Raw genomic sequence first — 143,097 nt, 5'->3', positions numbered from 1 at the left:
AATTTATTTTGTAGGAATAGGATTTTTTCCCTGGAAAAAAGTTGTAGACACTCATTTTTAGAAAACATTCATTTAGATTAACATTCTAGACAATGTAAACATAAACCATGTAAACATAAGACTGTAAAATTAAAATAATTAAATATTTTTCTTTTAAAGTTAAGTCTGAAAAGTAATGAGTAGTTGCAGCATGGCTCCTGAGCCAGCCATGGTTATTTGTCTCAGTGGGCAAAGGCTTCCATCCTAGGGAGTGACCTCTGGCATCTGGCCAGGTCCCATAAAGCACCTCACGCCCACATTTCTCAGAGCAGGCTGCATCCTGCATGCCTGTATGTGTGGATTCCAGGTATGGCATGCATGTTTTATCTGTTCAAAGTGCCTGGAAAATATGGGGGAGGGGGGTGCTGAGTGAGTGACACTGGTTGGGATAGTGTAAGAGAATGGTGAAATGCAGGAAAAGACTGGGGGGCTCCACACTGCCATGATGATGTGATTTCTGTTGCTGACTACCCTTGGAAGAACCTCTGGGGTTTGTTTTGAAGGAAATGTATTGATTTGCTGTAAAGAGGGCTCACAAATGAACTAACATGTGAAATAAGATTTTCAGAACACCAGACCCTGGGGCTGAGCTGGGAAAGGGAATAATTTGGGAGTGTTGGTTCAAGTCCTCTAAATTGTAGGTCATGTACATGTTATATATAAAATACTACCTATAGCAAATAGACAAAAGATATAAATTGCTAGATTTATAGTTTCCTCTGTGACCTGAGTACTGACCCATGTATGACCTCTGCTGCAGGCTAGAGAAGTAATGAGGGTCTTGGTCATGCCCTGCATGAAGGGTTTGCAGGAATATGTTAAGCTTGAGGCAGTCAGTCATGAAAGAGGCATTTCCCACCTTACAAGTACATGCCTTTGAGACCCAAATAGATCCCCTTTGTGCTTATTTTTTATAACATCACGGGGGTTTTGTTAATGAAACAGATGAAAAAAGTAATGTCAGCTTCCCTGCATCAGCCCGGGGCTCAGGCTCTGACCTCCTCACCCACTGCAGGGCGAGATGTGGCACTCTGTGGGGGCATAAATGGCTTCTTTCCCTCGGGGTGGGAATGGTTCTCCTACTGCATTTAAGTGCATATATTGTTTTTTTCCCCTCTGGTCACCCCTTTTCCCCCCAAAGTGCTGTCTGATTGATAAAATGTAGGCAGAGGAGAGCAAAAGCCATACTGAGCTAGGATGCCTCTGGCAAGGCTACAGCCCCGTGTGATCTGCAGCTCTGCTGGGCTTCTCATTGATGTAGAGCATCCACTTCCTGCCTTTCTCTTCCCTCCATATGTTAAATCTCCTAAACTGAGGATTTGTGATGCTGTGTGCACATCATTCCATAATTTTGAAAGAAAATTAGAAGCATCATATTTTCCTTTTGTTTTCTCTTTCCTAGTTCTCCAGTATCTTCTCAGCCCTGATACGCATGCTTTCCTTAGCTGCCTTTTCACATAGATTACTTTTTAAATTATGTGGAAACCCAGAGCACCGGGAATATTTCTCTGTCTGCCCCCCAGGGGGGCACTGACTTTGACCCTCATTCATGGAGAAAGTTTCCTAGACTTCAAGACAGACTGGAATCCACAAAAGTTTGAAATGGATTACAGAGAACAGTGTAGGTGTATCACTTGGTGAGAAATTCAGGGTTTGGGATTTTTAGTATATTGTGGATGGAAGCAAGATGGAGGGCAGAGGGTGTCATCCTGGGTTTCTTCTTCATGCTTCTTCTTCCTTCTTCTTCATGGGTTTGGGTGGCATTTTGTATTTGGGCAGAAAAGTCTGCATTGTGGGCTCTTAACCAGTTATTGGGTTAAAAGGGAAAATAATCTAGGTGTCAGTTCTTAATTGCATGGTTTAGTCTTAAAAGACCTTGTTACAAGAGATTGTTGGCCATTTTGTGCCTTGGTAATGAAAAGCTGCCAAACTCACAATAGTGAGACTGTTTTACTGATAAGAAACAATAAACACTTGAGTCTGAACTTGAACTACTGTCTCAAGTGCCTTCAATGCAGACCCAGAGAAACCAATAACATTATTTTAATTTCTAATTTTTCAGTATGTTTTTTCTCTAAATCTTCCTTCAAAATTAGAAATTTACATCTCAGCTTTCCTAAACATGTGCTCTTTTTTTCACACAGAAATCTCCTTAGACATTTGTTTTGGAATTTTATGGAATTCTGGTGAGGAAAACTTAGTTCTATTCCAAAATATTGCCTTTTAATTTGGGTTTTACTTTGCTGACTTGCCTATTTCTCACTTCAGACTTTTTCCTCTTCCTGCTCTCCTGTCTCTTCTTCAGACTGTCTTACTTTTTTCTCCCCTTGCAGCAGTGCTTTCTCAGTGAGGGAGGAAGAGCGTGATAGCAAAGACGGCAATCAGAGAGGTCTTGGGTCAGTGAATGGGACACAGACCAAATATCAAAGGAGTTAGTGAGATTAAGCTAAGAAAAAGCTTGATTCAGGTCAGAACTTTCAAAGGTGGTCACACCCTGCTGAAAATGTGCAAAATGTTGATCTTGGGCAGCACTGCAGAAGGACAGAGGCCAAAGCCCAGTCGCCCTGCGTTGGCAGCTGGCAGCTCCGCCATGGCCCGCCGGGCTGGCGAGCTGGGGAGGGAGCGGGCAGGCAGGGCAGGCAGGTGGGGCTGCCCTGCTGCAGCCCCCAGCACTTCAGCCGGCTGGGCTGGCTCCACAGGCACAGGGCACTGCACTTCAGGGAGACTTTTTCCAGATTGTTCCAGCTAAGGGGGGACTGGACGGATTAGACAGCCATTTCAGCAAACAAGTTGTCAGATCTGTTGTCCTGTCAAGCAGCACTGTTTTTCTGGGACAGTTGTCTTCACAGTCTGCTGTTGAGATTATTCACTAGGAAGTCCTAAACTTGTGGAGGCAGCTTCTAGGGAATTTCCATGATCTACTGCAGTCAGACTTATTAAGCAGAGCAAAATGTCATCTCATGCACAGTATGACAAGACAATTTCTACTTCTTTGTCTAGGAAATGACAATTGGGATGTGATTCCCAGACCAGAAGGCCCCTTCCCCCACCAATTCACCAGTTTGAGGACAGATGCTGGGAATCAGATTGCAGCTACAGCACATTAGGGCTCACATTTTCCTGGTATCCACAAAGCACGCTGAGCTTCCACAGTTGTGGTTTCCATACTTAAAACAGAAGGTCCTAGTTAATTTTACTGCCCTGAGTATTTTTATACACTGTTAGCAATTAGGAACTGAATTAAAGTAGGAGAATGTCTGTTTTCTGTACTTTGTTATAGAATATTTCCTTGAGATTATATTCTCTTGTGTAGTAGCTCTACTGGTTACCCTGGCAAGGAATGGATGCTTGCAGAGAATTGGATGACAGCACTCCCAAGCCTCTGAGCTTCCTTTATGCCAACGTTTGCTTATACTCATGTCTGACTATTCACATCAATGGGACTGTGTGAGTTGGGATGTTTATTTACCTGGTTCTTGAGCTGGAGCTTCTGAGCTACATCTGGGTCCTGACAGACTTTGTCTGACATTGTTGGGGCTGGCTACAGCATAAGCTAAAAAGGCTATTGCTGCAGGGAATGGATTGCCAGATGGAACATGGCTCTCACCTTTGAATTCCTACTAGTACTGACATATCCCTGATCCAGCCTTGGAAATGAGAGTGAAGGGCAGGGCAGGGCAATTCTCACTTCAGTACATGTGCACAGCTCTCTCAAGCCTCCTGATTAAACATATTTCAGACATATGAAGTATTTTTTCATAATTTGTATTATAAAATCTACTTTTTTGGATCTTTGACAAGAAAGTACCTGTTTAATAATGCAGTCTATAATCAAAAGGAGAGGAAGAAAGGAAAATTACTAACATGCCTATCTGTTTTGGAGCGCACTTCTGCCTAACTGGGATGCAAAAATACTGATAGGAAAATGCACACCAGTACAGCGAAGGACTGCTTTTTCAGCCTTATCAAGGCTGATATGGCAATGGGAGTCTTTCAGTTGGTCCCAGTGGGTTTTGGGGCAGGGCAGGATGTGGGAAGGTGAGTGCTGATACCACATGATGAGGCCGGACTCCATGTCAGTGTCTTCAAACTGCAGAAATAGTCCCTTGGGGAAGGGTGTACTTTTAGCCTGGTCCTGGCCAACACTGAGTCATCTTGCTAAGCAGAATTGATGACATATCTGTTTGAGATAAAAAGGTGTAGAATATTGTGGAAAGCTGTCAGACTCTAACACAAGGATGTTGGTAATTCCAAATCTGTTAGAAAGGTACAATTTTATCTTTATAGTTTTAGGTAGCAACAAGATAAAGAATCCTCCAAACTATGTGCATGTTTGAAATTATGAATAGCTGTATTGATTTCAGTCAAACTGTGGATTTAGGTAGGTGGCCATATATTTGTAGCATCACAAGAAAGGAGACAAGCACAAATCTTCTTGTTCCATTCACTTTCTCTCCCCCTTCAAACTAATGTAGGTCTGACTGGTCTGAGCACAAAGCTTGGGATGGGAATGGTGAACTGACTCTGATTTCTGTTATCACCTGACCAGTCCAAGTATGGTAGATGAAAAACAGAGATCTGGTGAGGGACAATGTGCACACATATAAGAAAGGGATTACACAGGTTATTTTTCATTTCCAGCTATATCCCATTCTTTCTGAGGATTTTGGATGAAAAGTTGCACCAAAGGAGCTTAAGGTTTGGGCAGAATCAAGAATTTGAAGAGCCAGAAGAGGATTGCTGACAATGCTGTCTGAGGTTGGGACTGCCATAACAAGTACCTGTCCCCAAGGCATTTCTTCACCACAGGATGGGGAGAGGCTGTTTACCTGGCTTCGTTTTCAGTCTGCACTCATGTGCCTGTGTGGCTGGAATGACCTTGTTTGAATTAAAAGTTGCTGGGGTATGAATCAAAGGATAATTGTCACTGCTGCCAGTGGTACTAAACAGACCTGAGCCATTAATTCAAGACAAATGGGAGAAATTAGTAAATAGAAAGTTTACTGGTTTAAGGAAACTGCAGGCCTGAGTAGATGGTCAGTTTTGGTTGTATTTCAAATTTATTGCTTTCCTTTGATCATTTGAAATTACTACTGTTTTCAGCTGGAATGTAGAAAAAACTAAGCCCATACGATTAATTATTTATTCCAATTTTAAAGGGACAGTCTGTTACAAGCTGTCTTTCTTCCTCTGCAACTTGTTTTTAGGACATGTTTTTTGTTATATGGGCATAATTTAAATAACTAACATAATGGAATAATTATATTTCCCAGTTAAATGTATTACACAGAAGCCAAATCCAATGTGCTCTTTAGTGGGAACCTCTTTGGATTTCACTCCTAAGCATATCCTAAGATTTAGTCTGTCCCATAGGGACTAATCATCAATAAGACTACTGGGGTCAGGAACAGGGTTTGCAAAGACATATGAAGACAGAAAATGAGAGGGGAGAGAGACTCACAGCACCCCAGAAATGACCAAAAGAGTTCCTGAAACAGCCAGGGGCTAGAGGCATCTGGCAAATTCATAGCAGCTAGAATAAAATACTGCAAGGGTTGTTAATGAGAGTCTTCCTGAAAAGCGCTGGTGAAACTGGAGGGATACTAAAGCACACTTAGAGGGTGTAAGAAGTTTAGTCCTTGTGATGACCTTTCCTTCCCTCAGCTCATGTCCTGCTTCCCTTCACTGCTCCCACCCCACAGGTGCTGCCCACAGCTGTGGGGCCACCACAGGTCCTGCTTGCCAGAGTGTCCAAGCACCCTTGCACGATTTCAGCCAGGGAGACTGAAAAGGCAAGATAGAAAAGGAGGAATTCTAGTCTTGAGATCTCCACATTACTTTTTAAATTATAATAGAAATGTAGTCTTAAATGCCACAGGACCCTCCGACCCAGGCCATACCTTGCTTTTTCCTTTCCTGCTCCTTTGACCCAATGCCTTTTGATGTGGTCTGGCACAAGCCTGGAGAGAAGACCAAGGCTTGTGTGCAGCAGTGACCAGCTTGGTCCCGAGCCTTAAAGCAGAATTACTGGCCAAGCCAATGTTTTGCAGCTTTCCCATTTCAATGAGTCCTCCCAGCTTCTCTGTCAGAGGGCTGAGGGGATGTTTCAGAAACATGTAAACATCATGCAGTTGGTAATGGAGTTAATGTAAACTCCATAGGATGTTTTATCAGTTGTTCCTTTGTTTAGTCTGGGAAGCAAAGAATGGGAGGAACAAAAAGAGTCCTCACTTTCCAAAAGTTTTCTCTAAAAAGCCAGCAATGAACTGTTCTACCTCTGTTTCTTTTGTTAAGAAACAAATGGGCAGGGTTAAGGATGCAAAATGAGATGTTACTAAAAGCTTTCTAACTCAATAAATAACTTAAACAGTGGAAAGGATGGCCTATAGTGGAGGTGGTACAGCACCATACTGTGTTTTAAGATTGGTTTAGCTAAAGGACTGTTAGGGATGGTGTAAAGTACTTGGTTATTCTTCAGAGCAGGAGATGAATTGACTGAACTAATAACATGTGTAATCCTGTTCAACCATACTTTCCTGAGGTGTTCTGATTACTTCAATGAAGTGATATTTTAATACAAATAAAGCAATAAAGCTGCAGGATTGTGAAGCAATCCACCTCTCTGCAAACTGATGTCTGGTTCTAAGGGTTATTTCAGTTACGGTAGTTCAAAGTCCTAATTCTTGCCCGATTCATAAAGCTATTCACAGCTGTTTTGCCATTTAGGAAGTCAGCTTTCACTTCTCTGGAAGCTATGCTTGATATTTCATTTCTCTCAGCTGACTCTCCAAAACCACAAAGTGCTTTAAAACTGAATTTTATCCTAGAAAGGAACAGTCATTTAAATTATTGTTTTTCCTCCTATAAAACAAATCAGTGCATGTTACACAGGTTATCTTTGTCTGTGATTGCTTTTTATTCATATTTTATTGATGAGATTCTTGCTTTGAAATAGAGTGCCTATTGCTATTTTAGGTTGTGTTACTTGAGCCACCACTTTTAACCGGCTACAGTCTAAAAATACTATGAAATTCTATCTAAGTCATCAAGCTTTAATTAAAAAAAGTTCATTCTCTTTTTCTTCATGGGAGCCTTTGTAGCACTGCTTGCTACTTGAACATAATGATTCATCTCACAAAAGCATCTCCCTCTTCTCTTCTTGCAACTGCCTGTATGATCCTATGATAACTGATTGACAGCTTAATTTCTTGTGGGATGGCATTATTTCTCAGAAGGACTGATGGAGAGCCTCATAATGTTCTGTGTTTCAGATCCCATTCCTATGCCATATTCCTTGGCCTTTAAGTTAATTTTTTTACTAAATCATTAATCCATAATTCTCCCTAAGAACAAGTATGCTTTCAGAAAGCTTATTACTATCCTGACACGTGGCTATTTTAATTTTCATTATGAAGTGCTGTTTGCATTTTCTTTGTTGACTATTTAAGAGCCTTGTCAGAATAAACCAAAAGTAGTGCAAGTGTTGTAGTGTAGATGTTTCAGTGCAGCACCTAACAAAGAGCCTTGAATCAATTTTAGGTAAGATTAAAATCCTAGGTAAGATTAAAAAGTCAATTTGAGAATGTGGAAGAGTACTCATCAGGGGATAGAAACCTTAAAAATATGGGCAGAGAGTAGCCAGGGGACAGTGAAATCCACAAGGGTACCAATTGATCTGTAATATCACCCTTGAAAAATACTTCTTTTTGGGTATGTTACTTTCAAGCACTGAACAAATCAACACTGAAAGGCATGACATCTGTTGGTACCTTGATGTGAATTGTTTGGGTCAGTGCCACGTTTGAAAAAAAATTAAAATCTCTTGTCAAAATTAGTAGTCTTAAAAACTGAGCTACAGTGGAGGATTGAACTCATACTGGAAGATATATCACAGAAAACTTAGACATGTTTTCTTCAGTGTTTTTTGTTGCAGCTAGAGAAAATGATAATGTGAATTTGGTGCTACCAGTATAAACGATGCTTTACAGATGAGGTGAATGCCATGCCTTGCTGCTAGGAATATATAAACTTGAGCCCAGGACTTGCAACTGATCTTGCACAGATGAACTTGAGCTCTGTTGCAGCAGCTTATTGTCTCAATGATCCTCTTTGCCAGCCTCAAGTTCCACCCACACACTATCAGGTTTGAGACTGCAGCCAAGCAAACAAGCTATACACACAGCGCCCCTTGTTCCTGGTGAGTCCATCAAGTATGCCAGCAGATAATACATAAAAATGCCTTTAAAAAAATACCTTTAAAAATACCATAAAAATGCCATTTTTAATCACACCTAAGCCACTTATAATCCTTCACCTTAACTGTGATCATAGACATGGGTGTTTTCCCCAAAAGTTTTGTAAACTGGAGTTGCTGGGTCTTGGACAGGTTCAGAGAGGCATGCCCAGCAGATCTCTGGTGTGACTTCCTCTTGGCATGGGGCTGGGCTCAGCAAGCCAGGTAACACAAACATTGTTTGTCTACAGTGAGAATTTTAATACATTTTAGTCGCATTCAAGTAACTTGGCATTCAACTTAAAGCTATCTTGCATACCACAGGGCTTTACAGTGCCAACAAGTAGGCTCAAGAGCTGACACATCTACATCTATGCTGTTAGACTCAATTATTTGGTTTTAAAAGCTATGATACCTTCTTATCTGCCAGATGCCAAACTCCATATGAAAATCTGGAAGAATCAGAGTTTACAGAAAAGTAAGGATTTAACACCTCCCAACTGACTGACCAGTTTTGGCTCTCAGTGTGAGTGGTTTTGCCAGTTTTGAGGTGACTTTACCAATATATAAGGCATACCTGGTCCAGGAGGAGCACTTACTGGCAGAAACAGACCCATTTTCCTTGGGATAGGAGCAGCCACACACAGCAAATGAGGAGTGTGTGAGGGATCAACGAAATGGGGAGCAGGAAGCGGGAAAGGAGATGTTAGCTAATGGTGTCCCAGATTACATCTGTATCTGAGTACTGAGACCACGGGAACTGATGTGTCAACGTGCAACATCAAATAAGTTTAATCTGAGGCTGTGCTGTTGCAGAAAGGTATCGCCTTGCTGACCCCCATGTCTCAGGGTTTGCTCCGGCAGCAAGTGGCTGAAGTGACTCACTTCCCCCCATGGGACCAGCGCTGTGGCACAGGGCACAGCAGGAACACCGGGCTAAGGGCGTGCAGGAAAGGCAAATCTGCTCTTACGGGCAGCTGCACAGCTTTAGGAAGCCGTACCTTAAACCCGGTATCCTGTCGGTGACAGTGACCAGCCCTAGATAAATTAAGGGCAGACATGAGACTCTCCGGCAGGTAATTATGGAGTGATCTGGCCTTCAGGCATTGTCTGTCATTTGCCCCAGTAGTGATGAGTCTGATGTTTCCCCTGCGTCTTATCAGGACTTTCGTGCTTTAAATATGTTTTTCAGTTGTAGATCTGGATATTCTTGCTATCTGCGCACATATCTAATCCCTGGTGAGTCTTCACAAGCCTCCCTCTTCGTTACATCCTGGGGCGATGAATTCCATTGACTTAATAGTCCGTGTGCTGCTGATGGTGCGCGGGGCGGCCCCGGCCGGGCACGGCGGCGGCTGCGGAGCTGGAGGCTGTGACTGCTCAGCCGGAATTCATGGATCGCTGGAAGAACTGTAGGGAAAAAGCTCCCCCCAGTACTTTGCCGTCAGTAGTTTTTTACATGACTATGCTTACGGTGCATAGAAGAGTGAAACTGAGTAATTATTAGGGAAAGATTTGGGAACTTCTCACTTCAGCAAGGCCCCTCTCAGCTGCCTCGCTGCTGTAATGAGCATGGAGGTGCGGAGGCGCCGGCCCAAGCCGGGGAGGGGGTCAGGACGCGGCGGGGCGTGGGGCCAGGAAGGAGCCGCCCGCAGCCCTCACCTGCTGCCCGGGCGGGCGGGGGCGCCGCTGCCCGGGAACTCGCGCGGCAGGAAGGGAGCGGGGCCGCCGGAGCCGCGGCTCCTCCTCCTCCTCCCCGGACCCCGCGGGCTGGGCGCGGAGCGGCAGCGGCGGGGCCCCATGCGGCGGCCGGGACGGCGCTCTCCGCCGCCCGGCCCCAGCAGCACCAGCAGCCCCCGCCGCCGCCGATGACCTGGACCAGCAGCATGAGCAGCGGGTACAGCAGCCTGGAGGAGGAAGAGTCGGAGGAGTTCTTCTTCACCGCGCGCACCTCCTTCTTCAGGAGGCCGCCGGGCAAGAGCCGCGCCGCCCCACAAGTGAGTGCCGTGCGCCGGGCAGGAGGGGAGGCTGCGCCGCGCGGGGCAGCTGCTGCCGGCCGGGCTGCCTCGGGCCGGGCTCCCGCCGGCCGGGCTGCCTCGGGCTAGGCTCCCGCCGGCCGGGCTCCCTCCGGCCGGGCTGCCTCGGGCCGGGCTCCCGCCGGCCGGGCTCCCTCCGGCCGGGCTGCCTCGGGCCGGGCTCCCGCCGGCCGGGCTGCCTCGGGCCGGGCTCCCGCCGGCCGGGCTGCCTCGGGCCGGGCTCCCGCCGGCCGGGCTGCCTCGGGCCGGGCTCCCGCCGGCCGGGCTGCCTCGGGCTGGGCTCCCGCCGGCCGGGCTCCCGCCGGCCGGGCTGCCTCGGGCTGGGCTCCGCCGGCTCGGCCTCCACGTGTCCGCCGCCCCCTCCCCCACGGGGAAGGACCCGCGGAGCCGCCCGGGCGGCGGGACGGAGCGGGGAGGAGGCGGCCGGGAAGGGCTTCCCTCGGCGGGCTTCCAGCGGGGCTCCCGTGCCACCGGGGGTCGCTGGAGGGGCCTGCCGGCGTGCCCCTCTCGGCAGCCGGGCTGAGGGACCCCCACTGCCTGCGGGCGGGGATGTGAGCAGAAATCCCCGTCTGTGCGGTGAGTGACCGCGCTGTCGGCCCCGCTGCCGCCTCTGCCTCCTCGCTCTTTCGGAGCCCGTTCCGACGTGAATGACAGCCTCTTCAGCTGGTTTGTTGGCAGCGAAAGGCCCTCTGAAGTGTTTAAGTGGCTTGGTTTAAGCATTCAGGCTCAGGCAAGTGGGGCTTTGAGGTGAAGAGCTAATTAAATACAAAGCAAAACTCCGAACCAACCCCTTGTGTGGGCAGCGTTGAAATTCAGTGGAGGACCTGTCCGACCCAGAGCAGTCATTAAACCTTACAGGGTACACGTCACACTTTTTTAGCTAAGCAGTCTATCCCCCCTCATTTCTCTCTTTCTGAAGCACAGGATCTCATTGTAGAGATGGCTGGTGTCTTTGGAAACGGTAGGCTAGCGAGCCTGTTTTGTTTATGCTACTTCTTCATCGGCTCCCACCAGCATCAGTGCCTTCTTTCTGTTCAGCGTCTGTTTCTTTCTACAAACTCTTAGTAGTTTTCCCCACTACATTTCAGTGTTGGTATTACTGGTGCTGTGGGAACCTGGTTATAAACTTGCTTTTGAAAGCCTGGACACGTCAGCTGCCCTCTGGTCCACCTGTGGCAGTTGTCAAAAACCATCATTTGTTGCCCACAGCCATTCCTGTAGGCTGCATTCTGCTGCAGAAAGCCAATCGGTTTCTGTTTCTCTGAGGTTGTGATTTGCTTAAACTGAAACCCTCCAGCTGCCCCTTAGGAAACTCCTGCTCCCGTTTGAGGAAGTGCAAGAGCTCTCTTGAACTTCAATTTCCTTTGCAAAGTCTGGCAGGGAGCCTGGGCACACCCTCTTTCTACACCTGAGCTTGGGCACTTGGATACTCTCCAGGGTACTTCTCTTGACACTCTCCTCAGTGTTTGTTTTTGTCTCATGCATTTTGAGTTTCAGCCTTCCACTAACCTCAGGTGTTCTCTGGAAGCTGCTGAGTACTGTGGAGTGTCCCTGAACTTCATCTGGTAACCTATTTGGCCAGCACTGGCTGCCACCTGGCCCTTAGAGGGTTAGAGGGGAGGATCCTGGTGTGACAGTACTGTGGGAATAAATACTTATCTGCTGTCTGCCTCAGTGTAGTTACTGTATCATGACATGGGAGAGGGTCCATGTCTTAATTCAGATCCTAAAAATATACACATCATTCTAATGCTATTGTATGAGTTGTGTTTCTAAATATTAGCTGTATAAGTAGTAAGTTGTGCAAATGCATAATTCCTAGCAAGAGGGACTGGAAAAAAAACCCAAAAAAACCCCTCCCCATAACTTAAATTTTTTATTCTGCTCTAGTATTGCTTTCCAAAAGAATACTGCAGTGGGTGTTGCAGGGTACATATTTAACTATGTATTTACTAGGCTGGAACAAATTCATTTGTATTGCTGACTCTGCAGCATCAGAAATACTCAGCTAGTATTTCTAGTCATAAAGTTACTACCAGTTGCTCTCAGCTGATGATTTATAGAGAGAAGAAAGAAACCCCCTCCAAACAATGCTGAATGCAGATTTCAACAGTCATGTGGCCAGTAAGAGTTTCCCCTTCCAGCAATAACAGTCATAATAAGCCTCTTTGTAGGGATGAGGATGTTACTTTTGGTTTGTATTTGAGGTTTAGTTAAAAAATGCATAATATGTCCCCTTGAGCAAAGAGAAAAGAGTGGAGCTGATAGTTATTGTTTCTGTGTCTTTCCCAACTACACAGATATTAAGTTCTCCAGTGTGTGTTTCTCTTCTTGCAGAAGACCTGTAAGTGCTGGCAGTTACATTTATCCTTCTGTCTTAGCTCCCTCTGCCCCCTTTCTTGCAGGGAAAAAATGGTTTAGAGCATTTGGTTTGCAGCTGTGCCTGCAGAAAAACTGAGAAAAACTCAGTACTAGTGTTTAGCCTTGTTATGTATGGATTTCCAAAGAGAAGAAAGAGAAAACAAAATTCACTTGCATAAGTAGTGAGTTTTTGTCTTCATGTAATTGGGCAAGGATGGGCTTAAATACATGAAATTCTGCTAATGAGACAGGATTAATGAATTGACTGCAGTTCTGGTGTAAAAACTGTGATAGTACCTTTGGTCTTTGCTTAGGATCTGTAGAGTGATTAAAGATTTAGGCAACTCTTCCCATTTCTATACCACTTCTAAAAGAAAATTGCAGCATAAAACCTTTGCAGTAGATAATAGGCAGTATGGTGTTCTAGGGTTCAGGCTGAGGGCAGTGGAAATAAAAATGCAGGTTGCCTTTTGCTGTCTTATTGCTCCTGAAAGTTTAGCTTTATTTAAGGTTTCTTATCAGCTGTGTCTCTTGTAAAATTTGAGTGTCAGAGACTAGATTGAACTCAGTGTGGTCCTGTTTCATGTTTGCAGTGAGTCATCATTTAATAAATGAAAAAGGCAGAACTGTAAATGTTTTTGTCCTGCCAGTCTGACTACTCAGGTGAGGTAAAGTTATCCATGTATGTAGGCTTTTGCAAGATCAGACCAGTGCTTCTGTATGATCAAGCCTTTGGAAATGGTCCATTCCCTGTAGAGAAAATACCAAAATAAGATGTTTGGCAAACTTTTGAAAACTGACCCCTTTCTCTCCCTGTTTCCTCCCACCCACCCCCATCCTTCAGGAAAATTGAAACCAGTCATGCCTGCTGCTGCAAGCCCCACCATATGCTGGAGGGATGTGCATCTTCCTGTGTATGTTTTCTGCACTTTCCTTCCACATGCCAGTTCCCTGAATTATCCCACTTTGAGCAGGGTTGATGGAAATCCTTGCAATTGTTTCCTTTCCCAGGGGTCTCAGTGGACCAATGCCTTTCAAGCACTGGAGGTGGCTAGTTCCAAGCCATGCTGAGCTCACGTTTTCTGTCTGGATGACTGCAAAAACCTGAGGACATCCCTGTACTTGGTTCTGCCTGCTCTATGTTTGAGGGTCCCTTCCACTGTAACTGTAAGGGTTTGAAACATGAGAAGAGGCTGTAGTCAAGCTCTCTCTCTGCCCTTCTGTGTGAGGAATCTGTGAGACAGGACATCACTGTACTTTGGGAAACCTTGCTTTGGGAAGCTGGCAGTGCTATGAAGGTCATGGATCCCAGCTAAAAGAGGGCCATTCCTGCAGGTCCTGTTCAGCATCTGAGTTGTGAATACTGTGCACACAAAATACGAGAGACTTCTGGTTGATGTCTCATGCAAAATGGCTTGGATATAGGAAGTTTGACACTTGGATGCTGCTTTGTTCTTTGGAGTAAAAACCCAAAATGCTCCTGTGTGCTCTGTTTTTCTACCATTTCATACAGGGCTCTGTAGAAGTTTTTGCAAGAAAAATGCAATCTCTTCTGTTGGCAGCTTCCAAAAATGCATGTGTTCCTTCTGCACCCAAGAATGTCCCCGTTGCCTCCCTGTCAACACTGGTCCTTCCCTCTCTGGGGTCTGATTTCTCCCTCTCTCTTCCCCTTACTGGTCTTGGTCTTCACGGCTTCCAGACCCGCTAAGTTCCTTCCCCTGCACCCTCACCCAGTGCACTCTGCCATGACATTGGCTTTGTGGCTGTCTGTTCTGCACGTCAGTGGGATTTGCAGCTGTGGTAATGGTGGTGGGAAAGGAAATTAATAGAAAAGCTGGAAATGGAAAGCAGATAGGTAAGAGCAGAGGAGGTGTAAAGGGCAAGAGCAAAAGGCAGAGGGTGACAGTCTCATCCCTAGCTAGTCCTGACAAGGTAATCAGCTAGCTCTCATTTCACTGTTGGAGAAGAAGGTTCGAAGGGAAAGATGTAGCAATTTTTATTTTTTTTTTAGTGGGTGAGCTGGTGAAAATGGGAGGAAGTAGGACAAACTTCTGGGCACAGATACCTTTTTTTAGGTTTCTTCCACGTGAATTTGCTCACTAAGTTGAGGCATGTAATTGAGAGGAAGAGAGATCATTAAAAAAACCCATTTGAGTTGGGAACAAAAGTTTCTAGTAGTAAAATGCAATTTGTGGCTGCTCAAGCCTGGTTAGGACATCTCTGTGTTACCAGTGTCCATTATTAATGTTTTACATTGTTTGGCCGTTGCGACTCTTCCTGGGTTTCCTTTTAGTAACATTCCCTAGGGAAAATGGCTCTCCTGACTACCAGAAAAAATGAGGTTTCTAATTATAGGCTCGCTTTGGAGCCAAAAAGTTTAAGTTTGTGTTTGACATGTAGTCGTGAAACTTGTTTTAAAAAAGGCAACTAAAAATATCCAGTAACATTTTGTTCTTTTTTTTTTTTTTAATTCATTTGGCAGTCAGCGAATATTATGGGATAAACATTGTCGCAACAGAAATACTTGAAAGTTAAGGGCTGAAGGAATGAGTAGGGTAGGGATTGTGTCTATTTTAAGCCCACATCACTGTGATGATAAACTAGCAGTCCTTATTGTGTGTTTTTGCCTCACTCTTCTCTCAGAGGATTTGATGTGGTGTGTCAGTAACTTGGAGGGGCTTGATGGCCATTTTGTGGTGAACTCTGAGTCCCCTGCTGGTGTCTGACAGCCTCTGGAAGTGAGATGAGGTTTATGCTCTGTGCAGAGGATGCTGATTGCCATACACTGGTTTATCACCACAGTTGGTTCTTGAAATCATCGGTTTAAATTTTGAGGACTTAACTATATGAAATAGTAACTCCTAGCACATACAATAATTTTAGAAACAGATTTAGGAGAGGTGGATTAACATACTGTCCTAGTCAGAGTTCAAGTCACTAAAACATGATGGGTGCTGTTAGATTCAGCAATTTAAGGGTCACAAGTGCAGCACCAACAGCAGGTAGTATTCAGACTAGATGAGTAACTCTTAACCTTTCCACTGTTTTCTTAAGTCTATTGTATTAATACTATATTAAGTGCATCTCAGGCAGTTACTTATCTATAAACTTCGGGAGCACAAACATTGTTAACTTTTTTATTGACATTTATTTAAATACCACCAGAGAAACACTGATTATTTATTTTTCCTTTTGTTGGAGAAAAAAAGGCTTTGATTCCCTTATCAGAGTCTTAGGGTATAGTAGCTAGGCTTTACATTAGTTAGATGAAGAGCATTTAGTTATGTGGGTATTTTGTGAACTCAGTGATGTAATTGAGTTGGGATAATTGTGAAGGTTTAGGTGCAAAGCAGAAGGGCAGAGTTGTGGAGTTTTGCTGAAGTCAGAAAGTATTGGGCACCTATAACTTTATGGTCCAAAATGTTTAGACTTAGGCTTCTTCAGACACATGTGAACAGACATGCAGGCAACAAGGAGTTTTCTTTTAACTGAAGAGTCTGGTGAATCCAGGAAAGTGCTCTGCAGAGCAGCAGAGCTCAAGGTCATTTTAATACATTGAAGAGATGGAAAAAACCCCAATAAAAAGTTACTTAATGAGAAAATTTGATACCTCCTTTTCATTATCTGTTATTTCAGCTGCAGATCAGTGTGTAAGAATAATATCAGAATGACCATTTTGGAAGAGGATCCCGCTGATTTACATCTAGCTACAGCAATAGCAAAATTATGAAGAAAAACTGAAGTAGAAACTGATGATACAAAAGTTTGTCTCTTCTGTAGTCTCTTCAGAAGTTTGTCTCTTCAGTCAGTGGCACCAGTGCTGAATTAACAGTTGCAAACACTGCTGGCTCATGGGTTGGGCACAAAGGGTCAAAGTGAATCATCACAGACTGTCAGCTGGCCTCTCATGGAGTTCTGCAGGGCTCCATCCTCAGCCCAGAGCTTGTCCACGTCTTCATTAATGACTTGGATGCAGGACTAGAAGGAATATGAAATAAATTTGCTAATGACACTAAATTGAGAGGGGCTGTTGAGTCCCTCAAAGGCAGAGAGACATTGATAAATTAGAGAGATGGGCAATCACCAACTGGATGAAGTTTAACAAGGGCAAGTGACATATTCTGCCCCTGGGATGGGGCAACCCTGGATGTATGGACAGACTGGGGAATGAGAGGCTGGAGGGCAGCGCTGCAGAAAGGGACCTGGGGGTCCTGGTCAGTGGCAAGTTGAATCTGGGTCAGCAGTGCCCTGGCAGCCAGGAGGGCCAAGAGTGTCCTGGGATGCATCTGGCACAGCATCACCAACTGGGCAAGGGAGGGGATTGTCCCGCTCTGCTCTGCCCTGGGGCAGCCTCACCTTGAGTGCCATGTGTGGTCTTGGGCAATGTAAGGAAGATATTGCCCAAAACTGTGAGGAATGGACACAGTGTAAGGAAGATGTTAAGCTATTGGGGAGTGTCCAAAGGGGGGCAATGAAGGTGTTGAAGGGTCTTGAGGGGAAGCTGTATGAGGAGTGCCTGAGGTCATTTGGCCTGTTCAGCCTGGAGAACAGGAGACTAAGGGGAGAGCTTTTATTGCCTTTGCAACTTTCTTGTGAGGGGAAGTGGAGGGGCAGGTACTGATCTCTCTCCACTCTTGTAACCAGTGACAGAACTCGAGGGTATGGCCTGAAAGTGTGTCAGGGGGAGGCTCAGGCTATGTATCAGTAAAAGGTTCTTCACCCAGAGGGTGATCAGGCCCAGGAACAGGCTCCCCAGCACACAGCACCAGCCTGACAGAGTTCAAGAAACATTTGGACAATGCTCTCAGGCACGTGGTGTGATTCTTGGGGTGTCCTATGTAGGGTCAATATTCTGTGATTCTAAATAAACTGATTAACAGAGAGTTTTGGATTCAGTGCTCGGTATGTAATGCAGCATTTTGCCTGTGACACTCTACTAGTGAGTCCAGACAAGCAATGTGAGTTTCATGAAGAGAGACATGGGAGTGACAGGTCTCTTGTTCAGCTCTCCTCATGGATAGGCAGATAAGGCCAGTGTGCAGGCAACACATTGGGCCAGGCTGTTCAGTATATCCTGCACTTCATTCTTAGGTAGAAGTAGTAGAGAAGTAGTAGGGCTCTTACAGATGCATGCTCACATTAAAAAAAAAAATAGATGTTAGTTATATATATGTATGCACACACAAAATATTCAGATTTATGTGTATAAATCTGCCACACACACATATGGATTTGTGCCTTTGGAGACCAACATTCAGGAAAGGTCTTAAAACCAGCAGTCCCACAGATGGTAGAGGTGTGCCCTGATGGGACTGAAGCTAGCCCAGCATGCTGTGATGCCCCTAGTTTCAGTGCAGCACCTACCTGACTGCTGCATTGTCAGGCTTTTGTGTGGGTTCAGGTGCCTGTGTCCAAGCCTGCACGTTTCTGTAGACAGGAATGAATTGACTTGGGCTGAGTAATTGCCGCTTTCCTGTTGGGTGCTTGCTGTTCTCTGAGGTTGGTGAAGTACTGCAGACAGTTTTGAGGAGAGTGCTTCCTATGCAGACGTGTGTTTGGCTATGCTAAGTAGCCACATGTGATTTATGTAGCAATTAAGAATGCTTTCTAGTTACTCATCTGTGCGTGTGCTGGAGAGGAATTTGTGTTCCTGTACGCAGAGGAGTCTCTGCTGTGCTGAAAATAATAGTAAAGGCAGCAGTGGTTCATTGCCTCTGAGGATGTATCAAGCCTTGACCTTGGGTATGTAGGAGTAGTTGGTGTGCAGGCTGCCAGCTTCTCTGTCTCACTCTTTACCCACTCAGTAATTGTGGAAAATGCTGTTTGCAAGTGTGTTTCTTTTATAAATTACATAAAATAATATACTAGGGGCAAATTACAAAGGCAGTTGTCTCTAATCTGTTATAAATATTCCTGTTGTCCATAATTAGAACTGCTTGTATTGTGGTCTGTCTCCTCTCTGATCCAAGGTGTGGTCAAGTGCATGGATGCACAGTCCAACCATGCTATAGTTTTCCTCATAGTGCACAGTCCTTGTGTCTTGTGTTTGCAATACACAATCAATACAGTCTCTCTAAAGCCTGATTTGTAATAATAAAAACTGAATATCAAGTTCTCCTCTGACTGAACAGGATAGCTTGCCAAATATTTAATTTTATTTCTGCTGAAGCAGGAATCCCACGTTTTGACTTGTCCCCCTTGAAGTAAAATTTGTAATAGAACAAATTTGTTAATGCTTTGCAAGTAGTCTAACACCTTTATTGATGGCTAATAACCTCTGTTGTAGAGGACTTCCTCTCAGTGACTTCTTATGTACGGGTGTGCCTAGGACATCCTAGCCTGTAAACTGGAAAGAGTTGAGTTCAGGTGTTTCATGTAGAGCATTATTTTTCTCTTAGAGGGTTCCTCTCTTCTGAAGAATTTGATGCCTTAAGATCAAAGCCTGCTTGTCTTGCTGTTCAGTCCAAAGGGAACTTGATTTGGTGTGTTCACTTAGATACATAAGCTGAGATTGTGGAAGTCTTTTTGTTCAGATCTGCTCATCTAATTGTAAAATATTCTCATAGTTCATATGAGAAGCACCTGGTAAAGCCATATAAACTCCATCAACTGCATTAGGGATTTCAGCACGACCCTTTGTGATTGTGTGCATATTCTTTGGCACTGCCTGAAAGATTAAGAATTTGGTGGTTATGTATTGCATAATGGGAGAATTGGTCTGCATTGTTTCTCCTCATGTTTTAAATGAGCAAGTTCAAGAGTCAGTATTATTGAGATTAGCATAAGAGTCAGTGCAAATTTTTAAAACAGATGCAATCTGAACTACTGTATTACAATTTTTTATTACATTATTGATGTGTGGAAAAGTTATGTAATGTAGGCATAGACAGGTATCTTATATTACCATTTATGATAAAATGTGTAAAAAAACCCCAACCCCGTTTTTTTGTGTCTCTGATTAGCTTGCAAGTAGTAGAAAAGTTGATGTGTGGCAAGTGACCCAGGCTGTGCCTAAAATGCACAGCAGGTACACGCTGTAGCCAGCTGCAGGAACTGATCCCCCAGCCTTCCAGACTGGTGACTTAAAGAATGCTCAGCCCCATTTTTGGTACCATGCATGTGTTTAACTTTGAAAAGCAGTGGACAGCAAGGGTTTCTGCAGAAGTGCTTCTGGATCTGTCAGGCTAGATTGTTGAGCCTAAGTGTTGAAAACCAAGGAACAGAAATATGAGCAGGAGGAAAGTTCATTTTAATCCTGTCATACATACAGGCTCCCCATTTCCATCACCAGGAGTACTTTGATGCATTTGATTAGACCCATGTGATGGCTGTGATAGAGCCAGGGGTAAATGCTGCCATAAGGGGATGCTCCTGAAAACTGCTAAAATAAATCCCTAACTCTCCATGTGGCATGGACTTGGCAGCTGAAAGCTAGAAATAGGTGTAACTTTTATATCTGACAGTAAAGGACGAGGAGAAGGAAGGAATCTTTGTGTACAAGTCTTGCTCCATCTCTTGAAGGATAGTATGAACACTTATCAACTGCTGAGAGCAAACTGGAGTAAATTATCCTGCATACATGTGAGGCATGGTAAAAGAGAGGGGATGTTGTTTGAGATGGGGAGTTGATTTGTTACTGTTGTCTTTTAGGAGCTCTGTTGCAAAGAAGGAAGAGAAAGTATTCTATCTACCCTGCTGTAAGTGCAGGCTGAAAAATTACCTGTTGAAATTTCTGCACGTAGGATCAATGTCTTATGTCCTGGGGAAAAATACACAGCTAAAGGACAAATTCATGCTTGAGGCAGTTGCTCCATTAGGTACCCACATACAAGTGCTGGCAGGGTAAGAACAGCAGAGTCAGGGGAACATTAGTGGCGCAGGCAATCTGATGCAAGCAGTAACCAGACTCCCATGTAATCTATGCAAGAGAAATCTGCTTTATTAAGGGGAACTTGATCTTTCATTAAAGAAATATTCTGGTCATCATAGTCACAGCTTTCATGGAGCTTAACTTAGCACAGTGTTACTTTTCTACTGTACTGTCTACATAAATTTGTAATTCTAAAGTGTGACTTTCTGTATTTAGAAATTTATCCAAATCTTTGGGTTAATTTTGGTGTAAAATCTATTATTAGGGAGAGTTTGCAGTTTTTGCATAAGTTAGCAGGTCAGTTTAAGATGAATTGGGAATATTTAGCTGGACATTAAGGGGCGCTTTACTTGTTGAATTTATGAAATGCCCTTTTCACCTTCCAAGAATATAGGATACAGGTTGTTAACTAATGCCAGGAGCCTTAATCAATTCTTTCTATAATGAAAATAATTTAGCTGCTTTTAGGGAGCTAAATTATTTAGAGTAAGGGGATCTCAGGATCTAAGTAAATGTTTTCACAGTAGCAGGTTAAGATAGTCTTATGGAGTGGGGCTATTGTAGAGGTCAAAGACTGAAATCTCTTTTGTTGTATTTGATAATACAATTTAGTTTATTAGTTAGGTAATATATTTTAGTTATTTTAGAAGTGACTCTTAAAATACTGAATTACTTTTAATTACCTTTTGGTCACTTTAGTGGTAAGAGACTACTACAGCACATGCATACGAATGTCAGAGGAGACAGCAAAGCTTCTGGACATCAGTCAGATAAACCTCTGAATCAGATAATCACATTATTCTAAATTTCATTTTTCTGTTCTCATTGAATATAAAGTTGAATTAATTTATATGACTAGTTCCCTTTCTTTGAGCTCTATGACTATGTCAAAAATTGCTCCTGAACAATTTCCTACACTCCCCCTGCTCCCCCTTATTTTTTCTTCAAGGTCTTAGCCAAGCAAGAGCTTGTTTTATTCTTTGGGTGCTAATTACTTTCCCTTCACCTTTTAAGCCTGAGACTGACTCACACTGCTGTTGCTTATAACAATTATAACAAGAATTGCTGATAAATCTAAATACTTTCTCTAAACAGTCTCTATATTAACTGCATAGTATTGCTTTGGGGTCTGATTCGGGCTTCATGGGAGCAAGTTTGTTTTCACAGAAATTGAAAAATGGTATTAGTGTTCAGCTGACCATATGATCTATTACTCTGAACTTTTGTTGATCCCTTGCTTGCCTAGGAGGTATTTTTACTGCTTTAAAAATGTTAGAAAAATAAAATTCAGCTTAACTAAAACCACCATGTTTTAATTAAAGTATGTTAAAGAAAATGTCTTCTATAAAACTTTTAATTCTGTGCTGTAAATTACAACTTTTTTCTTAAGTGTATATTCAGTAGGACTGTATTGTCAAAGAGTATAATAATTGGGAGAATGTTCTTATTGCTAACTCAGACCTGTGAGCAACAGGACTTCATTAAGAAGATTGTGGGTTTCTGGCTTTTTGTTGCTCTGGTCAGAATTGTTGTTGTGTAAAATGAAGCAGACAGTTCCTGTGCTTAGTGTGGTGAGGTTTTTATATTCTGGATTAGGCTGGGTGCCAATTAGCCAGCCACTGTCTGCCCTTCACAGTGTAGACAGTTCTTGTACCTTAGACCTGATCACAGCCTGTGCAACATTGTCCCAAATAAATGCCAAGTATTTAGGCAAGGTGGAGAAGCAGTGATGGTTTATAAATCAGAGTGGCTCTGATTTACAAAGCATCACTGATGCTAGCAGGGCATGTTTTACCAGGGTTTCTCCTTTGGTTTGCTGAACCACAGGGCATTTGTGATTGCCTTAATACAATGATAGGAGGTTTGTTGTAAAATACAGAGGTAATTCCTGATATATACCTTTCTCAAATTCTGAATAAGAATGGAACTGTCTCTAAAACTCTAAAGAAATGTTCAGCTATCAGAAGATCAAATAAGTTGGTTTGAAACATGGCAGGCTGTGTAATGCAAATTTGTTTGACTTCTTAATGATCACCAAGTCATAGTGAGGTTCCTGGGAGTTGAATTCTGTGTTCTGTCACCAGAAAGCTGCTTTGTGTGCACCTGTGCCTGAGATGAACTTGTGAAGGGTGTTTTCAGTTGGCAAAGTTATTGGCAGCGCCCCCTTGGTTTGGCTCACTCCCGTTGGGTGTCCTTGGTTTTCCAGTTGCTGTTTTGCTGTCCCCCACTGGCAGCAGTGGGCATGGGAGCTTTTGGGAGGAGTCTTACACCTGCTGAGCTAAATCCTATGGAAGAATGAATTTTTTTCTCTTACTGTGCTCCCCTGGAAGGGGTCATCCCACTTGCAAGGAGAGTTTTAGGTGCTCTTAGAATGGACATCTCTGCTTTGATGGTCATAGCAGTTGGGGATTCCAATATCCAGACTGTTGTTCTGTTTTTCCACGTGTTCCTGTGACTGAGGAAGATGTGCCTCAATACAGATCTTGAAGGATTTAAATGACTTACAGGTTATTCCAGTAGAACAGAAGTTAGATATTTAGAAATATCTTTCTAAAGATCTTCTGTGTTTGTCCAGTCATAGGCAAGAGTGATTAATAGAGTTATATCACAGGCTTTGTTTTATGGCTAGAGTTTGTGGGTTTGTCTACACTGACAGCTGCTTTTGAATTCATGTGAATGTGTTCACATGGTGGGAAGCTTATCTCAGGATGGGGGAACATGACTGTTTATATTGTGCTAAAAGGTTAATATGTGAAGTGAAACATCAAAGCAGTCTCTAATGCTCTGAAGTTTAAAACTCACAGTTAATTTAATTACAAAATAATTAAAGGCACATCTTTCCCCACCCCTGAATGCAGACCCCAAATATTCTTCAAAGCATATTTGATTTTAATGATTTGGTGATTTCCTCCCTGAGGCTTTTTTTTAACTTGCCACTGGCATATAAAGATGTAGCTTTGAGTTGCAATGATAATAGACTATTAGTGCAGTAGGTGTTTGCCTCCTAAGACAGTAAAATGACATGTTCCGTGGAAATAGCCTCATATTAAAAAAAAAAAATTCCTAAACGTAGTGATTTTTCCTCTAGCAGTCTAAGTTCATAATACACTTATTTTTAGTGATTCATGGCTTAAACTAGCTCCTGAAGCAGCTTGGTTAAGTGCATGGTATAGAATGCTAGCATGCCACCCTTGTTTCTTCACTTTTTTCTTCTTTTGTCTCCTCCCCTTTGAATTCTAATGAAGGGTCCTGTTTTAAAATGAGTTTGATTTTAAATCCGCCTTTATGGCCAATGCTGGAAAAAATAATCTATTATGTAATACAGATACACTGCACTAAGGAGTTGTAAAGGTGTTTTGTGGAGGATATAGGATTGGAGCTCCATGCTACCTGTCTGGATTTAACAAGTAGCAACCTGTATGTTTTCATCTTTAGAGATCTATCTGGAAGATAGAGTGGAAAGAAACACCTTTCAGAAGGCATTTAACATTTGGTAGTAATTGTGTCAGAAACAAAAGGCCACAGAGAGGAATATTTTTACTATAAGTTTTACTTAGTAAAACTAGCATTGGTATTTCTTTATGTTGTAGGTATGAGCATTACAGTGCACTAAGGGCAGTATCTTGGTCTTGTCACCCCAAGACAGGCAGTCATTAGAAGTGTGGTGCCATTCCCAGGATATGGGAAGTAGCCATGTTTTTTAGGCACTTGCAGAGATCCTTTCTCATCCTGCACACACTCCTGAGTAATGTGCTCGGGGAGACCCTGCTTGAATGGGCAGGTTGGGCTGGTTAATCTCCAGTAGTCCCTTCCAACGTTACCCATTCTGTGATTCTTCCCTGTCTCCCTGCTCTGTGTTTCCAAAGGAACCTCAATTCTGCCCTTCCAGAGAAATCCAAACTTTGTTCTGACTATTCTGAATAGACAAGTGAAAAAGTCTGAAATATGGTGGGGATGCCATGCTGAAACTGAGTTGGAACTGGATCCCATTCTCTTTCAGATGTGCAACACAGAACATAACTTTGTTGGTCAGTGCTTGCTCTGTCCCCTCTTTGTTGTTCTCGTGCTTCCTGTGCATTTCCATGGCTGCAGGCTCACAAAGGAGGTCTAACCTGCAGTAGTAATTGGATTGCTAATCTGCACAGGTTGTCTGTAAACAGGTGGCGAGGTTTTCTTGGGCTCATGACTTCATCATACTTCACTTTTGGTGGAGCAAAGCATCTTGGTGAAAATACAATAAACTAAATGCTAAATGTAAGTTGTTTTAAAATGTAAAAGGTCAAACCACAGGCCTGGTGGAACTCACAGCACTCTTTTTTTTGGGTGTTTTGTAGAAGAGGGGTGCCAAGTACTGCCAGGTTTCCAGTCTCCTATCCTATGGAGCACAGGGAACAAGTGATATCTCACAAGGTAGAACACAAATGGATCATCTAAGAGCAGTTACTCCTACCTGTTTTTCATGCCCTGTCATCAGCCACATGCCTGCAAGGTGGATGCTGCAGGTTGAGGGCTGTTTCAGTGTGGCTGCCATTGCTTGAGCAGAGGGTGTGGTTCCACTGAAGCTGCAGTTTAATTAAGGTAGGTTTTTGTTCACATGTCGTCCTTCAATCAGATCTCTCTGTGGTTGCAAGAGAAGCAGCTCTGGTGCTAGAGCAGATGAAGGAATGTGCAGATGAGGAAACTGGCTGAGAGGGTGGGACCACAAGAGGCTGGGCTTAGCTGGTGGAGCTGAACTTGGGGAGAGAAAGCCCCAGCTGATGGTAGAGTGAAGATGTGCTTTAGAGTGTCTGGACAAATTTCTTAACTGGATAGACATGATACAGGTAGGCAGAAGGTGGAGAAGTCTGGGCATTTTGGTTTTGTGTGGTTTTGGTTTGGCTTTTTTTTTTTGTGTGTGTTTGTTTTTATTCTTTTAATGAATAATGGTTCTGAAAGGAAGAAAGCAGTAGAACTTCTTGAATGGGAAATGAATGGGAAATATGGTTTATGCTTTGGTATCTGACAGAAAGTAGTGCAGCAAATGGGATTGCAGTGTAAGCCTTGGATTTACTTGCAGGTTCGTGATTTTCAAAATACATGCATTTGTATTTCTAGCTCTTTGTATTTTCTATGGCTTTAGAATTCTCCCTTAATTGTTCCCTGTAACAGGTTTAACAGGCCAGCTCATCCATTTGGAGAATAAAGTTAAGGGCAGTGTTTTAAACATACTGAAATGTATTTTGAATATTATGCCATACCAGAAGGTAGCTGCACTCTTTCCTATGCCTTGACCAACTTCAGTCTCCAGCTGTTATAAGATTTTTCCACTGTAAGTGTGAGCCTGTTGATGGAAATTGGGTGTGAGTCTTTTGCTTGCTGCCTTGCTTGCCAGTTTTGAGGGAAGGTTGGAAGGGATTTATTAATGTTTGACAAATGTATCATCAGTCTCTATTTTCATGCCACTTCATAGAAAGTTTCACTGCTGAAACTGTCTGCCTGTGGTAATGATTGCTGTAATCAACCTTTTGCCATGATTTTGTTTTGTTATTTTGGGCTTTACTGGTTATGGAACTCCACTTACTGCTGTTTTCACAAGTGTAAATATGGGCAGCTGTTTATATGTAACTGCTGGAGAGGAAGAAAGTTCCTTTTGCTGAATGGAAGACAGAAGAATGTAGGTGAAGAAGCTGCAGCAAGGGAGGAGCAGCTGCTCTCAGCAGGAGATCTTGCTCTGCTGGTGGATCACTGCAAGGGGAGAAGCCTGTGTGCTCCTTCTGCCTGTCTTTAGTCACAGAATGGGGACATTTGAGCATCTTGACTTCTGACTGTTTAATAATCTTGTTTGCTAGTTTTAAAGAGGGAGAACATTACCTGATTAGCATCTGGACAAACTGGAAGGCCATGTCATGATTCTTTTTCTCTCTTTTTTTTTTCCCTTCTTTTTTCCCTCGGCCCCACAAGACTGAAAATAACAAGTAGGACAGAGCTCAGATGAGGAAGGCAGTAGTGTTTGTCAGGAACGTGGCAAATATCAGAGCTGTGTATGCTATTAATGTAAGGAAAGTATGAAGTTAAAAAAGTGCATAAAATCATACCTCATTACTTGGCAGATTAGATCTATTTTTTTACCTTGGTTGTTTTTATTGTACGAGACACAAGATGTTCCCTCCCTTCCTTGTTCTCTTAGATCTTTTACGGATGCATGAATCTGCTTCAGGTACTTGGTCAAAACAAGGAACAAGTATGGAAGGCTTCCAGGAGACTGGGGAGCACCAGCAGGAGCAGAGGGACCAAAACCTGACTGATGTTGTCAAGACCTGAAAGCATTTGATGCTTTTTTGAAGGCAATCTCATTATGTAGTAGTCTCTGAACTCAGCACTTAAATGAATACAGTGCACTGCAGCACTGAGAAATCTGTCTAAATACTTAGATTTGTGCATAATCAGTTTTGGTTCTGCCAGTCAATAGTATTTCTTAGGAAGTAATGCAAAGTCTGTTTTATTTTATTGAGAGCTGAAGAAGGGAGCCATTGGACTCAAAGAGCGTGTGTGTGTTCAGTCCTCAGGAGAAATGGAATGTCCTAGTCAGGGTGAGGTGACCAGGTGACAGAGCATGGCCTCTGTCTCTTCCTTCTTCCCTGGCTCAAAGGTTCCCTGTGTGTAGCATCTGTGTGAAGAATTAGATCTCCTCTGGGCAAAGGGCTGATGTGAGCAGATGTAGTTACCCCTGTGAGTGCTCCAGCTCACCGGTGTGGCTGTGGCTGAGTCTCCACTGCCAGCAGGCATTTCAGTCCTGTCAGCACAGTGTGCTGGCTTTGACAGGGGGTCCCTGCCATGGCCTTGGAGAATAGGCCCTTCTGCTCTCCAGAGAGCTCTGCCATGATCTGGGTACAGGATAAGGCATCTGGGTGGCCAAGCTGCCTGGAAGGAAAGGGAGAGCTCTGGGTCCGTTTCTGTGCAGGTGAGGGATGCTGGAGTTGGGAGGAGGCTGTGAGCACTGTAGTTTGAGTGCTAGGTTCATTCCAGTTAGCAGTGCAGGAAGGTGGAGAGCCAGCATGCTGGGGCCTTATCCCAAGAGAGAGGAGTCCAGAGAGCTGAACAGCAAGGAGGATGTCTCAGGGAGCACCTGCTAGCCACTGGAGCGGAGGTTTGCACACATGCTGGCTGCTGTGGGTGACCTCAGCCCCACCTGGGGCTGGTGGCCAGGTGGAAGTGGTGGTCTGTGTTGCAGCAGTGCAGCTGCATTGGTTGGTGGAAGCTCTGAAGATGGTGACCTGATCTGAAAGGAATGATGAGTCTGGTCTGTGCTTTACAAACAGCGGTGTTTATGAAAGCAGCTTATGTGTGAGGAAAGGTGTGCAGGGTATTTTTGTCATCTTTCCTTCCAGTGTCTGTTTTGTTGTGTGTCAGAACTGGCTGGACTAGCTTTATGCTGATACCATCAACTTTACTTTTGTATGTTCTTTTAAACCTCTTCCTTGGTGGCTGTGATGCCTGAAGAGGTTGTAAAACAATACCTGGCTGGATGCAAATGCTTTTCAGATGATTTTTATCACTACCACTTACCAGGCATCTCTTAAGCAAGTCTATTTATAAGCGTTGGTATGTTGGGTGATTATTAACTGTAAATCCCTCCTGTTTGCTGCTTGGAGGCTTGAGGATGGTTGCTGATGGTAGTCAGGTTATTAAATGTCCATGCAGAAGTCCAGAAACCACAGCCTAATACTAGTCCATTGACTTCTTTAGCAATATTAGGTGGATATCCTTAAGAGTTTAGATGTTGTTCAAAAGTGAAAGTCCTTTTTGTCAGTGTGACTGTGCTAAAATTGAAAGGACTTTCTCCAACAGCCTTCAGGATGCTTTGGCTGTGCTTCAGAGAATGTGTTTGGAAGTAAATGTAGAAAGGACATTTTTTTTTCTCATGAGTTAACACAACAGATAAATGAAATATGTAGTAAATATAACAGTATTTAAGATTTGAATGTTGACAGACAATGATGGTGGATTAAAGACTGAAATTTGTTAAGCTGCTGTCCACTAATTGCACTTTTGTATGGCATATTTGCCAGTAAAAAGAAAAAACTGGATCATTTAATTTTGGACTAGACAGGCAATGCCGACCAGTTGCATGAAAGTGTTTGCTCTGGCACCCTTCATTGCTTATGAGAGTCTTTGCTTATGACCTGAATTCTGGGAAGGTATCCAAGGCCTATGCAGGCTGAAGTGCTTATCTCTTGAGTGTTTTCTTTCCCTTTGCACAACAGAATACTCAGACCTGCTTAGCAAATGCAGACCTACTTAGCAAATGCCCATGCAATTATAGCTCTGTGTCCCATTTTAAATTCTCCTCCCACCCCGCCAAGGCTACGCATTTAAAGATCTTGTTCTTCAGTTGCACTTTGTTCTTTTCCCTTGAACCTTGATGGTGTCTCTTTTATTCTTTTAGTTTGTAAATATTCTTAGTTAATCTTATGGCTTATTTTCAAGGTGACCTGTCATCTTGTATTCATCTCTGGAGGAAAAATTAATTTTCTGAGCAAAACAAGTTGTATTCTGTTTTTATTTGAACATTTGCTCAATTAACATAAGTGCATGAAGAATTTTTGCTTTTGCATGCATTTTACTGATGTAACAGTAGCCTCTTGCAAGAAGCTGCTATGAGAATAGTGTTTCTGTAACTCTTGAACTCCCTTTTCATTGCTGCTAGAGTTGTGCTGGCATGAAAGATCTGTAGTGTTCCTGGAGAGTCCCTGTCTGGTGCCTGGGAAGGCTGGAAGTTGTTTGTGCATGGCACAAGTAGAAACACGAGTGGCAGAAGTATGAGTGGCTTTGTTGTCTCAATGTCGTATGCAGCTGTTTCAAAATCAGTTGTTGCTGTGGAGGAGGTATGGCTTAACACAAAACCATTCCTGACTGGCTGCTTGTGGTAGGATCTCAAAACTGTCCTGGCTATCTATTTTTAGCTGTTTCCTGCAGGAGTGACACTTCCATTCCCTCTCCTAAGCTTAGCTAATGTGTTGACTGGAACTCACAAAGGTCTGGAAAAACACAGATATTGATGGTTCTAGAGATCTTTAGCAAACCTGTAAGAAGGATTTGCAGGGGAGCAAACCCCCCTGGTGCTCCAGCCAGAAGGTTGGCAAATGCCATTTGAGACATCAGGGCAACAGCTCAGAAGACAAGCTGTACAATTCATACAAGGGAGAACAGCTTGAATCACAACTTGCCTCTTTGGAGGCATCCATGTGGAAGTGTCATGTAATTCAGTTCACAAGTAAATTGTATGCAAGGTCAAGGCAAATGGGGCTTTATTAGTTCCTTTACATTCAAACCACTTAGGGGTTTCTTGTTGCCTTTTCAGAGGCTACTGGAAGAATTTTCAGTATCGAGTGGAGCTGATGCTGTCCCTTGGGTCATTTGAATCAGAAAATGTTTTTAGAACAGCCTTGCTTTTTAAGAACAAAGGAGGACTGGGAAATTTTGAAAAGTTGGATAAATAACAATGTATTTGTATGGCCTGTAGCAGCCTGGACTCTTTATGGCAGGGAGTATAGCAGGAGCTTTGTTCCACATTGCTGTCCTGGCTCTCCCTCTGGCATTGGTGGCACTCTGTGAGTGCTCAGTGTGGGGAAGGGAAATGGGTTGTGTCCACTGCTGCTGACTGTGGCTGTGTTGTCAATTCTATGTGTTTATCTAGAGAAGAGTCAGCATCTTAAGTGTGTTTACTCCCTTACACGGTGTTTGGCATAGTTCAGTTTGTGCCCAGACAGCCCAGGAGCTGCTTAGTTAGAGAAGGCAATCTGCTTTTGTCTCAAAGCAGTGGAGAGCTGGGAATGTTCCCAGTAAAGGAGGCTTGGTATTACCTTTTCCCTGCACTTTTGTGTATTTGTTGCACTACAGAGGTTATCCCGTTATCCCCTTGCCCTTTGGAGTTGTGGATACTCTAGCATCCTTCCCATGCCCCAGTTGTGCCTCTCAGTGCTTCCTCTTCTGGAATAAAGTGCTGCAGGACTTCTTCAAAGGGCTTTTTCAGCTGGGAAGCTCCTGAGGTAGCTGTGCTCAGCAGCAGGCCTGTTCTGGATTCTGGAAGGATTCTGGCGTGCTTTCCCCTAACCATTCTTATCATGAGACACAGATGAAACTGGGCAGATGCATCTTTAATGCATTTATAAACCTCAAAGGATTTGGCTTTCTTTTAAAGCAGGCATCTGGCTTTGCGTTTCATACTTTGTTTTTCCTTGATTACTTGAAAATCCCCATGTGGTCCATCCCGACTCCCACCTTTTGAAGATGTTTATTGGAGATGATTTCCAACGATGAGTGGGATTTAGGAATGATTTTTAGAAGTGATATGTTTTATTTCTACATAACTAGTTTTCTGAAATAGCTTAAATCTGTCATTGGTACTGCAAACAACTCGACACCTTGTGTGAAAAATCTGCTTCTAGATTGATTCTGTGCTGTATGGCAGAGACTGGAAGGCTCCTCAGCAGTCTCGTTCCCTCCAGATGAGGCAAACACTGGAAAATCTTTTATTAGGAAAACCAGATCAAATATGACTTCATACTAATAATATCTGTGTTTTCTAGAATTAAGCAAAGGGAATGGTGTGTTTTGGTCTTTGTGGTTCTCTGACCTGAATAAGTCTGTGGTGTTTTGGGTTTGTTTTTTTTCCTTAACCAACAGTTGATATAAGAGGGACAGGATTGAGAACTTCCTGGTCTCTGAATAAAATACCCTTCCATTTGTATCTATATCCAGGATACAATCTTTTGTATTTTGGCAGGGAAAAAAATGTTTTCATTTTGCAGTCCACGTAGGACATAGGATTTAGTCATATATGGTAGGTGCTATATGTCAGAACAGAGGATGCTGTTTCCTTAATCTCTTTGCTGTTTTTACCACTCCAGTCTTTGGAAAATGGGATTCCTTTGGAGTTCTTCATCATTGTAAGCGGCTAAGTACATGTTTTAGCTGGAACATTCAAATGACTCTTTCCCTAGAAGGAAGGTAAATTGATTGGAAGCATGTTAAATTCTTACCTTACTCTTAATTGTACTCTGGGATGTCATGAAACTGATAGGCTGTCGAGGAAAGCTGGAGTATTTGTAGTGTCAGTAAAAACACCTTAAAGCAGGAAAACAGTATTGAATAAAATAACAGAATATTCAAGTTTGTAATCTGGCTAAATCTCAGTATTTTTTGCGTGTCTGCCTTTTATAGAGATGCTTCCTTTCCTACTGAGGATGCCTTGCTTCCTTGCCCCATCTCAGTAACTGCACGATGTGACTTTGATGCTTTGAAGAAAGATGGTTCGTTCTGCGGGGTGGATTATAAGCAAATTATTTATAAGGAAATCTTGAAGCACAGTAGGAAATGCTTTAAACATTAAGACTGATTAGAAACATGAATAAAGGAAACACTTCTTGTGAATGCAGAAGTGATACCTATAGAAGGGCAGTATGACATTTGCAGTTCTGTAATTTAAAATAGTTTCTGGATAAACTTTGCCCATTATTTGTTTCCAGTAGCCATTGTTTCTATTGTTAATAGTCAACTACTGGACATAAGAGATTCACATTTAAGTTAATTAAATATATGTTTTTCTAAGTGAGTGTGTGAAAATTCTGGCATGCACCAAACTTATTTCAGTGACCCTGTAATATCATAAAGGGCATATGGTGATTTGCTTAATTTCAAGTAGCATTTTCCCATACTGAGTCTCTTCACTACAGGCCCGAAGTCAGAATTTGAATGGTGCTTTATGTACTAAACCTCGCAGCTGTCCCTTGCTTTAGAGCTGACAGTTCATTCAGGGTGCAGAGGAAATGCATCATCTGACTGAAGAAGTATTGCATACAATATTACAGTCTAGTGTGGGCAAACCCACACAGGCTTGACTCTGCTCTGGCACAGAGGTAGCTTCTGAGGTTGTCCATTAGCTCCCAGTGAAAAAACTCAACTGGGAATGGGGGGATTGCCAAGTTTAAAGGCACATGATGAATTTCTAAGGCTGGCTGTCAGTTGTCTGCTTAGGTGTGCCTGATGGCATCAATATTACGAGTTCATCTACGGTTCTATACTTGTAATTCTTGACAATGACTGTCCATGCACAGCGACTGTTCTGGCTGATTTACTCTTACATTATTATTGGGACTCTTGGGCTGTTTCCTGAGGCAAGCATCTGCAGTCTTGGTGTCATACTTTCATGCTAGATCTGCTCTTTTAAGGCCTTCAGTCCTCCCAGAATGAAGAATACAATTAGAATAGGAAGGAAAAAAATTTGCATGTGTAGTTAATTTGATGCACCTTTTCAAATAGCTTCACTGGTGGTGGAAAGATCTTCTTTCAAAACCCATGTTAGTATTCCTGAATTCTGGATTTTTTCTAGATCTGATGGGTCGAGAGCCTTCGATTTGAGCTTGTACATGTTGAGTTTTTGCCGGTACTGTTTACTCAGGGAGCATTTTGGACACTGCACCAGTGGGGGAGGGAAGAGTCTTTTAAGGGTAAAGCAATGTAAAGGAATTCAGCAAGGACTAGGACGTGTCATCTGCAGGTTTGCATAGAAATGCTTTAATTTCTTGCATTTAAGAAGGAACCAACCCAAACCCTAGAATACTTGTTAATAGAGCATTTGGCACACATGCTGTGAGTGGGTCAGCATGTGGAGCTGGTTGAAGCTGCTGGAGAAAAGTCTTAAAGTACTCTGTGTATTGCCTCCTGTACTGCATGCACCTTGTTTTGCTAGCTTAGTTTTTCTTCTAGGGTTAGTTTTCTAACACATTATTGAGCTGACTTTCATTCACCAAGGGTTTGATGAAATGCTGTGAGCCAGGGAAGGAGGTCAGACCCCACAGATGTAGGGAAGTGAAATATTCCTTATGTCCTTGGGAGCAACAAGTTGCTGGCTTGTGTCACACCTAGGAAAACCTAACACACACCTAGGAAAACCTAACACTTATGTTTGACCAGGTCTGGGTGATAACACTGTGGTATTTGCTCCCTAGAGCAAACGAAAGCTATTAGGACTCTTGTGTGACACAAATTGATGGCTGTGTTGCCCAGTGTAACATTGGTTCCATCTATCCCTTCCTTAAGCTGACACAGCCTTTGGTGGGGCTGTAGTGTGTGAGATCAGGGAACTCCAGTACCATGACTCATCTAGGAAAAAAGGGAGTGGGGCTGTTTGAATTTGTGTGCCAGCAAAAACAAATCTATCTCTGTTTGGAGCTTTAAGCTTGCCAGTCAAGATGCCTAGGAGGTGAGAAGGCTGATTGGGGTGTGGAGAGTTTTGCAATGCAAGGACTGGGTCCTGTGCTGTAGCTTGGCAGTGACATGTGCTGCAGGGGTGCCATGGTGTTCCAGAGGAGCTGCTTGAGGTTGAGCAGCGTTTGTACCAGCTTGGTACCAGCCATGTCAGAACACAGAGAACTTGCACGGGGGTTTTCTGCATCATACCGTTCACTGCTTGTGCTTGCCTCTCGTTATTTTCCCAGCTCCCCACAGCAGATGATTGACTAGACAATGTTGGGTGTTTTAAGATGATGCCTTTCTTTAATGGTGATTTAAAGTGACGCACAACACCATGCAGTGCCATCTACTTATAAGTCTTGAGCATTAAGAAAATACGTGGTAGCTACAATTCTAAATTACTTGCTATTGAGAAATCTAAAATTGGATGCACTGGCTTCAAGTCTGAAGATGTTACCTGTCTTTCAGAGAGATCTAATGAAGAGTATCATTTTTCCAGAAGTACCTTTCGTTGTTAATCTGAATTGATATTATAGTGCATAATAGGTTCTTTGAAGAATTTTGTCATCTCATAAACAACTCTTGTAAGTGCTGTCTGTCTTTTATCTTGGTTAGAGGACTCTTCCTTCAGCTTTGTTAAAATGGCAATAGATGACATGTCAAAAAATGGCAGAAATATTTCTCTTATTTTAAACCAAAAAAATCTGAGGTGAAACTACCATGTAATCTTTTTCCATATATTCATATTTCACTTTTGCTGCTGCTGATGGAAGCTAGTTTTTATTGAAGTCTAACCATTTATTGCTTAGTACTTAGAAAATACTTAGGCAGGTCATCTGCTCTATTCAGAAGTAATTAGTAAATATACTGAATCTGTCTGCCAACGTTAGCTTAAATGCCATTTGAGAAAGACCAAATATGCAGTGATACCAAGCTTGCAGAGAGTTATTAGGGATGTTTTGTTTTCTGTGTTATTGCAGGCATACCATGGTATTAAATGTAAAGACAAGGTTAAGCATTAAGTTTTAAATTCACAGTTCTTTTGAACTTTACTGTGCAAATAAGTTTTGTTGTTACAGGTTTGATATGGAAAGAATGAAAGGATTTTTTTCTTCAATGCAACTGACAGCTCTTTTTCCTACACCTTCAAAATAGTTGATGACAACTTCAAGCACTTAGCACCTGTGAAAATCAGACTTCAAACTCTTGAAGTTTGGAAAAGCCTCTCAATCTCCTGACCTGTTAAATGTGATATTGAAATGAAAAGTAATTTCGAAAAATTTCAGGGTCTATAAGCCTCAAATGTAGCACAAGATTTAGCTTTCTTTTTTATAACCACTTTCTAAAATGGCTTAACTGTTGTGACAGGTACTTTTACAGAAAAAAGAAATCCATTTTTTTTTGACAGCAGTGCTTTCTTAGAAGCTTGCTTTACGTGTAACAATAGGAGCAGCCTTGCCTTTTGCTTCAGCTTTAATTTGAAGTTAGTCAGTGGCACCCAGCAGCTTCCTTTGAGGCATGCAGTGGGTGCAGTGATGGCTGCCCCAGATACATGAGGGCATTGGGTGAATTAAAGTGCACCTCTGTAGGAAAAGAGCTGTCTTTCCTTTTTAACATGAATTTTAAATCTCTTTACCTTTTTTAACTGTTGAAAAGTGAAATGCTGCTTCCTTTTTCCTTGGCTTTCACAGTGAGTAGAGACAGACTGATCTCGATTATTAGTTAGCAGCAACCAACTCTTTTTGGTGCCTCTAGATCACCAAACTGTACTGCCTCCACTGCTTTTTCTTATTTACTGTATTGTATGACCAAGGAAGCTGTACTTAAGTCACAAATCTGCTGACTAGTTGCAGTTGGCTCTTTATCTTCATTTCCTTTTTTGCTGGCTATGTAGTGTGAGTAGTATCTTTAGGGAAAGGAGGAAATTGAAGTGATGTTTGTGCAGGCCAGACTGCTATAGCTTACCTTCATCTGTGTCCTCTGAGACTGGCCCAGGAAAGGCAGGAAGACAGCACCTGCTGCAGGGAGATCAAATCAGGTTTGTGGTACTAAACCAGAGGGGTAAACTGTAAACTAAGGCTGAGCCTTCCTGGGCATGGTATTGGCTTGTGGAGAGCTGGAAGTTAGAAGTGTAGCAGTCTGTTTCCTGGCCTTCTAAAGATCCTTAACGGGAACTGAGGAGTATCTGTATGTCCTGGACCATTGAACATTTCTACTGGAATACAATATAAATGGCTTCCCAACTGCTTCTCCAAAGTGTTTTCTCCCCAGGCATGGAGGCTGTGGTGGTGTGACTTTACTAGAAAACAGTTTTGATTGTCATGGTGAACATTGCCATGTCCAAAGAGCGCCCTGGTTCTGAGGCATTTGCGGTGCGGGGAAGTGCTCGTGATGTAGGAGCAGGGACTGTGTTTGCCTTCCACTAGTGGCCTGCATCTATTTTTGATTCCTCTTCCCCAACCCTACCTTAGCTGTTTTTGGGGTTTTTTTACTCCCTGTGAGGACTTCTGTTTGCACATCTGGGTGCAGCAGGATTGCCTTTTCCACCATGGTTTGAGTACTAACTACCGTGTCTTTTTCAAGCTGTTACACTGACTCAGCCTGTGTTGGGTGAGTGTCTGAAGCTTAAGCCTTTAAACTCCTCCCTGCACTACTACTTACTTTTCTTTGATCTCTGGTTCCTCTTAGAGCCATTTCTTTCCTTTGTCAGATACCACAGCTACTAACCTGCTCTCCATGCAGGTACTTGTAGCCCTCAGTATTTACTCTCTGTAGCTGTTTCCTTCCCCAAATGCCAGTGTTTGTTTTAATCCCTGTGGGATAAGTCAGATGATGATCTGCACTTTCTTCCTGACCCACCGTAGTTTGGTCCAACCAGGTAATTTACATTCATCAAGCCTTTCAGGAGCTCTGTGTAGGAGGCCACTGTTTTCCCAACCAGATGAAATTGCAGGAGCCTGCCCCCCCTGTGTCAGTGCAGCCACATCACAGGCTGAGACGCCCACGCTTGGCCTTCCCCAGATGTGCTCGGAGCAGGTGGGCACTAAGCCAGTTTCTCTCTGGGTGGCTGTGAGCTGTCCTTCTGGTGAAAACAAGATGGGGCTGTGAGCTGTCTGCTGGTGAAAACAAGATGGGGCATGAGAAGTCTTTTATGCAGGGAGGCTGTCAAAGAGACTTCTACTCCCTTCCTGCCGTGGGAGTGGAGGGGTGTTCCGAATTCCTCATCCTTTTCTTTCTGCAGATGCCCTCACTGGGGTGGTTTCTCAGTTTGCCCTGACCCCAGGTGGTATATTGCCCTTCTGATCTGCTGGCAGCTGCTTGCAGCAGCCCTATCCTGAGGTGTAACCTGCTCTTTACTTTGCAAAAAGTTAATGTTTCATTATATCTCCATGCGTGCCTCAGCCCAAGGGTTTTCAGAGGGAAAGTTGTAAGATCAGGGCTGTAGCAGAATTTACAGTGTTGGAAGAAACTTACTGATAAAGTAGATGCTTTAGTTAAAATAGAAGATATATGTCTTTATCTTCTAATTCTTCGGGCTGTAGGTGTGTGTTAGTGCTACTCAGGGCAGAATTCTCTGAATTGCTCAGTAGAGGCCAGTGTGAGGAGCAGCATTGCCTCAGGATGTTGGATGGTTTAAAATACACCCCTGCTATAAATGGCAACAGATGGTGGTGGGATTCTTTGAGGTGGACTTTATTCAAGCATGACTTTCAAACAGCTATCCCACCCCCCTCTCCATCACCCCCTCCCATCCCTTCCCAGTGCAAGTTTTTGGAAAAGGTGTCAAAATGAGCAAGGGAAGGTTGACTTTGGTTTTTATTTTGCAGCTGCAAGGAAAACACCATAAGACGTTGAGTTTCCTTTTTCTGTGGTGGCAGACTTAGCTCTTTGGTCTCTCCCAGTGCCACTCTGCCTATTACTCAGATTAGGGAAATGTAAACAAGGGTGCAAGTGGGGTTTTACAGTGTCTCTGTGCATTTTTAATGCAGACCATATTTGTTGAAGGGTTGCCTGGCACGCTGGGTTTGGTCCCCCCAGTACCCAGGAACACAGATGCTGTTCTGTTAGTTTCCAGCTGATAATTTTTCATTTGCTCAGGGAGGGCATCCTGTTGCATTGGCTTCCACACTGTATCTGATTACCCCCTGAAACATGAATGTGGTCATGAACACTTAGCCAGATACACTATCTGCTCACACTTTTCTTTATTATCCTTTTAAGTAGTTTTGTTGTTGTTGTTCGAAGGTTTTTTTTTTTAATTTTAGTTTTATTTAATATCCTTTGCAGCAAGATGGATGGTAGTTCAATTGATTTTTCTTTTAGTTATTCTTTACTTGGTATCCCTACTTAGATTAGGCCAACTCTATTATGGGCTTTACTTCCCATTTCTCCTTATTTCTTTGTGTGCCTATATTCAGGCAGAAATTGTGCTTTTTTGTAGTGTTTGTTTGTTTTTAAATTTTGTCCTTTATAGCAGGCTGTTAATGCTTGCTGCAATTCAGGGGCAGATATTACAAAATATGAGTCTCTGTCCTCAGAGGTTGTAAACAGAAGGAGTAATTCTTGCTTTTTGTTTTGCCCTAGCCAGAGAGATTAGCTCTCATGTGCTTTAAGTATGTAGGATTTGCAGATCACTCTTGACCTGTCAAAATGAAAGCCAGCTGTAACAATTTGATACCTGTCTTGTGGGTTGAAACAAGAGCTGTGATTTCTAAAGCTTGGCCTGCTATTTGGAATGCCAGGCTTTCTTTGAGAGAGTGGAAGTTTCTTTGGCAGATTTTTTTTTTCCTTCAGTAGAGACTCTGGAACAGCCACTGTCTGCAGTGTCCTCTGTATGTGTGGCAGGCTGACCATACTTTCTCCAGGGCAGCTGAAAACTACTGCTTTTTCTGTGGGCTTCAAATGGAGCTCTGAAATAAGCTGAGGGTGTTTTTAATACTGAAACACTGACTTCAGATTCAAGACTTGTGCTTCAAAGCTGTGAGTTGAACAAGAGAGAGAAGAGTGCTGTGGTCTTGCTGAACTTGAGGTAGCTCCCATCTTGTCAGATGCCTGGACAATGCACTGACATGGTGCTGAGATAGAACAGAGGAGAGCATTAGTAACAAGGAGAAAGCAATTATTGTTTTTCAGTTGGGAGCAGCAATGGAAGTGATAACTGCATCTTAAAAAGCATCTAAAGCAAGAAAATATTTTAAAGACCATTTGTACAAAAAGCTAAAGGAATTCTTTCCCCAAGAGACGAGAACTCTTGAAAAAAAGTCTTTTTAAGAGTTACCTATGCTGCCATCAATTTTAATAAGAAAGTGAGAAAGCATGATTCCTTTTTGCAGTGTTCATGAGCTTATTTTTCCATTCAATTTCAACTTCCACATCATCTAGTTTATCATAGATCTTTTAAAAATGAATAGCTGTTTGGCAGAATTCTTGTTGAAGTATGTATATATATACACGTGTGTGTGTATGTGTATATATATATATATATATATATATATATGCCAAGGCTTAATATTGTAAAGTTAACTGTAACTGTTTCATCTGAAAACATCTCACTGTCCTTAAGTGTAAAGTCTTGTCATAGTCTTCATAGATACTTAATGAATCCTAGCTCTGTGGTACTCCAATTTTATATTGTGCTTTCTAGGTAATAAAATAATTATTTTATAAATGACCACATTAAAGTGTTTTTGTGTTTATTTTTAAAAACACTTGATAGCTAAGTTTGGAAAAGCCATCATTATTATTTCTCCTTGTCTCTCTGGATTAAGCTGCAACTTTTCATTGCATTGTCACTTGCCAGCATCCCTCCCACAGACTCTGCCTCATCCAGCACACAGAATATATGCTGCTAATCTTGATGAGTCTTTCCCCTTCTCCTTATTGTAGAGTATGTGGCATAAAGCCATAAATTCCCTGCATGGTACTCAAAGCTTGCTTTAAAAGAAGAATTAATCATTTCAGCAGGGATTTTTTTCCCTATGATATTTCACAAATGTTTGTGAATGTGCCTTCCAATAATAACATATTAACAACAGCTTCTTCCCTTCTGCAAGTACACCACTGCTCATGTTTCTGGCTTTAAGTCAAAGTGTGTTTTGTGTTGTGGTTGAATTGGGTGATCCCTAGCTGCTTCACCTCGGGCTCTGTGCATGCCTCATCTGACAGTCATCTTGGTTGGCCAGCCCCACTTTGGGACCTGCTGTGTCTCTCTTGCACATTGCTGATGATGTTCCCGTTTAATATGGAAGCTGAAACATAAGAAACGTGTGGATACCCATATGAAGTCAAAAGCCAGATCTGTCTTAGAGGAGTGTTTGGCAATTACTAATGGCACGTGCTGGGGAAGATGTAGGAGGAACGGGGCAGTTATGCAGTGATGTCCTGACAGAACACTCCCAGCCTCTTTGATTGAGGCTGGGATGTTTTTTCCTGGGAGTTATCTGGTTACTTTTGCACCCATGTAGACTTGTAGCATCCCTAGAGTGCTGTGACATAGAATTCCACAGGTCCACTTGCAAAAATCACACTTTCTAGGTTTTTGAAGTCTGCCTCTTGTGGACTGGAGTAGGATTCAGCTCTGGACTGAATGCTCATATGCAGGTGTGAGAATGCAAGTGTCTCACTGGTTATGCTGGCAGCACAACTAAGAGCCATTCAGCTCAGCACCAAGTCAGCCTGTGGGCTGGGACTCAGGACTTCTTAAACCAGAGGTATCTAATGTTGTCTGGGGTACTGCTGGATGTGACTGGGCAGGGATCCTGCCCAGTCTCCTGTTGCCACTTGGTAGGTTGCAGGCATCCAGCTAAACCTCTGACATACCTGCCTGCCCTCTGCAGGCATTGTGGATGTGCTGGGATTTCTCACATATGGCACTTGTGTTTATCTTGTGGAATTGGCTCCTCTGTCTTATTGCATCACCTGGCATGGGAATTAAACTGTTCAGGTGTTCTGATCAGATCAAATTTGATGAGTGTCTTCTGTCCTGTCCCCCCACTTTGCTCCCTCCTCTGTGTAGTAAGAATTGTCCTCTGCTTCTGATCTGGTTAGATCTACCGCTGTGACAGATTTCTGCATGTATCTCACATTGCAGAGAACTTGTCTAGCTTGTGCTTGCTTTGCTTGCAGATATGAATGTTCTTGACTCAGCAAATTCTAATAATTCTCAGGTCTCAAGTCAGCTCCCCTGAAACGAGTGAACCTGCCATTAGCGATCATCTGTGGATATTTTTGTGCTCTAAACTCCTTTTCAGGGCAGGGGTAGGACCTGTTCCTGCCAAGCCAAATTCACTTGAGAGGTTCCTCTCACTGTTCCTTCCTTCTTTGATGGGCTTCTTCCAGTTTCTGCAGCAAGGGATCTTACAGACCCAGCCTCACAGTTACAGCTGCTTGATGAAAGTATCAGCACAGAACACTTAAAAAGGCTTGTATTTGCAAGTGTGTGAGGAAGGTAGTGCTATGTATAGTGTGGAGAATAATACACTGGTGGTAATGCATAAATGAATTCATTTGTTCTGTAGTTCTGATGATGAGAATAAGTCTAACAACGCTGCTTAAAAAGATGGATGCATTTATTTAAAGTGTAGGTGGACCTTGAATTGAGCAATGATTCTGGAACAGCACTAAACGCATCTCTTTCAGCACATGGTCCTGACCTACTGTGCCAGCTTTTCCCACTGGTTCCCTGTCATACTCATGGACTCCACAGCTTTCCCTTTGCAGTTGCAGCTGCTGCAGGGACGCTCAGAAGAATTTCTGTCATGGACAAACCCATTTCCCTGCAGCTTCTCCCTCTGCTCCAGTGGAGCTGTTTGGCTGGAGTTTTGAGAGAGGGAAAAATGTCTTCTTGATACATAATGTTTTGAACCTTGGCTCAACCTTTTTAACATTAGTTGCAGTTGTGATCAACTAAAAAATGGCTGTTGCCATCTGTGCAATTTCAGTCAATACATGCTTGTGTACCCATAGAGGTAATGATTTGTGTTATTTAAAAATAATCTGTTTGCAAATTATTGTTGCAAATTTGACTCTGGGTGTTTGCTGTATTTATCTTCTAAATGCATTTTTAGTCCCTTTCCTTAGCTTTATTTTCAGTGAAATATACTTAAACCCATTACTTAGTGGTTGTGTTCAAGTTCATAGTAAAGCTTATAGCCTACACTTGCTTAGTGCTTCACATCCAAAGGGCACACAATTAAAAACTCAGAAATTAAACCTCCTCTTAAAACTACATGTGTATTCATGGCAAAATCAGAACTGGCTCTTCATTCTTGGTTTGAGTGCTGGAGTGAAAAATACAGACTTTCCCCATTATCCAGCTGCAGAGGCAGTAAATTAGAGGCCTCTTAAGGGGCCAGGTGTCCCTTGGCAGCATTTTGATGTCTCTAGTTTCTAATAAACAAGCTGGATATTGGGAATTTTGAAGTCAGTCTGGGTATGGGGAGTGTTGTGTTCTGTTATTAATAAATCTAAATAAGCATTGCTGTGCTTCTTTGCCTGCTCTTTCTTCTGTTAATCCTTAGTTTTTAATCTTCAACTGGATTTGTTCAGTGCTTTTTTACTTCAAAACTATGCAGTCACTTAAAACAGCTTGAATCAAGACAGCAAATATCAGTGAGGGCTTGGACAGCAAATATCAGCAAGGGCTTGGACAGAAACTAAGATCACATTCTGCAAACAGCTGTTGTGGTGGAGGGTGGTGGTAGCCCTTTCAGTGGGAGTACTCTGTGAACTGGAGCAGTCAGATCTGGGAGCTCTTGTAATGTTAGAAAAGTTAATGTGAGAATCAGTATTCTAGTGCCAGCATTCCTGATAACTTGGTATTTCAAAACATCCCATTAAATGGATGTATGGTGTTAACTGGAACATAAGAGTGCTGAGGTTATGAGTGCAGGGATAATGTTTTCTTGGTCTGTGTAATGTTTAGAAAAGTTTTGCTAAGCCTACTGTTTACAACTGATTTGCAGAATATTCCCAGGAATGTACAGTTGCGCTGGCAAATTATTCTCTTAACCAGTAGTGGTTTGCAAAGAGATCCCAGAGGGAGTAGGAGTGTAGTTATGGCCATTTCTAATACACAGGAGCGTGTCTGATGCTCCCAGTTAATGGGCAAGTCACTGCAAAGGGCTGGCATTCTGGTGCCTACCAGCTGGAGCAGTCAGTTGGTCATCCACCTAGCATCTATTATTAATTTATAAAAGAATCTGCTTCTGTAGTGAAACTTACTCTCTTATATGATTCATTGACAACACCTGAACTAGCTGAAACAAGGGCATGACCCCCTGGTGATGCTACATCTGCCAGTTTGCATGCACATGAATTCCCTTCAGAGCATTTAGAGATCAGGTTGGGCACAGGTGTTCTGGAAGGAAAACCACATAGTGGTGGCTGGTGGTCTCCTGAGCTGTGCCAAGCAGGAGAAGGGGCGCTGGGGTTAGTTCTGTTGGAAAAAATAGATTATTTCCTGCCCAGCTTCACCCTTTATGTCTTGGAGCATGGAGTTGGGACTCTGGTGATAGCAGGAGAGCACAGTGCAGAGTCTGCACAGTGTCTGCCCTCCTGTCAGATGCAGAGGGTGCTTGGCAAAGCCTCAGCCCAGAGCAGGCTTTTTGGCTAGCCTGTGTATGGGCTGGGTTACTGCTGTATACCTGTGTGGGAGGGTGGCTGGAAGCAGGTGTGCTTCGTTTCTAACATAATTATGTGGCCATGTAAAACTGCTTAGGAGTACAAAAAGCAGAGAGCATTTTCTCCTTTTGTCACCAGTAACAGCAAGATGTTGCTGGTTTTGATCACTCTTTCCTCAGGGCACTACTAGACTTCTTCTGACTTACTAGAATTGTGATATTTCCTAATCTGGTTAAGCCAATACGATGTTTGAGAGTCTTGTTAATTTTTCAATAATGTAAATTAGTTACATGTAAGAGACTGAGAAATTGCAAACAAAATGCACCTTTGCTGAAGCAAAACTGGAAGATGTGGTGGCACCTCAAGTTGTATACCCCACAGCTTTATCTTTTCTTAGGATCACATACTTCCTTTGTAGTTTGCTTGTTTAGATTGCCTGTGCTCTTTTTCTGAAATGCTGAAAAGCTGTAGCTAGCTTCTTCCCACTTTGCATCATAAAAACTATTTGCTTAAATGCATGTAGTAAGCTCCCTTTGTTCCTTGTTCATGTTTCTACACTTTGATGTTCCATGCCATTTTTTCAGAAAAGTTACCATTCCTGCATGTGTTGGCATCAGTGTGTGTCACCTTAGTCAGCCTATGTAAGTAACTACTTTGATTTTTGTTAATTTTTACTAATTAATAAATGAAGAATCCTGATGATTTCATTAGGATTTCCAAATGAATGGTCCTAATAATCAAGGACTGTGCTCTGCCATTTTGGGAGAACTTTCTTATACTCGGGGTGCCATTTAATTTTTGTGTAACAATGATGCTTATTACTATGCTGCTGTAACATTCAACATTCATAATGTGGGACAGAAGTGATCAGATGCTAAATTAATGCCTCTTAACCCCCCTTTGTGTTGTTCTCTTGTCTGTAGTTTCCAGTTCTTCTCCTTGTGTTATAATGTGGTGGTGCTACATAGGGGAAACACCCGTGTGTTCCTCTCCGCATTCCCTACCCCTTGCCACCAGGCATTACAGAATAACTTTTTATGGCAACCCACAATGTTTGTTGATTGGAAAAGTTTTTGCTAGCACATTATGCAAAGGACATACTGGTAGAAATTTGGCTGAATTTCAGTGTTCTGGCAAAATTGCCTGTACAGGTTTGGAGCAGAAGAAATACCAATACTTTAATTAATTACACAGTTTGATTGAGGTAAAAGCTGAGGCCCTTCACATATGGCAATTAGAGAGGTCTTGTTAGTGGACTTGTATTATATATACTCAGTGGAAGAGTGAATGTGAACTGACTGGCCTGATTACAAGCTAATGCTTTTGTCTGTGTCAGAGGTTCCAGATATATTCTTAATTTTTCCAGCTCTCAAAAAGACTCCCCTTTACTTTACAGTTTTAAATGTGCACATATATATTTGTAAGCTAAGAATGGCTCCTGTGATCTATAAACTTCTAATAAGATAAGGTAGAGGTATAACTTAGTACCTCAACAACTGTAAGTTTAAAGACATAGGCAAATGCTGTATTCCCAGTTGGGTGGCGGTTTGTTTTTAGGTTTTTTTTAACTTTTATTTTGATCTCCTTTTAAAACAGTGTTGATATCTGATTGCATGCTTCATTTTATTGGCTAAAACCACGATTTCTCAGTATTTTCTGTTAAAGTGGAGGAAATGTTAACAAAATTTTCCGATACTTTTATTAAAAGGCAGTTGTGATTTTGCTTTGCAGAATTTATTGTTTATTTGAGGAAATTTTGATTGTACTAGTTTCAGCTTATCTGATGCTTGTCCATGAAGTGACCCATCCTTTTCAATGTGTTCTGTCTTATGAGTGCTTTCTTAAGAGCGTGTGCTGGTACTGATTATCCTTATTACCTCTAACGAGGATTTTTTTTTTAATGAAAAATTCTACTAGACTCTTTTGCTTCCACCTGAAATGCCTATCAGCTCTAGCAGATCTCATACCTTCATATGCTTCATAATTACATTTCCTGAAGCAGAAGTCAGGCTTAAGGAAAGGTGGAGTAGCAGCAGCGCTTCCTTGTGCCTGTAACATCCTGCCCATAAAAGCAGGGAAATAGCTGTTTGGAAAGGAAAAAAGAACAACTTTTTGAACTTTATGTTGTAAAGTCAACACATTCTCCCATTTGCTCCTTAAGAACAAAGCATGTAATCATTTTCCCCCTTCTCTGGTTTCCTGGTGGCCATTCTCCAGCATGGCAAAATAACTTGTGTTTGGAGTCAGGCCATGGCATCAGGTTGTAAGCAAGCAAGCCCTGTTCTCCAGTGCAGCCTAATTGCTGTTCTCCTGACCTTTCCTCAGATGGAGAGTTTGTTTATCCAGCTTTTCCTGTGGGATATTCATTAACCATGTTCTGAAGTCTTCTGTTCGCACCTCCCTTGAGCGCATACTGGTTTGGCCTCCCACTCTCTTCTCTCTCCACTCTGTCCTGCCAGTATTGATCTAAATAGCACTGCTATCACTTTTGTTCATGCTATTAAAAAAAGAAATGTCTGAGTGTAACAACTGTCCTGTAATTCTGAAGTGATTCACTACTGCAGAATGGTCTGCCCAGATGCAGAAGCTGTGAGTTGATGAGAAGGGAGCAGCATGCTCACACGAGCACTGGAGATGTTGGTGGTGTAAACTGTCTGCTGATGCATGGCACCAGGCTAGCACAGTGTTTGGGTAAGATGGGACTTGTGCCATGAGGTGTTTATTGCACTGTAGTTCCCTCATGCTGCAGACTTGGTTGATGCTTGTTTATATTATCTGTGGGGATTTTTTAACCTGTGCAAAAATAAAACCCTGGCTTTCCCTTGCTAGTTCTTCTGTTTTCAGTTTGTTTATTCTGTTCTTTTTCAACTGTAAAAAGAAAAAAATACCTTATTCCACTTATTTAAGAAAGGAGCCTCCAGGATTTGTGGAAGCAATCTGCTGGGCTGGTAGTGATTCTGTTACTGGATGAGGACTGTGACAGCTGACACTGGTTTCTCAGACAGTGGTAGCATCTAGCAGAGAAGCAGGCATATGGCTAAAAGCAGCTGACTTTTAAATTGTCTCAGCATTGGAGGCACCTGAATTCATTTGTAAGAAATTAATGTGCTCTCTGTGTGTATTCTGGAAAACAAATACATACTGAAACTGGGCAACAAGTGTATTTTTGCAAAAAGGATTGAAACACAAGTTGGTGGTAATTTTCAGGTTTTGCAATGGTAATAGTATGATTTGTCTTTCTTTTTAGAAAATATAGAAGTTTTGAATAGACTTGTCCTTTTGTCAGTCTCAGTCTGCTTGCAACTGAATTGCTTGGTAGCCTTAAATATATGTGTGATAGATAAAATCCAGGTGGTAGAACAACAAGAGATTGAAACCCCTGAGAAGCAGGTTATCATTGCCATGCTGATGAGTTTATTCAAGGCATAATCTTGCTGACTCAAGTGGTTGGTTTCCTCACAATGCAGAGATCTGAGGAGTACCATCTTACCAGTGTGATCTTGAGGCCACTAGGACATGGGCTTTGGTGGCGCCATGGGGCTGGAGGGCTGAGGTCCAGCAACCAGCTGCCTTTACCAGTTTGTTCTCAGCTCTGAATGAATGCTCTACTGCATCCCTCATCCACAAGATGAGAGGAATAACTTCAAATGGGGAGTTGCAGGAGAGTCCAAGAGTGATCCAAGCCTTTTATTTTCCTTCTTACTGGAACAGCAATCAAATCTGAGTTCTGAAGTCTAAATAAGTTCTAACTGGAATTGCAGTCAAATTGAATGAAGGTGGAGAAAGAGCTGAAAAGTTCTTATTTGCTGCAGCTTTGAGATAATTGCCTAAGGGGTTCTAATTTTTTTTCTTTCAACATTTGACTTCTTAAGGCTGAGGTTACAAAATAGAGGTAAAATCCTATCATTAAGGTCAATGTAAGTTTACACTACAGTATTACATGGTCCCCTAGTTTGCCCCCATGCTTTTTTCTTTCTTGAATTTTTGCCAGATCATTTCAAGCAGTAGTAGGTAAAGCTAATGATTACAGTATGCTGGTTTAGAAATGTCTTTTGGCTACTATCTGATTTTTAATAAAATGTGGCAATTAAAAGGTGTAGCAAAGGGTACAGTCATTACAGTTTTAATTGTTAATGAAATGTGCCAGGTGATTTAAATTTTCTGGAGCGTGAAAGAAAGAAGAAGTTTTTCATGCAGGCCAGGCTGCAGGGGTGCATCCTTTTGTCTGCACCATGAAATATCTAATTTGGATGTCTCTTTGAAGAGACCAGTTTTTAATATTTCTGTGAAAGCTCTGTAGAGACTTAATTGCACAAGTTGCAGTGAGAGAGGTCATGTTGGTGTAAAAAAATTTTCTATGGACTTATTTCATGAAAACCCAACTTGTTTTGAAGTAGAGCCACAGTCAGTGTAAACTGTTAGATTTTGGATGGAGTTAGTTTTTAGTTCTGTTTTGCATATACCTAAAGCAACATAAGTTGACTGTAAATGCATGTGATGGTTTTATTGTGATCATATTTAACATACTAAGAAGATACTTCTGCTACTTTGGCTTAGAGGTTGGGTGTATTACTGAACATACCAGTGATTGCTTACAAGCTGGAGCATTGTCTGAGTCTGCCAGTTATTGTTGCAAGCTTTTGAGGCCTTGCAAAAGCAGACTTAATTTGAAAAATAGATAGTTTTACTTCCTTAATTCGTGGGGGTTTGAGATACATGTGCAGCAGAAGAGGGCATTTTCCCTTCAGAAAAGTTTCAAATGTGATATCAGCACCAGGATGATAAAGACAGTAACATAACTTTTTGAATTTGAAGAACTGTATGTTCTTCAAAGTACTACATCCTCCCCATAACCCTGGCATTTCTTTGAGAAGACTGTTCATCTTTCTGAACATTTTTTCACTGTAGTGTCTATGATAAGGGAAGACTGTCACGGTTGTTCTATATCCGGAGAGCCAATGTGTGATATTTCCTAGGTGAGAATTGTTAGTGTGTATTTTTGAGATTTGTCTTTTTTCTTTTAAGTGGAACAAATCCAAACAAAAATTATCTGGTTGGTGGGACTGTTGTCATCATGTGCAGGCTCACCATTTCTGTCTAACACCAGCCCTAAAGCTTGGCCTGGTTATGAAGTTCTTGTCTTTTCTTGGTACAGATAGGTTTTAAAAGTAATTTGGTGACACAATCTTAGATCTACCCTACCAAGCCCAGGAGGGGAATGTTGCTCTAAAGATAAAATGGTGTTTGACAGACTTGGCAAAAGCTGGCACATCACCCAGCTTCTGCTGAGGCAAGGCCCACGCTGGGCTTGCTTCAGCCTGGGAAGTGCGGGCAGCAAGCACAGGAGGAACACTCTGCCTTGGCCTGGCACGGGGCTCGCTTGCTTCCCCAGCAATGGCTGCTTGGTTTCCAATGTCAGCTTTAAAGTAAAATGTACAGAGCTGCATTTGTAGACCTGAGAGGTTGTCATTGTAAACACCCTCTTCCCACCTTCTGTTGTATGGAATGTGTTGGACTCTTGCATTGTAGGGTCATATGCAAATACTGTGGTTTAATAACCCAGAGCCCTAATGTTACTTAGTTGTTTGATCTCTACTTGTATTAGTACGCTGTGCTTCAGACCATACTTAACTTTCAAGATACACTAAGTAGTTTTCAGTGCAATATCCTGTATAAGCTTGTTTCCTAATAGTCTTTTAAAAGCTTGATTTTGTTGTACAGGTCACAGAGGCTGGTAATCCATTTTAGTTCATTAAACACCTTATGTTCTTAAATCGCCAGCAGTTAAAACTCCCACTTTTTGAAGAGGAGACCTGAAGGAAATTATTTATTGTCTGTGATACTTCTTAGATCTAGTTTTACTGAAATTTGCAAAACTGGAACAGCTGTTAAATGTTATTTAAATCATGTAATATATTTCTTTAAAGACATGACATAGTCTGGAGAGGGGAAAATGTACAAATCTGTGTAAAATCTGTTGTGTCTTTAGGGACAAAATGTAATGCTAAGCCTGAGTTGCTGTTATTTGTACAGTTGGTTTTCACTTTAAACAGATGACTGCTTTTTTGAAACTGGGTTGCATGCCAGTAGTTAAAGTACAACCATGTAGGGTACAACAGGGTTTGTAACTAGGGGTTTTCAGAGGTGATGTCATGATGAACTTAAATGAAACTTTAGCAACAATGTTAATGTCACCAACAAATATATTCAGTTTCCTAGCCTTACTTTCACAATATCTGAATATGAACTGTGTTTATATTGCTTCTGTTTGAAGGAAAATAATTTGTTAAAAGGAATAAAGGGAAGTTACAACTTTTGTTTTGTTTCTCTTCTACTTAAAAATACTCACCATGTAAACATTTGAGTGTTTACATCAGAGGGGGCAGATGGAGCCATAATGTTTGTCATTGTTTGCTTTGTCATTCATTGCTTTCATTTGCATGCCAAACCACATGGTGATACTTGGTAAAAACTGAAATAATCAGAAAGTAGCAAGTATTCATTAACTCTAATGCTTGTACCTTGTAAAATTATGATAAAATTATAAACTGTGGTGTTGCATGGGGATTTCTGTAACCACTGTGGAAGGGAGACCACATTGCATCATGGATAAAAGTAAAGATATTTCATACCTGTAGCATAAACAAAGAGCATTTAAGATTTGGTGCACCTGTGTCACAAGTTCTGATACAGGTCTGGTCCCCACATCCCATTTTTGTGGTTAATTTCCCTGCTGTAAAATGATTGCGAGGATGGAGCAACTGCCTTAGGAAGACTAAGGAGTTCAAGGCTTCTCATTTTGGAGAGGAAAAAAAGGGGTGTGTGTGATGTGGTTTACAAAATCACAAAGGTGATAGAAAAGCTGAAGGTGAAACTTGAGTATATGAGGTTTTGCCATATTAGGATTAAAGAGCATTCAATGTTTTTGACAGAAGTTATCTCCTATCTTAATAGAAGATCAGTTTAAAGCAGATGGCAGTACCTCTTCTCACTGCAGTCATGAATCTGTGGAACTTGCTGCCACAGGAGGGGCAGAGACAGGCAGTGTTGGCAGGTTCAGAAAGGGTTTCTGTGCCTGCATAGGCACCAAGGCCATAAATGGACACCGAACAGACTCGGAAGGGAGGTGCCCTCTGAATTCCTGCTTCCACACTTGTGGATGCCAGCAGAGAGGCTGCAGAAAAGGCTCACGTGCTTGCTGGAAATAGCCTTTGTTTTTGCTGTGCTGAAGGCAGGCTGTCAGGCTGGATGCCCTGTGCACCTGACCTGGGAGGGTGCCACTTCTCCTGCTCTGTCAGGGGGACATGTTGTGGGCTGTTCTTGAACTCTCTCTTAGTATCAGGATAATGGTTCAAACTCATGTCAGCCAAACCTCCTTAGAAAAACAAAATCTCTTCCTGAAAAAGAAACTGCTTCCTTGCCCTGTGTGCCACTGTGGGAGTTGGAGCTCCCTGACTGCAAAAAGTAAAAGGCATTACAGGAAGATACAGAGATTATTCTGCCCACATCCATCTTGTCAGAAAAATTCCTCTTTCCCCGACCCAGAGAGCAACCTCATCTTGTTCAGGAGGGTGCAAACATTTCAAGATTCAGGTATGTGATAAGGTGAATGCTTGGACATACTTGGATGCTAACATTTCTTCTTAGCCACCCTGCCCCCAATTGGTCTTCACAGCTTTTTGGCCACTGGTCTGTGACTGGCTGTGACCAGTGTCCCTGCTTGGTGAGTCTCAGGGTTTCACATGAAGGAGGAGCACATATCTGGAGTTCAGGCTTGCCCCAGGATAGAAGCAGGAATTACTGTCACTGGGAAAGCTGCTGTGCTCTCAGGAGAGTCAGGATGAGGGAGAAGTAAAATGCTTGTTTCAGAATAGTTTAATTGCAAGGTTTCAGTTTCTTTCTTTCCTGTAGGAGTGCTGCCAGGCTGTAGGAAAGAGTGCTCTTTCTTGTAGGAGTAACAGCTGAGATCAGAATTCCATTAATTTTGTTTCCTGTATGCTCTGCTGGGCTTTTTTTGTAGTACAATAGCATTGTTACTTAAATCCTTTCTTTAAAGCAAATGTGATGTAAGTAGGATTGCACTAGCTGTAATTTTTATGACTAAACAAGACTTTTTTTTTTAACATGGTTTAGGCTGAATTTCTCATTTTCAAAACTTCGGTGTTTTATTTCAAAAAATATTTCTGGCCACAATTTACAGCAAGATCATGACATCTTCATTCATCTGACTGAATTGTGGTCACAGTATGTGTGGGATTAATGTGAAACATGAGAGCTGAGCTAGGGACTGATGTGTCTTAGAAGATTGCTTGAGTTCCCACAGGTCTTTGGTTCTTCAAATTTCTCATAAAATTGCTTTATGGATGTTCCTGGGATAGGTTTAACCTTTTGTCTGTTGTATTTTCCTCTGTCTTTCAAGCTGAAATAGTAAGAAGAGCTTGGTTCTCATTCCTCAAGAGATGCTAAATTCTCAAAGATTTGTGAAAATAGCAGGTTGGATGGAAGAGAGAGACCTTGTATCTCTCAATGCACAGGAGGCTGCAGTAGCAGTTTGGGGAGCCAGGCATTTGACTCAAGGCAGGGATCCTGAGGCTGCAGGCTTCATGGTTTTGGAGTATCCTTTCTTTGTGGAACTTTTTCTCAGCCTCATCCCATAGCAGCCTGTAGCTGTTGAGTTTATTAGTGCTTTATTACTGCATGCAGGACCAGGGTTTGGCAGCAGCCGTGAGACTTAGCCTTCCATAAAGCCACTTGATGTGATTCTTCTTTTTTGGGACCACAAGTTGATTTGCAGTTCACTTGAATTGTAATTTGTGCAGTTTTAGTTGTGTTTCTTGAGGATTCATGCTGAGCTAGTCTCATCTAGGACTTTGCACTCAGCATAAATGTTACAAAGAGAGTGCTGCTTCTCTAAACATCTGTGCTACAATAAATGAGATGAGCATGGGGGGTGCCACGATAAAGAAAAAACATTTTCTGCTCTTTTTCTTGTGAGGAAGCTCAACTGTGAAGAGGCATTGCATCATGAGCTCTGATGAAAGACCAGCTATTCCCCTTGGGAAAATGAAAGCACTTGCCTCATTTCCCTCTTACTGGCAGCTGTTGCTTAGGGATTCTGTTTGGGAATGAAATGCTGCTTTGGTTGACTTGAGAAGTGGCTTTAATACAAATGGCTGCCAGTGGTGTGCTCTGTAATGTTGTGAAGGACAGAAAAAATTTCTTAAACATTAATAGCTCAGACTAGAAAATTAGTGGTTTAAACACAAATATACAATTTGCATGAGTTCGGATGTATTCCACTGTGTCCTTGAGACCAGTTTTTGTTTTTCCCATCTGTGCTGGTCTGAGGAAGTGGCAAGATCACATTAGCATCAGGGAGTGGAAGGAGACCAGGAGCTCTGATGAGGAAAATATTTAATTGGGCTGGGAGGAGAAATGGGTGTTGATGTGGCAGACATTACTGAGAATATGGCTTGGTTAAATGATGGAAGAGAACCTAGCTCAGGTTCTATTCTATATATTTTATTTAATTTTTACAAAAAATAGCATGGAATTGTTTGTGCATGGTTTTATAGAGAAAGTTCCTTTTTTGAGCAGTAGCACCCAGAAGTGATATTGTTAAGCCTGGCAACATCTAGGTCTTGGCTGATGGAAGAAGACACAGTGTGAACTGCTCTGCTGGTTGTGCTCATACTTCACTCTGCTGCTGTGACATACACAAGGATCTGTGGTTAGGAAACTCATCACCAGGCCTGACTTTTGAAGAAAGGCAGTTGCCCAATTCCCTGCACTGTTGTGGGGTGTGTGCTGGGTGTCTTGTAGGGAGCCAGAGATGAATCAGCCTGGAGATGAATCATGCTCCCCTTGTGCCTGAGCAGTGCACTGGCTTTGAGAAGCTGTGCCCTGTCTCACCTCCAAAATGCTCTTGCTCCTTTGTTTAAAGCAGCTGCCTTTGGAGCAATTGCTTTCCCTGTGCAGGTGTGGCACCAACCATTTGGTAGCCATTTCAAGAGCAGGATGTCAGAAGCACATTGTAAAGCATGGTAGAGATGAATGAAGTTCATTGGATGACTCAAGGTCTTCACAGGTAATAAATTTACCTGCTGAGATAACCAGGTGGAATTTGATCTGTTAGGCAGGAGCAGAGTTAGCAGGGGACAGCTTTTCTTTTAGTGGGTCCTGTTATGAAGCACCTGCTATTTCCTGTGGGAAATGAGTTTGTCAAGTCTTCCTCAACCCACCTAAGGATGCTCGTCAAAGAAGACTTACTTATTTTAACTTCTAATGTGGCTAGCAAAGCTGTATGGCAAAATTTAGGTAGCATTGTATGCTGAGAGCAATTCAGCCCCAGGAAAGTTGGGGGGAAAAGCCAGGGGAAAAAACCCTGTATAACAGCTTGTTAGCTTCTCTTTGCATGTTGGCTAAGTATAATTAGGAAAATTAAAAGACACAGGTGCCTGAAATCTGTGAATGAAATGACATTCAGTGAGAGCAGCTGACCCAGTGAATCATGGTGGGCTGAGGTTTTCTTGTTCATAATAAACCCAGTGAGTTGCTCCTTTGTTGGTTTTCTGTTGGCAGCAGTCATGTGGGATTTAGTGTCTCTGCAGTTTGTGTGACAGCAATGTGATTCTCTCTAAGTCCTGGTGTGTAGCTAGTGAGGAGGTTTTGTTTGCTTGGTTGAAGTTGTACCCTGATGAATGAGTAGTTGGAGTGTTCTGAGCTTTTTGTTTGGGTGCAGGCTGGTATCACCAGATTAATTCATGAAGATCTTGGTCTTAGGTTTCCAGTGGCATCGAGTTACTGCCTCTCCTGGGACACATCTTCACTTTTCACTACCTCTCGTCTTGATAGTGAAAGATGGAGGAGAAGGGTGAAAATGACTGTAAACAGCATTTCTGCCTATGATGTATTTTATTTTTATTGAATGATTTTGGGTCCCTTTGTCTGATTTAATCCCAGTAGTCCTCTTTGTATTCAGTTCAGAGATTTGCTGTGAACTACATGCTGTTGAAGTTAATTAAGGCCCAGGCTTTGGTTGTTTAGGAAATGAGTTAGAGGTACATTTGTTGGCAGAGTGCTCAATACAAAAGGAGGTAATCCCTGCTTTTGCGTAAACACACAGATGTGTTTTTGTGGGCTTAATTAAGCTTTGCCAAAATTGTCTGGCCTCTAGTGCAAGAAGGGAGAAATTCCTGTGGTATGTTCAAGTGTGGAATCAGGTTTAACTCATTTGATGGAGGACAGCTGCCCCAGTGATGCCTTGTGGCCCTCAGCTCTGTAGTGGATCTGCCCCTGGGAAGGCTGACTACGGGAGCATCACCAGGGCAGGTCTGTGGGAAATCAGCTGCCTTGGGTGCTGGCCTTGGACTTTGCTTGTCATGCCTGCTTCCATGGCAGTCCCCAGGATCAGAGTGATCTCGTGGGCTGGTGTCTTTTCTAACCAGATCAAACTTCTGTCATTTTGGGAGAGCAGTATGAAAACTCTCCTATGTGAAAATAGGAGAAAGTTTCTTGCTGTCTGTTCATACCCACCAATTCACCAAGGTTTTTTTTCCTTGTCCTTTTTTTTCTTCTTAATAATGCATGCAGATAATTTCCTAGATGTCAGCCTTGTGAACTTTACCCTGTGCCATTGCCATTAAAGGCAATAGGTTCTTTTTGTCATCTACAGTTATTAAAGGTCTTTTTTGTGGAATTAAACTTGCAGGTGCACAGAAGTTAATGTGAAGTGGTTGTTTATTTGTTTATTGTTTTTTTTTAAACAAAGGTTGATATTTCAACATAGGAAAAGTGAGTTTTTTCCCTCTCTCCTAGTTATTGATTTTTGCTTAATAATAGCGGATGTTGTGGGTAACTTCAGTATTTAAGGTGACAGTTCCAACAGGGTAGGTACCTGCTTGAACAATCAGAAACGAATTAATAACAAGCATTAAAGCAGAGGTGTCTGGTATTGGAATTTCAGTATCCATATTGTTAGTAGATTGGAGAGGTGTGAATGCTTGTCTCTGAGGTGACTCTTGGCTGGTATCCATGTGAAGGAGTTTGTCTGCACTTACACTGACAGGGAATGTTGCAAGTTAAAGCTTGGGTTCTTGAAATGTGTCACATAGATGTCAGAGGCTTGCAGACTGTTTCCTGTCCCTTCAGTATCCGCTTATTTTCCTTTGTGTCTCTTCTGTTTGCCCCCAGATTGAACACTATAAAGCTGAAAGAGCCTTTGGGGAGATGAAGTGGGCAGTTTAAAGTGAGCTGTCTTTCTTTATAGTTTGGGGCAGATGGAAAACAGAAGGGCAAGAAGGCTTCATTTCTCTTGAGAGAATAGGGACTCGAATTCTGAAAACGTTCAGTAATTGGGTATTTGTAGTTTAGTAGGTGGGGTCTGGCAGCTGTGCAAAATGCTACACAATCTTAAATTGTGCTTAAGGAACTAATGGCAGAGTTGTCTTTCACTGATGTTCCTTTTTTGCCTCAGTTTCCTGATCTTGAAATAAAGGTATGTTCTCAGTGTTATGCAGGAAATCAGTATCTCAGCCCAGATCAGAATTCAAGGTTTCTGGCTTCAAGTTCTCCATTCAGACCACACCTTTCTTTTTATAGCCATGGGAAAAAAGTCTGCTCCAGCATGTCATTTAGTGAAATGCCATATAGAAAAAGCAAAACTAAGCCTAAAAGAGCTAAAAATAGTTGATTTTAAATTAGGAGACAGAAAAAGTTCAGGAGATTGTTTCTGGCAAGTGGAACCTTACAATGCCACAGCAGATGTGCTCATCTTTGGGATAGTGTCTGGCAAACTGAAGTGCCTGCAAAGATGTGTGCTGAGTTGTGCTGAGTAGTGTTCAATAGAGTGGGGTTCTGAACAGGCCACTGAAGTCAGGGAAGCCCTTCCTCAGGATACATTACACTGGAATGTGTGTGGGAGGACAGGTGGAACTGGGACTTGGTTTGTCTGTAGAGTGAATGTGCTCAGGTGTTCTCTGAAAGCATCGAGGCTCTTCAAAGCTTCTCCCTTTTCTAATTGAAGCTTTAAATCATCAAAGCTGAGAGCTGAAACTCTTTCATACTATATATGGCATTTGTGCTAGTGGTGGAAACTGGAGTGTATTTATAACACTGGTTTGCTGCTGCGGGAATACAGATTGGGAACAAATGTTTGTTTGGAAAAAATCCAATTCCAGGGTCTTCTTTTACTGCCACACGTGAAATCCACAGCAACCTTGTAAAAGCAACAGTTGAAAAATCTTAATAGGGCCTCCCCCATGGAAAAAAAAAAAAAACAAAAACCATGCAATGGGTGTAACATTATGTATCTGGAGAGTTACTTCTGATGGTTTGTGCAGTAGGCAGTGAGCCTGTATGTAACATCCTGTCTGTCACATTGCAATGCTGGGATGCTGTCGTGTTGTTGGCACACGCTGGGATTGTTGGGGTTTCTTGCTAGGACGTGCTGCTCTTTTCAGATGTGCTCCTGCTTTGTTCAGAAATACCTATTTGTGCCCCAGGTAATAGTTAATGAAAATTTTAAGTGTTCTTTACAGGATGGCATAGCATTGACATGAGAAGATCAAGCCATAAGCTGGGTTGAGCTCTCTTGCATACTGCTGCAAAACATTTGAAGGAAAACAGTTGGCAACAAAAGGGCTCAGGTGTCTTTGGGGGTGTTGAATAAACTATCTCCCTGCCATCTCCCTTCAGTCCCAGTGTTCTGTTTGATTTGCTTCATGTGTTAATCCTTGCTGTTGCTGCACAGCTATTACTGTTATGTTGAGCCTCTGTGGAATAATTACCATTTGGACTAACAATGTTTGTATCCAGAATCGTAAAATAATTTATTTTATACTGTGTTTTAAAACTACTGTCTTGTTTTTGAAGGATGTTCAGAAGGAGAGAGAACCTCATGTTTATCTCAGCAAAGAAGAAGTTAAAGAGAAGATACAAAGCTATAATTCATCTGTCACTGATAAATTAAAGATGACCTTGGTAAGTTTTGCATACAGTTCCTGTAATTTTTAATGTTGAGTTGTAGCTTTGTAGTGCATTGTGAATTGTTTTATTCTCAGCGTCTTACATATGAAACTCTCTCTGTTTAGATGGTTTTCTAAGAGACTTTTCCTTAGACTGACAAATTAAAATCTCATGTCTGAAATGCTTTTTATCCCTGTAGCTCTTTTACATGGATCAAAACAAAGTGTTGTAAAAACAAACTGATGTACCTGTGTTTACGGTAAACTGTCAACTGACACTAAGCTGTACATTTGTCAAAATTTTCTTACCAATTCTGAAAATGCTCAGATGGTAAAAATGAAGGTATATTTTTCTTGTTTTTGCAGATAAATTTTTGTCAGATTTCTTTGATAAGGTTGCTCAAGCAGTGGTAGAAGTTAAAACATGCAATATTTATTATAGGATACTTAACTTTCAGAGTAGTCATACAAGTTTTCAGCATGAAGAGACTTTCTTCCCCCAGAAACATAGAAATTACAGACTGGAATACATAAGACTTCTCATTTCAAAGGATTGTGAATCAGGTTTAATATTCAGTTGGGTCTACTCAAGTCCATACTAACAAAATTCACATCTATCTGCTTAGCAATCTGTTTTAAAGTTGTTAGGCTGTCCAGATTTTCTAATACATGACATATTCCTGTGGGTGTATATGGAAATTGTGAAATTCCATTATATCCTAAACCATATAAGTATGACTGTGTACTAAAAAGATCTTTGTTATGTGTTTGCATGTTGATCGGGACTTATTATGCCCAAAACTAGATTGTCAAAATTTTTCTAGCTCAGTAAGGTTTGATTGGCTTTGCTGTTTTGTCTTTCAAGAGCAACTGAAATAAACATTTTCAGATGTTACTTGGATTGGCATTTATTCTGGGGTTTTGCCTGGATTTTTTGTTGTTTATTGGGGGTTTTTTGCTTTTGTTTGAGTTTTTGGGATTTTTGTTTGATTGTTTGAGTTTTGGGGGTTTTGTTTGGTTTTTTATTTTCTTGTGAGGTTTTTGGGGTTTGTTTTTTTTTTCTGTTGGTTAGGGCTTTTTTCAACATGATTTGACCATTTAAATGCCTCAGACTAAGTTGACAAAGACACCTAAAATGTGGGAGGTAATTTCTGTATTTCTGCACAAAATCTGTTGCTAAAGATGGTATTAGTGATCTTTTTCACTTCATAGTCCTCTCCTGAAGTGAAAACTTATCTCTGGTATGTTGTACCTTTTGCTTGATGAATCCTAATATACTTAGAACTCAACAGTAATACAAAAAAAACTCAACAATAATAACAACCGTTATTATTAAGAAAAAATTAATACTCAGTAGTTATTAATAAGAAAAATTTCTATTCAGAAAGAATAACTGTCTGAATTACGAAAGCAATGCCTTTCCTGTGAGATGTCGTGTGTTGCAGTGGTATTTAAACAGTGCTCACTGTGAGCCTGTTCACGTGCCTGCTGCACTGCTGTGTCCCAGGGGTCACTGCTGATGATTTTAACAGTCCAGGCCTTTCCTTGGTTGCAGAACGCCAATGGGATCTACACTGGCTTCATCAAGGTGCAGATGGAGCTGTGCAGACCCATCACTGTGCAGTCCTCCCAGAGCCAGGGCAGGTGTGCTCCCAGCAGCCAGGAAACTGCTTTCTACCTGCCAGAGGGCTGTGTGAACACCCTCCACATCAGCAGCACCAACACTGTGCGGGAAGTGATCGAGGCCTTGCTCAAGAAGTTCTTTGTGGCTGACAACCCTGCCAAGTTTGCACTTTATAAACGCTGTCACAAGGAAGATCAAGGTATAAACTGAGCCCGAGGCATTTTGGTAATGGAAGGGTTTGGGGAGGGCGTTGTGCTATAGTAATACTTGAAATTAGCAAGGTGGAAGAAGTCAGATAAATGGGGTAATAGTCTTCCTACCTTGTCTTTTTTTCCATATATAAAGTAGCATGGCAAGATTGTAAAAGACTGGGGGTATTTCAAGATAATTCATCCAAGACAAAGTCACCTGCTAAAACATTACACACATCTCCTGTGCTTTGCAGTCCATTTTATTTTATTTCATGCCCTTGTCAGGTCCTAAATTTCAGCTGGCCTGATACACTGCAGAGCTGTGAGATGAAGTTACAGGCCAGGTTTTCAAACAGATAAGCCATGGTGTCTGTGATGCATGAGGTACTGGCACTGGCAGGCCGCTCTTGAGGTGACAGCCATGGGCACATGTCTTGTGCTCACGTGTTAGTGCTCACGTGGCTGGCCCTGGGCACTGGCTGCTGTTAGGAGTTTGTTGTAAGTTGTGATGGGAACACCAGAAGATGGAAAAGGGGTTTTTTAGGGAAAGGTGCATTTTGCCAATGTTGTGTTCTTGCACTTAGAATCTGCCTTCCTTCCATGGACATTGAGAGTTTCAGTAGTTCAGATGTTTCTGACTCTCAGATAAGCAGAGTTGTCTTTTAGACTTTGTGTGTGAAATTTTAAGTGGAAAACTTAAATCAGAGCAGTGATACACAGCTCTGATGTCATAAATGCTTAGAGCAACAGATCTATGTGTTGTGGTTTTTTCTTGTGGGTTATTTTTCCCCCCTGCCTTGCATGTACTGTGTTGACTGGAGGCCATTTCATTCCTGTGCAAATGCAGTGTTGCACTGTCACCATCAGTCACCTGCTCAGCTCCTCCCTAAAACTCACTGCTCAAAACCAGTATGTAGACTGATAGATAAACAGTGTGTAAATTTTAGCTACACATGCATCTTTGTGAAATTTTTGTAGCATTAGCTAGCGTTAGTAATTCCAAGTGTTGGAATCATTGTTGGTAAAGATGCTAATGACTGTGGTTTCCTTCTCCTGCAGTTTATACCTGCAAGCTGTCAGACAGAGAACATCCCCTCTACCTGCGCTTGGTGGCAGGCCCCAGAACAGAAATGCTCAGCTTTGTTCTGCGCGAGCATGAAACTGGAGAAGTCATGGTAGGTCACACCCTGCTGGGCCACTGTTTGTGAAACCTCGTGGGTGAGTGGGCTTCTGTTTGAGCTGCGCTGACCAGGCAGATCATTTTCTGGAAGCAGACTTTTTTCCCCTGTTAATTTCCTTTGTGCCTTTTGTAAACATTTCATTTGTGGTTAGATTGACCTGTTGTTACTTGCAGAAGAAAAAAACTAATTGAAAGAGTAAAATATTTTCAGATGCCCTAAGATTTATGAGGAAGGTGCCTGATACTGTTTCAGTTGGAAATTGTCTACAGTGTCTGAGGTTTTGTTTGGAAATACTGCATATATAAAAGATGTATGAATTTTCTGTTGATCTCATCCATTCTTTGCACTCTCTGTCTTTCCAGTGGGAAGCTTTTAGTATTCCTGAACTGCAGAACTTCTTGCGCATACTGGACAAAGAGGAAAGCGACCAACTGCAGCTCTTGAAGAACCGCTATGCAGCTTACAGGGGCAAGCTTGAAGAAGCCCTTCGGGGGGTGCTGAAGCCTGGCTAAAAGGGGCCAAAGGACACTCAGGAAAAGTGCTACCAAACGTCATAGAGCATGCCAAACCCAAGTACAAAGAGCAGCAGAGAGTCGTTCTCTTTATTCAGAAGACTGTTTTGTGATGCCAGGGTAGACTTAGTTCCATAAGCCAGGTCACTTAGCATCTTGCACCCACAAGTAAGGGATTCTGCATGTTTGTACATCAGTTTGCAACCCTCTGTGTGCCTAGAGAGTTTCCCAAGTTATCTTGGTGCAAGCTGTGAAACTGTAAGCAATTTCCTAGGATGCTATGAAATACCTTTTTTTTTTTCTTCTTTGCTTAATGGTATCTTTACAAGTAAGGATGTGCAAATTGATGGGTTAAAAAAATATTATAAAGCCATTTGGATGAGAATTAGAGCACTATGTCAGAGATGAAATTGATTTGCACTACCTTTCTGTTTTTGAATAGTTACTGTAAAATTTGTGAGAGAACTGTTATAGGTGGAGAGCTTATGAGATCCTGTGGTTTGTACTGTGAAATTGTGGAAAGCTTTTAAGTGGTCTTCGGGAAGAAAGTAAAGAGAAGGTTGAAAAGAAGGTGAGAGTTGGGGGAGAAGAACTCTAATAGCTGACAGGAGGTTTTAAATGAAAATAGTATTTACACAGAGGAAAGTTGAAATACTAATTCTACAAGGTTAAAGTTTCAGTATGTTTTAATATTGTGAATAAGTTTTATGGTTTTAACTGTGTAAATCCACACTGGAAAAGAAATAAAGAAATAGAAATAGTGGGAAGGAACGAGAAGCAAAAGCTAAGTAAGAATGGAAATGGAGCTGCACATAGAGGTCCCTTTTGGAGAAGCTGATTCCATAAAGGCATAGTCAGGGTTTGAAAAGTGTGGCAAACCTGAAAAGCTGCTTACTTGAATTCTGAAAAGTGGTCCATGTCTCAGATAACTCTGTGAGAAATACCTGTCTAGCGAGGGTGCTGACGTAAGCTACAACTACAGATGCATTTGATTTTTATTGTAAGTCAGGTCTTTCCTCTGGCCCAGTGATCCATTTTTAGGCTGGATAATCTTGAATTACCATATCTGAAAGACAGAAAGAGCTTCCTCTGCTTCTTTCTTTGTTAAAAGCTCAGTCAGGCAAAGAAAGTAGAATTTCTTATTCACATTTCCAGCCCAGCAGAACGTTAACATTTGTTGTCTGTTTTGGTGACTGAGCTTAGTAACTCTTGCTTTTAATAAATCAAAACTTTTTTTCCCTTATGGTTTTTAAACTCTTAATTGAAAAACTGATTACCAAATTCTGCGGACTGCTGATTTACTTGATTTAAAAGTAGGAAAAATGTAGCAAGAAAACTTTCTACTTTAGTGTAAATATAGTTGTTGTTCTTTCAGAGTTATTTATCTAAAAAAAAGCAAGTTCAAAAGAAACCAAAGAAGTGGGTGTGCAATAGAAGCATGGAAGCATGAGGCAGATTTGAGTGACTGATATTGTAGTCATTATCATGCCAGAGAGGAAATGAGTTATGTACTGGGGGGTGGGGGAGTGGAGGAGTGCTAAGGATTGAAGAGCAGCAGAAGTTGTGGTGGGGTTTTTTTCCCCTCTGTTCTTAATGTGTTCATTTTAAATTCCCAAGGAATTGTTAAAACTTTGGTGACATCTAATGGATACTGTGTGAAACTCCAAGATGCTTCTCTTCTTCCCCTTAATTTTATGTAATTGTGCCTTTGTTTCCTTTACTTAGTAAGATTCTTTTTAAAACTCTTCACAAGGTTTTTAGGTAAAAAGAATTTGCAAGCTTATGAGACAATCATAATGTTTTAAAGAGTTAAGAGAAATTAAGAGTAGGACTAACTATAAAATATATCTAAGGCGTATCTTGTTTGTTTTTTAATTTCACATGTAACATTGTAGTGCATGTGTGAGTTAGTAACATTATCCTCAAGTGAGACACTTTATAATGGTTCAGGGAATGCTTTTGTGTTTTGTTACAATTTGTTTTTCTAGGAATTCAGCAGTGTGTTGGTGGGTATTCTGTTAACATCTTAATTTATGTTTCTGCCCATAGCTATGTAATCATTGCATAACCGCTGTCAATATTGAACCATTTGTTGCTCAGATTTAAACACTGTTTGAGTTTTAAAGTTGAGTATAGAAATATGTGAATTTTGATTTTACTTGAACTAAGCTATCAGTCTTTTTAAGTAGGCACATCTTCATTTACTTTAGCCAAAAACCTCAATCAGTGTTGTATGCACTATGAGTCTTGATTTGGGGTGAAGGGGAAGGGGGTGGGGGACCAAAATAAACTTTTATTTTAATTTTGTCTTAGTCCACAGTTAATTATTGTAAGATGTCATGTGTGGAGTTAATTTTCTTCTTTTTTGTTCTACACACTGGCAGTTACAGCAGCTTTAATTTAAAAGAAATGGTCATGCCTGGTCAGTTTTATCTTTTTTTAATTTTAGCATCAAATTGAACTGTCAGAGCTTTAGTTGCAAAACTGTTTTCTTGTCATTATATGATGGTACCAGAATGACTAAATGATGAGGGAGGGGGAATGCAGGGAAACATTAAAATATATGTCTTTAAATACAAACATTTAAACTATTTATAATTTTAACAAGCTTAGTTTTATTTTTGTAGGGAAGTTTTTATTCCCCTTAAAGTTATTACTGAAATGGCAAAAAAGTGATGGTTCCATTATTAAAGGTGAAGTTGGCAATACTTGGTTACGTGACATGCGTTTGGTTTTTCCTTTCCCTGGCGATGTGTTGTGATCCTTTTGAGGCCAAGTAGATTTCTGTGAGTCCTGTGGGCAGACACAGCTGGCCTTTAGCCTGAAGTAAGGTTTACCTGGGACAGAGGGAGGGAGCAGAGCTGGGGGCTGTGGGGCTCAGGGAGCTGACCCCTCCCTAGGGGGAGTGCAGTGGTGCTGGGTGGGACAGCCCACGGGCGAGTTGTTTCCTTTCTGTTGATAAACACCTTGCAGAAACAGGGCCAGTACACCAAAACTGGAGGTGATACCCCAGCCCTCTCCCCAGGAACTGCTTTTTACTCCTTTCTATCTTTAATGGCTTTTTAGTGGTTTTCTTCAGTAACATCCATGTTTAATTTTCCAGTTACTTACTCTGTGTTTCGTAGAAGTGGTTTATGCCTCCCTGATTTAATTGGTAGAAGGGAGCTGCTGAGCTGTTTGCTTTGGTCTCTGTGGCACTTCCCTGGGCACCCTGGCCCTGCAGCAGAGATGGCAGTGGCTCAGGCAGGGCCTTCAAGGCTGGTTTATGTGAGACCTCATCACGGCTTGGTGTGTGCAACAACCCCACTGCAATTGTGTGTGCACTTGGCAAGGCCTGCAAATGGCAAGTGCTTCAGCACTCTGCCAGGGTGGGATGGATAAAAGCCCTAAAGATACTGGGGTCAGCAAAGCTGCTGACCACACTGGGCTCTGCCTGTGGCACAGTTAGCTACCACCAGCAATACAACTCAGCAGAAGAAACCTGGTGTGCTTTGGCTGGATCAGGGGCAGAATCATCCATCTGGAGCTGACGAGTTCAGTGTGGGGGCAGAGCAGGAGAGCAGCACCGTCTGTGGAAGCAGTTGGGTCACTCCTCTCCATGGCAGGGATCAGCAGGTTGTCAGTCTGCTCTGGATTCCTGCAGGCTGAGGTTTTAGCGCTGAAATTTTTGAACATTTGCAACAAACGCCACCAGACTCCATTCCCTTCCTCCCCTCTTCCTTTATGTGTGTGAGTATAGAGCAGTTTTCTTTTCTTCTCAGGTTCCCAGCATGGGGATTTCCAGCTGCAGTCCTTGTATATTTTGTCAGCATTCACTTTTTACCATCTCCCATTGATCTGGAACCGTTCAGGTACGTTTTCCTCCTTCATTTTAAGGTTCACTAGCATGCTTATGTTTGTTGGGAAAGAACTGTGCTTTCAAAACTTTCCCTACACTTTTCATCTTGCAGGAGCATATAAATTACACTATTTACGTTCATGTGCAGAAAAAACAGTTTCTCCTATAAAACTGCAAAATAGAAACACTTTTTTTAATAAATGAGTTTTGAGCAAAGCAATGCTGGCTAGTGCGGTATTCATACATTCCCAGATGGAGATTTGTTAGTATACCTCAGACTAATGATAAGGAATAAAACTGTCAAGGATTATGGCAATTTTATGTTTGTATTTGTTTCAGAAAATAAATACTCATAAAAGTCTATATACTCTTAGCTTGGACCTGAAAGCTCCACAGAATCCTTAATTTCGTCAGAAGTACCAGTTTTAAATTGTTTTTTAAAAAAAAAGTTAATGCCATGCTACTAGTATCTGGAATAAAGTTCTATTACTTCAACTAACTTTCTAGTCCAATGTTGTCTTGTTTCTTACATGTACTTCATAATTATTTAGTGCCATTTTGAGACTTCACCTCTTGCCTTTGTTGGATCAAGTGAATAAAAAGCTGCAGGTGATCCTTACAGGACAACTGAAACGTTCAGAGTCTCTTACTCCTGATGATGAAGGCAAGTGGATGACTTCCAGATGGTTAAAGTTATGCATCTGCTACATCTGCTTGGTCAAGAAGTGAGGACTATGTTGAAAATTCAAGCCAGCTAAGAGGAGACACAGTCTGCTCTCCTGTTTAGAACACAGGTTTAGTGCTGTGACCTGAGGACTTACCTGGTCTGGGGGAATTATTTTCCTCTGGCTGTGTGAGTGGGTAACAGAGATTGCTGCAGTGGCCAGTATGGAGAAGTAGGCAAGGCCCGGTTCAGAGCGATTTGAGCCAAGCACTTCAGACACGGAGCCTGGCTGCTGGCACTTGTTCTGTGGTGTTTTTCAAGGAAATACTGCAAAGGCCAGGACATGTTTGTCTGCAAAGCACCTTCCTGTGCTATGTGCTAGCAAGGTGAGAGGTAATTCCAGAGTGTTCTTGTTTGCCTTTGTGCAAGCTGAAGTTAGAAGTGTTTTCAGTTGCAGCAGCGTAGGCCTGACAGGGACCCAGCCCAACACCCTGCACTGAGGCACCCAGTACTAGCAAATGGCTTCTCAAGCTGTTTCCTTCCTGCTTTCCTCAAAGGTGGTTTTTAAAAAATGTCTTTTTACTGCACTTTCTGTTCTCTACCTCTCCCTCTACAACTTTTGGAAAGGGCAGTGTTCACAACTGGAATTTTGAAGGTTTTTTAAAATCCAAGGATTATTCCTGCAATTGCCAAATCAAACATTTTATGATGCTGTGTAAAGCACTAACTTGGTGCTGTCTTTTCTTGTGTGCATTTTCCATATGAATAAGGATGTTACAGATAAGGTAGTTCTGTTTTGCCTTCACTTTACCATGAATACCAATGAGAGAAGTAGAGTGAAAAACTCCCTTCACTAACTGTAAACCTAAATATAGCATTGTGGCCTTGCACATAGCATGAGAGAAAATAGCATTACAAGTCTAAGATTCCTCTCTTTAAATACAGAATCTGGAATGTAATCAGAAATTTCAGCTGTTTCCTGCCTGTCTCAGGAGGAATTAGAATGGCAGTAGATTTTATGACACTGAAGTTCAGCCTCTTTGTTTTTTTCCCAGGCAAAGCTGTATTACAACACTGGCTCTGAAGCTCTCCCTTCAGTTAAACAGGTGCTTTCTGTATGCCAGTAATCCTGGACAGTTCTTTTAATCTAGACTTGTCAGATGATACTTCCAGAATCTGCCCTCTTTGCTCCTAACATTTTTCCATAGATGTGAGTGAGCAGATGTTAGACACTTCTGTATTTTTATCTGCTCTGGTTTGTCAAATGAGCACTCACAGTGAGAACTTGTGGGTTTCTAGTAATACTGGTGCAGAAGGGCAGCATAACTTGTACAGAGTATCTTCCAACACCCGTTGCCAAGTGCCAGCACTCATTTTTGAATGTAAACTAGGCTGAGTGAAAATGCAGGTCACATGGAAAGAACACAACATCTACCTTGGTTCAATCTATGTAAATAAAAGATGTATCAGAGGAACATTTCCAGGAAGTTAACAGACTTAACACTACAGGTGTGTTTTGTTGAACAGTAGGTCTAGGATAGGTCATGTGCATTGTGCTGCTTCAGAGCCTGGAGCAGCCCAAAGGCAGGAAGACACTCTTTTTAAAGGTGGGACTTAATTGCTGCTGGTGTTTTTTCTTTAATACTCTGCAGAGAAGCTTTTGAAGTTACTATACCATTTCAAAAGACCTGAAATACTTTTGTGAGGTTTTTGCCTTGGTAATTTGAACACTTCAAAAGCAGAGGAGAAAAACAGCTAAGCAGGTGTCCAGTAAAAAATGTAGCATGCCCTGTAGTGTCAGACTTATATGTTTTTGGTATTATTTTAAAACAGCACAGCTAAGCAAAACCACAACACACAGGTTTTTTGCTTAGGATTTCCATGTTGTAAGAGAAGATCTCTATGTTCTTGGTTTGGATCAGTCATTGTAATATTTTCCTTTCATCTACTGCCCATTTTAGTTAGCTGATAACAGAAGCTAACTTCTGTCCTGACAGAAGACTCGGGACCAAGGTAGCTCATGTGAACTCTGCTGGTGCTTTCACTGATTTTCATCAACAGCATGAGAATATCCCCATGAATCTTTAGTCTCATCCTTGATGCCTTTGCTCAACCCACAGGAATCTACAAAGTCATTCTTGCCAAGCAAGATCATGCAGCTGGCTTTTCCCTAGAACTTGCACAGGAAAAATGAGGAAGTGGGTGATAGAGTTGAGTTTTATGAAGTCCCTCTTATGAAGTCCATTTTTAGAAAATGGGTGGATTTTGGCAGCTGGAGTAAGTTCAAACAACTTCCAACACCTTGAGAAAGCAGATTACTCTCAGATTTGTGAGCAATTACTGGACCACAGCTCTAAACACAGTCTGGTAGATATCAAAATACTGACAGCTGAATCTGACTACAGCAACATCTGGAAAGGAATAGATTAGCACTGCCCTTTCTTTCTAATCATGGAATTCCCTTGCTCCATCCCTTGAATGGAGGCTGCATACTTCTTTTTCTAAAACAGGTGATTCCTTTAGCCTCATAACAGCAATTTTCTTCACAAATGTGGCTTGTTCTTAGAAATTAATGACAAGAAGATGTGGCAAGCTTCCATGACTGATGGTAGTGTCACTTGGGCTGTCAGTGATGGGAATGTCTAATACAGAGCTGCCCTTTCTTGTGGTGCTACAGTAAACTTTATAGTTTTCATAAGCTGGAACATCAAAAGAAAGCAAGCAATGTGCAGGCAGCCATTAAATATTTTTGTCTACTTAATGGAATACTGCTACCTCCCTGCTGAAGGAGAAATGAAACTGATACCACGTGGTTAAGCAGAACTACAAATAAAATGCAGAAATACATGTTTTAACAGCTTGTGAAAGCCTCAGACTTAAACAGGTTAAAGGTGTACCAAGTCACCACCTTCTACAGTTCAGGAAATGTATGTAGTATTTTTAAACAGAATCATCCAACAAACTCAGCTCTGTAACAGGGATTGAGGTGAAGAAGTAGCATGTATCTTACTGCTGGTCACAGTTCCCATTTTGGAAAAAGCCTCACATGGGATTTCAGTCTTCCTCTTTCCTGGGTCAGAACATATTACTCTTAATTATGAACAGCAGTTTCTCCATTGTGCTCTCTGTTTTCCATCTCTTCAACTACACCAGTTTCCAAGGAAATGCAAGCAAGTACAGGTTCTATTTCACTTTGTTCCTTCACCTCAGGGTTTCTTCCTGGGGTCAAGTAGTCAGGTGGTGTCCTGCTACACACTAACAAGATTCCCTGTGGCCATATGAAGTAGCCCATTATAGGCAGGAGGCAGTAAAGCAGAGGCTTTTAAGGGCTTATAAAATAGGAATTCAGCCATTACACACATGACACAGCTTATTCCTGTAGGAAAGTTTGACTCAAGCTCAGTAACAAAGATAGGAAGTTTGATAGGCAGTTTATTTTTTCTTTCTTCAAAAGTGCAGCAGTGAACAGGGTCCTCTGGAAGGGCACTTTCTAAACAGATGTTCAAAACAGCAGAAATATACTTACAACATGCTACAGCAAAGTATGCTCACATACAGAGAGACATACAAAGATAATTCATTTTAATTGAATCACAATAAATGACAGCTGTTTCATTATGTTCATACACTAATCAGCTTGATGAATCAGTCTCACATTTAACTTGATTGAAAAGGTATTATACCTGCTTTGGGTGTGTGTTTCCATGTACATGTTCCTGCTACAGCTTCATTCCCCAGAATGAAGAAGCCCAGTTTTCTGGGCCCACACTGGGTAAGCAGGTAGTGGCTGTATTCACTTATGCTGAAGTGATGATAATGAATGTTGGTTTAATTTATGGTAGCATAAGGAAGTTATTAATTGTATTTCTCCCTGTATAGTATCTACTTTACCAGATCAGATAATTAAAAAAAACACAGCTCTGCTTTTGATAATAATGGTTTTTTAAAAAAGTAAAAAACATGATCACATTTTATTTAAACTCAAATCTGTACCAGTAAGGCCCTTTATTTAAAACTCTGTACATTTAACATGAATGCCTTCCATGACCAGGTATAGATGCAGCCATGGTCAAATAACACATGAAAGGGAAAATCAGAAAGACCATTTAGTTTTCAAATAACTTAGTTGGGAATTAGATCTGGATAAGAGTCAAAGATCCTTCATAGTGGTTTTTTTAATTATCAAGTATAAGAATTAACACTGTTCATTTGTGGCTGTAAAAATACTCAGAATTAACTGCTTTATGGCAACAGACACAAGTGATAAAGTGCTCTAAAAGCAATGGAAGGCAGGCAGCTCTTGGTTCCTGTTCTTCCTTTAACTACATGCTTAACAATTTTCAAGACTTTATCAGAAGTGGGAGTGAATCAAATATTCTCCTAACCCATTAAGTAAGGACTGATTAATTTAATTCTGAATTTCAGTTTAATAGAACATTTACTACCTAGGCCAGAATTCAGGTATAGTGTGGTTCTCTGACAGTGAGTGTGTTAAATTACTGAGCCTTGCAATGAAATGCTTTACAGGTATGTGCAGACAGCAAGAGGATTAATTTGGGTAAAACATCTGGTCACTCATACTGAATAATCTGCATCAATTCTGTCAGCTTCCATATTACTAATTAGGCAAAAAATAAATTAATTCAAAAGAACATGTCCTTGTTAGGGCTTAAAATCACTTTAAGAAAAGACTGTATTAGAGTTACATTTCTGTACTCGTAACAAAGTTTTTTTTCTAATAAGGAGCAACAAAATGCACATTACTTGCACTGAAACTTAAGCAGAAACTTGATGTAGGACCCAGATTTGATAGGACTGATGAGGGTTTAATGTGCAGCAGCCCATGTATTTCACACTAGCCTCCACACAGCTACCAAAAGGAAGTTTAAACAAAGAACAGGTCTGAATTGCTAGAATTCTCCAAGCAAAACACTACCTACATAAGCTCAGTAAGAAAACCCTTGGGAGCATGAAGACAACTTTGGTTTGGTCGCTAGAGACAAAACAGTGTATAAAGGATAGTGATGGCCAATACTAACGCTTGAGAAACAAAAAGCAGGATAAAGCTACAGTTGTAGTTGAGAGAAAAAAAAAGTCCTGAGTTTTTGAAAGCATGTAAGGAGTCTGACTATCCAAAACCCTCTGCATTTATACAGATGCCTCAGCTGAAACATTACCTTTCAAGCTTTTTTTTTTCTTCCAAATATTTGGTCACTTCTGAGAGATTTAAAACAAAAGTTCTGTAAAAATCAAACCTGTAGACCACCGCAGAAGTTTGCAATTCTAAGCTACATTAAGGACTTCTGTGCCTCAGAACTAAAAGCCAAGAAAATTCAACTTATTTTATTGTAGCATTGCTTGTATCCAGTTGGTGGATCTGCACACTGGGGTATGCATCTTCACAGTTTAGAGTCATACTTTGTTGCCTACTTAATGATGATTTAAAATAATCATGCTCTCTACAGGGGTAAGAGATGTGAAATAACTGAACACTAAATAGTTTTGCTACAGTCTGTTTGATAAGGGAATGATTATCATGCCTGAAAACAGAGTTGATTTGCCCACAAGCAACACAACTTGTCTTGCAGAAGATCCATAATTCAGTGTTTCCAGATGGTGTTTTGCCAGTGAATCTATACAGAAGTTACATGGTAATGCAAGTTTATGTGTTTTTCAAGATTTAGAAAGATACTGAAGTTTGGGTGCACATGATGGCTGCATTTCAGATAAGCCTAATCAGAAGGCTGAAGAGACATCACCCTTTTGGAGGGAAACCAAGTGACTTCTGCCATGCAGACCTTTGGTGTGAAGGCCACTTTTTGAAGGTTCCAAGTAGTTAGGTCTCAATCAAAAAGCAACACTCTATGAAGCATTTAAACTGCCTAAAATAGCTCTTAGCCTAATGTCTAGTGAGCAATGATTCTATGATTTATTTTTACCTAGTTGCTTTCAAAATAATTTACCTTCAAGAATCTAATCAACATAAGAAGTTAGACAATTCAAGACATTTGGAGGTTACAAACAGATCACCTCTACTGCGGTACCCTGGTTGTTGGATTTTGTTTATTTTAGTATTACTTCTGTTTGTGTATTAAAACAGACTGAAGAGTTAGCTCAAAGCACAGGCACACTTACTTGAATTCTTGTTAGTATCAACAGTCTCTTAACTCACTAGGAAGTCAATCTAAAACCCTAAAAGGTTTTTCAGTAGTACACAGTAACCCAGCCTAGCATTTAAAACCAGGAGACTGAAATTACATTCTTGCTTGCAAGCTACCAAAGCTGTCCTACAAAATTCATTGGTCTCATCTCAAAGTGGTCTCATTGAAAGAGACTATTTAGTAGATGGATTTTAATTCTGTACAAGACACTTGCTACTCAGATCCTACACTTTTGACTAATGCCCTCCCTACTCTTTTGGGCTAGGTTGCTATTGTCCTTAACAGCCTGGAGCTCAATACAGGAAACCTATAATTAAGCACAGATTTTAAGAAGGTCTGTGACACTGAACATGGGTGAGCATTACTGTGCAATAGCACCTGCCTATCTAACCTGACTCAAATACACATTTACTTATTTTTTAGAACAAAATAAACTGTTCAGATTCATAGACATAGGTTCACCTCTGTGCTTGTGATATGAAAAGGTAATTGAAAGACAAAGGTGGTAATCAACGATCTGAGCAAGACTGATTAGCTGTATCTAACAATTTACAGTTAGAGTTCAGCTGTAAAATATATATATTGCACAAGGCAACCAGCTAAAGACAAGGGGTTTCCTTCCAAACAGGGTTTGAAAAGCCCATTAGAAGTCTTCCAGCTGTAATCAGCGAAAGTTAACAGAGACAGACCTGCTGCAGTCACTGGAGGAACTGGTTTGTGGGAGCCCATTGCAAGAGGCCCTTCAGGGTTTTACAAGAACTGTGCAGAAAACCTCCGAGCCCGCAGGCCGTGATTGCTGAACATGAGCCGTGGGTCAAACCTGTACCTGCAGAGAGGAACAGACAGGGTCAGGGTCAGCTGCTGGGCTTGCAGGGACCAGCACTTCCACAGGGCTTGGTGCTGGAAGAGCTCTGCTGCAAGGCTATGGGAGAAGCTGCTTCCTCAGCAGCACACAGCAGCGCTATTACAACAGATAAACTGTAACAACATGCAACCAAAAGCTGCGTCTCCAAGGAAATAAATCCTAGCTACAATGTAGGGGCAGCATAGGGGCATGTATAGCATCAAGCATTCAGGAGCTACATTCTAACAGAAAGCATTGCTGTCCCAAATGACAAACTTATGCAGCACTTTAAGGACACTCTAAGGACATTTTAAATACTGCTTTCAAAAGCTTTGGTGCAAATGACCAGTGACTGAGTTTTGAGGCACAAAGTGCTATTTACTTCCAACAGGTAATACAGACAGCTCAGGTCCTGCAGGAAACATTCCTGCATACAGCATCCCTAGGAACAATCAGAGCTAGTACTTGGAAAATATCTGCCTACAGAAACCAGCAGAACTTTTCCTGGTTTGCAGACAAACCTGAGGTCAGTCTCTTGACTATTCAAAATAGTTAAAGTGTACAATTGTGCTAAGTCAACAATGTCTGACAACATTAAAGTACCAGTATCAAATCATCAAAGTTATACATGGTAAGTTAAAATATAGATTAACCATTAAAAAATAGCAGCATCAAGAAAACATCTCTATTGAAAAGCCAGTATGTACATCACAAAAACCCTCTCTAAAGGCTGAATTTAAAAACTACATAGTTATATTTCAAAGTGTTACAGTAATGAAGTGTTACACTGCTTACCCTGGATCGAAGACACCTGGTGTGCGGCAGGTTGCTCCTGAGCAGGACTGCAGCATCATTAGTCGATAGTTCATCTTCTCTAGAATTTCTTGATCAATTGTTTTAGCAATGTTATTGATCTGGTGTGGATCTGCAGTCAAGTTATACACTTCCACAAACACCTGTAGAAGAAAGTTCCTGCACTGTATTAAGTCCTGAATGCTAATTAACAGACATATTATTTGGGAAGAACGCTTTATGGCAGCACACAGTCTCAGATGTTAGTCTGAACTCTGCTGCAGCAGCCCCACACATAAGCTGTGTTCAGCCATGCAGCTGCCTGGTCAAAGACAGGACAGTGTGCAAGCAAAGTTTTGCTGTAGCACAGTTTTGTTGGAAAAGTTTTTACTTTCACCTAAAGTACTCACCTGCCACAGCAGATTCTTTTCTAACATTTTCTTATGACTGTAAGACTACAGTAAGAGGCCTTGCCTAAGCTGGCAGTCTTTTCACTAATAGATGTCAAAACAACTTTATTTCATGACCACAACATCAACATTCTATACTCATTAGCTACTTAGAGCTATCATACCAAGACAGCTGTCTTAACTTCTTCATGTACAAAACAGCTGAATACAAGAATGCTACAGCCTCAAACAGAAAAAATTTATTCTGTGTGCATGTACTTTGAGTTTTGTCTGGAGGATTTTAGGGCAGACTTGTTTTTTGGTACATTAACTCTCTAGACACTTCTGTGGGACAAATACTGGTCAACAGTATCTCAAGAATTTAGCTGTGGTTTTGTCTGTGCTAGAGTACGAGGCCTGACTGCAGATGATACTGATAAAAACTGGCTGAGTTGTGTCTGACTCTGACAAAGACATATCAGACAGACTTTGGCCTTTTTCTTACAAGGTTCACAGCAAGGTTATAGAAGCCACATTGTTGCACCTTTCCCATGCTGTTGGTGTTATTCCACTAGCTCAGGTATGCAGAGTCACCCAAAAATGCCACAACCATACATTCTTAGTAGAAAAATCCCAAAGTGACATGAAGAGTACTATTGAGTCAACTCTGGAGACTACTTTTACAAAGAAATCCACGAGACTTGTTTAACTTGATCATCATTGTCAGAAAGGGGAAAACTGAAGTCCAGGGTCTGCTAATTGATATTTTGGTTTCCTGTACAGTTTTTGACACTTACTGCAAAAACATCTTGCGGGATTTCCTCCCCTGGCTTAAGCTGCTCATTGTAGACTAGCATACAACATGTTGTGTGGTACATGTTACTGGGCATACCTGCTGTTCATGCAGTGCCTGCACAGCTGCTGCCAGCACAGTTTGTTAGATCTGTGACCCAGCTGCCTCAAGCCCCACATGCTTGTTGGAGCAGCTGTGTGCAAACAAGCACAACTCAAGATCAGCCCCGTGACACACCACCTTTTGTACATACAGCACGTGCTCCCACAGAGAAACCTGAGCAGCCTCTGAACGGGGGACGTTGTGTCCCTTACACCCAAACTACTCGAGATAAGGTCAGAGACCTTTCCCACAGTTGTAACTTCACCACTGTTTTTGCCAGACAAACAAGGAAATAATAGGTAAGAAATTATTAACCTGGAATTTCAGGTCTTTCCAAGTAAAAGAGTTGAACACTGTACCTCTGCTGTGTTTATGGTATCAGAAAATATTTGTTGCTTAAAAGAGACTGCTACATGGAGCTAGGCTAAGAGAGAGAACTGAAACCAGCCCAGCACAGCTCCCTGTGAGGCTGTTAGGTGATACCAGAAAGTGATAATCACAGTTTAGGCCTCACTCCCCTCCCACACCCTTTTTCCCCCTTCTTCCCAAAACCCTGTAGTTCAACTACAGTTTTGGTCAAACATTCACAATAGGAGATAAGTGCTTGAGTGTTTATCCTGCAAGCAATGGCAGTCAGCCTTGAGAGCTGATAAGAGTGCAGACAGAGCCAGGCTGTGCACAGCTGACATGTAGTCAGACAGACTTACCTCCCGGTCATCAAACTCACAGTACTGCAGGTCCCAGGCAGCTGACAGGGTCCTTACACAGGCGTACGTGTTGTTATAGGAATCCTCACACACACAGTCTGGGAAGCAGTGCTGTGAGGCAAGCAGCAAACAAAAACTTCAGGGCAGAAGATGAACCTTTCCTAGAGTCTGTACCAGCTCATGCTAACTGCAGCTAGCATGAACACCCAGATCTTAATTTAGCACGTGCAAATTTCCACTGGGGATTTTAAGCAAAAACTCAGTGTTGTTATTAAACTCACCATGACTAAGTGCATTTTGTCTGGGAAACAAATGTACATACACAGGAGAGAACAGTACAACACACTACTGAAGACAGCACCAATGGAATGCTTTACTTTAGTAAAGCAAAGCAAACTGCTTCAATTTAGAGAGTAACTAGTGACTTAATAATCACAAACAAGAATTGTGCAATTGTGCAGGTACTGAAAGTTTAGAAAGAACATTATGTCATTGTCACACACTTGACTTAAGTCCACACCTTCATGCATCAGTCTCCAGCCCTGAGGCTCCATAGATTCCCACTGAAAGGGTTTTTGTGATCTCTCTGGTCATATGGACATGCCAGTTCCACATGGCTGGACATCTCCTTCCAATTGTGAAATGCTGCACGGGAGCTACAGAGCTGGCTCCTACTTACCAACACACTGGGAGCTTCCATGCAGAACCAGGTTAGCCCACACAAACAGGTTTAATTCAGCAGCTAGTCCCTAATATTAACAGATCTTGTCTTACTTACTGTGACTCCAGGTCCTAGGCCAGGACAGGTAGGATCACTGCCATTGTATCCTTCTCCTTGGTACTCCACCAAGAAGTCTGATCTCCACGTGACATTTTTGTCTCCTCTCTACAAGAGGTTAACACAACTTAGTATCTACTGTAATGTGAAATAGAAAAAGTTCTCCATGCTTGGAATAACACTAACACTGTCCACTGCTTACTAGGCAGTATCAGTCCTAAATAATTAGCTTGAGGTTAGAAGGTCTTGTGTAACTGAAAGACAGGGATTAAACCAAAAATATTAGTACACCTTCCTGTGAGGGTTTAAAATACTATCTTCAATTTGTAAAGATCATGCAGTAATACCAAGTAGGAGCCACATGACCAAATACTACTATCCTACAGACAAGATCCCTGCAACAAGGCTGTTTCCCTTTGATTTGTATCACATTACCACAACAGATGGAAAAAAGATACCCTTGGCAAAAAACCAACCAAGCAAAAAAAGAAACAGCTTTAAGAAACAACTAGGTTTTAAGCTGGTCTATTTGTAGCTGCATTTTAAAAGACAGAGGAAGATGAAAGTTTACAGTTAATATACAGCACCACCACAGGCATATGCAGCAAAACATGAGTTTCAAATTTGATTCCACCAGAGTTTAGAACAGGTGCCTTTTACCTGCTTCTGTCTAAAGAACAGCTTAAGGTTTGGATACAAGGTTTAAAGAGCAAAGCACCATTTGAAGTCTGGATGATCTTTCCAAGCTTACTTTCCAAGTAAGCTGCCTTCAATTTATAGACTAAATTTAATTAAAATTAAACAGATCACCTGCAAGCAGCTTTATTTAAATAGGCTTCTGCTCACCTATTAAAAAGGTCAAGTTTACTTTATAAAACCATATGCACTCTTCTAGAGTTTGGCAGGAAACACCAGTTCTACTGAAAATGGAGTCAAACCAAAGATTTAATGAGAACAGTGTTTTTCTCCTATTCCTATGCTGAGAAAAGCTAAGGAAAAGGGGAAGGAGAATGCAAGATGGAAACAAAACACAGGCTTCAAAACAGGAATTATTACAAATGTGAGAATTATCCAAAGGATGACACAACTTTCTATTAGAATATGACCACAAAGTTTTAGCACTTATGAAAATATATCTGCATTGAAACATACCTACTTTTTTTACTCAGCTATGAGCATCCCACTTGAAAACAACATCAAAGGAAGAATGTGGGTTATGAGACAACCTAATCTATCAAAGGAAGTAGCAGTGACTTTGAAGAATTACCCCTGCAAGAACTACAGGTTACTACCCCTGTCCCTACTTACCAACAGTGGCAACAGTGACATCCCATCCATCTGGGTCTTATTCAAGTCATATCCCGCAATATCCAGAATAGTGGGACCCAAATCAATATTTGCAACAAGCATCTGCAGGATGAGAAGAATTTAACTTCAGAAGTTCAAAGCCTATTTTAAACACTACCTAATTTCATTTTTATGGGCTAATGAACCCCGTAACATTGAAAAGCAGTGGTAGGGAATTTGGAAAGTGAGTTCAAAATTAGTTTGCTTTTGTGGCCTTCCATGGCTTTATTTGATTCAAGAAGGAACAGACAGCTTTTTTGTGAGGAGGCCTTTGCACTTTCTTCCACTCTGTGTACTTCATTTTATGGATACATATGTATGCAGGGCAACAAATCAGCAGCTAAAGTGGTAACTGTGAAACAACATTAAAAATAAATCTCTACTGGGATTTCACTTTTTTCTTACCTTGTTTGTCTGATTTGGTTTTATCCCTGGTCCTCGAACAAGCAATGGAACTTTGATATCAAACTCATAGAGCTGCCGTTTGTCTATTGGCAAGGAAAACTGGCCTAAACAAGAGAAGATGGAAAAGTTAAATGGCTTTTTGATTACATTATCAGCCTTGTGTTACTGTAGTGTGGTTTGGGTTGGAAGGGACCTTACAAAGATCATCTAGTTCCACCCCCTCTGTTACGGGCACATTATTACCACCAGCCCATTTTTAAAGAAGAGAGGTTGTTAACCTGAACTATATTAATAAATTGGAGGACAGCAGAGATAACTTCAAAGTATAAGCCATATCTTACAAAGCTTAACAGCTCAGATACTGCACTTGTACAACACGATACAGAGCAGTCTTTGACATATTTTTACTGGATAACCCTCTTATACCAACTCTTCCAAAAGAACACAGAGACCTTTCCTTTATTTCTGTCCTAATTTTATGCATACCAGGATACACTGGTAGAAATTAATGCTGAAATCCACAACAAAAAAACCCCCAAAAAATAACAATAAAATCCCAAGCACCCCACACTGCAACCCCAGATTGTTTCGCAATTCAAATCAATACTTCTGACATCTATAACTTTCCACAGCTGCTGTTCCCATTTTCTGGAGTGGTCATGAGGGTGAAAGGTTATGCAATTCCTCTACAAATAAGCAGTAAGCAGTGAAAATCTTACCAGTGTGGTAGCCATTGTCTGATGTGTAAAAGATGTATGTGTTGTCTAACTCTCCATTCACTTCCAATTTCTTCACGAGTTTCTCTATCAGGTCATCTACTGACAGCAGAGTTTGCCACCTATACAGAAACAAAGTACTTCACATTTGAGTGTGAACAATTTGGAATAACCCTGACTGCAAGTAGGACACTTATACCCTGCTTCCAGTCAGCAGCATATGCACTGTAAGTGAATTATTTTGTTTACAAATTCTGAAAACAAGCTTCATAGACTACTACACTATTTTAAAAGCTGCAATAAAGATAGAAATACAATGTTTGTCCTCAGTTCTTTTTGATTTCTGTAGTGTCTGTGAAAGACATCAAAATGCTGATTACTCCTTATCTGGGCACAGTGAAGACCAACCTTGAAGCATCATAGTAAAAAAAAGTCAGTTATCTCCTGCAAGGTCAATTGTTATTAGTTCTTTATATGTAGTTTAATATTAAAATGAAAATCAACCACGAATTTAGTTGTCTTTATGGGATCCTTTCTGCTTGAAAACTGTACCAGCTGTTTTGTACTACTCATGTAATGTTAGGGTCCATTATTTCAGTGTATCTAAAGCCTTCAACTTCCACAAGTTCTTTTCATTTTCATGGGATTTGCTGCTAAGAAAAGTGATTGCTTCCACCACTCTCTACAGACTAGTATCAGGCTGAATTAAGTACAGCTATTCAAATCTTGGATTCTGCTGTTTCTCAGCTTAAAATGCTGCTGCATAATTTTCACCTTCATGCTTTATAAAGCAAAAGTCTGAAAAATCTTGGGTTTCCATCTCCAAAGTCACAAGATAATGCCTGGTAACAGCTCAAAACAAAGATCAACACTTTAGGTAATGTTTGTTTCAAAGCATTTAAAGAAAGCATCTGTGGTGCAAACAAGTACCCTTGCTCTTTATTAAAAAAGGGAACAAGTCATGTCTGCACATTATTCACCACATCCCCTTTATAAAAAGGAATCTAGCACCTCGCCTGGCCAGTCAGGCATTCCCACATACAGACTGAGAGACAAGATTAATAAATCAGATTAGCTGGCAGACAGATCAACTACATTTGATGTACATCATGCAAGAAACTGGAATTAAGTGAAGTAGAAGGTAAGGCCATTTTTAAATAAAACCCTGTGGTGGACTGAAAGAAAAGCAATAGAGAGCTCAGGTGCAATTGGTCTTTTTTATGACAAATAATGGCAGCATTTGTGAACATGGTATTTCTGAAGCCAAAGTTTATTTGCAAAATGTAAACAAAGTCATGAGGTCTTCTGAGACAAGTGCCAGAGAACTATTAGGGGTAATCTGATATCAACTGTTATTAGAGGTAATCTGATATCAATTGTCAGACTTACTACAGTTTTTTTTAAAAATCCACACCTTATAAATTCTGATTAGAAACCTTAAGCAACAGGTAAGAAAAATTCTTACCGCTTTCTGTAAGCATCATCAAGAAACTGTATTGAAGAGTTGCTCATTGGAGTCTTTGCTTGTCGAATTAACCAGTGCTTGTTCTAAAAAAACCAAATAAAACAACAAAGATTAGAGTATGGGAGAAGTATCAGGTTTTAAGCCTTTCTTAGAGCAATTACAAAAACAATTCCTGTGAAAAAGTCAGGCAATGGTATCAAACTGACCTGACTTCGGTTTTCCCTGTTGGTTCATGTAAAAACTAACTTTCAAGATTAAGATACAGTACAGCTCCATTATGCTTAGCCCTTGATGTGAAGAAAACAAATGTGGATTTTTTCAAAGCAGTTCAGGGAAGAAAACTGTGAAAGGATCTAGGGAAGCTCTCTCAGAGGTAAAAGTGTGATCGTGTAAGACAGATCTGAGGAAAACAATATGAAGCATTGAGCATCATTGTAAGATTGGACTTGGTTGTCAGAAGTGAGGTACTTTTGGGACCAAAATTGGTGAGCATCTCAACAGGTAGCAAGGTGGGCAAAAGCTCCTGCACCCAAAGCAATTAAAATTACCTAAGTTATAAACAGGTCAGTTAAAATATCTAACAGTGCCACTATCAGATCCTTGGCAGTCTAAGAAATCAGGGCTGGTAACTACTGAATGAAACAGAACATTATTTTATTTAGATTTTGAATGCAAAACAAGAGCATTTCTTTAGATGCAGCATCATGGATTCTTCCAGATGTATTCCCAACTTTTAGAAACTGCTCCTTTCTTTCTTTCCTCACCTACACCCCCCAAAGTAATGGAGATGAAGTAATTCATATAAAAAGTGATACTTCCACACTGAAGGACTAGTCTGAGCTGGGTCACCTGCTGTACAAATACATGGGAAGGTCTGTTGTGAACAACCTGAAAGTTAGTATTAGTGGGGATCAGAACAAAGAGAACAGTCATGTCAGGGCAGCTTTACATTTTTCATTTAGTAGGTCAGAGATGACCCACTCATTACCCTCAGCTTAAAGCTGTATTTAGGTGGTCACTCCTCTGTGTAGAGCCTCTTGTTACGCAATTTCCCTCCTGTCACAAGCAAATGACTGAAGGGCTCAGGCTTTAGGGACTCACAACAAAGTGACTCATATAAGTTCCCTGTTTTCTGCTCTTGACTACCGAAAGAAAGATTTTTGGCATGGAGACTTAATACTGTATCCAGTTTACTTTAATCTGCTGCATTCAGCTGTTTCTTTTATAGGAGTTGTAAAACAATTCTCTGGAGAGACACAGTTGATCTCAGCTGAGAGAGGAAAAGGTAAGGAAATACAGCACAAAACCTACCTTCAGCTAAGCAGAAGTTCTTCAGAGAACAAAGGAGCTGGCAACATCACCAGTGCACCAGCTCCCTTCACAAGGGCTATGCTTAGGAGAGGAGCTTCATAAAGCACAACCACACAAGTAGCTCAGGCAGGATAAGCAACCTAGTGCAGCAGAATCCTCCCTTGGAGTATTTTATTCTTCTTACCTTTCTCTGAAGCTTCAAAAACTTCACACAGCACTCCACACCTCTGTGGATTTCAATAAACTTCACACTTACTCAGAGTTCTCAAATCTGCTTCCCTGTCATGTCTCTTTCAGCACTTATATATAAAGCAATCCACCAATCCTGCAGCCTCCCTAAGCTCCATTCTTGGAGAAATTTTAGGAGACTGAGACAATATACAGTGTGTTGCAAGAATCAGAACACAACTGTACTTTGATGCAGGAAAAGCAAGGCCTGCAAGAGAGATACCCAACACATATCTTGAACAACTTCTCTTTTAGAACAGCTTAGATAAAACTCATCTGGTCTATTAATAATTCTGCTTGGGAATCCAAGCTGCTGATCATTTCTTACCATTTCTAGCTGAGGATCCAAAGCAGAAGTTAAACTCAGACTCTGACCAATGACATATACAAGAGTTTAATTCCTACTTTCCATGCTGAGATTCTGCCTAAATGGTTCCTCTTAGTAGCTCTTGCCCACATCCAGTACAAGGAAGTGGGGCAACATTTCTTTAGGAGTCAAGACTAATCCAACACTGTCAAGCAAGCATTACAACATCAGTGAGGGTCTGAGCCTATTTCCATGTTTACTGCTACTGTAGCAATCATGCTTGCCCTAGAGAACAGTACAGCTCTAGAAAACACTGAAGTTCCAAGAAGATTTAAGCTTCAAGGCCACAACGCTGCCAGCTGCAGAAACACACATTAGCTGTGTCTAGGAAGGAAGGTAATGCTAGTCTGTTCCTCCAGTAAAACTGCTGTATCCACAGATACCAACTGCCAAACATTAAGTCCAGCATTTTGTTCTGTGTTATACAGACACAGGCAGAGCTTTTACATCACAAAAGGGAACTCCACAGTGCATATTTTGCTAGCTGCTGACTTCACTGGTCAAGTTATTTCTAAATCATTACTTTAAAAGCGCTTTATTACAGTAATGGAGTCTTAAGACAAAATCTGGAATCCCTTTATGGAAGAAAAAAAAACCTCAATCTGATTCCCACTCTCTAGTTCAAAATGAAAAAGATTGGGCTAAAATATTTGTTATTGCCTGCAGCCCTTTTCTGTCCTTTCATTCATGTTTTTCTATCATACTGATGAGCACACGGTCATTTTGCAAGCTAGAGTCCTCAGCTAAAAACAAGTCTCATTCTGTACTACAGGAGTCACAGTGACCTGAGGTATGATTGGGCTCCTGATAGGCATTTAGGCAACATTATCTCAGTCTTAAGATAAGAAGCAAATCTTGAAGCTAAACAAATGAACACTGAACAGGAATGTGTTCTATATTTTAAATTACTTGAATCAAAAATACAAAACTTCTGTAAGTTTTCACCAAATTAACTGCTTGAGAAGTTCACACACTGGCAGAGTAAGTTGCAGCAGATTAGTCTGAACTAGACCATATCTGGCCATATTTGCCAGCAGTAGAAGGTACTGCCCTGTCACAAGGATGTCTGAATTTGTAACACTAGGTTATTTTAGCAAACAAGTTCTCAAAGCACTCACTAACCCTGGGCCCTATGGTTCATGATTCCAGAGTCCTCTGATTAACCTGACATGCTCCCACCTTGGGGAAGCTTTGCCATGAGCTCAAGGAATGGACTGCCCCCATCCATAAGCAGATGTGCGAAAGAAGAAAGGGCTCTTGCCATTTTTCACCCAAGCCTTTCAGTAGCACATTACCTATGCCTGCCCCTGAATATACCAAGAGCAATCCTAATCAATTTTTAAGAGCTTCAAAAGAGTCTAGAAACAGGTCACAGAATTCACTTTTTGTCTTTATCAATCATAATTCCATTGTACTACCATATCACTTTTGCCACTATGTTGTTTTTTTACAAGACATTAGCGTGCAAATATCTCAAAGTCACAACAAATTTATCTGACCCTGACACACACCGATTTAACACGACTGAACAACCAGTAAGTAGTCATAGTACTCGCCCATTCTAATCTAACATGCAAGTCAGGGCCACTGCCTTCTGCTCTCACAAACTAGAATAAACCCACACAGGTTCTTGCTAGTTAGCTTACCTTGCCATGAATATTAAAATTGCTGTTTCTTGGTGCACTGACATTCTGAAAGCTCTTTGTATACTGTGGAGCAGGCGTCCAAGGGGAGTGCGGTGCTGGGGTTGCAATCATCATAAAGAAGGGCTCAAAATTAGATTTGTACTCCAAGAAGTCCAATGACATGTTGGCCTGTGAACAGTGTTGTTTGAGAAGAAAAGTCATGCCTCAGAGGAAAAGAGCAACTATTTGACAAATCTAAACTAGACATTCATAACTTATTTAGAGCTCGGTAATACTGCAAACATTTAAACTACTTCAAAAACTTACTGCTTGCTCACCTACTGCTGTCTAGAACAGCAGTTCATAATAAAAATAACCCCAAGTGGCTCATGTGAAACAAATCATTTTTCTCACATCTTCAAATGACTTTCTACTTCAGACCCTTGCATGAATTAGACCTGGAAAGCTCATCAGAAGTTTGGGCCTATTCCAAGTACAACAAAATCCACCCATACTCTGGTTTAATCAAGTAAAATCACAGCTTTCTTCAACACAGTCCAAATCTGAGACTTTAGGATGCCATCTCCCATCTGACAGATCCCAGTTTAAGAGCTTCAGCTTTCTTGAGAAATAGCAATAGTTCTGAAAAAAAAAATTTTTCAGCCCCACTGTTTATAGCCTATGCTCATTCTACAGCAAGCTGCAAGATTACAAGGGTTGAAAACAGGAGGTCTGGTGAAGAACAGAGCCAAAATGCACTCACACCACTGTACTTTCATTTTTGTTTCAGCCTATACACAATTTCAAGGAGCAAGTCAAAAGAAATTGCAAGTTCCATTTTCACTTCCCCAGGTCAGCCTTTAAAATTACAGCTTCAAAGGTATTACTTGTAGATGAGTTCTTCAGTATTCAAATCTTGCAACATTTTTTTTCCTGCCTGATTAGTACACCCCATTTTGGATAACCTTTTCTTTCTCTAGGAAAAAAACAATACACCAGGAATTCCCCTCTTCCTTCCTTCTAAATTTAGCATCTAAGCAACAAGGGCTCAACTTCAGTTATACGTCAGCAGAGTCAAGGAAGGATAAGAACCATTCAGAAACTCATAGCGTGGCCAACTTTGATTTCATTAGGAGCTTAAACAGCAACATGTGAGAAGTGCAGTAAAAAGATTCAGGTGTTTGGGTGCTTAATACCAGACTCAAATACCCAGGTGCCCTTATACAAGAAAGCTTGAGCATCACAACAGAGGAACTTTGCATAAGCAATTTATTCCTATGCACTGCCCAGCAAATGAATTGAACACTGTCTCTGGAATGCTGGTTACATGTTTGGTAACTACAGGAAGAAAGTAACACACTGAAAATTGTGATACACTGCTGTATCAATAGGTAACATACCACAAATAAGCAGTTTATGCAACAATGACCTGTTGGACAAAATGCTTACGAGCTGCTGGAAGGATCAAAAAAACCCAGTACAATGCCTGTAATAGGATAGTCTCACTTCTGGCTTATCAATTCCAATCTAGCTTTAGACAATGTAAATCTAAATTTAATCAGACAGCTGTTCAGAACCCTAAGAAACATCAATCAGTGCTGTTGCTAGTAAGCAGCTGTCTATATCTGAGCCCCCAGTGGAATTAAACTCCTCAGGATGCCAATGAAACACTACAAGACTGGAGGAGGAGACGTATCTAGAGAAGCATTTTAGTGAGTTTTACTATACACTGTAACCCAGTACCAACTGTACACTGTAACAGCACATCAAATTGTGACTCCTGCTTGGCAGACAGGGGGACAATCCCCCCTCCCCCCAGCCCCTTGCCAAACAGGGCCTTAAGAGAGCTAAAGTAACTCTTCCATCCTTCCTTAAAGGATCTGACATCTTTGTTACCTGCCTTTATTTTATGCAGATAAAGAGGCTAAAACCTCCCCTGATGAGCTACACATTGCCCTCAGATACAAAGAAGGACTGATTAAGCTTTAATATTTACAATATTTACAACTTATCAGACTGATGGAGTTGGAGACCACAAGATACTAACACATCATAATACCTAAGAAACAAAACACGGTGTGAAGTTTATTTTTACATGCTTCCTACTGAAATCCTGGCCCAGTTAATCTGTTACAGAAGTTGCATATTATAATGAAACCTAACCTTGTATAAAGTAATTTAAATCTCTGCCTACCTGTTTCTCCTGCAGCACAGCAGTCAGTATTAACTCCTCAGTGAGGCTATTGGCTAGCAAATGGCTGGAACCCCTTTCCTCTGCACAGCTCAAACATAAGCCTGTCATTTTTAAATATACTCGGTCTTGCTTTGCTGATAAATGCCACGCACCCTCACAACAGTACAATTGTCCATTTGTAAATTAATACAGCCTAAGAAATTATCTCAGCCTTTCCCAAGTCCCCAACATGAGGCATTATTTGGTCATAAGCAGTTTCTGTACCACACAGTGCAAAATTTCTTACCAGTACATCTGTCAGATAATCTACACTGTAGTTCTCACCATGCCTTCGTGCTTTGCCATTTACTGAGAGAGTATAGTTGTAGTACTTTGAATTTTTCTCCTGTGAAAAAGTGACAGAGATACTTATTCAAAGCAACATGTACATTGATTACTTGAAAAAACCCAAATTAATTGCCCCAGAGCATTTGTCAAATAGATTATGAGCACCTGCCATAAGGACACTGCAAAAATTCTCAGAAGTGGTCTCCACCAACAAAGCTGGCTTTAGGGCTATCTCACACTGCTCTGGCTTTACAAATGGCTTTCTTTTCTCCAGGCACTCAATAAGAGTACCCCTTGTAAAAGCCACAGATCAAATGTACAATTAAGGATAAAGGGAAAGAAAATTTTCATTAAATCATTAGATGTTCTTTTCCTGCTCTTTCATGACTAGCAAAGATAGAACATGAGTTGGATTATAAAGCAACCAAAATGAAGTTGTTAAAAAAAAAAAAAAAGAAAAAGTCACATACCAAAGCGTACCAAAAACTCCATCCAGGAGGGACATGACCTACTCCCCCTGCATCTTCTGCTCCATACTGAAAAAAGAGAGAACATGACTCACAGTTTCAATTATGATGAATCAAAGCTAGACATTATGTTTCATATTCATGTGCTTTATTCAACACCATGTCAAGCCAAATTCAATTTCAGAATCTGGAAAACCACATATATATGCATATAAAAACACATGGAGGGCCTATTAAAGAAACCAGGGTTCAATAACTAGACAGTAATTGAAAACTTAGCAATCATCAGTAAAATTTAAATGTTACTCCCTGCTCCATTCTGCATGTGAAAACATGCAGAAATCCTGGAGAACATAGTGTACATATCAAATAATGAGCAGTGATCAAAACATCCATGTGACAAGACACTTGCAGGCTTTGTGATAACAGTTCACAAGACACTAAAGAGAATTCCACACAGACCAACAGCTTCCTTCATCCTCCCCCAGGAGGGGTAGGAACTTCAAGTAATGTCACTTCAGTGCCAAATAATCTACAACAACTAGCCTTTAAGATAGCAAAATAGGGAAAGTAGCTGCTGAGTCAGTGCCAAACTCAAAACAGAGAGTGCCTTAGAGCAACACAAGGGGTTTTCTCAGGGCAGCCCTCTCCAATCTACATGGCTCCCCTAACTGCAGGCATGAGAGACTCTGCTGAGTCAAGGGATGCTCAGAGGAAGCCAGCTGAGTTTCCCTTCCCCTTGCTGCCTCAGGAACATCAGCAAACACAAATCCGTGTGTGCTGTGAAGATTCATGTTCCATTGCTTTATTGTGAAGATTCATCTTCCATTGCTTTATTGTGAAGATTCATGTCCCATTGCTTTATTATACCACCGTTTCCCAGCATGAGATGCAAAGCAAACATGCTGTTAAGAACCCTGTAGCTCATACAGCTCCTAATCCAATTTCATCACACAAGAGGAACACACAGCCTTACAGCTTTCAGTGCTGAATTTTACATCTTACTATGAACTCCTAGAAACTATATCCTCGTTCAAAAAACAAAAAGCCTAAAGCACACGTATACAAGTGAACATTTGCCTCAGTGAACACTTGACTCTTACAACAAACCACAAAAAAACCAAAAAAAACCCCCAAATACCTCATTTAAGTACTTTCCAGCAAAGAATGTTTGATAACCACACATAGCTTTGAGCAGTGCTGGGAAGGTGTATGGTTCTTGAATCTTCTGCCACAACTTGCTGCTACAGTTCCCTTCCAGAGTGTTATTGACGACATGATGGTTATGTGGATATTTTCCTGTTAGAATGCTAGCTCGACTGGGACAGCAAAGTGCACTGGGGACATACTGGAAAAACAGAATGAGGAGATTTAAGACTTGGATATTAAAACAATTTTATGCCAAAATTTACAGTTTTTAAATATCAGCTAACAGGTTGATTAATATATTAAACAGTCAAACCCACTTCTTTCTGGACACCCAGAATTATATATTCAGTATTTTCACTAGTAAAAAACTGCACATGAAACCAATTTCAGGCCTCTGTAGCACATGCCCTTCAACTTCTCACCACCAGACTGGACATGGTTTTCGTTAAGGCAAGAACCCACTAAAATACTGATTGTTGACTCACTCCATTATTTTAGCCATGGAGGTACACTAGAATAGGAAAAGAGTGAAGTGACTTTTCATTTTGCATGAAGCTGATGAAAGTTTTGAGCAGCTTCTTTTAATATTCAGACCACGCAGTTTTACTTTACAGATTAAGGAAGTGAGCACAAGTGCTTTCAGAAAGTGAAACTACAGATTTTGAACATCCCCTTAAGTTATATTCATTTGAGACCTAAAAGTAGGTAGCAATTGAGTTTTAAAAACCTCACATCCATATCTACAGGTTTCATAAAGCTGATAGCATTTTTTAAGATCTCAGATGACCTATGATACAAAATACATAAAGGCACACGCCTCAGAAGTTCAGAGCGTTCATGCAAACACTTACTGCATTTACGAAGGTTATTCCCATCTGGGCAATAAGAGCGTTAGTCTTCTTTAGGGGGGTCTGAAAGGAAAGCACCAAAAAGGTATCAGCTAAAAATGCAAGGATGCCAGGCGAAGCCAGGGACTTGAAGCAGGCTGCCTGGAAAAAGGCCCAACACCACAGGTTTTAGGAACAACCCCGGCAAGACACTAAGAGTGCCCTTTCCTTCTCGCTAGGGCCTGGCGTGGCCACAGCGATTGCACAAGCGGGCCCAAGTGTGGAGTGTTTACGGGAATACCTATCTGCAGCGGCCGTTCCAGGGAGGCCCCGGCCCCCCGAGCCCCGCGGCCCCGCAGAGCGGCTCATCCCACCCGTGCCAGCCCCGCCGCGACGCTCCTTCCGCGGGGCTGCTCGGCCCGAGGCCGCAGCGAGCCCCTGCCCGGCTCCGGGCTGGGCCCAGCGCGACCCCGAGCGACCCTCGCCCACACCGCGCCCGCCGTGCTCGGTGTCGCCGTCCGACAGCCCGGTACGCGACCCGGGCGGGCGGCGAGCCCCCCTCGCCACACAGCCGCCAGCCCCGCGCCCCCCGCCGCAGGGTTACCATGCCGCCCAGGCAGACGTCCTGGTCATCGGTGAGGATAAGCACCACGTTGGGCCTCCGCGCCTGCCGGACTGCCCGCGCCGGGCCGAGCAGCAGCAGCGCGGCCAGCGGCAGCGCCCGGAGCAGCGCGGCGGGGGACATGGCGGGGGACATGGCGGGGCCGGGCGGGTCGGGGCCGCCACAGGCGCGGAGCGGCCGCGGAGCCGGAGCAGCAGCAGCGCGCGGGCCCGCCCCGCCCCCGGCATATGACCCGGGAGCGCGGGGGGCGGGGTCACGTGGCCCGGGCGGCAGCAGCGGCCCCGCCCCAAGCCCCGCCCCCGCGCGGAGGCGCTTCCCGAGCGTGAGCGCCGCGCCGCCAGGGCTGGGGAAACACCCACGGGAGGCGTGCCGGCAGGACACGGGCAGCTCCTCTGGCAGGAGAATGGGCATCTCAGCCGAGCCATAGGGCGAGAGGCAACGGGCTGAGGCTGATGCACAGGAAGTTCCACCTGAACATGAGGAAGAGTTTCTTTACTGTGCTGGTGACTGTGCACTGGAGCAGGTTGCCCAAAGAGGTTGTGGAGTCTCGCTCACTGCAGACACTGAAGAACTGGCGGGACGCAGTCCTGTGCAATGTGCTCCGGATAACCCTGCCTGAGCAGGGAGGTTGGAGCACTCAGCCTTGCCCATTCCTGAGCTGAATTAGTCGCGGCTTTTACGCGTGTGGCCAGGCCTCCCTGCACCGCCACCGGTGCCGCAGCCAGAGCCCGGCTCTGGCGGCCGTGCGGACCCCGCCATCCGCTCCGGGTTGCAGGCGGTGTCGCGGGGACCGGCCGCAGCGCAGGTACTGAATTACTGCCAAAACCGGGCCGCCCCTCCAGCGGGGGAGCAGGAGCAGGACGGCGGGCAGGACGGCGGTGAGCTCCGCCGCAGCCGCACGGTGCACGGGTACCGCGCCAGGTGTCACCGCGCCCGGTGTCACCGCCCCGAGGCGGAGCGCGGTCCCGCCCCTCGGCAGGTGCAGCGCCCCCGCCCCGGCCGCTACCACGGTGCGCGGGGAGGGAGCGAAGCCGGGCGCTCCCGCCTGGGCTCTCCGGGCCGCTTCCCCTTCCCCTTCCCCTGCCCGCCCCTCCCCGGCGTGCGACCGTGGGACGCGCCGAGCCCGGAACCCGGCGGCGGCGGCGCGGAAGATGGATGCGGCGGAGGCCGGCGCGGGCGGCAGGGCGGGCAGCAGCGCCGACAGCCTGGCCGAGGAAGAGGAGGAGGAGGACGAGGCGGGTCCCGGCAGCGGCCGGTCCAGCCGCCCCTCGTCGCTGGTGAGCGGGCTGCTGACCGAGCTGTACAGCGCCGCCGAGGCGGCCGTGCCCTCGGGCAGCGCCCGCTCCCGCGGCCTCCGGGAGCTGCAGCAGCGGCAGAGCCAGGTCAAGTACCTGCGGCTGAAAGGTACAGCCCGCCGGGTACCCCTGCGCCTCGCTTTTCCTCTGGGCCTGCCAGGCCGTCCTGCCCGAAGATGCCCTCCGTGCCTGCCGCACGTGTCTATGTGTGTATATATGTCCATTTCCCGGCTTTCTGCATGGCCGTGGCTCCCAGCGGCTTCCCACGTGCTGTTAGCTGGGAGCTCAATTAGACTAGGGCCTCCTGTGCTGTTGGCCCCTCTTTTCTTTCAGGTGCCCTGGGAGCCGAATTAGGGTCGTCTGCTACTAGTTCCTGTGACAGACTGCCTAAGCTTTTGTGTTTCTGCGAGTTTGGTGCTTTTCCTCACTTATAGTAAATAATAGATGTCCGGTTTCTCTCTTTTCTCTCTTTTCTCTCTTTTCTCTCTTTTCTCTCTTTTCTCTCTTTTCTCTCTTTTCTCTCTTTTCTCTCTTTTCTCTCTTTCACTCAGTCCTTATTTTCTGAATCTAGAAGAGATGCTACACACAGAGTATCATAAGAGTTTTTCTCAGAACGTTTTAGTTCTACTGGACATAAACTAAACTGGAGAACTGTAAAGCTTATTTGGAGGTCGGCCTGCCTTCTGACAAAAAAAAAAAAAAAAAAAAAGGAGTGTAATGAAGAATGTAAATGCTGGAGTCAATGAGAATCTAAATGAATTTTTAAAAGAATTCTTCTGAAAGTTAGGTAGTCTCAACAGTGCATGTTTGTAAAAGACTGAGACGTGCAACTCCAAGCAGATCCAATGAAGAGGAAAAGAGAACAAAGGCCTCTTGTCTCCTGATGTTTAATCGCTTTTGCTTTTGATGAGGAAAAAAACCCAAGAGGTGACTAAATATGCCTGTTTTTCAGAGCTGGACAAACAGCTATCTGCTTCCGTGTTTGGCTTCTTAATGAGATGACACGCCTTCTGATGTTACTAGGATGTAGCTCAAGTTCTTCTGTGGGTCCTTTGGCAACCTGCAACTCAACAGGAAATGTTCTTGTTCAGAAATTTATTTTGTGGTGTTTCAACTCATTCATTTTGCTGCCAAGTTACTGTTTTTTTAGAGGCACAGCTAAGTGGCACAAGAAAAGAGTAAAACTCACCAGACAACTGTATAAATGGTGGCTGTATAAATTAGTTAGTACAAATGCAACTTTTTTTTTTCTTTTTTTTTTTTCTTTGAAATCCATATATCTAGTTTTAAATTACATTGCCTGGCACAGGTGGTTGGGAATTGTATCTAAGCAGCAGATGCTGAAACAGCGTAGTGACTATAAAATTCAGTATTTTTTTTCCAGCGGCTCCTTCGTCCTTGCAATCATACTTTTCACTAGCCCGTGGTCGATGGTCATTTCAGCCTAGATTTTCCTTTTCTTTAAGCTCTCCAGAATTATTGAAACAGCTTTTCCACATGAGCTGAGCTGTTTACCATCCCACTGACAGTAGCTTTTTTGAATGGGTATATATATTTCTCATTAGATCAGGTTACTGAAGAATGGATTTTTTTGGATTTATTTTCTTTCCAGGCGTCAGGGGACAGGGGTTGCACTGAAAGTGATAGTTTGAAAAGTTAGCTGCAGGGAGCAGGCAGCTGTGTAGATGCTGGTGCAAGCCGTGCCAGGCTGTTGCAGGGAGGAGCTGGAGAGGTCAGAATGTGATGGGCAAGACCCAGGATTTCACTGGCGGGGGGAGCATCTGAGAACAGAGCAGAGGACTCTGAAAAATGGATGGACTTAAGACATCTCCCCAACAACTCCCTTTTCTGGTCCTGAAGTTCACCTCAGGGGGGGGGCAACAGGAATATTAGAACTGAGCTGAGACATTTGGATGAACTGAAGGGGTCTGCTGGCGCTATAACTGGCCCATGGGGATAACTGAGGCCATGACAGTCATCTAGCTGCATCTTAGTGGAAAGAATTTCCCACTTAGAGCTTATTCTGGAGTTGCATTTGTAGCTCTGCAGGCAGCTTCTTGAACACGTTCCCTTGTCTGTTACAAATGTATATCTTGTCCAGGCAGCTTCTGGAAGGTACTGTATTTAAAATGTATCCCCTGGTTGCACTCATTGATATATTCTATCTGTATCTGTCACGTTCCTAGAAGTTTGTAACAGGATGGTTGTTAAGATTCATGCTGTGTGCAATAAATTGAAGTACTTTTGTTCAAAAGAAAATTAAAGACTTTGGCTCAGATTCTGAAAGTGATTATAACTGGGAATTACCCCAGTCAATAGAACTTGTCATTTATAGAAAGCTTGTATTTGTAAATGTCTGTGGGGCAAGTGCCTTTGCACTTGTGTCAACTACAATAAGCTGCTTGTGAATCTTTTGGCATGCACTGAAGTTGTTTTCTCTGCTTGTTGGCAGATGTTGATGAATTAACAACTATAAAACGAGAACTGAATTACAGAATTTCCGTTCAATCGGCAAAGTTGCTCCGTCTCCTGAAGCAGAAGGACAGGCTTGTACAAAAAGTCCAGAAGAACTGCGACATTGTCACAGCTTGTTTACAGGCAGTTTCCCAGAAACGCTGTAAGTACTCTCTGTGTGCTTGTGTAAATAGTTTGTTTCATTACTGTGGGCAGTGTTTCATTTAAGCCCTCACACTTAATTTAAAGTCAAGAGGCCAGGCTGTGCTATTCCTTAGTTATGACTGACTCCTAATGATGTCAGTTTTACCTGGAAACAGACAAAGTGCAACTAGCTCAGCTGGGTAAGCTGCTGTAGCCTCAGCTGTTAGTTCTGTGTAACTCTTTTCTACCAAGTTGATCCAAGGTGAAGAGTATTAGCAAAAACAAACCTACTTCTCTCAAAGCATCTGTGTTTTGGGGGTTTTTGAAACATTGTGTGGGAAAGAGAAGAAATCATGTTCTTTAATTGTTTAGCCTTTTTCCCCTGCACAGTAAAACCTTTTTATTTGACTTGGCAAAGTTGTCATCTTAAGATAGACTGAAGTGCTTTTTGGTAGTTCTTCTAAAGTAAAACTTCATGTAACGTCATATGTAAGAATAAATAGAAATTATGCCTTTGGAAAGGACGTGTGAAAATAACCTAATGTTCCATCTTATTTTTTCATTAACATGCAGCGTGACAGGTACAGAAATGTTCAGGTACAGTAAATAAAGCATGGTCTTTTCATAAAAATGTCTGTAGGAACTTTGAGGTGCATGTAAAGACTTTGTTGAAACAATTTTACTGTAGTGGCATGTGCTAATGTAGTCAAGGTCAGAGCTTGTGTATTAATGTGAAACATAATTTTTAAGCATTTAAAAGCATTCCTTTGTTTTACTTAAACCTGGCATGAAAGTTTTTTGCTGTCATCTACTGTGTAGGCATATTTCTTCTCAAAAACTCCTTTCTTAACATCAGCTTGATAACCAAGGCCTCCATGCCACCAGTATGGAAGCATATACTATAGTCTCCTTTTAAATGAGACTACTTGAATCCACTACATATTTAGAGGATTTTATTGTAAATTCTGAATGCTTTTTTCCCCACATAGTGGAATCTCTGTATAGAAGTACAACTGTACTTTTCAATTAACCTTAAGTTCACATTCAGCTCTTTGAATGCTACCATTAAGCAATCTATACACACCAATTGCAAACAAGTACTGTGTCACGAAAAGATGGAAATTCTGTCTAACCCTTTTTGATTACTGCTTGACACATTAACTCCTAGTGGTAATTTCAGTTAGTTCAGAAATTACAGGGCTGATAAATTTGATCTCTTGTTTTCTGGCATGTTTTTTATGATGCTCTAATCTGATTCTACAGATAGAAAAAAACTATTTCAAAAATGCTATGCTCAAAACCGTGTTCAGTGTCTGAAAGTTGAGGATCTGTGAGTTTTGCAGCTCACACAGGGAGCCATTGACTCTTCAGTCTTAGACCTGTGCTGGCTCTTGGTCTCTGCTGGCCTGGCCCCTGACAGCTTTGGGAGCTTTGGGAGACCACATTGCTGACTTGCTTGTGCTTCAGGGCCACTGACAGCCAGCACAGTGCCTGCAGCACTTGAACCCCAGAGTGAGTAGGGGAAATGTGGGGGAACAGTTCCAGGGACATCTTCATAACTTACTGTGTTTCTCATTATGCTGCCGACGCTTGTCCTTAGCAGGTGATGCTTGTCTTGCATTCAAAAAGGCATTACCATAGAAAATAAAACTCACTGCAGAGTGAAATGCATTTTGGTTGGACACATGAATGTTCATGGCTCTGTTAAAGGAATGATAAATTGTTCTATAGAATATATGATAAAATCAGTACACTCTGTAGTACTTCTGGTTTGTAAGATATATGAATGAAGTGTTTCATTTTAATAATGCTTTTTAAATCTAAATTTAAATAAATTCTCCAATGAAGAAAATTAGTAAGAAAGAAATCACAGTGATGGCCTCATGGCAGACATGGCACTTCTTTCTCTTACTCTTGTGATTTTGACTTATTTGGGGTAAGAAAAGGTATACGTTTCTCTGGAAGCACTAAGAAATATTTCAAGTCCATATTAGAAACAAGCAGAGTGCTTTATCCACTTAGTTATTTGAGAAAAGCAGAATTCAGTAAAAAAAGGTTTTGCAGCTGTCATCTAAAGAGTATGTGAAAGACATCTCTTGTATTTTATATAGTGACATCTTGCTTTCATTACTAAATATATTTTGACTGATCAAATTGCAAACCAGAAGTTCCTTGAATCGTAAATTGTGATTGGTTTTAATCAAAACAAACCCAAACCCAACAAACAAACAACCCAAACCAAAACCATGTATTATCTTTAATTTATTTAGGAATAAAAGGATCTAGCTTAATTGTAAGTCAGTCTGGCTGGAAACAAGCAGGAATGCTTAAATCTGATTCATTATAAAATAAGCTGAAGTTACAGAAACAGAAAGTTCATTAATATTCTAATGTATTTTTAATGAAGAAATAGTTTTAGTAGAAAATTTCCCAAATATATAAATAATTTCTCTGTCATAGCTGTGTTGCTGTGGTGGTGCTGTGTATATAGTAACTATAATACTTTTAAATGGGCCTCATGCTGTATTCAGAAAGACCCTTAGTATTCTTCTTTGTAATACTTGTTTAGAAACTATGATTAAAGTATTAATCTTCTATTATTTGAGCATTGCTTCTGTATAGAATTTTCTAAGATAACAATAAACATTTGCTTTCTAGTTTTTCTTTTCCTTTTTCTGGTTTGATTTAATGCAGTGCCAGTAGAGGGAGACAGAATGTTTTATTTTGTGTAGAACTAGAGGTGTATCTCTGGTTTTCATAAGGATACAAAAGCCATCAACCTTCCTTAAACATGAAGGGAAGTGCTTTATAAATGTGATCAGGCAAGAACTGGATGAAAAGGTTTAGCACCAGGTTGTCAAATAAATGTTACTCGCAAAGGAAATATTAATTTTCTTATATGAAATAGATGGAAAACAGTGACAAATAGCTCTTTACTTATAACTGAGATCATTCATTCTCACATGGTTGTCGAAGCTATTCAGCAGCTCCTGACTAAATGAACTGGATGTTTTGGAATCCAAATTGTTTGGAATCCAGAAATTCAGAGGGTTATGCCTCAGAGTGTTAACTGGACAGAAAGGCAGCATGAACTGGCATCAGCTGGGCACAGATTTGTCCCCTGAGCACGAACAGTTTCCTGGTGGAAGGCTGGGCTGTGAAGTCTACTCAGTTTCCGAGAACAAGTTACTGTCTCTGTAGCATTAACTTTTCTCACAGGGTATGGAACACAGAGGAAACTGGGAAAGCGTTGCCTGATGTTATTTGCACGTTGCATGATTAGGAGGGAACTGAGCAAGATCCCATTACCATGTGTAGCTGGAAAAGTGCAACTTAGACATGCAAAAGTAGTCATACATCTTGATTAAATTTCTAGGTTTTGTCTCCTCATTCCCTTCTCTCAGTCTTACTGCAGTTCTGTGTCCTGTCCCATCTTATTTTTTTCCCTGCCAAATGCTTTATTAGCTTTTCTTACATGACCCAATCTTTAAATATTGAATTTTTCAGCACTGTCCCATTTCCCCATCCCTGCATCTTGTCTCTCTTGCAGTGTCTACCCAGACTACTCCCTGTCCTTGAGTTTTCTTCACAGTATTCCTTGGTCCCCTTCAGCTGTGCTTCCTTGTCTTTTTCCTGTATGTACTAATTATCTACTTGCCCATTTTCTCTATCCCTCCTCTTCCCTCAACATGGTTACAAAACCAAGTCACAAATTCACAATTTTTAGTTCATAGGATAAAAGTTTGGTTCAAGGTGTGAGAACAACTTGAACAAAATATAGTGTGGTCACAGCTAATACTGAGTTGGTTGAACTTGAACTTGATAAGGTTCTTGGAGGAGAGGAAAATTTTTCATAATGAAATCAATCAGCTGCTGAAATAATCTCCCCAGGAAAGTGGTGGATTCCTCCATGTTGGATGCTTTTAAGATTTGGCTGGACAGGATGCTGGACCATTTTGCCTAGACCATGCTTTTGTTGAGAAAAGTTGATGATCCCTGAGGTCCCTTCCAACCTGATATTCTGGGATTTGGTGAGTGATTTCACCCTGGATCAGATGTCTTGCAACATGGGACAAGTACTGATGTACATATTAATTACATTAATTGCATTATTACTGATGTAATAATTCATGCATATTGAATTTTGCCTGTGGCTCATCTGTCTCTTCCCACTCACTTCCCTGTAGTTTGATGTACTGTTGCAGTTGTATAAATATGCTTTAACCTGGAACACCCCACATACTCTGGTTAAATTTTTTTATTTCTTAGGAAGCCTTGAATTGTTCAGTGAATATTGCTGCTGTGGCAGTTTAGTGGAGGTGGGCTGGGCACTGGTTAGCAAGGATTTTCTGATCCATTCTGTGTCGTGTGCTGGTTTGCCAAGAGTGAGGTAATGGAGCAGTTAGGAAAGGAGATAACCTGTATTTGGTGATGCTGGAGCTTGGCTCAGTGGGGATGGTAGCTGTGCTTGCTCCATCAGCTGCACTGGGCTACTGGGCAGCAGTTCTTTAGATCTGGATGGTGAAGTTCACCTGCTGGTCCCTTGGGATGGGCATGCACAAGGCAAAATGGCTTTAGACCTAAGTGTGCTCTTAACTGACTTGTTCACTGTTACCCAGAATTATGAATAAATTGTGTAATTTTTGAAAATATTGCAAAAAAGCCCTTCAAAAGAGCCACCTAAAGTGATGAATATAGTATTAAGTGCCATTTGACTAAGATACTTCATTCTGCTTCAGCCAGCAGAGATTCTGGAAAATCTGAAAGCTTATTCAATTGCAATTGGAGCCTGGGCTGAGAAGGATTACTTTTCTTTTAACATTAGGCTTGGAGGAGAAGAACTGCAAACTTTCTGCAACATTCATTGCTGTGCATCAGGGCATTAAGAAATGTTTCAATAAGTAGGTGTGTGTCATGTTTAGTATTTGCTGAAATAAATTAGATTGTGTGTTTTGAGTATCTGTTAGAGTAGGAGAGAGCTTGGGTGTTGTCAAACATAATAACAACTGTGTGGAGCACAGACTGACAACTAATCACTAACAGAATAACCCTGAGGAGTTTTTAGGCAGTGAATTCCATGGTTACTTTCTTTTGATGAGAATATCATCTTGGAACTGATGTTTGAGCAGCACAGTTGGGATGCTGGGACTTGGGGAGTACTTTAACAGAGGAGCAAGTTCTGGTGTAGCACTGTGTCCCATCCCTCTCACAGGATATTCTTCTAAAGAGCTGTCAACGTAGTGCCCAGATTTAAAGTTCAGTTGTGCTGCTGGTGGGATGTGAACACAGAGGGTGATCTTGCACAAAATGAATTTTGATGTCTTTGATCACTTGACGTTCAGTAGCATTGGTAACCCCGTCGTAGGGGGAGAGATGGCCCCACAGCAGTGTCTCCAGGCACCTCTTCAGGATGAGCTGTGCTAGCCCCAGAATGCTGACTGGTGTGTGACTCAACAGAAGCCCTTGTCGGGCTAATTAAAAATACTTAAACTGACTGCCATCTTCTCTTGCTGTGAAAACAAAGCTGTAATGTCAATTCTAAATTGGCAAACTGTGCAGTCAGTTTCCTTACAAACCTGGCAAATTGTGCGATTGTGCAGATTTGATACCTCTCAGAGGCCACTTTGAGGCTAATTTAAGTTTCTTAACTCCTAAGGTGAAGTAAAGTTTCTTTACTTTTCTGGTGTTGAAAAGATAATTTTTTTCTTTCTTTTTTCCTTGAAAGAGAGAGGCTAGATTTGCTGTCTAATTTGGTCATAGACCAACTGAGAAGTTCTTGTGGTCTATGTCACTGCAGAACATCAGATTCAAAAGGTGGCAAGAACTAAGTGCTTGGAGCGTTACAGAACATGGAATCCTCACTTTTGAGGGAAATTCTGCTTTAAGGATACAGCAACTAAAATATCTTGTTCCAGCATGAAATAAAACACCCACTCACAGGAGTCAATTGCTTATGAAGCAAAATTCTGAAAGTTTGCATTTCAAACTAAAATGCTTTGTTCAGATGCCTTTTTCATTTCATATTATGTAATGAGCTATTTTAAAATAAGATGTTTAATCCCAAAAAGAGTAAAAATCATGCTTTTAGCATTTGGAAATCTATTTTTGTCAAAGATGACATTTTGCTGTGAAGGACTTTGCTTTCCAAAAACTGATATTTTATGTGAGACCTTTCCATTAAGGTGGTTTCAACCAACTATATTACAGAGATTCTCCTGAGAACATTCTGCAGCTCACTCCCTGGCTGCTCAGCACTGGGATTGCCAGGCTGCTTAGGGAGCTGAGGAGCCCACATGCATTCCTAAGCCATATGTTTTCCTTCTGAGTCTGTAGGGGAACGTTATATGAATCTTTACTTTTCTGTCTCACATACTTTCCTAACTACTTTGTCCCTAACTCTCACCACTGAAGTATCTTATGTCTACTAAAAGGACCTCCCAGCTTCCTCAGAACAAATACCGTCTCATAATTGGCTAAAATTGAAGCAATTCTTGAAAATGGCTTTTATCATGGCCTCCTTCAGCTATATTCTTCAGGATTTAACTAAGCAAAGTCTCCTGATGGCTGCTTTGACTAGTGTCAGGAGACAGAGGTAAGACTGCCGTTGTTAAAAGCCCTGGGAGTCTGTTTCAAGTGACTCTGGGCTGTGCTCAGTATCAGCACAGAGGATAAGGCTTCACCTGACTGGCACTTTTTTCTTTAAGTGTCATTCTAGCGCTGCTGTTGTTAGGGAATTGGCTGCATTCAGAGCTGGGGTCTCTGCTGCTGGGAAAATCCTGGGGACAGCCTGCTGACTAAGAGATCATTATGTCCTTGAGGAAGGTGCTGCCTTCTGGCTCACTGCTGCCAGTCATTTTCCACTTCAGTGAGCTGCTGTGTCTGGAGGGGTGAAATTTTCCTTGGAAAGGGAGATTTCAGGGCTAGGTGAAAGCTGAGGAAAATGAGCAGCTGACCTCAGGGCACTTGTCTCTGAGAAGAGAGAGCCCGTTCACTTCTGCCTGTTGAGCATCAATCTTGTCCCCAGATGTGCTTCACACAGAAACAGGTGGCTGCTCTGAGACATACCCTTCACCCACAGCAGTGTGGTGAGACCTGGGAGACCCTGCTCAACCAGCTGTGCTGTCCCCCTTCTGTACAAGCTGTGGGCCCTGTGAGATGAATAGCCATGCTCCTGCAGCCTTCCATCCCACCCCACTTTGAGTGCCTGCCCTGGGAGGTGGCAGACATCTGGGGTGAAGGTGTAGTGGGCTAAATTGGCCTGTCTGAGGTGTGTTGTGTAGGTGTGTCCTGTAGCTGGCCTCTAAAATGAAAGGTGCACCCTGGAATGGCCAGCTGAGATGGTGAGAGAATCAGCCACTGATTATCTAACTACAAATAGTTCTCTTCCCTCCCTCCCTCCCTAATAAATAGTTCAGCAGTTTTTTTTTTTAATGATGTAGAAACTTGATGGGATAGTAACAGCTGGATGTGGTTGCAACATAGAAAAATATTTTGCAGAATAAATATTTCATTGTTTATCATGGAACTGAACAGTAAATTCAGTAAATCATTCTGTAAGCAATAATCTGGCTGCCTAATCTAGGCCCAGTTTGCAACAGAAAATGCAGATTGTTTGGTATAGGGATGTACAGATCACTGTCCTGCAGCATTTGGTGTAGGATGTTGTAACTGTCCTTTGTCAGTGTCCTAGCAGCTGTGACAGCAATGAAATTGGTTGAGTTAGTGCTACACCAGAGGTTGTGTTTATTTTGGGAATGCATACAACTTGGAGGCTGACTGCTTAGCTGCTGCTCCATATTTTTCTGTATAACAGCAATCCTGTTGCTGTTGCAAAGTCACAGCTAACCTCACAGGATTAGCTTTGTAATGCATGTAGAATTTTGACTCCACTGAATTTCACTTTTCATAACAGCTGTGCCATGAGACGTTGATGTATTAGAGAGTGCTTGTTATATAAAATACTTCCTGAGTATTAGAAATAGGGATTAATGCAACAGATTATTGTGTGTGGAGCTTTTTGGATTGCTTATCTATACTAATTTGCCTGGAAAAAGTGGTTCTCAAACCAGTGATCTCTTATTTCTCTGGTACTGCAGTGACTTTGGGAGGTGGGATTTGATTACCTCAAATTGAGGAGGCATGCAGGAGGAAGGATGCTGCTGTTTGGAGGCAACGAACTCAGAACAGCCTGTTCTCTGTCTACAGTCCTTGTCAGTCAGTCATGGCAGTAGAAATAACTGGCAGCCACTGCTGTTCCCTCTGCTTATTTGCAGCTATTCAGATGGATACCTGATCAATGGTAAAGTTTTGTTAGTCCAATAGTTCCCTGAAAAACTGGAAAAGCTTTTATTCAGTCACCCAGGGATTGTTGTGATTAAATGAGATGAGGTGCCAATTTCCACATAGGTTCAGGAAGAGTGTGAAGCAGCTCATCCTGCTGCAGCCCAGAAGCTGCATATCTGCCCTGGGGCAGGGCAAGTGCTGGCCATGGGGCAGGAGTGGCCCAGGGCCCAGCTGAGCAAAGGGCTCAGCCTGCAGGTCTGTGTGCTGAAGTGTTTGTGTGCTTTGTGTGATGCACGTTATCAGCATCCAGGCTATAACCCAGCAGTTCATTGCACTAACTGCTGGCAATTTGCAAGGAAGCTGTTCCACAACCCATGGTGCCAAAGGCCACATGGGAAGCAGTGATGTGTGAGAAATGCACCTGGGTATATTCATATTTCACAAATTTTTACAGTTCTGAGCTGATGGTAGATCTGCTCTAATACCTGCAGGTAGTGAGCCACAGCATCTGTGCCAAATGTTGGACAATCAAGATGTAAGGGTTTGTGTGTATAAGCTCACAGCAGGGGTGGCTGTGTGAGCTGCATAACTGTAATATCATATCATTTCAGTCTCTAATCTTTTTCTGACAAGCTTTTGGATGTGGAAGCAGCCTGAGAGAAAAAATTCTCTTAGATTGTACGCATAGTCTTTCACACTTGGCTAGCTGAGCACTGCTTTCTTTTATTCTGCTGGGGGTTACAGTGCTGTAAAAGAAACTATTATGTTCTTTTTCCTACTGAAATGCTCTTTTCTAAAACAAACAAACAAACAAAAAAACCACAAAAAACCAACCCCAAACATTGTGATCTTATAGGAGGGTTAATGGGGCTTCAGTGAAAATACCCAACAGGATCTATGGCCTTTAAGTAACACAGATGCATTTTATCTCCAAGTGCAACACGCTAAACATTCTTTGGTCACATTAGCCTTTGAAGAAAAGATTTCCTGGATACTGAAGATCAAATGGAGGATAACAGCTGCTTGGGATAATTAGTGCTAGGAATAGACTGATTTATGGAGCATCAGGCAGTGCCAGCAGCTATGTTTCTGCAGCTTTGAGATAGCTTGGTGTTTAAAAACAAGATGATAGAAAAGTGGGCTGTGGCACTTAGTCTGTTTGGATCAATAGTCCTGCTTATAATTCTGCACTGGAGCAGCTCTGAAGGAAGAGTTAAATGTGAATCTCAGATTTTTAAAATGGTTTTCTCCTTGAAGCTGTTAATAACCTGAATCTGATTTACTGAGCAGTAAACGAGTGCTCCTCACATAGCCTTGAGATTTGCCAGAGAAATCAAATCTATGTTCCATCTCCAGATTAGATCATCTTACTTACAAGCCTACTTACAATTTATCTTTTTCTTAGTAAAATTTGGAACCTTCTTGCTATGTTTTGTCAGCAGTGAAACAGCTTCTAAATTTAGTTTCCTATAAATTATTGGTAACTTGCTAAAATCACAGAACCTGGTTCTGATCAACATGTTTTCTTTGCCATCCATACAATACATATGGCCAAATACAGACCATGAGCAGTTTTTGGTTCTTGGGCTGAATTAGGCATCATTAATAGCTAACATTTTATGTGTGTGTGTGTGTGTGTGTGTGTGTGTGTGTGTGTGTGTGTGTGTTTGCGTGGTTTTCGTTGTTTGTTTGGGTTTTGGAGTTTTTCCCCAACATGTTATTGTTAATTTCTAGTCTTATCCAATGCTCATGGCAGAAATAGCTATTGGACCTTAGATCCTGAAGGAAAAATAATTATATGGTGCAACTAAAGAAAGTCAGAGTGGGGAGGTAATCAATGTACAGATATTTTTTAAAATGTATATTAATCTGAAAAGCTAAATATTACTGATATTTATAGTATTATCTAGAGAGGTCTAGAAGTCAGGTACCTATTGAGCTGGACAAACTAGATATCACTGGACAGATAGACGGTATGAGACTCTTTGAAAAACAAACTTAATGAGACAAGACTACTTGAAGGCTGGCAGAAAAAGCACATGTTTAAAGAAATGATGTGAGTTGTCCTGAGCTATGCAGTAGTAAGTAAATAGTCAGAGCTTTGCTGTTAGCCAAAAACTCATGCTTGTGTGGTGGTGGACATGCTCAAAATCAATTTTAATGGCTCTAGGCTTCAGTACTAAATGAGCCTTTGATTAATCCTAAACACATCCAATTCAATAAACTTGCCCTGTAAGAGTAAGTTATGAACTGAAGTTTTGTCATTTAGCTATTAAGTCTAAAATCTTTGAGTAGTAATATTGTTGGAACTATTTTCTCCTCTTCATCTCACAAACTTCATTAAAGAAACTCTGTGTCAAACTTGCTTAACTGGCTAACGTGTGTGTTGTTTTTTTTTAAAGTGGAGGCGGTGGTTTGAGGTTCCTTTGCTTTGCTAGCTGCTTTGTTTCCAGCACTTGGAGAGTATGCTCTGTGAAGATACAGCCCACTTGGGAGATGAAGAGAATTGGTGGTCTGGAGGACTTGGGGTTGCAGTAGCTTCACATACATGCAAAACTTTCTTTATGGAACTAGTGGTTTCTACAAATGGGAATCACTGCATACATGATCAAAAACCTGGAGTGGTGGTGCAGGCCTTGCTATTGCCTGGTCAAGGTTTGTGGTTCCAAGAGCTCTATGGTGCTTTTATGAGCTTGCCCAGTAGTCAGCACCATTCCCCTCTCCAGCTCCAGAGAGGGTCATGTTCCTGTTCCTGTGGGGGCCGTGTGTGCTGGGAGAGAGGATCCGTGCTGGAAGCTGGACTCTTACTCTCGGGCAGAGCAGGACAGCCTGGCTCTTTGCTACACGTCTCATTAAAACCTTCCATGGGCTGAGCCTAGTGTTTGCTGCATGTCCTTAGCATTACTGCAAATAACTATGAGTCAGTGTATAAAACTTTTATGTATAAATCTGGTCCATTTCTGTAATTATTCCTGGCCCAAAGGAAAGGGATTTCACCATTAGTAATTTTTTTTAACTTTGGCAATTAATTTTTAATCTAAAATCTTTCCAAGTGTTTTATTTGTGGATAAATCTTGTCATGGGGATATAGGATCGTTTTGCTTTTTTCATTATGTTGGGCAGATAAAAATCCTGCTGTTTCTGAAATAGCAGTTCAAATCAATGAGACTGGTGATTCACACTATAAAATTCAATTTGTATGCTAGGTGTTAAGCAAATAATCAGATTCTAATAAAGGAAGAGAAGTTCCATTTTAGATCTGGGACCTGCTATGACTTCCATTTTTCTGCAATATTATCTTAAACATAACTACAAATCATATCTGTCAGAATTCTTTTTTTCATGTATTGCATTAGTTTTTCTGCTGAGTTGATGACTTATTTTTTTAAATTACCATGTGGCATTTAAGCAGGATTCTGGAGTGTGAGTATTGGCCAACATGTGCATTTACTTCATATTGTTTAGCAAGGTTAGGAAACTTTTTTTAACTTTTAAAATCATACTTTTCAGCAGTATTTTTTAATTACGTAGGCCTGTTCAACAATTTTACTTCTTAATATATGCCTTACCAAAATGATGTTTTGAATTTCTTTTGTAGATTCAAATAATTTCTCTGACAAAAAGAAGGTCATTTGCTCTCTGAAACCTCACTTCCATTCATTACTTCATATTTAATTAAAAAGTGTTCTCTCTATATTTTATCAACCATGTCAGCATTGCTATGACTTTTATTCCAGTTGTTAACTCTAGAATTTATGCTGCTGGTTACTGCAGCAGTTAAAATATATTGTTACTTTTACAGTGCTTGCATGACACGTCTTTTAGCTTGCTCACAAGATGCAACTATCTGCTATAGCTTTACTGCTATAGTTGGCACGTGAAGGCAATAAGCAAAATAAATTGATTCTCCCCCTCCTTTTATTTTCTTTATCACTGTTCCTCAAGTGGCAATTATAACTTCAGAGTTTATTTGTGCATTTGAACCAAATTTAAAAAATATATTAAGAAACCTAGATGCTGTTGTTGACTTACAGACACACAGCCAATATTTCAATATGGAGGTATCAATCCAATTATCTATAATTTTTCTCTGCTTAGGAGCTTGTTAGAAGCATTTGGAACATAGTATTTGGAAACTTCTGCAAGCTGTTTTTTTTGTTGGGTGTACTTTCCTCCTTTTGGAAGACAACATGTATATGAACAAAGAATTAAACATAAAGTGGACTTCAACATTGGATTAATCACCTGTTTCAGTGTTTGTACATATGTTTTCATGGATGCTAGTGTGTGTGCTTTCCTCATGGTGATTATAGATCTAGTCTGTCTTCCTCTTGTTGCTTTCATATCCAAAACTCTTCACAACCTACTTTTTTTCTCTGTTTCTCTTTTCACTCTGTCCCATCCTTATAATAATTTCTTACTTAGTATACAAGCTTGGCTCCTGCCTCCTACCTCCATCCCACATGTGTTTTAAAACAAGTACATTTTCAATTTCCCCTCACGATGACATTTTGTTATAGATGTTTCACCATATTGAACATGTTGATTAAAACCTGATCTCTTAGCACTCTCTTTGACCTTGTGCATTCATGGTGTGTCCCTTGGAGCTCATGTCTGCCATGAAGGCCATAGAAACAATAGCAGCTCTTATGTTAAGAATATTGTGGACTATGCTTTTCAATCTCACCTGGTTGTTGACCTGTACTTCTCTGTCTGCTAATGTGTTTGCTAATGGGTTTTCTCTTCCTTTTTTTTTTTTTTTTTTTTTTGAAGCAGGCAGCCTGGGGTTTTGTTGTACTTGTGCAGTACCTGTAGCAACAGTGCTGGAGCCCAGAATTGGGATTTGGGATTTACAGGCACTGCAGTGAATACAAATAGCTTCAATAGTATATCAGGCATACTCAGTTTGTTGTTCACTATTATTGGCATAATAAGGTAAACAACTGCTGTCTTGTGATCAAGCAAAATTAGTCAAAGCTCCTTTTTGTTTCCCATGTAGATAGTTCTGAGTTAAATCTGTGCCTTGTTCTTTCAGTGTAGCTGTTGAACCATATGTTAAAAGTTTCCACATCACATCCGTTTTGTAATGTCAGTAAGGTTTTAGGGTTTTTTTCTGAAATATTTGAGGTACCTGTGATCTGTGCTGCATTATGTTTAAAAAACATGAGTCAGTTTCTACTTTTTTGGAATTCTTTCAATTCTCTCCTTTTAAGCTCTGGAATTCTCTCCTTTTAAGCTCTGGGAACAGTCCATTCCCAGTGAATGGGAATGGGCCTGGAGTGAAATAAGCCACCCTTTGTACCCAGCCCATTGGCATTAGTTGCTGTCACTTGTGTGCTCGGGGTTGCTGAATTATCAGCAAATTTAAATTCTTCTATTCTCAAAATTAGTTTGACCTAGGAACTCCAGGCACTACAGAATACAAGCTTATTAATGGTGTGGTAGTGAGAGATGGTGACATAGGAGAGTTAATAATTTGTGAAGTAAAGTCTTTGAATATTAATATATTCAGTGTTAACTTGATGTGATTATGTTGTAGACAGGTTTAAGAAAATCTTCTGGCTTATTGCTGAGGGGTTTTTTGAACAACTCAGGGAAAACAGGAGCTTTTTGCTCTACTGGATCAAGTACAGATCTGGGAGATGGGTTTGTGCAGTTCTGCTGTTGCTGCCTGTAACTCTGGTACTATATAGATGTTAAGTCTTTCTGCATGTCCCTCATTCATTTGCACAGTTATGTATCTACCAATGGAAAGAGGTTATGAGTAGGTTCAGAGGGATTACAGGCACATCTGTATGTCTGTTTTAGCAACCTGCAATGCTTTTAAAGGCTTTCATATACTCACCTACACAATCCAATTGCATAAGCATCTTGTGCTACTCTATGAACAACCAAGGGATTGAGGGACTGCAGTCAGCCTTACCTGCACTGATTCACTGCCTTGGAATGTGGTGCCTCCCTAGATGGGAAACTGGTCATTGCAGCTCCATACCATTCTGCTGTAAACTGCTTTCACAATTGATTTGCAGATGTATTATATTTTCAAGTGCTTTCACTAATGCTGGAAAACTGTGGCATACTTTTCAGGGTGTATCTGCCAGAAATTTCAAGAAGCAATATGACTATGAACATTATTCAACTTGAAAATACACTTACTAGATGCAACTGTCCATCATTCCCAAAAAATAAATTATAACCTACACTTGTGTGCTAGCTCTATTGAGGGGACCTTCTTGTCTGCTCTCATCAATCCTGTCCTAGTGCATGCAACTGTGTAGTACAGGAGGGAAGAGTGGATAATGTGTATGGGAAGAAAAGGGAGAATTAGGTAAAAAATCCCCAAATCCCACAACTAAAGATCATAACAAAGAATCTTGAGTCTGAAGTTCTGAATCCTGACTGTGATGGCTGAAGGATCATGTAGTGTATATGCAGTTGTGAGCGTCTTGTAGATGAATTTCCTGTTGAAAGATATATACCATACTAAGCAGTACTATTTAAATTATTGTCTCTAGATTAGTCCTCAATAGATATGGCTAAACAACATGCAAGCAATATTCTTTTTCAGATATCCTACCTGTAAAGAAGAGAATTTCCTAGCTTCTCTGCCATAAGTCACCAAGAACAAGTGTGCTGTTTTAGGGCTTCCTTAAAAAGAAGGCTGTATTAAAGTGTAATTACCATGCTCTCAGTTTTGGAAGGGGAAGTAAGTAATAAGGTTAGGTGCCTGAAGTTTAAAGGAAGTGGAAACATTTGACTAGCTGCATGCTTTCTTAGACTAAATAATATAAATTTTGTTCTCTGTTCCTGGAAATCATAGATGTTATTTCCTCTCCATTGTGTAGTTTATATTTTTGCTGAATACCTTTGCAGACAAGAATTGGCTCTGCAGCTTTTGTCTGTGATATTTAATATAGGATATAGTGAGGTCTTGACCTCTTTTGTGATATTTGTGTACAAAGTCATACAGATGATGACTAATGCAATGAAAAGCTGTAAAATATTACAGCTGTATTGATGAGAATGTAGTGTGTGAACACCCTGAACCATTTTCCTGAGCCATTTCTCCTGTTTTCAACAAGTGTGTAGAATTAACCTTCTCTAGGCACAAATACAGTAGCAAAAATTAGTTTTTGTATTTTTTCTGGAACCATCCTTTGTGCGTTAAAGACAACCCTGGATTACTCGTCTGGCAACAGAAACCAGCTTGCTGGCAGAAGTGAATCTGTTAGTCCATAATCATGTTTCTCCTTCTGCATGGCGCAAATCTCTGCATAGGCAGGTGCTCCTGCAGCAGTGATGCAAACAGACACATGAAGCAGTGCCACAGGCTCTGTGCTTGGTGTTCCCCAGGGTAGGTGCAGGGAGCTGGAGGATCCCAGCACACACTCCCTGCACTCTGAGGAAGCACATCAGTACCGGGGGCTGTGGGCAGAGCAGTATGGGCCCTGCAGGAGGGGCTGCTCCCTTGCAGGCCCAGGTGGGAGGAGTGCTGGGCTCTGCCACCCCACAGGCTTCTGTGTTCAAGGGAACTCCTGTGCTGATGCTGTAGCATTGCTGTAGCACCTGTGCCCCTGTGGTGTCAAGGACCCCATAAGCCAGAAACCTCTTTTCAAGCTGTCAGAGGTGGCTCCATCTTGTGTGTTGGAGGAGTGTGAAACTCCAGGTGGGTTGTGCTTGTTTTTAGGCTTTCAGGATCAAGCAGAAGGAAGCAGGGCTGGTTTTTTTTCAGAGGGGATGTTTAATAATAGAACATGCATAGACTGGGTAGGATAGGAATTTTGTGCCCCAGTGGTGGAGATGGTTTAATGGGCTAAATGTATTTAAAATAGTTTTGCCTTCTGGGAGAATCTCAGACTGGTTTACCTTTTCTTGTCTCTAATGTGGACGTATTTCATTTCTTGTATACTGTCATTTGAAAGTGAAATATTTTTTTCTTTTGAGCCTCATGGTGAACTACAATACATGTCAAAACATATGTTGGTATATTTGCTAGTTTCTGTCGAGCTGTTTGAAACCCTGTGGTAATAGAGTTACATTTTGTGGATACATTTTTTGGGCTCTTTAAAGTAGTATATTGAGCTCTGGGACTTGGCAGATTTGATCAATATAATAGGTTTTCCCTTGTGGTTGCAATACGTTTTTCCCCCTCATCCTATTGATATATATTTCTTTCTGATATTTGCTGTATCATCAGCTGCTGGAGTGCTGCTGTTTAAGTGTAATTTCCAAAATCCTCTTGGATGAATCATATTACAGTATTATCATACAATATATTTACTCTATTTTTTCATGGGTACATGTAATTTTAAGTATTTTTGCTGACATTGGTATTGAGAATTGTGGCAAATAAGCTTTCTTCCCAGACTTTGACTGTTTTACTGGGATGTTGTGAGGCAAATCAGAATTAAGAGAGGTCTCTACAATTTTCTGTGAAATAAAGGGGAAGATGTGGAGTTCATGAAATGAACAGTGACCCAGCTGAAGATGAAATACAGTGACCCAGCTGAAGATATCTTGCCATTTTTAGTATTTTAATTACATTCAGTCTTCTTAGCACACATCAGAAGAGAAGTGGTGAATTGTGCCTTCTTCTAGTAATCTCGGGCTTGGGCAGTTAAAGCTCCATGCAAACAAATAGATTCTTTAAAAGTAGATTGCTCTGTGGCCCCATTTCTGCTGGCTGTCCTTCTGTTCCTGCCACTGCCCCATCTGTTTGTACTCATTGTCACTTTCTGGCAGCCCGTGTTTTACCTCATTGTCCCAGTGCAGACACAAGTGGGCTAAAGAATGGAGACGTTTAAGGTAAATGGAGTTGGTCAAAACCTGGCATTGACCTTGGGACCGACCACCCTTTGATTGCAACAAAGGAACAAGCATACACATAGTATTTTTAATTCTGGCCTTAAAATGGCATGTGTGGCAGATGGTGGTAAGGCTGTAAAGAGGTACCGAATGAGGAGGTAAGGTTTTTCACTAAGTGACTCTTTTGTGTCAGAGGGAATACACGAACTACAGAGGGGGGAAAAAAAGCAAAGTCCCAGGTTAATTATTACAAAATACTGGAGATGAAATATCTTGCCTAGCCAAAAGTTTTTGATTTTTTTTTCCCTCAAAATCCTTTCTGAATGTCATCTGTCTTGTCAGTAAATGCAGATGAGGGCTTGTGGACATGACCAGACTTCCATGCACTAGTGGATCAAATTAGATGCATGATGGTTGGCATGTCCTGCCACAGGCAGATTAGAGGCTTTGCCTGATCAGTGATTAAACCCCAGCGCCATCCACTTTTCTAGAGGCCAGGTTCTAGCCCTGAAGATATGTATATGTATGCTTAATGGGAGGCTTATCCCCCTGCATCTAAAATCCATTTGTACTAATGATCCAGTGAGTCATCAAACCTATTAGTATGGCTTGGCTTCTTCATTTTGTCTCCTGAAGTTCGATTTTTGCACTTTTTCCTTCAGAATAACATTGTATTAATTGGCTGGCATGCGGGAAAGCTCCTTAATGGTGTGCTTGGAAGTATCTCTGTGCCCAGTCACAGTATGATTGTCCTGATTGTTTCCAGTTTACTTGTAGAGACAAGATGACAAGTAGGAGAAATAGCAATGATGGGAATACTGAATTCTCATTTTGAGAGCTGGTTATCTTCATCAGCTAAATATTGATATCTTTCTTAGACCTGATTTTTAATTGTTTAAAAATTGGAGGTGACACAGTTTAGTGTGATGACTGATTCCCACTGTCTGGATAATGAGTGGTTTCTGAAATTTTGGTTATGGCTTCCAAGACTGGGCAACAGTGTGTGGTGTTGGAATAGTTAGTCTTGAAATGATCCAAGAAAGATGTGGCGCTATTTGCAAAAGGCGCTCAAGCAAGAGGAGAATAATATTACAGAGATAATATGGCTATTTCTGTATTTAAATGTTGCTGTTATAGTCCCATTGGTACAATCTGTACACCTAGGGAGACTAATTGATTTCAAATTTGATGCTTTAACCACTAAATCATCATCTCCAGCTGGCACTGAAATAAAGTGATTTGCATCATCTACATCAGCAGGGAAGTGTCACCTTTGTTAAAAAAAGAACCACCGACACACAGACTTAATTATCTATTCAGAGTGCAAGCTAACAGCTCAAATGTAGTGACTTTTCTCCAAAACCCAAGCAGATATTTAAAGAGGCATGATCAAAATCACACTTCTCTGAAAGCTGAACAGTGGCTTCTAAAAATAGTTATAACTGATTTTAAAAAGAGGCTTGATTCTGTGTTTTATATTGTGTGTCTTTTATATAATTAGCTTTACTGCTAATCCATTGCCAGTTTTCTCTCTTTATAATGTGACTGAGGAACACAACTTTTTAATAAAGGAGAAAAACGTTTCAAAGCTACAGTTGTTGGCAGGTAGACTGAGACTTCTGGTAGTTTGGCCTTTGAACCTGACTAATGTAGTGTGATAAATCTGCTCTCCTTCCACAAAAATGCTGAGTGGTTTAGGTTATAAAAACTACCATTATTTCAAATGTTTTTCCTTCTTGTCAATCAAACCTCTACTTTGAGAATCTCTGAAACCCTTTTAAGATGCTCTTAGGCCAAATTGCACTGGAAAATGCATCTAATAAAGTGCTTTTGAATAGCTTCTTTTAACTATTTAGTGCCTGGCGTGTTACCTGTGAGTGCAGTTGCAATGTAGATTCATGGAAAAGGCTGTTTTTTTAGCTGAGGATTGTTGTGGTTTGTGCAGAGGATGTTCTGGGTCTCTTCGCTGGTGGGTGAAAAACTGAAGCTGTGCAGCATGCTTGCTTGTGCTGCTGCTGGGGCTGTCGCTGAGAGGACCCCAGCCTGCCCTGGCACTGACATGCTGTTAAACTCTTTGCTCTCCCCCTGCTCCGTGGTCTGATAGCGCTGGTCAGACTCCTTCCCAAGACAGCTTTTTGAAAAAGGCAGCAGGATTATCTATATATGTCCAGCTGTAGGCCCGAGTACCAGGTGAGAAGACCCTTTGGGGGATATTTAGCTCGTTTCATTCTCGGCAGAAATGTCAGTATTGCCCCTGTTAGCAGGCATCAAGCGCGCCGTGTCCGCATTGCCCGTGTCGGGCGGTGTCCGCGCAGCCCGGGGCTTGTGCAGCTGTCCCGAAGCCCCTTGGCACAGCGGAGCCCCACCACTGCCCCCGGGGCTCCCTTCATTTCTAACCAGAGCTGCTGCTCCCCTCGCCCGCTGCATTCCAGGTGGTGCTGGAGGAGGAGGAGGAGGAGAGGCTGCTGGTTTATTCAGGCAGTGATGCTAGTGTTGTGGGCGGGAACAGCTTTTTTTTTTTTTTTTTCCCCTTTTTGTCTTTCTTCTCTCCTTGTCCTCCCTCTGCTCTCCGGCACTGGGACTTGGCAGTCTGCAGTGCGGGTCCCCGCACGCCATGCCCCCCAGCCCGCCGCCCTAGGGCTTGCCCCGGGCACCATGCGGCAGGACAGGCTCACGGGCTCGCTGCGGCGCGGGGGGCGATGCCTGAAGCGGCAGAGCTCGGGCGGCGGCGTGGGCACCATCCTCAGCAATGTGCTCAAGAAGCGCAGCTGCATCTCCCGGACCGCGCCGCGCCTGCTGTGCACCTTGGAGCCAGGTACCCGCGCCGGCCGGCCGAGGCTGCGGCTGCCGCCCCGTAAGCGGCTTAGCGGGGCGGGGGGAGCCGCCGGGGCCTCGGGGTCGGCTCGGAGAGGAGGAGGCGGCCGGCGGGCGATGAGGGCCGCGGGTAGGCGCGGGGGGCAGCGCCCGGGGGCGGCCCCGGCCCGCGGCAGGCTCGCCTCTCCGGCCGCCGCTGCGGCAGCCCCGGCGGGGCCCGGCCGGCGCGGGGCGCCGCGGTCGCGGCCTGGGGCCGGCTGCGGGTCCGGAGCGCGGGGCTCCCGCCCGGGCTGCGCCGGCCCGGGGCTCGGAGCGGGGCCTGCGAGGCGGCCCCGGGCTGGGGAGCGGCCGAGGCTCCGCGGCGGGGAGCGGGGCCGGGCCCCGGCGGGAGGCCGGGCTTGGCGGGGCCCTGCGGGCAGGCAGCGCGCTGCCCCTGCCCCGGGGGGCTCCTCCTGCTCCTGTCCCGCCCGGCCCGCCATGCCCGCTCCGCTCTCCCCATCTCCTGGTCCTTTCCTTGCTCCTCCCGCCCGGCGTCGCCGCCTCGCAGCGCTTTTGTGTCGTCTGTCCCCAGTGCCTTTCTCTCTCGTCTCCTCTCTCCCGGGCTCGGCGACCCAGCTTTGTGTCAGTCCCTCCCCGAAGTCTCCTCGCAGCCTCCCCAGACCTTTCCTGATAAACCTGCTACCTCTTGACCTGCCGGAGACCCCTCCTCCCGCCCAGCCTTTGTCTGCGGTAGGGTGTTGTCTAAATTTGCAACCATGCCTATACCAAGGGGAAGGCATCAGCTCTGCAGCTATGTTTTCTAGATCCCCATTCAGTATCCAAATCTTTTAAGAACTGGATGGTCAGCAAACGACGTGTGTTTACTCGCGGGAGGGAGGCTCTCAACAGAAGTACAGATGGGTGATCGTGAGTGAGTGCTAGATTCTAGTTGCCTGCCATCAAAATTTTGGATTTTTTAAAAAATGAAATATCAAGAAATTTAAATTCAATTTACCGTGTTAGAGCTGTTACTTGTAGCTAAAACGTTGTGGATCTGTTGCCTAATTTTAGGCATTTACAAAGCATGCAAGCCAGAGATCCACTGAAACATGGAGCACTACATGGAAATAAATGAAGATCAGTTTCCCATTGTATTAGCTGTGTGTGCATCAAGCACACAGTGCTCACTGCCTCTGTGTTTGAGATGGGTTTCAGAAGCTGTTATTAATAAGGTCTCAGATACATTTTGGTAGATTTCTGGGGTTGCTGTTTTCAAGGAGATTTCCTGAATTGTAATTCTCAAAGACCCCTGCTCCAACAGCAGCCTGATATTATCCCAGGTAATGACGTTATCTGGATAATGACATTCATGTATTTACACTCACACAAAGACCAGGGGATGTGATTGGGTGTAACTATGAATGCCATGGTCCTAAAAATCCCCCTGGTTTGGGGTTTCCATATTGTTCACATGTAGGTAAAGACAATAACCCCATTCAGGATACATGTTTTCATAGAGTGGTGGAGATGGGACAGCTAATGAACCCTTTAAAAATAAGCTGGATGAAATATTCTTCAGATTTACTTAATGTCTTTGTTAGCTGTCTGTATTGTGAAGTTTTTCTAGATTGGAGGTTTTAGATGTGCTTTGATACATCTCAGTGAGCTCTGGCTCCTGGTAGAAGTGGTTTCATACAGAGTTAATCAGGATGTTACTTTTAGAGATAAATTGCAAGGCTAAGAATCTTCCTGAAACATCAAGCAGCATAGTTTACGTTGACACTTCTCTTTCCTTGAGCATGGGCTCCTGCTGCACACAAATCTGCTTTAGGCCTTTTTCCTTGTTTATTTTTGATAAAATATTTATTTGCATTCTGTGGGAGAGGTTTCAACAGCTGTGAAGTACAGCTGAGAACCTATAGTGCTACTTTGCAAGTTTAAAGCTACATCTGTATAGCTCACAGACATGCATCAAAACACATCACCTTCCTACACTTTCTTCTGGTTTCATATTGCTAAAAAAAATCCCAGATTTTGCCCTATTCTTTTGTTTAATGTTGCTGGGGGTGCACTGAGAATTTGTTTCTGTCACCCAGGTACGAGGCTGCCAGTATTTTTCTCTTCTCTTGTGGCTCTTTGTGTGGTTCTGTGCTACATTTTGGTTATACAGAGGAAGACTGAGGGTTTGGGAATCCTAGGAATATAATCTTCCCTCTTACAGCCTTTTCTTGTCAGGAGTTATTGTGTATTTTACACAGGAAAGGACTGTGGTTGGGGGGGGGTTATATTTTCCTTATTTTAAATTCTTTTATTTTTTTATAACTTTTCTGCAGTGGTTTCTGGTGACAGGCTTGGAAGGGCATTGAACAGAGCTTATTTTGGCATTCCCCTACCTTTCAGAAATTTATTGTCAAGCATGTACCTTTGTGTGTCCTTGTATTCATGGAGCTCATAATTCCAGAGTGTTCCCAGCATACTCCTGCTGTTATGAGTTAATATGCTTCTCAGACATGAAGAATAAGTTGAAAGTGTGTGGAGGTGATATTTAATATGTCAAATGACACTATAGCCTGGCTGATTTGATGTGAACGGGCTGAGTTGTACTGACAACACTTAAAGTAAGAACTACTGCTCTATGTGTGGTGCATCTAGGCCAGACTGTCCCTGCCAAGGAGCTGGGAGGAAAAGTTCTCTTAAAGCCTGAAGGGGTGTTTTTTTGCAAAAAGCATATGTTTATGTAAGGGAGAGGAATGTGACCCAAAGATGGAGGATTGTTAGACATGGGAAAATCCAGTGAAAATAGGTGCAGGCATGCAGTAGGATTGAATGGGTGTGGGGTACTGAGGGGGAAGAAACTATTGGGGAATCTAAGTTATTTTATGGAGAGAAGACAACTGAATAAAAAAAGGGGAATGATGGAGAAAGGAAGGATTAGGAAACCAAGAGAGGCTGAGTTAGGGATAGGCATTAGTTTCCTTGAAGCTCTGAAGCTCAGGGACAAGTTCCTTGAGCAGAGTGCAGAAACTGCATGTAGCAAGATGATTCTTGTGCCAGAAGTAAGTAACGGGCAAAGAGATGCTGCTCCTGTTTTTCTGGTTACCTTCCTTGCTCTCTCTGTATGGTTGCAGCTTTTTTTACATGCTTACTTGCTGTATTTTTTATTAAGCAATGTTGTAATTTTTTGATTTTAGGAAATATAAATTCTTTAAAATGGATGGGAATGAAGAACAATTTGTATATGCTCTGAGGTTTATTCCCCATGGTTGTTCCCCTCCCCTCCCCCAAAATTGTCACATAATTTGATTTGGAAAGTACTTCTAATGGAGAAAAAATAAAGGGACACAGATTCTGTGGCTTTTACAAGAGGTTGTCATGTAACCAACCAAGCAATTCCTCACCATGCTGAAGAGAGTGTGCTGCATAGTCTGGTGTTACCATGTGATGCAATTCTCATTTGCAGTAATTTTCACACCTGTCTTAATTGTTTGCTGTGATTTAATTAACTTTAGTAGATGGATGATCTCGTTTCAGTCTCATTTAATCAAGGGTCTCATTTGAAGGGTCTCATTTCAGTCTCAGGAGGGATATGTACTTTGACTGTAGTGTGAGCTCTCTGGTCATGATGCTTATGTAATTATAGATAGATTTTTCCTTGCTCTGAGCTTTTATTTTGCTGTACTTGATCTTTTGAAGACCTGGAAGTATCTGCTTGTGTCTTTCTTAGGAAGATTCTAAAACAGACAGAAAAGTTGTTACTGGGACCTTTTAAGTCTTAGAAAACTGTGAGCAATTAATATCTGGCTGCTGGGTTGAGATGAATACATGGTTATTTTGGAAGGCTATTGGTTCTTTGCTGCAAGGTAGTGTTAGATAATGTGTCAGCATTTGTTACTTTAACAAAAGGAGTTCTCGGTCATGATGTATTTTTGTATCTATTAGGGTTTTACATTACTTACTTTTTTTTGCTTGAGAATGAAGTTCACATTTTCCAATTTCAGCAAACGTGATACAATTTAATCTTAGGTTGTTGCCATTGTTACATTGCTTTGAATTATTATGAAAAGATTTATCTATTAGGAGCCCCTGCCGAGTGCCATTGCGCCATGGGAAGGAATACTAATAAACAGTTACTTCCAGGAATAGCTATTAATCCTTCCATGTTTTTTCAAGACATATCTATTATGGTTAGAAGTCTTTATTTTTCTAAGTCTGACAAGCATGTCTTTTAGATCTGAAGCAGGGAAACAAGGGCACTAATCCCCAGGTCTCAGTGATGCAATTCTAAAACGCTAAAATTTTAAACAGTGCTGGAGTTTGTGTGATTTTTTTCTTTGTTTCTATTCACTCAACCCCAACAAAGAAAAAAAAAGGCATGGAGAAAAAGCTTTTGTCTTTAAGTATATAATTATCAGGTAGTAAGGTTAAAATTACTTACCACTTCAGTATGCAAATGCTCAAAGGCATTTTACATTCCATAAATAGCAAATGCCACTACAGTTGGGTTTTCTGTCACACTTGTAGGTTTAGACCTCCAAAGAACTGGGTATTACTGGTGAGTTGATTAGCATGGATGTTAAATACTTAAAACCTTGCAGGATTACAATCAGTTTGGGTTTTCTGTGTGTGTGTATGTATATATATATATTTCTATGTTAAAACTGTTTGGCTTCGTATTCTGGAAAGATGAGAAGCTATGCATAACATAATTGTAAATATGGAACAATTGCGTTAAATTGTGTAGGGAAAATAAAAGAGGGCTTCATCCTTCATGCCAGCCGATGGGAGGGAGGGAATGTGATCTGTGCTGTGTTCAGCACCTGAGGTCTGGACAGCGGCATTTGAAGGATCGAGGAATTGTACGTTCAAAGTGTGGGATGGAAAGCAAATTAAACATTTTACTGTTGATCATGTTCTGGCATACTCCAGTGCCATGTTGGGATCCACTTGAGATTCTGGTATTTTACGTAATATTGCATGAACAATTACTAGGCCTGCTTCATAACAAGTAAAATAGTTTGCTCATATGGCCAAAATAAAATCTAAGCTTAAATAACAGTACTACCAAATGTGTGTTATAGTCTGAGGAATTTGAAAAAAATTATATTCTTGACAGTAAAATAATTTTCACACACCAAACTTATAAATTAGTTTTGATTGACGTAATGTCAAGAAGCTGGCATAGATGAAAAGAAACTGTCTGTGCATGTGTATTTTTCTGTGGATGCATATGACAGTTTGCAGTGTACTAGTATAGTTTGTAGACCAGTGAACTATATGAATATTAGTGAAATAAGTTGTGCCAGGCTACATCATTAAAGAGAACATTACTGCATTTTAAAAGCATTTTGTCCGTGTACTTCTTACCACGTTCCTTGAATCTACTGTGAAGACAAAATTCACCAAAACAGGTTGAAATGTAGTTGTTAAAATAGGAAGATAAAATTTTGTGTTCTTGTTTTAACTGTGGGATTTTTGTGTTTGGGGTTTTTTGGCTTCTTTTTGTCTTCTGAGCTAAATGAAGTAATGAGATTTTTTGTGGTTTTTTTTCTTTCCAGGGGTTGATACAAAATTGAAATTCACTCTTGAGCCATCTTTAGGTCAAAATGGTTTTCAGCAGGTAATTTGATTTATTTTTTTCTTGAATTTGTGAAGGAGTGGGTTCTCAGCAATCAAGGTGCTTGCCTAGTTCAGAAGTGCATTTGTCATCATAATATCAGCATATTATTTGCAATTGCATCAAGAGCTGTTTCATTTGTATTCAGAAAATGGAATAGGCTTTCATTGTTTGCTCAGATATTTCCTAAATCCTTGTGTCCTAGAATATTATACTTTAGTCAAATCATCAAGTAGTTAATCTGCATCTTCCCTGTGAGTGGATTAAGCAGTTAAACTCTGACATGTGTGCAGCAAAATGAAACGAATGTGCATGTCTGCAAGGTAGCAAATGTTGCTATGCTGTAGCATTAAACTAATAATGGATATTTTACATTTTGGGATGCTTTTTCTTTTAGTGGCATGATGCCCTCAAAGCAGTGGCCAGACTGCCCACAGGCATCCCAAAGGAATGGAGGAGAAAGGTAGGTAGACCGCTGTGCCTTGTGGGCCATATTGCCTGCAGGTTTCTCAGGAGAGCTGAATTACATCAATATTATCTGCTAGTGGGTTTTGTAATGAATATTTGGACCTTTTAAGTTTTACTGCGGATTTTTCCTTGTTTTTGTTATTCAGTGACAGCTTCACAGGGCAGATGGAAAGGCTGAGGAGACAGGTAAACATGATGTTTTCAATAGTTGGGTTCTTTCTGCTTGAGGCTTAGGTAACTTGTTCTGATGCAGATGTTATTGCCTCATACTGTCAGTCTCAAGAAATTGAACTGGTGAAATTGCCCCCACAGCTGAAGATAACTGAAAGGAGAACATATCTGCAGTGTAGGATGTCACACTTACAAAGGTGAAGTTGATAGATGCTTAATGTTGACAAGAATGCTTATAGAAACAGTTGTTGGGGAAAAGACAGATTACCAAAATTAGGGAAGTTCAAAGTCAGGAGTGATGTAGAATGGAAGAGTGCATCATTAATGGGAAATTGCACTGAGTGTTGTAGAAAAGGGTCCATTGGGATTTTGCCAGACTTTATTGCATTCTTCAACATTTGAAGTCCCCTAGTATAAAAAGAGGCATGTCTATTAATTTTTTCTTAAAAAATGAATCACACAATCTCAGCTTTAAAAACACAGTTTTACTAAAAATTATTTTTTAAAGATTTATAAAATATGTAGTTCCATGTATAATATATAATAATATTATATATTATATAAAATTATAAATTATAATTGTGTAATTGTAATGATAAATTATAATTTTATATATAATATAAATTATATCTATTATATAAATTATATGTATTATATAAATAATATATAAATAATATATAAATAATATAGTTCCACATATTTCTGATGTATCAGCTTAATTTCTTTTTCCTGTTTTTTCTGTCTTTCCAAACCGAATTGTACTTCTTTACAAATCAGGGGAGAAGGAAGAGAAGACTTCATGGCATTGTTTTCCTCGCACCACGATGAATTTATTTTTAATATACAACTTCAATGAATTCTTATACCCATCTAATAGCCTTTTTTCTTTCCTGAAATATTCTTTTCCCAAGCTCCAGAAAGTGTCTCAGGCACTTTCTGTGGTACATGAGTGGCAGAGGTCACAGAATCTCAGAAGGGCTGAGTTTGGGTGGGACCTCTGCAGTCATCTGGTCCAACCCCTCTGCCCAAGCAGGGCCACTTACAGCTGGTTGCCAAGGACTGTGTCCTGGTAACTTCTGAATATCTCCAAGGACGGAGATTCCACGACCTCTCTGGGAAATCTGTGTCAGTGCTCAGTTGCCCTCACAGTGAAAATGTGTTTCTTGATGTTTGAGGAGAACCTCCTGTGTTTCTGTTTGTGCCTATTATCTCCAATCCAGTCACTGGTACAGATGACAAGAGCCTGGCTTCCTCCTCCTTGCACCCTCCTTTCAGGTGTTTATACACACTGGCAGGATTTTCCCAAAGCTGCCTTTTCTCCATTCTGAATGCTCCCAGCTCTCTCAGCCTTCCTGCATAGCAGAGATACTTTGCAACTGGGTGTCCCCAACATATATTGATGCTTGGGATTGTTTCTTCCCAGAGACAGGATATTGCTCTTCTTGTTGAACTTAATGAGGTTCTTGTTAGACCATTTTTCCATGCTGTCAAGGTGTCCTTGGGCTTATCAGCCACTCCCCCAAGTTCTGTGTAATCAGCAGACTTGTGTGTGCTCTGCCACATCATCCAGCTCAGATCTGTCTTTCCTTTTCACTCTGCCCATCTCTGTGTTTGCTCACATGCTCACATGATACTAACCAATGAAGTAGTGATGAAAAGAGGTGTTGTCTTTTTACTGCCATTCCCCGGGTTCACAATGATTTTAAGGTAGATACCAAAATAGAGGAAGTATTTTGTGGTGGCAGCCTGCTGGTTGCCTCCTTTGCTGTCAACAAAAGGAGCAGGTTGACATCTGCACTATTGTTGTGGCATGTGGGCTGGCAGAGATAAAGAATCCAGTCAAACAACATCAGTAGGGTGTCAGCAGTGCTGAGGCTGTTGGGAGGCAGAACAGTGGCATTCCTCCACATGAGTGGCTTTACAAAAGTGTAGAAACAGATATTTAAATGCAGAAAACATGAGATTCTGTGAGCTGTCTATAAATTCCTTCACCATGCAGCTATCTCAGTGTTTAAATCTGTGGGAAGTGTCTAAATTTCTTTTCTCACTTGAGTGAATTAATGGCTGATATAAAACTTGACCAGTTTGCTTTCATGATTTCTTTCAGTTTCTTGAAAAAAGGTCCTTTGTTGTTACTTGTTGTCATTGTATGGTCTGTCATGTGCCTTTCATGGTTCAGGAAGTTTTCAAATTTTTAATAAAGGTCCAGCCTTTGTCTTGGATACACATGCATAAATCTGTTCTGGCAATTATTAGGCTTTAAGAGTCGTGAATATGTTTGTTTCAGAACTCCCTGTAGCACCAACAGTTTAGGAAGCCCTCTTGTAAAAGTAAGCTGTTTTGATCCAAGTCATGCTTTCAGATCAATCCCAAATGGTGAATACTAGATGCTATTTGTTCTGCAAACTCATCAGAAGAGACTTCTGATAAAGAGAAGCACCAACACTGCTAGATTTCTTTTGGGAATTCCAGGAGACATATCCATGGTTGAGTTTGAGGAAAGCCAGCAGCAGCGTTATCCTTTTATCAAACTCTTTGTTTGTTATGAGGATAGAAGGTCTGAACTGACAGAGGATCCATTTTGGAGGTCTCCTGTGAATTCACTGACAGATGACTTGCATCTTTGTAAGCAGCCCACAGATCTGGATGTTTAATGCTGACCATTTCCTTCCTTTCTTTTCTAGGGAGCAAGGTATAAATTTAATCGTGCAAAAACTGTTGTGGCTAAAATCCTCCTCTGCATATTTCAAATCTAACAGCAGATCACGTATGGGTGAAGCTGATGAGGTTCATCTAACAATATATTTTGACACTTTATATTTTGTCAGAGAAATAATTAATTTTACGATATGTTTTTCTAGGTTTGGTTGACCCTGGCTGATCAGTACTTACACAGTATAGCCATTGACTGGGACAAAACCATGCGTTTCACATTCAATGAAAGAAGTAATCCTGATGATGACTCTATGGGCATCCAGATAGTAAAGGTAGCCAGCTAATTTGTTATTTCTTTTCTAATTTTTAAATGAAAAGTTGACATTTGAATTTGGATTTATTTTCATCTCTGCAACTGCTTTGGCAAAAAACGTATCTTAATTCCCTTTTTTTTTTGGCTGCTTTGTTCCTTTTGCACTAGTCTGGTTAGTGTTGGCTGGGAAAAAGATGCTATTTCTGGGTTTTTTTCCTTTCATTTTTACTTTCTTTTGATTTTGAAAAAAGTGCTGGAGTTAATGAAGACAAAAGAACATAAGTGGGTTTTTTCCTTCTCTGTAAATAAGCACAAATGTTTTCTGGGAGTAAAAGCATATTTTAAAATACAGCAAATGAGCATTCTTCAGTTGTTTTACAGGAGTGAAACACATTTGCCTATTTGTATTTCTCAGCTGATTAATGTTTAATATTTAAAGCAGTCAGCCATTTTGTACATTTTGCCTTTCACTTATAAATCTCTTAAATTTCAAGGACACAGTTTGTGGCTTGTGTGTTTGGAAAAGTCAGTTATCTACTAGTTCTTTTATACTTTGATAAAAACAGATGCTCTTTTTTGTTAAATTAAGCAGCTGTTGTGCCTTGCCTGTTTGAAACCCAGAGATTTATTAACATCTTCTGTGGCAATGCGTTATAAACATCTTTTAGGGGACTTGTTTACTTAAGAGCTTGCTGAAACTATTTCTTTTGGGTAAGATAAAGGTTTAACAGCCTAAAAAAGAAATGTTTTCATCAACTTTGGGAGTATGTACTGGGAGGGTGGAGATGGAAGGAAAACTGGGACAGGAAAGAGAACTAACAGGGGACAGAAAATACATTTTCTCTGCTTGTCTTGTAATTTTTATTTTTTCTTTTTTTCCTTTAAAGGACCTTCACCGAACTGGCTGCAGTTCTTACTGTGGCCAGGAGGCAGAGCAAGATCGAGTGGTATTAAAACGTGTTTTGCTGGCTTATGCCAGGTGGAATAAATCTGTTGGCTATTGCCAAGGATTCAACATACTAGCTGCACTTATTCTGGAAGTAATGGAGGGCAATGAAGGGGATGCCCTGAAAGTGAGTAAAATTTCTTTTAGTGTCGAAGATTGCTTTTACTTAGTGAACTGTAGAATAAACCAATGTGTGAATTTTGGAGACAGACTAAAAGGGCACAACTCAAAAGACTTAGCTGATTTATACTGGTGAACTTTTTATTTTGTTATCCTGTCTCAGCTAAAAAGAGTAGTTTGAATGCTATCAGTGTCACTATTTTTTTTGGAAAAAAAAAATTGTACCACTGCTACTTACTATAGGATATCTTATCCCACAATTCTAAATCTGCTTGCAAACACTATAGGTAGCTGAAATATTAAAATTTCATGATCAGCGTCTTATGTGGCAGCTCCATGTGAGGCAGTTGATAAATCAGCTACATTTCAAAGCAAATCCTAGGGAAACACTAAATATTCAAAATGAAAGTAAGTCACTTTGAAGATAATTTCTGGACTAGGTTAGTCTTACATTGTTTTGTTTTCTTAGATAGTTTTTATTGTAAATAAAACAAAGCTTCATGAAATTTATAATATGTCAGAAAATGGAAATACTTTAGGACAGGGCATGGTTTAAAGTTTGGCAAGATAATGTGCAATTTCCTTTAATAAATTTGCTCATACGTGTGAGTTGGTCTCAAATTAATGAAAGATGACTGTGACTCTTCAGAAACTGAGCTGTTTGTTTTGCCTTAGACAATGATTTAAATAGGGTAAATATTTAAATTTTCTCCTAAATAGTCCTCCTATTATTATAGAGCTCCTAAAATATAAAGCTTGTGGCAGTAGAGTCTAGCTAGCTGATAATTAATCCTTCATTCTAGACAACTGCCTGTAATAGGAATAAAATACCATAATATAGCAACTTTATATCAGAAAGTAAAATTTCCTTTTAATAATTCTTGCTTAAGAATTCCTCGATATTTTAACAGTAATTTACCACATTATCCTATAGGAAATAGGATTGCCCAAGGTTTACGAAGTCCAAGTTGATGATTAGAACTGTGTGCATCCTTGTGTTGTCTGTTATTGTGAGTTGTGTCAGGCTCCTTGTGTGGAGGAGACAATGAATGGAGCCAGGCTGCCCCAGGGAGGTAAAGCCCTGAAGGCTGTTTGCACCAAAACTGATCTTACCTGGCAAAAATAAGAATGGGAAAAAAATTATTTCTTTTCCAAGCTTAGTGTGGGCTTTGTAGGGTTGGAATTTTCCCAGAAGACAGAGGGAAGAGGGAAGGGCAAGGAAAGGAGCAGGGTGGGTGGGAGGAAATAAGAATTTGGTATTAGTATGTGATGGTTTTGCTGTAGTCACTGCCACCTAATGGAAGCAGTGAGTGAACAGCTACAGAGGCCTGTAAAGGTGCCCTGAGGATTGTAGCTGTGGGGTAGCTGTGCTGGGGTTATTGTAGAATCTGGGGTTAAGGGAGCAAGGGCATCCTTAGGTCTTCCCAGTCAGGTCCCATTTCTGGGGAGGACCTTATAAACAAAAGGTCTGTGTCTGGGAAGCATCTCCCAGGGGCTAGGAAACAGCAGGTGTTACTGATGCCAAGGGGCTCTACAGCACAGTACCCAGCATGGTAGCTTCAGTGAATGCCCAGCCAGTGATACTTGAGTGTTAGCTAGTTAAGGTAAGCATTAAGTTAAATCCCTGGAGATGCCTCAAAGTTAGCCTACAGAAATTATGGTAAGCAACAAAATCCCATCTTGCATGAGTAGAAGCTATTAAAGTCATAGATACTGAAACTTAAAAAAGTTTTTCTTGCATGTTATTGCTTGGAAATGCTACAGAATCAAATAACAAAAATAAATATGTAGAGATGTGTTAGGAAGAAAGTATCTGTTGCAAACTGGTAAATACATGAACTGCTTTTTAAAAAAAAGTCTTCTCAAAGCAGTTCACATGTTGGTGGAACAGAATGAACTTAAGTGTTGAAAAAGATTTCTCTTCTTCTCTGTGCTTTCATATATCAGAGATCAATGAAGGGATGCTATTCAGTGGGAAGGGAGCAAAGGCCTTTATAGAAGGGTGTCTTTAACATGGGGGTTTATAGCTTATGTCATCAGGAATTAATTAAAACACATTGTAAGTTAATGTTGCTATATTAAGTTACTCTTCCATTGGTTGAAATATATCTGAACATATATATGCTTTATATAAAGCATATTTTCACAAGACTGTGGGGTAACCCACTATTCAGCAAAGGTTACGTAATGCATCTGACAAAATACAAGCCTGTCATGTAGAAGTTGTTGATTTGCCTTTGTTGACTACTGTTCCACATGCTTTACAACATGGAACATAAGACTGCTATTGCTGGAGAAATCTTTCAAGGACAAGTGGCAGTATGTGGTCACAAGCAGCTGGGAAAGAAAAGAAAGCAGTAAGACTGTCAGGTGGTGCTCTTGGTAGTCCTGTGTCTGAGAGGCTGTTTCTGTGGGCCTCTTATGAAAACAGAGGGATTGGAAGGAGGACTGTCTCCTGTACGTGAAGGTGCAATGCTTCTCTTGAGAATGAAAGTCTTTATGAAACATGGTAAGGGTGCTCATATGAGAGAATTGTAGAAGAGATGCAGATGGGATGACTGCAGGATCTCTGGATGAGGCTAGTAGAGTGGCCACAGAGATCCTAAAAGATCCTGAAGTGAAAGGTCAGTGTCTTCCATTAGGCTGATGATAATCATCAGCTTCTGCATGTTTTTTGTTGCATTTCTTCATTCTCAAAAGTTTGACAGTATCCATTTAATTCCTTACCATCCATGTAGTTGAGCTACCTCGCTTGAAACAGATGTCTGCTTAAAATGTCTCACGCTGCTTAATTTAGCACCTTCTAAAGTGACAAGATGGAGTGCAGCATATGGTAACAAATCACAGTAAAATATATGGAGAATTTCTTTTTAAAGAACAGTGCCTTGCTTTTTGGAGAGGCAAAATAGGGGATTTGCAAAATCAGTCTTCTAGTTGTGGCATTAACCAGAGAAGGGATAGTGAGACTCTCCAGCAGTGGAGAATCTCATAAACAGCTCCAACATCAGAAGTGTCAAAAATTGTTTTTGGTGGGGGTAATGCTGCCAGCTTGGGCATAGCTTACTGTGACATTGATTTCAGTAATTTCATGGTTCATAAATTCTGGACAGTTTCAAGAGGCCTTTGTATCTTGAATGTTTGTGGATACACAGGGTACCTGAGGATGCTCAAAGTGATAATATTTTCTCCCCATATAAATGGAGGTGCCATAAGCATGTGCTGCCACTGGGTCCAATTCATTCTTTAGTGAACAGAGAAATTTTATTTTTCTGTTATTCCTAGAAAATAACTGCTCTGTAATTTCCTACATGATAGTCTTTCCTTCTACCCACAGATCATGATTTACCTAATTGATAAGGTGCTTCCTGATAGCTACTTTGTCAATAATCTCCGTGCTCTCTCTGTGGATATGGCTGTTTTCCGAGATCTTTTACGAATGAAGCTTCCTGAACTGTCCCAGCACTTGGACACCCTGCAAAGAGCTGCTAACAGAGAAAGTGGAGGTATGTTCAACAGAAAATGCTATTCAACTCTGTCTTGCTGTTGTTTCATCTGAGCACTGATTTAAAAATACAGTATTTTAAGTATTTATATTAGTTTATTGCTTAGAATTTTTATTTTAAATTTTTAAGATAAAATATGATGGCTTCTGTTACTGATAACCTCAACATAAATAGGTGTACTTCCAGGAAAAAACAAAGGGAAAGAATTTAGTCCCACCAGTAGCTGCAAACAGAATTGTGTTTACAAGAATATACAAAGCGTGGAGGGACAGCACTAACACTTAGCTTAGTACAAGGGCTGCCTTGGAAAGGTAATTTCTTGCCTTAGCTCAGGATAGATGTCCTCCTACTGCTCTGTGTAGTTGCTGGCTCACATAGCTGTTCTGGGAAGAGTTACAATGTGAGAGCCAGTGAGGGCTGGTTAGTATTTCTTCACCTGGATCCTTACCAATATACAGGTACAAAACTCAGAAGTATATCTTGGGTTCCTATCTGAAAACTGGCTTTGCATTGTGGTTTTTTTTTCCTGACATAGCATTCCATCCAGACTTACAGCGCTTTTATGTGGGGATGTTCTGAGGAGGGTAAGAGGTTATTCTGTTAGTTGATTTGGTTTCTTTTTCAGTTGGGAAGATAAGTGCACCCTGAGTTCCACCTTAGAAAATATCTGCTGCAATGTTCCATGTGTCTATGCCCAAACTGTGTGAAAAACAAAGAAATGGTATCAAGAAATTATTTCCTGTTTGAAAGTTTTTTCACAGGCTGGCCTCTCTGGTCATGGCCTTCAGTGCATCAGTTGATACTGGGATGCACAAAGTGTTCTCTGAGCATAACGAAAAAGTAACATTTTAGAGTTTCAGCCTGAAATGCTACATTTTGTTTGAAACTTAACAAGCACACCAGGATATTAAAATAATACATATGACTTACAGAGATGGTCACCTTCACCTTATCACCATGTAGATAAAGACTTATGCCATCAGTTGGTGAAAAAATGCAGCATTTTGTGGGGAAGTTGGTGGGTTTGGGTTTTTGTTTTTGATAGGAGCTTTTATTTCATATGGCTTTGGGGAAGGAGAAACAGTCTTTCTGAAATAAAGGAGAAAAGTGTGGTGCTGTATTCCAGGGTTTATAGTCCAAAGCCAATGATGCTGCTTAGTTTTTTGCAGTGCAGCATAATGGAAGATGATTATGTAATTTTTCCATTGTTCTCAGCTTGTCTTTGGACAGCTGCAGACTAAGTAAGTTTTGAGCAGTAACAGAAGTGCTACAATGTCTGGTGTATTTTATGATGCAGTTTATACTCCTTGTAAAATGATAGTAAATTGCAGTTACTTCAAGTAACTTGTTTTTTTCTGTTTTTTTTTTTAACTTCAGGAGGCTATGAACCCCCACTTACAAATGTCTTCACAATGCAGTGGTTTCTGACACTGTTTGCCACCTGTCTGCCTAACCATACAGTTCTGAAGATCTGGGATTCAGTATTCTTTGAAGGCTCTGAAATTATACTGAGAGTAGCTTTGGCTATCTGGGCAAAGCTAGGGGAGTAAGTAGTCATTTTTATCTGATTTTCAGTATGAGCCATGTTTAACTTTGGTTTTCTTTAAGATGTTCTCAGCTCTAAACAAGATGCAATCTTTCAGGAGAAGGATTATTTTGAAAAAGCTGCAAAAAGGACCTTTATGGTTTCTTAAAAACACGTGATTCTGACATCATGTCAGAACAGGCATGATAATTAATTGACCCTTTTTGCAGAAAATGTCTCCAGTTGTTGGAGTTGTCTGTGTATATTGTCTTTATGCTGTGCTAAAAGGTTGGACTTTCCTGAACATAAACCTCTGAAGGAACTGGTAAATACTCTGTATAAAGACACACAAAGAGATTTGAGGGTGACCAACTAATTTAGTTGGGTACCTGAAAGTGGGGCTGGTAATTTCCTTAGTTTCACTTAAGGAGACTTAAGGATTTGAGCCCATTGGCTTTTGCAGTACAAGAGTTCATTGTTACTAAGGGAATGACCCTGTGGTACATGATTCTTTTCTGTTAAGGCCTGAAAATGAATTTTCCTGAAATTCTCTGCTTTTCAGCACATTCCAGCCAAGTTTCTATTGTAGTCCTTTGTGGCCTTGGAAACTCACCACATGGCAGAACACAAGAAGAGATGGTTAGTTCTTCAAACCCCTCTGTTGTCAAAGCAAATATTTGTGTTCCAAGGAGTTTACAGTGCTCCCAGAGAAATGAGTTTTGTCACTGGCTTCAGTGGGAGATGTGAGCTCTGACAGGTCAAGCAGATGTTAGTTCAGCTGGAAACATTTTTCAGCTGGCATCAGCAACTGCATCGATTTTTTTTTTTTCTTGTGATGCCCATTAAAACTTGTCTTCCTTTTTTCTCTGAAATTGAACCAGTGGGATTTATGTTCAGTTCTGTCCTTGGAGGTTTCATTTCCTTTTTTCTTTCTGAATAAATTAGCACTGCAGGCCAGTTGCATGGTAAGAGGATTTGTTTCCTACATTTAATTTTTAATCTGAATAATAATAATTAAAATAATAATTTCTTGAGAAATTATTACATTCATTTTAGTACAGTGAATGAAACTTGCATGAATCATTTGCATTGGGATTAAGCTGTATGTAGTCACATAGTGTTTTAGATAAAAAGTTCTTTCAGTAGATCTCTGTACACTTAAAAGTTATAATTGTGAATGCTACAACTTAGAACATGATAAAAAGGAAGCAACTACTTTGAAGATTATACTGTAAAACCTAAAGAAAAATTAAACGTGTTTTAAGAAATTGAAAGGAGCAGAATCAAGAAATATATAAGAATGTGTCTAAGAGAAATAAGCTGATCACTGCACATCTTGTAACTGCTGTTTGTGGGGAATGGGAGAAGGTCTGGTGAAAGACAGGGCACTATTTATGCTGGGAGAAGATTGTGATTTTTTTTCTCTTTGTCCACCATTAGAACTAGAACGAGGGATTTAAAGAGGTGGGGTCAGAGATAGTGTTCATAGTCTCATGATCTTCATACTTCTCAAGATTTATTCTCAAAATGAAAATAGGGTGAGAAGCGCATTTTTAAAATGTAGGTGGCTCAATTGTACTTCTGTTTTGAGGGAGGCTGAAGGAATGGGGAAGTTAAATATAGGGGCAGTAGAGAAGGCAGTATGTGGAGGTCATGAGAGACTAAAGGTAACAGGGCAGGTAAGCCATAAGTTTGTGATAATTGGGTACATACCCACTGTTTATACTACTTTTAATTTTTTTTTAGCTATGTAATAATTATTTTACCCAAACTGTGTTAAGATTTCAGGAGTTTCATAGCTCAATGGTTGTTATGTGCATTTGCTGAAGATCAAGGGAAGCTGCTTCTTCTATTGCTTAAGAAAAAAGGCAGTGTATTTTTTTTTATGATTCCTGCATCTGGGTTTTAGAGGAGAGGCTACAATATGTAGCCATCAAAGCACTTCCTTGGGATATAAGAAAAACAAATTTTTCACTTGACAGGAGAGATGTTTAGCAGCTGACCCTAATGTGTGTAGAACACCAATTCACAAAAGCATATTACTCATATTTCTTTTCCTCTAGATGACACTCTCTGTGTTTAGAATGAATCTGTGCTTTTAGAAATGTAAAGAAAAGTTCAGAAAAAGTATCCAATTGAACCCCCCTTCCCAAAACAAGGCAAACAAAAGCATCCTACCAAAGCAAACAAACAACCAAAACCAACACTCTTCCCACCCCTAATTTAGAAATAGCATTCACAAATATGATGAGTGAATTTTCCTTCATTTTGCTTCATGTTAGCCTAATTATTTTTTAACACAATTACATGTATGAATGCACCTATACTAATTTATTCCATCATCCTCTGACAAAGTTCAGACAGTGAATTTGGCCATTTGGTGCATGGTGAAGAATGAGTGATGAGTTAGTCAAGAAGTCTTTATGCTCGCTTTTTAAGCTGATAAAACCCCCTCGTGCTAGTAGGAAGCAAAATGTATTGATTCTTGTGCAGTAGAAGTGAAAGGGGCAGAGGGAATGGCCTGTCTGCAGATACATTCATCTGTTATCATGAGGAGTCAGGACAGCAGGCTGTACTCAGTGCATCTTTTTTCTGCTGCAGCTTTTCCAGTGTTGTGTGCATAGTTTTATTATTTGGAAGTCTATGCAGAACTGCAAATAAACTTAAAAGTTAAGCCATCTAACAGAAACGCATATTTTATGATGACAAGAATATCAGTTTTGTTTTGAGCATGTAGAATCATATGTAAAAGTCAAATAAAAACTAACATGTATTTTGATGTAGGCAAATTGAGTGCTGTGAAACTGCAGATGAGTTTTACAGTACTATGGGCAAGCTGACCCAGGAGATGCTTGAAGACAGTCTGATTGACAGCAATGAACTTATGCAGGTGAGTAATTGTAGCATAATCAATTTTTGTGTTTTCTGTATTGATTTCTTCAGGTCTGGATTTCTAACAAATTACATTTTTTCTTCAAATACTGCAGAAACCTAAATTCTACCAAGAATAAAAGTTTCAGATAACAGAGTTGAGCTAGCATGTCAATGAAACAAGTAGGTGACGTGCAGTTAGAGCTAGAATCTTATTTTTATATGAAATGTAGAGAACCACTAGGTGTCATTTAATAAAAATTGATTCTATGTTGACAGCTGAGACTTTTGGGATATAATGGTCAATTCCATTTACACAAGATTTTTAGGGTGTTCTTTTGCCTTATTTTTATGTTTTGGTCAGTTTTTTATTACACAGTGGGAAATAAGGGTTTATGAAGTGAGAAGTGTGTAAAAAGTCCTTCATGACTTAAAAAAAAACAAAACATGAACAGTCAGTAGTGTACTGTAAACAAAGACATTTGTAGATAATTGCAGTGTCTGAATTATTAAAGTATATGCCATTGTATGAGAACAAAGACCTACATTGTTCTGGGAAAGGAAAGGGCCTTTAGTATAGCAGATAAATTTATTTATTTATTTATTTATGTATTTATTTATTAATTTACAGTTACACTTATTCTTGTGATATTTTTAAGGTGTTGTCTACTTAGATGCTTTATAAGGACTTAGTGCTGCAGTTCTGGAACTTTCCTTTTGATGAGTTAGAGCATACTGATCAAATGGGAGCAAGTACAGAGAACATAATTCACCTGAAATTTGTACCTGACTTAAGGGAAGGAAAAAAGTCAGTCTGTGAAGCTACAAAAGTTTAATTACAGCTGTTAGCAAGTGACTTCTATTGCCAATTGTTGGAAGACTGTTAAAATACACTATTTTCAGTGTTATTACTTTGGTCATTGTAATTTTGTCTGATGACAAAGCTCTAGGAATGGGAGAAGTGAGGGTTGTGGCTTTGTTTTGCTTCAAAAATGGAAACACAGCTGGTCAGAGGTACTCACAAACTTTTAAAAAAAGTGTTAAAGTTCTTCACAAGACAGTTCAGATAGTGAGGATGTGTAAGGAGGGCAGCACAAGCTGACATCTTCTCATTGTGTTTCAGTTCCTGGTCTCCAGGATGGTACAAAACCAAGATGTGGCATTTGTGAATAAGAATAATTTTGGGGAAGCTGAGGTGGTCTTTTGTGACTCTGTGGATTTCTTCCTTTGCTGATGTGTGAAATAAAAGATAAGGCATGGGTAATTCACTGGTTGGAGGGATTTTTTTTTTTAACTCTTGCAGTTACAAATACTAGCAAATTAGCAATCTTTTTGTGCTTCAGCAAAAAATGAGTATTTGGCACAATAGATATGTGTGTTCATAGTGTATGTGTGTATTTTATGGCACTGACAGGAGTGCTAAGATAGGATAGCATTGCCATTGATATGGAGAATGTGGCAGGTTTAAGTTCTGTGTATGGAGGAGCAGTGTGTCTGGTTTATGTGTGTCCTCTCTGTTGAAGAAACCACAATATAGTTTGCATAGCTTTCTTCAAGTCAAAGGCAGTGTAGCCATCTCTGAGGCCTCCACTCTTTACCTTAAGTGGAAAGAATAAGGAACTGCAAGAGTTTACCATCAGGGCATATAAGTGCTACCATGTATGTGGTTGGAGAAAAAAATTAAGAAATATGAACCATTGCATTAATGAAAAAATCCAGGCTGCTTGAACATGCTGGTTTTTAAATTGCTTTAAGGTTTTTCAGAGGAGTCATACAGAGATGCTTTGTTTTCATTTTTTTGCTTTTCCCCTAATAAAAATCAGAATTATTAATTTACATCTAATATTTTTTACAAGATGGCTCAAGGACTAGTATCCTACTGTGGGGAAAGGATTATAATATCCCACTCTGCCTTCCCATCACATTTCAGAAGAGCTCGCTGGTGGCAATCATCTCACTTCTCTTTAGACTTGCATAACACTTATATTTGCATCTAAACTGCTTGTCCAGGCTCACTTAAGCCAGCCTAACAGGCACTTCTCAACCACTGGAAAACAAATTGTGCTCTAAGAGCCTTGTTTCTTTTAGGAATTAGAGAAGGGAGGTACAACTGATCCTTCAAGGGAAGTGTTGGCAGAGCAGATGTCTAAAGTAGAACAGGGGACTCATGTCCTCATTCCTTCCACCAGCATGTACAGGTGCTGCAGTTTTATTGCTCCCATGCAGACAGTGCCTATAGTTAGGGGGGGAGCCTTAAAGCTTTTGCAGATTTGGCCCTTGTGTGACAAAAGTTCTTAACGTTTTACTGAGGAGAGCATGAAGGCGTTGGAGGAGCAAACCAGCCTACAGCTTCCTCCTTTTTCAGGTTGAACAGTTTGGGTGAATAAAGGGTAAGTGCTGTACACATCAGATTCTAGGCTGGGTATGTATTGGTTCCAATATGGAGACAGAAGGCTGTAGTCAGGGGTCTGCAGATATTCTAAACAGAGTGTGCTAGACTGAGTCTGTGCTTCCATGCTTTGTCAGAAAGTGAGCACTTTTATGACCAGTTAAACTGATTCAGTTTGTATACCCAGGAACACTGCAGCACAGAGGAGATGAGAAGCCAGCTGGAGGAGAGGCATCCCTTTGTATTTACTAGAACAGAGGGGAGCAGGGATTAATCCTTCTGTGGTACTCTAGCATTTTGGACCATCTGCCTAGACAGTTGGCCTGATTTGATGGTATTCACTGTTAACTTGCTACTTGAATAGCACTTTGATTTCTTTTGGGTTTGTTTTTGCTTTTGCTTTTTGTTTTGTTTTCTTAGTCAAACTGAAATGAAAGAAAATCCTTAAACCAGTGAGGGGCAGCTATGGAGATAAGTAATAAGTTGTCTGCAAAATGGCTTACCCTGTTTGGAAGCCACAGCCCAGCACCTCCCATATGGTGTTCTGCTGAGGGTGTAGACAGCTTTGCATTTTTCGAGTAAGGCAAAGAATTGTCAAATGATTTAAGGTGAGAATGGAGGGGGTTTTGTCCTTGTCTCTGTTCTTGTTCTCAGGATCTGTCCCTTATGTAAATAAGATGCTAATTTTGGCTGCATCATGCTTTTGTGTGTAGGCTATTTCTCTCAGGGACAGTTCCCCAGAATTAACCAAATGGCATCCAAGGCTGTGTAATGACTAGAAAAAGAATGCTTTGACTCTGAATTGTCACTGGGAGGATATCAGAGGTGTTGTCTGGCAATACTTTTTTAACTTTCCAGTGGAACTGGCACTGGCGTAAAATTTGTTTTGTGGATCTCTTAGCCAGGTGGTAAGCAAGGCCTGCAGTTATAACCTGATAACAATAGTTAAGTTAAAATATGTATGCTAAATGAAAGAACTTGTAGCAGATGTGGAAGAGACACAGATTGGAGACAGGCAAAAGCTAAAAGTATAATCTGAAACAGTAGGTGCAAGGAGCAAGTGGAGGAATTGGAGTCGACTGTTTCACTTAAAGGGTAACTAGCATATGGAACAAGTTACCTGAGAAGGACATTGACATAAGGAGTGGAAATAAATTCCAGACAAGCCTCTGGAGAGAGTTGAAACATGGAAAAAAAATAAAACCTAACAGGAAAGTATGGTGGAGATCAAACAAGCTGGCAGACATGTTGGGCTGGGGGTAGGTCTTTCTCTAGATCATAAAATCCCTTTGTCTGGTGGACCAATGGGAAATCACTGTTCAGGCCCTAGGGAATATTTACCTTTCACAGTAGCACTGTAGTTTGATGGAGTGGCAAAGCTTCAGTTCATGCTATGGATTTTTGAAAGCATCTTCCTTTCCTTAGAGGCTGTGCAGGGCTTGAACTGTAAAAGCATTTGTCACAAATAGTACCCCTGTTGAGGGGCACTATTGCCCTGTCTCTGATTCAGAGAGGACTGTCCTTCCTGCTACTCAGTGCTTACATCATTGCCATTAACAAAACTTTTTTCCCCTCCTTATGGCAGGAAATGTCTAGTACTGAATTCATGTTTGCAATTTTCCTCAGTGTACTTAGCATAGGCAAGGCATGGTTCAAGAATGGATTATGTAGAAACTGTTCAGAATTTCCTTTCATCTTAATTGAGGTCATTTGCCTTCAGATGAAAATGTCACTGACTTAAAAGCACAGGAAAAAATATATAAGGGAAGATTTACTGTCATAGCTAATGAGAAAATTTTATGTTGCTGTCTTTCAAAAGATATTTAAATTTCAGGATGTGTAAAAGCTTTAATATTTCAGAGAAACTATGGGAAATTACATATATATTTTTTTCTTCTGACATTGAGACTCAGAATGAATTATTTGGCAGTTATTTGAAAGTTCTGAATAGTGAACAAAAGCAGGGGGAAAAAGACAACTAAAGTATGTAGGAACAAATCAGCAACAATACTGCAATGAATGTGAATTGTCTTTATGCCAGGTGGGCTGGTGACTTGCAGCAAAAATAATGCTGAAAGGAAATATATTTGCAACTATGTATCTTCCTAAATTCTGAGTATTGATGTAAAGAAAATCTATTAGCATTTTAGAAAAACTACTACTTTTACCCCACCAAATCCCACCTTTAGCCTCAAAACCAACCAGCAATCAAAACTATAAATTGAGGGAAGAAAACTTGGATATGTTGGATCCTTCCTCTTTAGTAATGATTTTTGTGCTGATGTGATTTCCTCACACAAGCTCTTGAGCTTCTCAGGTAAAATAATGAACCAGCTAACAGTCCACATCAACTGCCCCTTCCTATTTGTACTAGTGCTAATACTTTGTTGAATACTTGAGCAAAAACTTAGGTCTCCTGGAAAAATCCCCAAATCCTAAATGATGTTTTCATGTAAGTGAAATCATAATTGGAGGAGGATTTCTGGTGTGCTGGCAAGAAGGGGTTGACAATAATTTTTAAATGAGTATAGGAGTTGTAAAGGATCCTGCAGCTCATGTTATCAGTTCCCTTTTTTTTTTAACAGAACTGTGTATCTTTGTAGTGAGTCTCTCTATTTTTCTTACAGGAAATACTGACTGAATCATCAAACTAGACCATTTTCTTACAGCATGTGAATGCGCAAGAATGTGCAGCCTTTAATCCTGCAGGACTGTGGAAGTCTGTTCATGGAGAAATCTTTTGTGAGACTGTTAATTAAAGCAAAAAGTTTTTAAAGTTGCTTTTTTTTTCACCCCCAGACTGTTTACACCATGGCTCAGTTTCCTTTCCCACAACTGGCAGAATTGAGGGAGAAATATACATACAATATTACTCCTTTCCCTGCAGCAGTAAAATCAACTTCATTTTCAGGGTAAGTTTGAAATGCATTGCTTATGGTGTATAAAGTTAATGTTTACCCTTTGCAGATGAAAAGGCAGGTGGATCCTCCCTTGTATGCTTCTAAAAAAGATAAAAATGCTTGATAATATTCACATTTAAGAATGTATCTTCCTTAATTCTCTTGTGTTCTCTTTTGACAGCAGGTTAGGCAGAACCAGAGACAGTGATGAAGAGAATGACTTAGATGATGAAGACTCAATTGCTAATGCAATTGGTTGTCTCGGACCATTAAGTGGGTTTTTGGCACCAGAGCTCCAAAAATACCAAAAACAGATGAAAGGTAAAAGTGACTTCTTTAATTTTAGAAAGCACAGTTAAATCTATATGACCTGGCAGAAATTATCTGCAGTTCTGTCTGTGAAAGCTGCTACGGAAGATGTGTTTTCTGTGCACACAGAGGTTACAGCAGGTACCAAATGACTTGCTCTGTCCTCCATGAAGCCGTTGTCAAAGCCAGGTTGGAAGGCTGTAGGTGTGCAGTAAATGATGGTGTGAGTTAAGGATTTGGCTACAGTAACAGTAACAAAACAAGCCCATAGTATTGCTCAGACACAAAAAAAGAACCATATTTGAAAAAATTCTACTCTAAATCCATGCATATTTCTGAGACAGCTGTTAAGTAGTCAGCATTTTCTGAAAGGTGTTCCTTTAATAAATTATCTTGATCTCTATTAACATATGCATGGCTAATACTGGAACCTATCAGCAGTGAGTGAACTCTGCAGGTGATTTCACTGCCCTTTTGGCCAAACCTCCAGATTGTTGTATGTTTTGGATATATTCAAAAGGTCACCATTTTTCAAATCCTTCTGCATGGAAATTTCTTGACAGAATTGTATGAACGCCAGTGCAAATTCTCTATAAGCAGTACAAAATGCTGATCCATACAAGAAAAGAATAGCCTTTATGAAATGGTACTGGATCAACAGTGATTTCACAGTATCTTGGGAGAGGCCATTTTTATTTATCCCCAACTCACCACCACCTTACCCTCAAAAAACCCCAGACTGATGTAACAAGTTGCTGTTCACGCTTCATCTTTCTTGTGTCTTGGTTTTACTGAGACCTGTAAGCTGCAATTTTCCTTGCTGTGGTGTTTTGTTTTTCCCTTCCTGGGGGACTCTCTACCTGCTGCTTCAAACTAGTACTTAGTCAGAACATCAAACTGCTGTTGCAAACTAAGCCAAAGACAAATAAACATTCCTTGAAAAAGAATTATCCTCCTGACCCTGTAGTGCCAGGTTGGTGCATCAGAAACAGCTGTGAAAATAAACAGCTCTGCTGCTAATGCTCTGCAGCTGTTGGCCAGAGACACTCTCAAGTTGTCTGATCCTCAGCTGCTCTGTGCCTATCCTTTTTGTTGCTACTAGCAGCTTTCTCCCTGTGGTATTCTCTTTCTTGATCCTTCTTGCTGGTAGCACTAGGTTGGTTGTTTAATTTCATGCCTGCTTGACTGTAATGTATTTTATAACTTGCATTTTTGGCCTCCACAACAATAATTATCTGTTATTGAATTACTTCAGTGGTGGCTCAATGTACTTCTGGATATTTGAGAAGCTATGTTTGGACTTTGGACTGCCATGTTAATTGACTTTTGCACTCTTTAACCTCCCTTCAAACCCCTGATATTCTTAAGCAGTAGTGCTATTTATAATACTTCTTATTGTAAATAGCCCAGCTTAGTTAAATAATATATGTATTATAATAAAATTTTAATTGAAGACTACAGTTAAATAAGATGGTAGGAATCAGACACAGACTTCCCTTGGAAATAAGCTACAGAAGTACAGATACATCTCTTGAGTATGCCAATGTATTCCTCACCTCCACTTTATTCCCTCCTTCTACAGATCAGAATGAAGAACAAAGTCTTGGTTCCAGTAACATTGCAGAATTAAGTCCAGGAGCAATAGATTCTTGCAGAAGTGACTATCAGACTGCTTTTAACAGCATGATGATGGAGCGTATGACCACTGATATTAATGCACTAAAAAAGCAATATTCCAGGATAAAGAAGAAGCAGCAGCAGCAGGTTCACCATGTGTATATCAGAGCAGGTAACACATCCAAAATATGCTTCATTCCCTGATTTATTGCAAACTAACTTCATCAGGCAAATGACATTCTTTTACATTTAAGCAAATAGACAAAATAAGAAAGACTGATGATATAACATTGTAGTAAATGATGTAACATTAGCAGTAAAGTGGGTACCACTTCATGCAGGCAGAAAACAAGAAGGTGATATTTCTTCTTCTTTTGTCAGGATCTGAAGATGATGACCCTGGGGTTTTCTTAGGTCCCAGGGACCAACCAAACCATGGTATTTAAAAGTGGCTTTGCTATCTGGGTGCATTGTGTTGATCTCGCTGATTAAAAAACTTTAAGTCTTTGGCATTCTTGGGATTGACGTATTGATGCACTGAAAAAATTGAATGCAGAGATGAGGATGCTTCAGATCATGTGGCAGGTGGATTCCTAGCTGGTCTGTATTATCTGAACTCCTCTGAATTCATCTGGGCATGGCAAATTATGCAACTGAGGGAACTGGCTTAGATGTTCCATCGTGGCTGGCAGTTTCCTTAGCCATAATGATTCTGTTGTGAGGACTTAGCTGGACATCAGTCCCTTATTTAACAACCCATGTTATGGAGTCTGTCACCTAAACTGTCAGACTCAGCAGTGCAAGGGTTGGCATGAAATGCACAGCTGAAGGTTTTACTGGGTGTGCAAGCTGAACACAGCTCACCCCACTCATTCCTCCTGCTTAGGTGTCATCCTTCTAAGTTCGCTATTGAAATTCACTGTGCAAAAGGGGCACTGTGGAGAATTGTTATTTCTCTTCTAGATTGTCTAAACCTGTGCTGCATTGGAATACATGGAACTGCAATTTTTTATTTATGTGGTTTAGAAGGATTTTTTTTTTTAATATTAGTGTTTTGCTTTGAACAGAGGCCAGCAGAAATAGTGCAAACAGTAAAATGTTGATTCCCAAGGATGCCAACCCCTACCTTCCAAACTCAAATCTTTCTAATCTTACTTATCATGATACAGGGCTGGGTTTGTCATTTAATCAAACTGTCATCTAATCACTAATTCTGAGTCTATTCCTCTGGCTTAATAAGATGTGCTTTTATGCATTAATAGTACTTCAGTTTGTTTTCCATTTTCCAGTCACACAACCCTCATGGAGAGGCTTGTGTGACTGACCTCATATGGAGACTGAATTGCCTCTTGCTGTTGGAAGTGAAGGAGAGGGGGAATATCAGAAGCTAATATTAATGTTCAACTATTATAGTTCAATTCCAAAAATCAAGATGCTATTTTTTAAAATTGTATATTTTCATGGTATTCCTGGCTTCAGGATTCCTCACAGGTGCAAAGCAGTAAGGGAGGGCAGAAAATCCTTTTATATAGAAGGTGCTGCTTTGTGTTCAACTCTAAGACATAATTGAAATACAGTGATGATTGTTAAGTTTGGGTTGGTTTTTTTAATATACATTCTGTCCTACAAACCTTTGCCATATCTCAATAAAGGTATCAAATTTGGTAGATCCTTAGAACATTAATTTGTTTTGTTCTTTAACAATACTATGTTTCTTTTAAATGCTTTCTTTCAGACAAGGGGCCAGTTACCAGCCTCCTCCCTTCTCAGGTAAACCATTCCCCAGTGATAAACCACCTCCTTTTAGGAAAGAAGATGAAATTGAATAATAAGTCTCTCAAAAATGCTGTAATTCACATCCCAAGCCATGCTACGGGGAAGATGTCTCCCATTCCCCAAGAAGATCTTAAGACAAAGCTGAACTCTCCGTGGCGCACTCACATCCGAGTCCATCGGAAGAACATTGCTAGGGCCAAAGGCCAGCTGGGCTATGGAGATACTGTAGGACTGATAGATGAGCAGAGTGAGAGCTGCAAAACAAATAGTCCTGGTGCAAAGGAGGAGGCTTCCAAACATTCTGACTTTGGAGAAAGAGAAGAAGGTGGTTTGGATGACAGGACTACTCGGAAAGCTGAGCAGCAGTCATCTGAGGCAGACTCTACGGACAGCGGTACAAACCTGTCCATGGTTCAGCTAAAACTGGAAGCACTGGAACTCACCTCAGATACCCAAACTGATGTGGAGCCAACATCCCGTCGGTCCAGCCAGCCATGTTTATCAGAGTCTTCCACTTCATCCAGAGACAGTGGAAACCTGGCTAAATCACCCCAGCCTGGGAACCCAAAGCCACAAGTCTTCAATCCTTTCCCCAGTGTCAAGCCTCTTCGAAAGTCAGCCACAGCCAGGAATTTAGGGCTATATGGCCCCACTGAAAGAACACCAACAGTACACTTCCCACAAATGAGCAGAAGTTTCAATAAATCTGCCAGTGGCAGCAGCGGGACAAGGAAACGATGATGTGCTGATACTCATTATATCTGACAGCAACAAAAGAATTTGTATTGCCTTTTTTTTAATGTGTGCATGTGTATGTGTGTCCCAAAGCATTTCTAATTGCTAGTTAAGTAACAGGGACAAAAGTGGTTACCAGATATATAAATATGTGACTTTGAAAATTGTACTTCCATGATGTTATGGGATAGATTAGTGAAGATGCACTCTGGCACCCTATTGGTCCTGTGTAAAATAAATATTAATTTACAATGTGAAGCATACTGTTTCTTAAGGTCTAACTCAGACATTAAATCACCAGCTGCCTTTAACCCCTCAGACCCCACGGCTGCCTCCAGTCTAGCTGAGTTCAAAGGACCAATTGTCCAGTGCAGCAGACAGGTGTAACAGTTTTTGTCACTGTTAAGCAGCTTCCCCATCCGACCTCATCATCATACTCTGGGAGTAGCTGGAGAAGCCACCACAAACAGAAGCACAAGCAGCCCTAGCAATTAAAAGTGTCACTTTGTGACATCTGGCTTCAGATATTCTTGAGCAGCATGTTGTGCTTCTCTTCCCACAGCAATTCTCTGCTGATACTATTTTTAATATAAACCTAAACATTGAGCATGAGAACAGCAGACATAAATCCATCCACAACATAGGTTTGCTCTTTCTCTGTTACAGGTGTACATACATACATTTCTGTTACTTACTGCTGGAGAGTTGCAGCACTATGAAATTAGGAATTAGGTACAACTATTTGTATAGTTGTATGATTAATATTCTGATGCATCTTGGCTTCAATGGATTTAAAAGCTATTATCTAGATTAGACTTGTAGTTAAATAATATTTGCCAGCTTAGCAGTAGGTAAAATATATGAATGTTCCAAAGTAGTTTAGGGGTTTAAATTCTATAAATAGAGTGATTAGATACTTAGAGTGCCACTTCCCATTAAAAGCCAACACATCAGCCACCATGTCAGTGGGATGTGCCCTCGGGCTTCCATGTCTTGGTTCCTCTGTGGTGTGAAAGAAAGTGATAAACTGAGTATTTATTTCCAAATCAAAAAGCAGAGCTGATAAATACTGTACGACAAATATTTATATGTATATAACAGAGCCAGACAGAGAAACTAAACCTACATCATTCAACTTCAGGACTGCAAATTCAAGTACTCGAACTCCAAGAAATTCAGGTTGTTCTTAAATCATTGCAGCTCTGTCAGATGGTATGTACTGACTGTGATGCATTACCTTGATTCCAAGTTTCCTGTGGCATGAAAGGGCCAATATTTTAAACTGCAGTAATAATGAATCAGCACCATTGTATGTAATATCTTACTTGCTTTAAAAATTCTTTGTTAAATTTGCAAATTAATATATATCATTGTCTATGAATGTATTCCATAACCTATAGTATGTGACACCAGATTTACTGTATACCATAACTTATAAGCTGTACAATATACTCTGTTCAATGTTGTGGGAACAGTTTTATTTTGCTGTTGTTTCATATAAGTGTATGCATATAAAGTAATATACAACTATGAACACTATAATTATAAAACAGATGTAGGTCAGATCTTGCCCCTGCCTTATTTCCAGGCAATAGTAGTATTGTCACTAATGATTACTTACAGCACTAAGTAAATTTAAAATAATGTAGAATTCAATCTCTGATTATTGACTGTATGTGAATTGTTTTGCACTGAATTAGAAGAAATGGACTTCTCAAAAATTTTCCTGTGAATCATCCTCCCCAGTTTTTCTTAGCTTCAGTGTATCACACGGCTGTATGCTGAACCCATTCAAATAAAAGGACTGTCAGTCTGTAAAACCTGCTAAAATGGTCCAAGTATGTGCATGGATTTTCAACATTTTATGAAGTAAGCAGTGGGAAATCTGTAAATTATGCATGGATATAGCTCTGGGGAAAGAACAACACATTCTAATGATTCAGAACTAATAGTAATTTACAAGTGTGCATTCAGGTCTTGGGCTGTTAGGAGTGAGGTGAAGGAACCACAGCTGCTCAGTGCATTAGTTTGATGGTGTTTGCTGCAGGAAATTCTCTTAAAGTACTACTTGATGAGAAAATAGTGTGTCATGTTAGCTACCTCAAAGGTACATTTCTGTACCTCAAAGGATATTCACTCTCTACCTGCTATACTGTTGGAACATACAGCAAAAACAACTTCATTGCTTAGTACTGAGACAGAACATTAAGATGAGGCTCAGAGAACCAGGGAACTCCAGAGAAGTTTCCCATTATTTTTCTTTAAACAATCCCTTGAGAAAATGAGGTCTAGTGATGAAGGAAGTTGTGCTTGGAAGAGTGGCATCGCAGCACTGAGTGCTGGCAAGCATGATGGTGGGAATCTGCTCTGTAAACACTTTATTCTCCTTGAGCCTTCTGGTTCAAATGCTCTCTTCCATCTGACCAAA

The 143,097-nt window shown here is 41.2% G+C and overlaps 3 protein-coding genes across 10 annotated transcripts; 2 read left to right on the top strand and 1 right to left on the bottom strand.

Moving 5' to 3' along the window:
* The first annotated feature begins 10,108 nt into the window (after positions 1-10,108).
* On the top strand, positions 10,109-63,573 carry RASSF3 (Ras association domain family member 3). The gene is made up of 5 exons (XM_063155135.1): positions 10,109-10,269; positions 57,266-57,373; positions 58,913-59,180; positions 60,232-60,347; positions 60,716-63,573. The coding sequence occupies exons 1-5, from the start codon at positions 10,141-10,143 to the stop codon at positions 60,863-60,865; spliced, it is 771 nt and encodes a 256-aa protein (XP_063011205.1). The 5' UTR covers positions 10,109-10,140; the 3' UTR covers positions 60,866-63,573.
* A 5,208-nt stretch (positions 63,574-68,781) lies between these two features.
* GNS (glucosamine (N-acetyl)-6-sulfatase) lies at positions 68,782-89,118 on the bottom strand. The gene is made up of 14 exons (XM_063155134.1): positions 88,966-89,118; positions 88,386-88,445; positions 87,527-87,733; positions 86,389-86,454; positions 85,878-85,976; positions 83,419-83,586; positions 79,867-79,949; positions 78,405-78,523; positions 77,686-77,789; positions 77,242-77,343; positions 75,934-76,041; positions 75,156-75,266; positions 73,168-73,328; positions 68,782-72,354 (listed from the first exon to the last, which is right to left on the bottom strand). The coding sequence occupies exons 1-14, from the start codon at positions 89,116-89,118 to the stop codon at positions 72,279-72,281; spliced, it is 1,617 nt and encodes a 538-aa protein (XP_063011204.1). The 3' UTR covers positions 68,782-72,278.
* A 1,016-nt stretch (positions 89,119-90,134) lies between these two features.
* On the top strand, positions 90,135-142,499 carry TBC1D30 (TBC1 domain family member 30). 8 transcript variants are annotated; one of them, XM_063155121.1, is made up of 14 exons: positions 90,135-90,387; positions 92,731-92,895; positions 118,313-118,374; positions 118,769-118,834; positions 121,872-121,997; positions 122,866-123,051; positions 126,379-126,547; positions 127,925-128,093; positions 130,857-130,962; positions 136,132-136,244; positions 136,414-136,553; positions 138,124-138,330; positions 138,540-138,596; positions 139,894-142,499. In XM_063155121.1, the coding sequence occupies exons 1-14, from the start codon at positions 90,135-90,137 to the stop codon at positions 140,673-140,675; spliced, it is 2,601 nt and encodes an 866-aa protein (XP_063011191.1). In that variant the 3' UTR covers positions 140,676-142,499. The 8 variants fall into 8 exon arrangements, with proteins under 8 accessions (XP_063011191.1, XP_063011196.1, XP_063011195.1 ...); XM_063155125.1 differs by lacking the exon at positions 90,135-90,387 and adding an exon at positions 93,450-93,473 and having other exon boundaries at positions 92,819-92,895; XM_063155127.1 differs by lacking the exons at positions 90,135-90,387; positions 92,731-92,895 and adding an exon at positions 112,504-112,779 and having other exon boundaries at positions 139,894-139,928; positions 140,024-140,218.
* The last annotated feature ends 598 nt before the right edge of the window (positions 142,500-143,097 follow it).

The sequence above is a fragment of the Melospiza melodia genome, chromosome 4 (assembly GCF_035770615.1).
Source record: "Melospiza melodia melodia isolate bMelMel2 chromosome 4, bMelMel2.pri, whole genome shotgun sequence".
In the NCBI taxonomy this organism is placed as follows: domain Eukaryota; kingdom Metazoa; phylum Chordata; class Aves; order Passeriformes; family Passerellidae; genus Melospiza; species Melospiza melodia.
Note: the sequence above shows the minus strand (reverse complement) of the source record. Positions and strands in the feature narration are given on the sequence as shown.

Excerpts from the sequence above, each read along its gene's own strand:
- RASSF3 (XM_063155135.1), top strand. The coding sequence starts at position 10,141 with ATGACCTGGACCAGCAGCATGAGCAGCGGGTACAGCAGCCTGGAGGAG. Across the intron at positions 59,181-60,231 it reads CTGTCACAAGGAAGATCAAG|TTTATACCTGCAAGCTGTCA; the intron begins GTATAAACTGAG and ends CTTCTCCTGCAG. Across the intron at positions 60,348-60,715 it reads ATGAAACTGGAGAAGTCATG|TGGGAAGCTTTTAGTATTCC; the intron begins GTAGGTCACACC and ends CTGTCTTTCCAG.
- GNS (XM_063155134.1), bottom strand. The coding sequence starts at position 89,118 with ATGTCCCCCGCCATGTCCCCCGCCGCGCTGCTCCGGGCGCTGCCGCTG. Across the intron at positions 86,455-87,526 it reads CTGGAAAGTACTTAAATGAG|TATGGAGCAGAAGATGCAGG; the intron begins GTATTTGGGGGT and ends CTCTTTTTTCAG. Across the intron at positions 77,344-77,685 it reads AACCAAATCAGACAAACAAG|ATGCTTGTTGCAAATATTGA; the intron begins GTAAGAAAAAAG and ends CTCATCCTGCAG.
- TBC1D30 (XM_063155121.1), top strand. The coding sequence starts at position 90,135 with ATGGATGCGGCGGAGGCCGGCGCGGGCGGCAGGGCGGGCAGCAGCGCC. Across the intron at positions 130,963-136,131 it reads ACAGCAATGAACTTATGCAG|ACTGTTTACACCATGGCTCA; the intron begins GTGAGTAATTGT and ends TTTCACCCCCAG. Across the intron at positions 136,554-138,123 it reads ATACCAAAAACAGATGAAAG|ATCAGAATGAAGAACAAAGT; the intron begins GTAAAAGTGACT and ends CTCCTTCTACAG.